The 121,812-nt window shown below is 39.2% G+C and overlaps 3 protein-coding genes and 2 pseudogenes across 3 annotated transcripts; all 5 read right to left on the bottom strand.

Moving 5' to 3' along the window:
- Window positions 1–4,030: 4,030 nt before the first annotated feature.
- Window positions 4,031–13,633, bottom strand: LOC139184871 (olfactory receptor 1165-like). The gene has a single exon (XM_070795651.1). It carries the CDS (start codon window positions 7,781–7,783, stop codon window positions 6,845–6,847), a length of 939 nt encoding a protein of 312 aa, XP_070651752.1. The 5' UTR covers window positions 7,784–13,633; the 3' UTR covers window positions 4,031–6,844.
- A 4,619-nt stretch (window positions 13,634–18,252) lies between these two features.
- LOC139184868 (olfactory receptor 1165-like) lies at window positions 18,253–101,029 on the bottom strand (annotated as a pseudogene).
- Window positions 32,256–38,604, bottom strand: LOC139184815 (olfactory receptor 5D13-like). Its single transcript, XM_070795616.1, has 2 exons — window positions 37,834–38,604; window positions 32,256–35,057 (listed from the first exon to the last, which is right to left on the bottom strand). Exons 1-2 carry the CDS (start codon window positions 38,238–38,240, stop codon window positions 34,523–34,525), a joined length of 942 nt encoding a protein of 313 aa, XP_070651717.1. The 5' UTR covers window positions 38,241–38,604; the 3' UTR covers window positions 32,256–34,522.
- Window positions 48,248–101,026, bottom strand: LOC139184869 (olfactory receptor 4P4-like). The gene is made up of 3 exons (XM_070795650.1): window positions 100,989–101,026; window positions 54,427–54,475; window positions 48,248–50,322 (listed from the first exon to the last, which is right to left on the bottom strand). Exon 3 carries the CDS (start codon window positions 50,129–50,131, stop codon window positions 49,358–49,360), a length of 774 nt encoding a protein of 257 aa, XP_070651751.1. The 5' UTR covers window positions 50,132–50,322; window positions 54,427–54,475; window positions 100,989–101,026; the 3' UTR covers window positions 48,248–49,357.
- On the bottom strand, window positions 74,129–74,951 carry LOC139185011 (olfactory receptor 4P4-like; annotated as a pseudogene).
- Window positions 101,030–121,812: the final 20,783 nt, after the last annotated feature.

The following is a 121,812-nucleotide window of genomic DNA, read 5'->3' as shown; positions in this document are numbered from 1 at the left end:
ACATAATTCTAGCAATCAGAATCCAACAACACATTAAAAAGATCATACACCATGACCAAGTGGGCTTTATCCAAGGGTTGCAAGGATTCTTCAATACCTGCAAATGAATCAATGTAATACAACACATTAACAAATTGAAAAATAAAAGCCATATGATTATCTCAAGAGATGCAGAGAAAGCCTTTGACAAAATTCAGCATCAATTTATGATAAAAACTCTCCAGAAAGCAGGAATACAAGGAACATACATCAACATAATAAAAGCTATATATGACAAACCCACAGCAAACATTATCCTCAATGGTGAAAAATTGAAAGCATTTCTCCTAAAGTCAGTAACAAGACAAGGGTGCCCAATTTAACCACTACTATTGAACATAGTTCTGGAAGTTTTGGCCACAGCAATCAGAGAAAAAAAAGAAATAAAAGAAATCCAAATCCAAAGAAGAATAAAACTCTCACTGTTTGCAGATGACAGGATTCTCTACATAGAAAACCCTAAAGACTCCACTAGAAAATTCCTAGAGCTAATCAATGAATATAATAAGGTTGGAGGATATAAAATCAACACACAGAAATCCCTTGCATTCCTATACACTAATAATGAGAAAACAGAAAGAGAAATTAAGGAAACAATTCCATTCAGCATTGCAACGAAAAGAATAAAATACTTAGGAATATATCTACCTAAAGAAACTAAAGACCTTTATATAGAAAACTATAAAACACTGGTGAAAGAAATCAAAGAGGACACTAATAGATGGAAAAATATACTGTGTTCATGGATTGGAAAAATCAATATAGTGAAAATGAGTATACTACCCAAAGCAATCTATAGATTCAATGCAATCCCTGTCAAGCTACCAACGGTATTTTTCACAGAGCTAGAACAAATAATTTCACAATTTGTATGGAAATGCAAAAAACCTCGAATAGCCAAAGCAATCTTGAGAAAGAAGAATGCAACTGGAGGAATCAACCTGCCTGACTTCAGGCTCTACTACAAAGCCACAGTCATCAAGACAGTATGGTACTGGCACAAAGATAGAGATACAGATCAATGGAACAAAATAGAAAGCCCAGAGATAAAGTCACACACCTATGGACACCTTTTCTTTGACAAAGGAGGCAAGAATACACAATGGAGAAAAGACAATCTCTTTAACAAGTGGTGCTGGGAAGACTGGTCAACCACTTGTAAAAGAATGAAACTAGAACACTTTCTAACACCATACACAAAAATAAACTAAAAATGGTCTAAAGATCTAAACGTAAGACCAGAAACTATAAAACTCCTAGAGGAGAACATAGACAAAAGACTCTTCGACATAAATCACAGTAGGATCCTCTATGACCCACCTCCCAGAATATTGGAAAAAAAGCAAAAATAAACAAATGGGACCTAATTAAATTTAAAAGGTTCTGTACAACAAAAGAAACTATAAGCAAGGTGAAAAGACAGCCTTCAGAATGGGAGAAAATAATAGCAAATGAAGCAACTGACAAACAACTAATCTCAAAAATATACAAGCAACTCCTACAGCTCAATTCCAGAAAAATAAATGGCCAATTAAAAAATGGGCCAAAGAACTAAACAGACATTTCTCCAAAGAAGACATACAGATGGCTAACAAACACATGAAAGGGAGGTGAGGGGTGGTTCAGGATTGGGAACACGTGTACACCCGTGGCGGATTCATGTTGATGTATGGCAAAACCAATACAATATTGTAAAGCAATTAGCCTCCAATTAAAATAAATTAATTAAAAAAAAGTCACTTGGACAGCAAGGAGATCAAACCAGTCAATCCTAAAGGAAATCAACGCTGAGTATTCATTGGAAGGACTGATGCTGAAGTTGAAGCTCCAATAGTTTGGCCACCTGATGTGAAGAGCCTACTCACTGGAAAAGACCCTGATGCTGGAAAGATCGAGGGCAGGAGAAGAGGGCAACAGACGATGATATGGTTGGACAGCATCACTGAGAGTGGACATGAATCTGAGCAAACTCCAGGAGATTGTGAAGGACAGGGAAGCCTGGAGTGCTGCAGTCCATGGGGTCGCAAATAGCTGGACTCGACTTAGTGACTGAACAACAACAGCAACAAAGGACAAAATTTTATACATTTCTAAACCCCACCAACACCTACTATAGCACTATTCATAGACAACATATATAATTACTCTTTTAGATATTATTCCTGAAATAAACCATCTCAAAGAGAATGGCATTAAAAAAAAAGAAAGAGACAAATATAATCTTGATGGCAAAAACTAACAAGTAAAAGGCAATAAAAGAAAATTACAGAACAATCTTACTAATGATCATAGAATTTTAAATTATACATTAAATATTGACACATTAAACAAATCAACTAAGAAAAAGGTAAATATATAATACTTATAGTAATTTTCTCAGCAAAAAAACACATATTTGGATTAGAAATTTTTTAAAAATATAAGTTACCACAAAAAATATTTTTATTTATTTATTTTTATTTAAATTTATTTATTTTAATTAGAGGCTAATTACTTTGCAATATTGTATTGTTTTTTCTAAATTTTATTATTATTATTATTATTGTTTACTTTACAATATTCTATTAGTTTTGCCATACATCAGCATGAATCCACCACGTGTGTACACGTATTCCCAATCCTGAACCCCCCCTCCCACCTCCCTCCCCATACCATCCCTCTGGGTCATCCCAGTGCACCAATCCCAAACATCCTGTAACCTGCATCGAACTTGGACTGCTGATTCGTTTCTTACATGATATTATACATGATTCAATGTCATTCTCCCAAATCATCCCCCCTCCCTCTCCCACAGAGTCCAAAAGACTGTTCTATACATCTGTGTCTCTTTTGCTGTCTCGCATACAGAGTTATCATTATCATCTTTCTAAATTCCATGTATATGTGTTAGTATACTGTATTGGTGTATTAAAGGAGCTAAAATGAGGAAAATTAGCTTGATAAATTCAACTCACTAAAAAACAAAATATAAAAAACAGACACATACAAAAAAACATACATGAGATAACTTTGCTTAACATTTTAAGCATGAAATGTTGAGTATTGATACTTTCCTTGTTAGATAAGGAAGTCAAGGATACACAACTTTACTGTTTATTCAAAATTGTACTAATGTTTTCAGCTAGTTAACCAAACACAAGAAAAAAACAAAGGGAATAACATTGGAAACAACATATCCAGAAAATATTTGATTAGAGATTGTATGATATGCATGTTGAAAATCCAAAATAATCTACAAATAAATTATAAAATTATTAAGAGATATTTTTAGAGTGGCCAAAATGCTTTGAATCTCAATTGAAAAACAATACACATTTTACAAATGACATTTAAAATAGTATGAAAAATAATCACAAATTGAGATTAAATTTAAAAATATGTAAGAACTTAAAAAAATATATGATATATCTTATACTGTAAAATATGAAGTAGACCTAAATAAACATGATAATGTAGCATGCTTATGATTTGGAAGACTTGAGGATGCAAACATCATTCTCTACAAATCGATCTACAATTGTACTGTATTTCTACATTAAATCTAAACAAGAATAATTCTAAAGGTTGTTTCAAAAGGTAAAGATAAAGAATATCTTAAACACTCTGGAAGATTAAGAGTAACTTTTTAAGAGTTGCTCAACTGGATGCAAAGCCTATTAGTTAAGGGTAGTTGTGATTATAAAACATCTAGAAGCATACAGAAAGCCTAGAAATAGAACTATAGATATACTGACGTTTACTTTATGAATATTCTGGCACCACAGGGCAGTGTTAAAATAAGTGAATTTTTCAATAAGTATTTCTGGGGTAAATATATGCTGATAAGTCAAAATATAAAGTTAGCTTATAGTCATGCCCCATCAAAATTTACTCTCAGTTTGAAATAAATTAAAAAATCAAGGTAAAAAGAGAAAATAAAACCCAGAATTGAAAATAGAGGGAGTAGAATATAAAATATAACACTGTATGAAATTTGTGATAATTTAGCACATAAAACACAAATATCTTTATTGTTTTGGAGGTAAGAAGTGGATCTTAAGTAAGACATTAGAAGCATTTCACTGTGTAAAGAAACGGTTTGATAAACACCGATTCATTAATTCATTAAACATAAGGAAATGTGTGCCCCTAAATACATCATGAACCGATTGAACAGACAAGCCACAATCTAGGAGAAAATATTCATGATACACATATCAGAGGACTTTTATTTAGAATGCATAACGAAATACATATTTCATAATAAAATATTAATAACCTAATAGAAAAATATGTAAAAAATAAAACAAACCCAGAATAGGCCCTTCACAAAGAAGTAAGACAAGCCAAATGACTAATAACTAAATTATAGGAATTCAACCACATTAGTAAAGTGGAACTGAATTCATCACCAAAATGAAGTACCTCTACTCACCCACCAACCTGAAAATATTACAATGTCTGCTATTACAGTATTATATGTTGGCTGCTGCTACTGCTGCTGCTTCTAAGTCGCTTCAGTTGTGTCCGACTCTGTGCGACCCCATAGACGGCAGCCCACCAGGCTTCCCCGTCCCTGGGATTCTCCAGGCAAGAACACTGGAGTGGGTTGCCATTTCCTTCTCCAATGCATGAAAGTGAAAAGTGAAAGTGAAGTTGCTCAGTCGTGTCCAACTCTTCGCAACCCCATGGACTGCAGCCTACCAGGCTCCTCCGTCCATGGGATTTTCTAGGCAAAAGTACTGGAGTGGGGTGCCATTGCCTTCTCCAATATGTTGGCAAGAAAGGACAATAATTAGAACCCACAAGCAATATAGTTGGAATTTAAACAAATCCATCTATTTTGGAAAATTGTTTGATGGCACTTAGCAAAAGATCAGAAATAAGCACCCTTTGATCCAGAACATTCAGAGACAGGGCATACCTCACACAGTGAGTGCTCATGTGCAATGCAGCACATACTTGTGTAAGAATGTTCATGCAGCATTTCCATTAAAGACAAAAATGGTGAAATAACCAGGAGTGAAATTGCTGCTCATATGGTAGTTCTATTTTTATCTTTTGTGTATGTGTGTTCAAAGCTCCATACTGTTTTCCATACAGTATGCAATTGGTTATACCAACTTACATTCTCACCCACAATGCACAAAGTTTCCCTTTACTCTAATTCTCTCCAACAATTGTTATTTGCAGAATTTATAGAGGAAAGGAGAAGGGGCAATTTAGGAGTACAAAGTATACAAAATATTCTGTATAAAATAGATAAGCTACAAGGATACCGCTGTCTAGCACCATTAAGTTATACCTATTATCCTTTGTGTTCTGTGCTGTGCTCAGCCACTTCAGTTGTATCCAACTCTTTGTGACCCCATGGACTCTAGACCAGTAGGCTCCTCTGCCCATGGGATTGGGTTGCCGTGCCCTCCTCCAGGGGATCTTCCTCACCCAGGAATCAAACCCATATCTCCGGCATCACCTGCATTGCAGGCAGGTTCTTTACCCACTGAGCCACTAAGTTTTTTAGTGTATAATCTAAAAACATAATGAATCACTATGTTGTGCACCTAAAATTATTATAACACTATGAATAAATAATACTTCAATAAAGAAGAGGAAATAGCCAAAAACCATTTGTAGTAGTAGTAGTAGTAGTATGAATAAACATATTACCATATCAATGTATTTACTTTGTGGAACATTCTTCAACACCAAAAATGGAACTACTGTTAAAGTCAATCACTTAAATTCTTTTGAAACAAAATGCTGAGCCAAATAAGCCAGACATAAGGGAATATACTCTAAAATTTTAATAATACAAATTTCAAAAGTGATAAAGTTAAGTTTTAACTCTCATGACCTATTCTCTGTTTAGATGAAAAATCTTTGAACTCCTCAATGGAGTTTTCTCCTAGAGGCATCAGAGAGGCACACTGACTAGAAAAATGCTTATAGAAATGCTGTAAAGAGCTGATAATGTCTTTAATTTCTTGAAGAAAGTAACATACAGGGTGATCATACAAAATTACTTGTCTATCTATTTATCACATTTCATAATTTGAGAGTGAGAAAAAGAGAAAGGAAAGGAAGAGGAAAGAAAGAAAGAAAGAAGACATGGAACAGAAATCATTTGCAAATTCTGAGGATTTTAGGATGTGGACAGCCTTTGGCTGTGCTGTGCTTAGCCACTCAGTCTTATCTGACTCTTTATGACCCCATGGACTGTAGTCTACCAGGCTCCTCTGCCCATGGGGATTTTCCAGGCAAGAATACTGGAGTGGGTTGTTCCCTCTTCTAGGGGATCTTCCCTACTCAGGGAAAGAACCCAGGTCTCCCATATTGCAGGTAGATTCTTTACCATCTAAGCCACAGGGAAGCCCATGGACAGCATTTAGACAATCATTATTTATTTTGCCTAAAACACTCTGAATGTGAGACATAACATAATTTTATTTATTTATTTTTTAAAACTGAAGGTGATACTTTAAAATCACAGTACAGTTTAAAAATCACATTGTATTCATATGATATATAATTTTCTCAAGAGATTGTATCTCATTGTGTCTCAGTCACCAAAGAATCAAGTTGCACTTTGGGAGACATGAGTTCCATTCCATTCCTGGAAGATCCCCTGGAGGAGGGCATGGCAACCCATTCCAGTATTCTTGCCTGGAGATTCCCCATGGGCAGAGAAGGGGTTGCAAAGGGTAGGACACTAATCAGCGGATAAGCACACATTTGAAGAAAAATGTAATAACCATAAACACACTGTAAAAAGCACATTTAAGAAAGTGCTTTCCTCTATCTCTCTTCTCACTCAAAATTACATTCAGTGAGAAAATATTTTGGTGTTCACTAATTTTCTGATGGTCTCCTTCACAGCATTATTTCTAAGGCTGTAGATAAGGGGATTTAGCATGGGGATCACTACTGTGTAAAGCACAGTGGCTACTTTGATAAAGAGCCGTGAGTTTCTGGAGTTGGGTACACAATAGAGAAGAATGACCCCATGGAACATGGTGATGGTGGTCAGGTGGGAGGCACAGGTGGAGAAGGCTTTTCGGAGTCCACCAGCTGAAGGCAACTTGATGATTCTGACGATTATGAAAATATAGGAGGTGAGGATAATCAGGAGGCTACATACCTCATTGAGAGTAGAAATGATAAAACATGTCATCTGACTGAAGTAAGAGTCAGAGCAAGAGGCAGAGACAATGGCAGAATACTCAGAGCCAAAGGGATGTATGACGTTAGAATTGCAGAAGGACAGCTCTAAAAGAGAATGTGTGATTGTCAAGGAACACATTCCACCCCATGTGTAGGTTCCAGTGACCAGGAGGCTGCAGAGCTTAGGAGACATAGCAACCTTGTAGAGCAGGGGGTTACAAACAGCCACAAACCAGTCATAGGCCATCACTGCTAACATGAACATCTCCGTAATCACAAGTGTGCAACCAAAGAAGAATTGCATCATGCAACCCACGTAGGAGATAGTCCTTGTGTCCACAACCAAGATCTCTAAGAGTTTGGGTGTGATTATACAAGAGTAACAAAAATCAAGAAAGGAGAGATGTCTGAGAAAGAAGTACATGGGGGTGTGAAGTTTGGGATTGATTCTGATGATCACAATCATACCCAGGTTCCCCACCACAGAGACAGTATAGACAGCCAAGAAAACCAAGAAGAGGGGCACCTGGAGCTGCGGGTATTCTGAGAAGCCCAAGAGGACGAAGGTGATTCCAGCACTCAGATTTCTCTCATCCATCATTATGGTTCCTGCCAGGGAAACCCAGAGAGTTCACCCTAAGCAACCAGACATGACAGAAATAGAGGGTATTTTTTCCCATCCTGGACAGGGGACTGGTCTGCAGTGGTGAAGTCTGGGATTTCCCAGGAATGCGAATAAGACACGGTTGAAGCTCAAACAGTATACCGTGTGTCTACAGGTGTGGAGCATGCAAGTCAGCTTCTGATGGAGGGGCAAGGAGAGGATGGACTGGGAAGAACTGAGTGTCACTGTGACTCATAAAATGTTCTTGTTTGAATTTTCTCAACCTTCTCAGCTCTGTCTCCCTTTTCTCCACATGGATAATTCCTTTCTTTAGCTTCATTTAATTGAACTTGTTGATTGCACTTGCAAATTCTTATGTTTGTTCAGGCCATTCTAACTGCTCAGGATGTCCTCTGTTTTTCTCTCACTTTTCCTTAGTGCTCTCCGATCAGAGAGAGGCTTCCCAGGTAGTGCGGTGGTAAAGAATCCTCCTGATCATGCAGGAGATGCAAGGGACATGAGTTCAATCCCTGGGTCAGGAATATCCCCAGGGGAAAGAACTGGCAACCCACTCCAGTATCCTTGCTGGTGAAATCTGATGGACAGAGGAGCCTGGCGGGCTACAGTCCATGGAGTCACAAGTCACACAGCTGAGAGTTTCAGCACCCACCTCATCAGAGAAGCCTCAGGTTTACTTTCCCTTAATGATTTCACCAACTAGCCAACCCTTGGTAAAAGGTCCCATATTGTATCTCCTAGAGAATATGAATGATGTCTTGTTAACAATCTATACTCTTTAGTCAGGTCAACTTGCCTTCAAATTTAACCTCAGTCATTATTAATATGTCTCTGACAACTTAAGCTCTCTGAAATCTTACCTTTAGAATATAATTCTAAGAATTTGTTTTTACTGCACAATTATGTATAAAATATAACTTAAATTAGTGAATTATTTTCTAAAATGTTTAAGACTTTAATTTCACATGTAATAATTGCCCCCCAGTAAATTTAGTTTAGAATACTGGAGTGGGTAGCCATTCCCTTCTCTAAGGGATCTTCTCAACCCAGGGATTGAACCCAGGTCTCCCACATTACAGGTAGATTCTTTACCAGCTGACTCACAAGGGAAGACCAGAAATACTGGAGTTCATAGCCTATCACTTCTCCAGCAGATCTTCCCGTCCCAGGAATGAACTGGGGTCTCCATGCATTGCAGGCAGATTCTTTACCAACTGAGCTATCAGGGAAGTCCAACTAATTATTTTCTAAAACATTTAAGACTTAAATTTCACGTGTAATAAATGGCTCCCACCAAATTTAGTTTCTTCTCTTGTTTTCTAATGCTGTTTTTCATGTTTACTTTGAATTTGAAATATATAACCTCAAAATATTCTACAATGTAGCACCACCTATAATTTTATGAAGTCTGAAATGGTGCAAATAGTGACTAAGAAGTAGAAAAAATGCGTACACAGAGGAAATCTTTTTCTTACTTAATTCTTTTCTAATGTTTCCTTCTTAGCTGCACATTTCCATTAATGTCTCAAGCCATCAAGGCATAAGCTTTGTTTTGTCCATTTTCCCCTGTCCTTTTCTGTATCTCTATGATTTCCTTTCCATCCAAGGTTAAGGTTGTGAAAAATGTAACCAGGGCAAAATGAACATATTCTTCAAAATACACTCCCATCTTTATTGCTATGCTTTTGAACTGTGGTGTTGGAGAAGACTCTTGAGAGTCCCTTGGACTGCAAGGAGATCCAACCAGTCCATTCTGAAGGAGATCAGCCCTGGGATTTCTTTGGAAGGAGTGATGCTAAAGCTGAAACTCCAGTACTTTGGCCACCTCATGCGAAGAGTTGACTCATTGAATAAGACTCTGATGCTGGGAGGGATTGGGTGCAGGAGGAGAAGGGGACGACAGAGGATGAGATGGCTGGATGGCATCACTGACTCGATGGACGTGAGTCTGAGTGAACTCCGGAAGTCAGTGATGGACAGGGAGGCCTGGCGTGCTGAGATTCATGGGGTCCCAAAGAGTGACTGAGTGACTGAGTGACTGAACTGAAGCGAACCGAACTGAACACATCTGGTGGCTCAGAGATTAAAGCGTCTGCCTGGAATTCGGGAGACCCGGGTTCGATCCCTGGTTTGGGAAGATCCCCTGGAGAAGGAAATGGCAACCAACTCCAGTACTCTTGCCTGGAGAAGCCCATGGAGGGAGGAGCCTGGTAGGCTACAGTGCATGGGATCGCAAAGAGTCGGACACGACTGAGCGATTTCACTTTCACTTTTCACCACACATCTATTTAGCAGCTGTCTTTATTTAGCCTACCTACAGCCATCCTTCAGGGCTAATTTTCATTCAATCTTAATTTAAAATCATGCTCAAATGCTTGCCCATATTCAAAATCATCTGCATACAATTCACCTGCAATGTGAATTCTTCTGTCTGGATTTCTGTGATCTCTAAAAGAGCTAAATTACCAATGCAGCAGACATAAGAGACACGGGTTCTATCCCTGGGTTGGGAAAATCCCCTGGAGGAGTGTATGGCAACCCACTCTCGTATTCTTGCTTGGAGAATCCCATGGACAGAGGAGCCTGGCGGGCTACAGTCCATAGGGTTGTTCATAAAGAGTCAGAAAGGACTGAAGCATCTTAGCAGGCACAGTATCACTGCATTATCTAGACTGCTTGATAGCTACTTATTTTGTTTTACTGACTGCAGCAATTTTGATTTTTGTGCACAAAATACACACTTTTTGGTATATAAAAGCATTATTACTTTTTAATATCAAATACCAGGCAACATATTTCAGACTACTTTGGGGTTTAATTCAGAACTCAAGTTTGCTGTACTGCTCCAAATTGCTTTCACCTGCATGATTTTAAACTCAAAAAAATTAATGCAAAGTCTGGCATATCTCTCTACAGTTTTATAGATTTCTTTTTAATATTTCCCTAATTTTTTTTTATTTTTTATTGAAAACAAATACTACTACTTGAATGTCCACCAAGGACATCATTCAGCTATATAAGCAAAGTTCAAAACCAAATGCATCCCATGAATCTTAAAGATATAAAAAATAAGTTCAATATCTTGTGTTCTTCCCCTGAAATGAATGAAATGAATACCATTTCACTGCTACTAGGGTTGCATAGGTGTTACTCTGCCAAAAATATTGTTAATTTCAGTTTCCCACATCAGAATTAAAGTAAATCACTTAATTTAAACAACTCACTAGAAGCCATGTAGTCTTTATAGGTTGATTTACTGAAGACTTCTTTAATTTAAATAAGAATCTTGAAAAGTATTTAACAAAAATACTTACATTTAATGAAAATTGTTGTAGCTTGTACTAAGAGTATTGTAACCTCTTCCAAAGTATATTTCAGTAAAGTAATTAAGAAAATTATGTTTTTTTCTCATTAAAAAATAGAGACACTCCCAAGGGTGAGCCATATTGTGAACTCAACTCAGGGACCATGCTGTATATTTGTGTCTACCTGAGTGACTTTGGGGATTCACACCCCAGACAATTGTGATTGGGGTGTTTTCCATGAGCTACAAACAAGGCAATTTAAAGAAAATCCCGTACTCCTCATTATACATTTAGAGTATAATTTATTTTAAATCATTAACCCATATAGGAAGCCTGAGCATGTTTATCTTCTCATCTTAGAAAAAATAACACTAGCAATCAGCCTGTTTATATTTATATTTATCATGGAAGATGTGAATTTCAAAATTCAGAAAGAAAATCACAATTACTGTTCAATAGAACAAGCATAGTGTTGTTTCTGTGTTATGTTTATTTCAGTCTTTCCTCTAAGTTTTCTTATTTAGACATCTACATTTTGTAAAAATCACATTCAATATCACACTGAATAGAAATATGATATTATGGCATTTGCAGTTATTATTATATCCCAATATTTCCCTGTTTTATTAAAACTTGTTGAATATACATTTTTCGATAATTAAATTGATAAAACCTATCAATTGTGTGGCATATGAATGGTCTATTTCATCATAATAAACTGCTGCAGAATCAGTGGCTTGAAAAACACTCATTTATGAATTCACAATTTTGTACGCCCAAAGTTAGTCACAATACACCTGGTCCCTCTATTTAAGTTATTGCAAGGCTGAGATCGAAGTGTCATTAAGTTTCTCACCTAGAAATTGGTTCTCTTGCAATCTCATTCATGTTGTTGGAATAATTCAGTTCCTTAAAGTTGTAGAAATAGGGTATTGTTTCCTTGACATCTGTTTGGGGTTATTCACAGTTCCTAGAATCCACTCCTAGGTATCCACTTTGTTTTCTCCACACAAGTCACTCTCACACTTCAAATCTCTCTTTCAACGCCCTCTTATAATTCATGCATCTCTTTAAAGAGGGATTCAAGCATTTTTAACAAATCATCAGATTATATGAGACCCACCAATCAGGATAGTCTTCTTTTCTTATGATCAACTGATTTAAAACTAGTTATAATTTAAAATTATTTGCCAGCAGCTCCCAGATTAATGTGTAATTGAATGGCTAGTTGAAGATATGTGTACACCAAATGGTAGGGAATCTTAAGGACTAGTTTACAGTTTTACTTGTCACTCATGAGGTCAACATTTTTGTACTCTCTCTATTAATACCTCATTCTATTTAAAATACCACCTACTTGCATAAATGTTTTACTTAGGCAAAGAAATTTAATGATCTGTGATTCCATCTTAAGAAGATAAAAAAGCAAACATCATTTTTAATCTCACAATAAATAGGAGGAAAAATGAGAATGGTGATCAACAAAATAGAAAATGGACAGTGAAATAGAAATAAGGGATTGAGCAAAACTAAAATTCTGATGTTTAAAATGATACATAAAATCAATCATCTGTTAGATAAATTGATTACAAATAACAGATCATAACACAATTGCTACTCAAGAAAAAAAAACGGGACTTCATTACAGATACTGTCAATGTAGAAAAAAGAATTAGGGAGTATTATGTATAATTTTCTTCAAAAAAATTTGACTACCTAGTTGATGTAGAAAAATCATTTGAACCATACAAATAAACTTACCAAAGATGAAATGCAAAATATGAATAGCCTCTATCTTCTTATGAAATTGCATTTTCAGTTAAAAATCTTCCTACAAGGAGAACCTCAGTCCCATACTGCTGCTGCTGCTAAGTCACTTCGGTCCGACTCTGTGTGACCCCATAGATGGCAGCCCACCAGGCTCCCCTGTCCCTGGGATTCTCCAGGCAAGAACACTGGAGTGTGTTGCCATTTCCTTCTCCAATGCATGAAAGTGAAAAGTGAAAGTGAAGTCGCTCAGTCCTCTCCAACCCTCAGCGACACCATGGACTACAGCCTTCCAGGTTCCTCCATCCATGGGATTTTCCAGGCAAGAGTACTGGAGTGGGGTGCCATTGCCTTCTCCGCAGGCCCATACTATTAAATGGTAAACTCTGTCAAGCATTTAAATAATAAATAGCACAAAAAAATGCATGGATATTTGAATAAACAGAGCGATAAGAGATATATGCAAGACTTTTTCTTCATCCCATTAATATAGCTCATACTCAAACTGGAGGCATTGGGATTTGAATTCAGTCAGTCTGGCCCCAGAGTTTATGCTCTTAGTTAAAAAGTTATGTCATTTGATTGCAACTGGGCCATAAAGATTCTTAAAGGATAAGTTTATGATCATGGGTTTTATAGTCTCACAACTGGGAAGGTGTCAGTTAAAGGAAGGACTTGATTAGAATTTTGCTCCAGAAGGATGATTCAGACAGGAAGGGGAGGAGAGGCTAGAGGAAGAAATAAAACTGGAAATGTTATTTAAACTTGATGTTGTTACTATCTTGCCTATACCTTGTGTGAAACATGTACTTAGGATTGTGTTTATTTGTATGTGACAGCTCTCTAATTCCCAAACATCCATGTACATAAGAATATTCCAAGAGGCTTGTTTAAAATGACCATTCCTGGGTTTCTCTCCCAAATATCCGTGAGTTCAACTAATTTCCCAGGTGCTTCTGACAGAGGTTCTAAGAAATCTCTATGATAGAAACCAAAGATTTCTGGATTTGATTTTCAGCTACACATATCTAGAATCCTGTGTTGTGCAAGTACAATGATAGAATTCCTTGGCCTGCTTCCTGACTTTCAGGAGCTCAGGATTTGGTTGACGAGGCAAAGACAACTCAATCAGCAATGTGCAAAACCTGAAAATGATTAATTAGTTCAGAATGTGTGAATCATAACTTCATAGTTTAAAAACTGATAGCTGAGATGCGGGTTACTGGCAGCCATAAGTATGTATATGTGTATATATATATATATATATATATTTGTCCCCCAGTAAAAAATGAATTTCTCAAGGAGGCAAAAATTGTAAATGAAGGTATGAAGTTTATATTTAGAGACATAGCAAAACAAGTGGGAGAGCACACAGAGAAACTGTTAAGATCGAAGCAAGGCAGAAAGGCATGCCAGAAAAGAAAGCGTGTGGGTGTCCCCTACAGTGAGGAGGAGCCACCACCAATATTTCGGATCACTTTCTGAGTTTTTGGACATCTCTGGTGTTTCATGGGTTTCCCTGGTGTTTCAGAGGTAAAGAATCTATCTGCAGGCAGAGGACATGTGTTCTATCTCTGTATCAGGAAGATCCCCTGGAGAAGGGAATGGCAATTCACTCCAGTATTCTTGCCTGGAGAATCCTATGGATAGAGGAGCTTGGCAGGCTACTGTCCATGGGGTTGCAAAAGAGTCAGATATGACTTAGTAACTAATCAACAACCATCAACACCAACACCAGACAAAGATGTTGTAAACAAACAAAAAACATAGATCAAGATAACTAATGTACTTCATCTCAGAAATACTGAATGAAATATTAGAAAATAAAATATCACAGTATATAATAGGAAAATAAACAATGACTCAGATGGAAAGAAAATAAAATGATTACCTGTATAACAGTAAAGAAGATATATAAGAAAATTCCTTCAACCTGATAAAGATCATCTACAAAAATACCTCTAGCTAATATTATGTCTAGTATAGAAACAGAAAATAGGAAAAAAATCCTACATAAAGTAAAATAACTTGATTTTCTCCTAACTCTGTGTATAACAGCCAAGAAAATAATGTCCTTAACCACTTTTAATTAACATCTTATTTTAAATTTTTGTTGAATAAGGAAAGAAAATTATAATTACTGAAAAGTAGAAAGTAAAACTGTCTTTATTTGCCAGCTAGATTCTGTATATAGACAGTCCTAAGGAATCTACGATGAAAATATGAGAAAATAATAACAGAACACAGTAGTGTTGCATAAATGAGTATATATAAAAATATCAATTGCATCATTGTGTTCTAATGGTGAGCAAATAGAAATGACTGTTTAAAAGTGTAATTTGCAAGACTTATTCATGCAAACACGTATGTGTGTGTGTGTTTTCTCTCAGTGGTGTCCGCTCTTTGCAACCCCATGGGCTGTAGCCTGCCAGGGTCCTCTGTCCATGCAGTTCTCCAGGCAAAAATACTGAAGTGGGCTACCATTTCCTTCTCCAGGGGATCTTCCTGACCCAGGGATTGAATACAGGTCTCCTGCAAGCATAAGGATTATCAAGAAATTATTGATAGCTAAGTTGTAACCCCTGAATACCTTCATTACACCAAAAGAAAGTCATTTCTGGTATTCATCATACTGGTCAACAGGTCATATTTTTCACAATGATAACCTATTTTTGACATTCTATACTCTAACAAGAAAGTGATAATGTTAGTCAGTCAGTCATCTGACTTTTTGAGACCCCATGGACTGTATTCTGCCAAGCTCCTCTGTCCATGGAATTCTCCATGCAAGATTACTGGAATAGCTGACCATTCCTTCTCCAGGGGATCTTCCCAACCTATGGATAGAACCCTGGTCTCCTGCACTGCAGGTGGATTCTTTACCATCTGAGTCCCCAGAGAAACTCATACTCTTATCAGGAAGAGGTTGATTTCTATTAAAGACATGGATGCTAGAAACATTTGTCACAGCCATCTAAGAAGTATGAACTTTTCGATTAAAACTCTAGGGAACTTCCTTTGGATTTGTACATTCTTGAGAGATGTTAATTTAGATATATGCATAGTATTACAGCCAAAAAATTTTAAAATTAATCACAGTAATTTCAATAGTTAATATTAGGATTACTTAAAGTTTCTTGTAGCTAAAACAATTTTATTAATGTGAGTTGAGAAAAATCAACCATTCAGAGTGGAATAAGTTTTGTATTTAACCAAATTATTTTTCTAGAACTGTAATTTGCATGAACTATGTATCTTCCCTTTTATTTTAATATGTTGGTTTATGATTATTAATTCATAACTATTAAACCACTTTTCAGTTTCTGGAATAAAATCCAATGTGTTAATATTTTGTCTTGAATATTCATTAACCTCATGAGACAAATTGATCTATAAATTTATTTCTCATAATAGCTTTCTTTGAACTGATTGTTAAAATCTGACTAAGTGAATACAATGCCCTATTAATATTCTCTCAGTCTATTCACTAGAAAGATTTGTGCATGATTGACAATATTTCTTAAGTGTTTGGAGAAATTCACCAACATAATAAACAGGGCATAGGATTTCTTTGTGCGGAAATTTTTTAAAACAAATTCCATTACTTTGGGCTTCCCCAGTGACTCAGTGGTAAAGAATCCACCTGCAATACAGAAGATGTAGGAGATGGGAGTTTAATCCCGGGTCAGGGAAATTTTCTGGAGAAGGGCATGACCACCCACTCTAGTATTCTTGTCAGGAAAATCCCATGGACAGAGAAGCCTGGCAGGCTAAAGTCCATGGGGTCACAAAGAGTCAGACATGGCTGAGCACACACAGACATCCATTACACTAATAGATCAGATTTTACTTATATTTTCTATTTTTATTGTATAAGATTGAATGCTGCTTTTTCAAGGAATGTGTTTATTTCATTAAGATTTGTAATTTCTTAATATAGATTCTTCACAATATCTTATTATTTGCCATGCCTGTAAAATTTTATCAATGCCAGTTTTTTCCACTAATCAGTAAAGAAAGAGATAAAATTTGGATTATTTTTAACTGAATATGTCAAACTCAATACATAACATGCCTTTGTTGTCTCTCTCTTCCCTCAGAAACCAAATCAATCATAGTAATGATAATGAGAAATAAATAAAATGGCAAAGCCAGATTAGTAAAAACAATGGTGGGATTTCCCTGGGGTACAGGGGTTAAGATTCTTTGCTTCCACTGCAGGGAGCACGGACTTGATCCCTGGTTGAGAAACTAGGATCTCACATGCTGCGCAGCACAGCCAAAAATAAAAATGAATAAATTAAAACAATGGTAAAATAAAACCCAGCTAATATGATCTCATCATAACTTCAGAAATGTGTAATGATTATGAAGGAGCATAGATGAATGAAGCAGAGAAGGCATGGTTACAGCAAAGACTGCTTGAACATGCAGAGCTAAAGAACAAGTGATGTAAATTTTAGAGCCCCTAATAGTCTCAGGCTTTAAAAGAATGAACATAATAAATACTGAAGTTTGTATGAAAATGAAATGGTCAAGGATAAACAGGATCCACTTACACGGAAGAAAAGATGTCAGAAGTTGCTCTAATGGATAGTGAGATTTACTTCAAAGTTACCATAATTAAGAAGATGTGATAATGGCAGGTACTTCAAAGGAATATAAGAAAGACTTATTAAACTGAATGAGGTAGATTCATGATTAGGTCCAGTTACTCAGAAGCATCTCTGTTAATCTCATTATAATTTTTTCATACTTCATTATTGATGAAGAGCATTTCTTTTCCTTTGGATTATGAGTGCAAACCTGAGACATAAACAAGTATTTGTCAGAAGAAAAGAAAATAGAGCAGTTCTTAACTTGGGCTTTATCACTGAGTAATCATCATATATCCCTAGAAATACATTTAACTTTTTCTCAGTATTCAATTAAACACCTTTGATTGAACCCTATTATACTGGTATTCAAAAAATGAGTGATGCCTACAGAGACTAGCTATTATTTTCAGGATCTTCTTGCTTAAAATCAGGTAATACTTTTATAAGGCTAACTCAAAACTCCTCATTTTACTTGGTGTAAAATAAAGTTTTGAGAAGAGCTAAAAGTTGCATTTTATAAAATTCAATCAGAAGAGTTAGTTATGAGAACCTAAGTGCAAATTTAACCCTAACCCTAACACTAACCCTAACCTTAACCCTGACGCTAAACACAGTTATCATCTGTGTTTGCAGCATTGTTACAAATCACAATATAAACTGTAGCATAAGAAATGAGTCTCTAACTATATATCCCTTTTCATTACTCTGACTTACTTAATGTATTATTTCTCTATTAACTGAGAAGTAATTGTAGCTCATCTGACCATCAAAAAAAATGTAAAATACAACATACAATTTATTTGAAACATAATCATATATTTACTTATAATAAAGATAAACTGGCATCAGAAATATATATGAAAATTATTGGGCATAATATGAACACAAGCATACTTATTTGGTTAATACACAGCTTGTCTTTAATTCAAGTGGTTTTTCAGTCCCATTGGACTTCTGAATTATACTGAGGGAGAAAGCAGTTTCATGGTTGTCAAACTCCTGACTGTCTTTTTCACATCTTTATTCCTAAGGCTACAGATAAGAGGATTCAGCATAGGAATCATGACAGTAAAAAACACAGTGGCTACTTTGACGAGGAGCCATGAGCTTTTGGAGTTGGGTACACAATAAAGGAACAGGACAGTCCCATGGAAAATGGTGATGGCGGTCAGATGGGAGGCACAGGTGGAGAAGGCTTTTCGGAGTCCACCAGCTGAAGGCATCTTGATGATTGTGACAACTATGAAAGCATAGGAGGTGAGGATAATCAGGAGGCTACACACCTCATTGAGTGTAGAAATGATGAAACACATCAGTTGACTGAAATGGGTGTCAGAACAGGAAGCAGAGATGATGGCAGAATACTCACAGCCAAACTGATGTATGACATTAGAACCGCAGAAGGACAGCTCCAAAAGAGAACACGTGATTGTCAAGGAACACATTCCACCCCAAGTGTAAGTCCCAGTGACCAGGAGGCTGCAGAGCTTAGGAGACATAGCAATTGTGTAGAACAGGGGGTTACAAACAGCCACAAACAGGTCATAGGCCATTGCTGCTAGCATGGACATCTCCGTAATCACAAATGCACAGCCAAAGAAAAACTATGCCATGCATCCTTTGAAATAGATAACTCTGTCTTCCACAACCAAGATACCTAGGAGTTTGGGTATAAATAATGCTGGAAGAGCAAATATCCAAAAAGGATAGATGGCTGAGAAAAAAATATGGGTGTGTGGAGTTTGGGACTGGTCCTTATGACCACAATTATGCCAAGGTTCCCCACCAGAGTGACTGTGTAAATGGTTAGAAACACCAAGAAAAGGGGTGCCTGGAGGCGGGGATATTCTGAGAAGCCCAAGAGGATGAACATGCTCACAGAGCTCTGATTTCCTTCATTCAGTACCATGGCTGTTGATTTAAAAAAATAAAAATAAATAAGAATTAAAATTGAGCAGTGGAACATGAGAAGGTGGAGTGAAAGAAACTGAAGATAGCTCAACCTAAGCTAGTGAGGGCAGTGTGATCAGTGTATACCCAGGAATGTTCTGAAGTGTCAAGTTGAAGTCTTTACAACTTAAGTGAATTTGATTATGGGAAATTAGCTTTATCCTTTAGAATTTTAGTTTATTTACCTGGAAAATAAGAAAGAATAGTATTTATCAATAGTAGTATTATATATAAATGATTCCTAAATGAATGTGATGCTTAGAGCATTAAATATCCCTAAGATAGAATATAATTCTATGAAAACACCGGCTACATAGAAGGAAATCAGAAAAAAAAAAAAAAAAGAACTAAACAAATCATTGGTTGGATTATGGCAGTCACCTGATAACAGCAGAATTAACCTGGGAAAGATTAAACACTTTTAATACATAAAGAAAAATATAATAGGAAATTTCTGCACATGCACGATGGTCCTGGGACTAATAAAAGTAGAATTTAGCCTGTATATTGCTGTTTTCAGCTCATGTAGGTTTCCTCTGACAAAAACCATCTGGATTCCATATCCCTCAGATCAGAGTGAAAGGATGATCCTAGGTTGAATCAACTCACCAAACGCCAGATATCTTTGGTGTATTTTTATGATGGATTCCTTGATAACACTAATATGCTGCATACATGTTGAGTATCAACATTGAAAGTTTGGTTTAAATGTTTCCAGTCCTTTCATCAGAAAGCTGATGATTCCTGCAAAATATAGTTAATAAAGATAGCAAGAAATAACATCTGTCCTTTTTGCAACAGTCATGAAATTGCAGAAGGAGAATGAAAACACCCTTAAGTAATAGATAGACCTATTATACTTCATGATGGTATTTTAATTTGTTTTATATCTTACCACCTAACCCTGGGGACTCAAACCCTGAAGAATTCTTACAGAGTTTATTGTCATGAGCTACAAACAGAATAACTAAAGGAAACTTCCTCTTCTGTAATTTACAGTATGATTTCTTTTGTCATTGACCTATTGCTGATGTTTTTAAAAATAATTCACCTCTATACAGAGGCTGTGTTCATGCATGCTAAGTCACTTCAGTTGTGTTGGACTCTTTGCGACCCCATGGACTGTAGCCTGCCAGGCTCCTCTGGCCATGGGATTCTCCAGGCAATAATACTGGAGGGGATTGCCATGCTATCCTTCAGGGGATCTTCCTGACCCCGGAATTAAACCCCTCTTCAAGGTTACCCACTCCAGTATTCTGGCCTGGAGAATTCTATGGACTGTATAATCCATGGGGTCACAAAGAGTCAGACACAACTGAGCGACTTTCACTTCACTTCACTTATGTCTCTTATGTCTCCTGCATTGACAGGAGAGTTCGTTGCCACTAGTGCCACTTGGGAAGACCATACAGAGCCTATACTTCTTAAAATCATGAAAAATTATATGAACATATTTTCCAATGACCCTAACCCAAATTATGGCTGATAAGATATGCTTTTTAGTCTTATATATCTCTACATATATTGATATGAAAGCACAGTTAACAATACACTATACAAAATGCACAACATTATACTATGCATATTTTTGCATTTAGCCAGTTAGGCTTATTATTTGTCATGCCCTGAATATGAGTGCCGTCAACTAAGGCTTGGTAGACGGAGATTTATTAGGTGTTATGATACTGGCTTAGACTGCAAGGAGGCCCAACCAGTCAATCCTAAAGGAAATCAGTCCTGAATTTTCATTGGAAGGACTGATGCTGAAGCTGAAACTCCAATACTTTGGCCACCTGATGCAAAGACCTGACTCATTGGAAAAGACCCTGATGCTGGGAAAGATTGAAGGTGGGAGGAGAAGGGGACTGCAGAGGGTGAGATGGTTGGGTGGCATCACCGACTCAATGGTCATGAGTTTGAGTAAACTCTGGAAGTTGGTGTAGACAGGGAGGCCTGGCGTGCTGCAGTCCATGGGGTAGCATAGAGTTGGACACGACTGAGTGACTGAAATGACTGACTGACTGATGATCCTGGTGATAGATCCAACAATATTTTTGTACTACAGTCATAGAGGTCATAGCACCAATATTTTAAATTCATCCATGTGATCCCTGCACCTACTCCTTTATGTCACATACCAAGAAGAAAGAAGGCCGTGTAATTGACCCAATAAGATGTTACTACATAGTTTCTTTGGAAGAGGAAATTGCAACCACTCCATTATTCTTGTCTGGAAAATTCCATGGACAGCGGAGGCTGGCAGGCTACAGTCCAGAGGGTCTCAAAAAGTGAGACAAAACCAAACATACACACACTTTCACACATACATACACAAGCAGTTTCCTGTGTAGGAAATCTTGATACATACTTATGTAGTGGCGTTGGAAAACAAAGATTACACAAGTTATTCAAAGTGATTGACAATTCTAGTGCAGCTAATTTTGGAAGATTTAGCCAAGCAGGTAACCTACAATTCAGTAGCTAATTGAAGTTCACATTTACAAGTGTAAGCTATTTTTAATATGTGATGGCTAAGAAATGAAGAAAATGTCTGCTTACCTGTTTGAGCATATATTGTCAACAACATCAAAGCAGTTGGCCTGATATTTCAACTGAAGGTTGGTCAGGGCAGGGATTGAATCACCAAATATACTTGTAATTCCAACCAAAGGAGACTTTTAAAAGAGAATCTCTTGAAATAGAAGGTTTTTGGTTTTTGACTTTTTTGCTATTTTATAGATTTCTTAGTATGCTTTGTATTAGTAAGCCAAATATAAATGATAAAAATAGCTGAAGTCCATATAGATCAAAGATAATTAATGCAACAAGTTCTACTTTTAATTTTATTAATTATATAAAGTATTACTCTGATTCTAAATTCCTTTCTTCCAAATTTTGTTCAGAATTGAATGCTAGTTGCAGTTAAAGCAAGCACTGTGTATATGACACTAACTTGTTTCTTTAAAAAAATATTTATTTATTTTAGGTTCATGGGCTCCAGAACACAGGCTCGGTAGTCATGGTGCGCAGGCTTAGTTGCCCATGATATTTGAAATCTTCCCAGATCAGGGATCGAAACAGTGTTTTTATCCTCCAATATGGAGTTTAATTAAAGCTTTAAGGCCTAATTACATAAAGTTTGTGCTTCTAAATAGAGAAGCCCAGATTGTGAATGTTCCCACAGAGAGGTTGGGGATTGCATTATGTAAATATGTTTCTAAATATAAATATATTAATTATTTGTGATATGGAATCTTTTGTATTAAAAAACAGAATTATTTCAAATTGAGATAAAAAGATTTGTAGAAGAGGTAAAGTGACAGAACTGAACGTGGAATGACAGACTGGTTCCAAATAGGAAAAGGAGTATGTCAAGGCTGTATATTGTCACCCTGCTTATTTAACTTATATTCAGAGTACATCATGAGAAATGCTGGAAGAAGCACAAGCTGGAATCAAGATTGCTAGGAGAAATGTCAATAACCTCAGATATGCAGATGACACCACCCTTATGGCAGAAAGTGAAGAAGAACTAAAGAGCCTTTTGATGAAAATAAAAGAGGAGAGTGAAAAAGTTGGCTTAAAGCTCAACATTCAGAAAATTAAGATCATGGCATCTGGTCCCATCACTTTATGGCAGAGAGATGGGGAAACAGTGGAAATAGTGGCTGACTTTATTTTTGGGGGCTCCAAAATCACTGCAGATGGTGATTGCAGCCATGAAATTAAAAGACGCTTACTTCTTGGAGGGAAAGTTATGACCAACCTAGACAGCATATTAAAAAGCAGAGACATTACTTTTTGGCAACAAAGGTCTGTCTAGTCAAGGCTATGGTTTTTCCATTGGTAAAGTATGGATGTGAGAGTTGGACTATAAATAAAGATGAGTGCAGAAGAATTGATGTTTTTGAACTGTGGTGTTGGAGAAGACTCTTGAGAGTCCCTTGGACTGCAAGGAGATCCAACCAGTCCATCCTAAAAGAGATCAGTCCTGGGTGTTCATTGGAAGGACTGATGTTGAAGCGCTCCAATACTTTGGCCACCTAATGCGAAGAGCTGACTCATTTGAAAAGACCCTGATGCTGGGAAAGATTGAGGGCAGGAGGAGAAGGGGACGACAGAGGATGAGATAGTTGGATGGCATCATTGACTCGATGGACATGGGTTTGGGTGGACTCCAGGAGCTGGTGATGGACAGGGAGGCCTGGCATGCTGCAGTTCATGGGGTCGCAAAGAGTTGGACATGACTGAGTGATTGAACTGAACTGAATTGAAGTGCCAAATGCTCATTTAAATAATAAATGACTAAATGGTTTTATTTACAGGACTTGTTATTTTTAAACAACTACAACAAGTACAATGAGTGGGGAAAAAGAAAAATTAAAAGAAAGGCAAGTTAAACTACAGGAAAATATTTGTCAGGAGAAATATTGAGATTCTAGCGTCTAGGCTGCTGCTGCTGCTGCTAAGTTGCTTCAGTCTGTCCGACTCTGTCTGACCTCATAGACGGCAGCCCACTGGGCTCCCAAATCCCTGGGATTCTCCAGGCAAGAACACTGGACTGGGTTGCCATTTCCTTCTCCAATGCATGAAAGTGAAAAGTGAGAGTGAAGTCGCTTAGTCATGTCCGACTACTAGAGACCCCATGGACTACAGCCTACCAGCTCCTCCATCCATGGGATTTTCCAGGCAAGAGTACTGGAGTGGGTTGTCCTTCTCCAAGAGTCTAGGCTAGAGAGGTACTAAAGCAAATTGTGAATGAAACCAGACAGATTTTTGAAGAAATTTTTTCAAAGGGAGAAGTTTTTTTTTTTTTTTTGGCCTAATACAAAATCAGATTGTATCCTAACAGACACAAACAGGCAATTGGGGGAAAATGTCATAGTATACTGGAATGCCATAAATATTGCAAAATGCCACAGATCATGTGAGACAGAAAATTATTTTATAATGTGAAGGACTATATAGTCTCTAACACAGAGTTTTCCCACTTAGAAATTTAGGGAACTTTCCTAGTGGTTTAATAAAAAGGAAGATTCTTTTAGGGCTCAGTTCAGTTCAGTCGGGACTTTTCTGGTGGCTCAGAGGTTAAAAGCATCTGCCTGGAACGCAGGAGACCCAGCTTCGATCCCTGGGTTGGGAAGATCCCCTGGAGAAGGAAATGGCAACCCACTCCAGTACTCTTGCCTGGAGAATCCCATGGAGGGAGGAGCCTGGTAGGCTACAGTCCATGGGGTCGCAAAGAGTCGGACACGACTGAGCGACTTCACTCATTCACTCACTCACTCAGTTCAGTCAGTTCAGTTGCTCAGTCATGTCTGATTCTTTGTGACCGTGTGAACCGCTGTATGGCAGGCCTCCTTGTCCATCACCAACTCCTGGAGTTCACTCTAACTCACGTCCATCAAGTCAGTGATGCCATCCAGCCATCTCATCCTCTGTCATCCCCTTCTCCTCCTGCCTCCAATCCCTCCCAGCATCACAGTCGTTTCCAATGAATCAACTCTTGGCATGAGGTGGCCAAAGCACTGGAATTTCAGCTTTAGCATCATTCCTTCCAAAGAACACCCAGGGCTGATCTCCTTCAGAATGAACTGGTTGGATCTCCTTGCAGTCCAAGGGACTCTCAAGAGTCTTCTCCAACACCACACTTCAAAAGCATCAATTCTTCAGTGCTCAGCCTTCTTCACAATCCAACTCACATCCACACATGACTACTGAAAAAACCATAGCCTAACTAGATGGATCTTTGTTGGCAGAGTAATGTCTGCTTTTGAATATGCTATCTAGGTTGGTCATAACTTTCCTTCCAAGGAGTAAGCGTCTTTTAATATCATGGGTGCAATCACCATCTGCAGTGATTTTGGAGCCCCCCAAAAATAAAGTGAGACACTGTTTCCACTGTTTCCCCATCTATTTCCCCTGAAGTGATGGGACCGGATACCATGATCTTAGTTTTCTGAATGTTGAGCTTTAAGCCAACTTTTTCACTCTCCTCTTTCACTTTCATCAAGAGGCTTTTTAGTTCCTCTTCACTTTCTGCCATAAGGGTGGTGTCAGCTGCATAAATGAGGTTATTGATATTTCTCCCAGCAATCTTATCAGAGAATGACATGGCAACCCACTCCAGTACTCTTGCCTGGCAAATCCCATGGACGGAGGAGCCTGGTAGGCTGCAGTCCATGGGGTCGCTAGGAGTCAGACACGACTAATCGACTTCACTTTCACTTTTCACTTTCATGCATTGAAGAAGAAAATGGCAACCCACTCCCATGTTCTTGCCTGGAGAATCCCAGAGACGATGGAGCCTGGTGGGCTGCCATCTCTGGGGTCGCACAGAGTCAGACATGACTGAAGCAACTTAGCAGCAGCAGCTGACAATCTTGATTCCAGCTTGTGTTTCTTCCAGCCCAGCATTTCTCATGATGTACTCTGCATATAAGTTAAATAAGCAGGGTGACAATATACAGCCTTGACATACTCTTTTTCCTATTTGGAACCAGTCTGTCATTTCTTGTACAGTTTTAACTGTTGCTTCCTGACCTGTATATAGGTTTCTCAAGAGCCAGGTCAGGTGGTCTGGTATTCCCATCTCTTTCAGAATTTTCCACAGTTTCTTGTGATCCACACAGTCAAAGGCTTTGGCATAGTCAATAAAGTAGAAATAGATGTTTTTCTGGAACTCTCTTGCTTTTTCCATGATCCAGAGGATGTTGGCAATTTGATCTCTGATTCCTCTGCCTTTTCTAAAACCAGCTTGAACATCTAGAAGTTCACAGTTCACGTATTGCTGACCAAAGATATTTCAACTTATTTCAAAGTAAATTTTGCCAAAGTGTTGATGCCCAGAATTTTGTAGTTTCCTACTATAAGTTCCCCAGGACAATCAAAAGAACCCATACCTCATTTTCTCCCATTTCCTGTGGTCACCACAACTTTCATGACAGTATTCTTCACCAGACACCCAATTTTTCAAAACTTTTGGTTCAGTGAACATTACATTACAGTATCCACAAAGGGTAATTTTTAAACCATAATATTATTACAGACCATTGATTATTGGAATACATTTTTTTTATTCATGTGATGCTTGTTCTGCATTTAAGGCTAAAGATATTGTCCAAATACTCATCTTTGAAAGTCTTCCCCAAAATTACCACTTGAATTTCTTTGGGAAAACATAAACCTCACTAGAAGGTTATACTAGGGAATTAGTTTTTTTAAGTATTGAAAAAATTAATCATGATATTGCACAGTAATGATCACACTGGAAATGTACCATCTTTAGGAGTGGAGGATGCTGTGGTTAGTAGAATATGGAAGAATGGAGACAGGTATCACAGATCAAGAAACTGTTTTTTTATAAACTCGAATCAAGAGCTCTTTTACTAATTTCCTACTAAATCTAGTAGATTTTATATTTTAAACTTTTTACAATTTTTGATTCTGAATTTCCCTTATGTAAGGGCTTTCCTGGTGGCTCAGATGGTAAAGAATCTACCTACAATTTTGGAGATGTGGGTTTGATTCCTGGATGGGAAAAGATCACCTGGAGAAGAGAAGAGCTACCCACTCCCATCCTTGGCTCCCTCCCCTGTCCTCATTGCATTCTTCAGGTCATCACAGAACACTAGACGGGACTCCCTATACTGGATAGGAACATTGGGTTATGACCCTTGGATGACAAGCAAAAGTTAAATTCTTATCACTATCGCCATACATAAAGAGGGTCGGGAATTTTGTTGTCTATCCCTAAACAATAAAAGATATGTGATTTAGTGTAAAGCATTATGGTAAATATTTAATTTTCATGGAAAACTCTAAATCATGGGAGAAAACAAACAATATTTAATATGTTGAATTATAACTACAACACATGGTCCCTCCCTGCTCTCTGCTTATAAACATTAATAATGATTAGTAAGACACAAATAGGAAAGGCAAGTTCTTATACTTAGTCTCAATCAGTCATTTGCTTAAAGCAATCCAGTGACCTGTCAATTATAAAACCTTTGGTAAAACCAGTCATAGTCATGGATTATCTGTTATTTGATATAGAATTACCTGGAATTATCAAGGTTGACTATCTTTGATGAGGTAAATGTTTTAATTAATTTTTTGTGAATTTTGAGCCAGGGCTTTCCAGGTGGCACTAGTGGTAGAGAATCTGCCTGCCAGTGAAGGGGACGCCAGAGACTCTGGTTCAATCCCTGAGAGGCCTGGATTTGATTCCTACCCTGGGAAGTTCCCCTGGAGGAGGAAATGGCGACCCACTCCAGTATTCTTGTCTGGAAAATTCCATGAACAGAGGAGCCCAAGGGGTTACAGTCCACGGCATCACAATGTCAGACCTGACTGAGAAGGCATGCATCATACAGGCACAAATATTGAGCCAACTTCTTCATATGACCCTATACCCCTGACCTAAAACATAACAGCTCTAAAAGAAGCAAAAATTTTCAAACCTTGCCTTTGAGTTTAGCCTTCTTTTTTTTTTTTTTTTTTTTTTACTTTGACTCAAACACAGATGAGACCCAAACAGGGACTTGATTTCTTCCAACATAAGAATGGTCCAAGGAGGATGATTTACATACAGGTCTGTAGAGTGAAGATTAGTTGGTCCATTAGCTCAGCCTTGAAGGTCGAGTGATCTGCCTCAAATCAGCAGAGCTGCCTCAGTAAAGTCACTATTTCAAAAATAGCTGTTGTTGCAACCTACTGGAGTTCATAAATATTTCTTTTTCATGAATAAATAGCTAATGCTTTACTGAAATCTGTACACTAAATCATAATCAATTTGTTGGTTGTTATATTATACTATCATGGGAGAACTGGTTTAAAGATACTGTAACTTAAAATGGATTGAAAATTACCTGAGTAAAATTTCTAGTAAAAGAGATAGATAAATACATTTAAAAATGTACAACCACAATGATGTACGTGGAAAAACTTAAGTGATAGGTATACATTATATCTCCAACTTTTGTATCATTTTCTTGCACTAGCACATAGAAAATAATTTATATCTGGTTATATTATCAATTATATTTAAACTATACCATATTATGAACTATTTAAGTTAGATATATTTCAAATTTGTCTTTGTTTGCCTGGGAATCTTCCAAAGCCAAAATGTTTCTTATGGAATTAATAAAGTCTTAAGACACTTAGAGTTTTATGCTGAGCACCTCTCAATGTACTACTTTTACATTAAGATGTAAACTTCCTTACTGTAGGCTATAACTCTTCAGATCCTTTTAAAAGTCCTGCAGTTCACATGACTTGAATTAAACTGAAATTTAACCAGGACAAATACAAGGTCAGATATTATACACACAAAAAATTACATTTCAATGTTTGTATCAAACTTTTAGTTTAAGTAGTCTTTTATTTCTATTTTTATTTGTAATTTTAAAGTTACTTTAATAAAATAAAAGCATGAACAGAAATTGGCCTGTCAATTGCAAAGTTAAAATAGGTTCATGATTCGATTTGCTATTGAGAAACTCTTACTCTCAAAAAATCTTTCTAGATTTACATTTTATCACAGAACAATTTAATATTGATGAATTTCTTCACTGACTTTTTCACATCTTTGTTCCTGAGGCTGTAGATCAGTGGGTTCAGCATGGGGATGACCAGGGTGTAAAAGACAGAGGCCACCTTGACCATGAGCCATGAACTTCTGGAGTTAGGAACACAGTAGAGGAAAAGGATGGAGAAGGCAATGGCACCCCACTCCAGTACTCTTGCCTGGAAAATCTCATGGACGGAGGAGCCTGGTGTGCTGCAGTCCATGGGGTCACTAAGAGTTGGACACAACTGAGAGACTTCAATTTCACTTTTCACTTTCATGTATTGGAGACAGAAATGGCAACCCACTCCAATGTTCTTGCCCGGAGAATCCCAGGGACAGCGGAGCTTGGTGGGCTGCATAGCTTTCTCTGATTCCCACATGATGAACTTATAAGAAAGATATCTTCCAAAGACCATGTCCACAACAGATCCTCTGTAACAATACTTTGTAAGGTCTCAGCACTGCAAAGATTGATTATGACTATTATTCCAGCCACATTGCTTCAATTTAAAATGCTCTGTGCAAGATTATGAGAATAATTTTCCATGATTGTTTAGTATAACAGTGACTTTAAGATTCTAAATAAATGTTAATAGCAAATGTATAACATTAACATTATTCAGTATGACTTTCCCAGAAACTGCTTGGATCTATAAATTCAACCTCATTATCACTTAATACATCCTTCTTAGTGAAGGTGGATTTATCAACCTCTGCTATATAGTACACACCTATTTCTTTATAATTTATTTCCCTATTTTATTCTTTCTTATGATGTTTGCTTTATTTTACCACCTACTTTTATAGATATGACTCATTGTTTCATCCTCTCTGTATGCAGACAAACTTGCATATTTATCACTCACAATTACTGTAGGTTATATCCTTATTATTTATAAATATGGTTGTTACTGTCATTTTATTTCTAGAAAATTACAGGAAAATCTTGAAGACAAGGCCCACTTTGTTATAATCCTCCCTTTTGCCAAAAGGAGAATTCTCCATTTCTGACTTTATGGTGAATACCCAATGAGAAAACTAGGATACAAATTATTTGAAAGAAAGAATTGGAATATAACTCCATAAACCTTCTCAGCCAAAAAGTGGTCCTTGGTGGACACTTTGTTTTACACATGTGTTTGTCTCCTACAAAGATTACTGGATCTTTGTGTTTTCTTTTTTAAGTAAAACAAAGGAGACATGAGTCAACTCACCTAAATACAGAAGAACTTGAATGAGTCATTTAATGAAGAACTCTTTGCTAAGATTAATGAACTCCAGCAATGCTGCTGCTTAGTACTTAATAGAAACACACCTGAAAAGGATAGTAAAAGTGCCCAGTATTTTTCATTAATTATTTCATACTTTATGATGTTCAATCTGTTAAGAAAACTCAGAGATACCAAAGATAAGATCAAGCCTGAAAAGTAAATCCTGGCACCAAACTTTATCACAAATATATGCCATCATGACCTTAGGCATGTGAAAACTAGAGAATATAACTGAAGTACTGCCTTGATGCCTGCAATTCAACTAATAACATTTTAACTCTGAACTCTGTCCCAGGTGGTATATTGATTGTATATTATTTCTCTAAAGCCTTAGGGCATTTGTATTATCAACTTTACTCATTTAATCTTAAAAAATAAACAACATTTTAAAAAATTTTATGTGGATATAAAATACATAAATACACAAGGGGAAATTATACAGCAATAGATTTATATTTTATTAATCCATATTTAATTTTTAAAATTTTCTTATGAAGATATATATATATATATTCTTATGTTTCTGAACATATGGCTGCTAAACTATAATTATACTGTATATTTTGTACTTTACAATATTTGTACTATAAGATTTATTTTATATTTACACTATTGATTCTATTGATAGAAAACAGCTTCCATTGGCTTTTCAAATATAGAATGTTCTCAGATGTTTATGTTTATTACTGAATCTAAAAAGAAATTTTGGATGATGATATGTTTTCTAAAAATATCTGTTTATGAAAAGGATGATATTTTCACTAATTTTCATAACTACCCATCTTGGCTTTAAGGACACAGGTTAAGAATAATAATAACTTGATGCAGAAGGAGCTGAAGTGGAAGCAGTGAAAGATTTTATGTTCTTTGGCTCCAAAATCATTGCTTTATGGTGACTGCACCCATGAAATTAAAATGCACTTGCTCCGTGGGAGGAAAGTAATGACAAAACTAGGCAGCATATTCAAAACCAGAGACATCACTTTGTCAACAAAAGTCCATATAGTCAAAGCCATGTTTTTTCCAGTAGCCAGGTATGGATGTGAGAGTTGGATCATAAAGAAGACAAAGTGCCAAAGAATTGTCCTTTCAAATTGTGGCGCTGGGGAAGACTCCTGAGAGTCCTTCGGACAGGAAGATCCAACCAGTCAATCCTGAAGGAAATCAACCCTGAATATTCATTGGAAGGGCTGATGCTGAAGCTTAAGGTCCAGTGTTTTGGTCGCCTGACATGAAGAGCTGACTCACCAGAAAAGACCCCGATGCTGGGAATGATTGAAGGCTAGTGGAGAAGAGAGCAGCAGAGGATAAGATGGTCAGATGGCATCACTGACTCAATGGACATGAGTGTGAGCAAACTCCAGGAGACAGTGAAGGGCAGGGAAGCCTGGCATGCTGCAGTCCATGCGGTGGCAAAGACTCGGACACGACTTAGTGACTGAACAACAATAACAACAAGCTTATTTCTCACTAGTGGAAGATTCAAAATACATTTTGACTGGGTAACTGTGCCCTATATGGGCTCTGATTTCTCCCAACTTGTACCTCACCATCATCATGGTGCTTCTGAGGTTATGATTCTCTTAATATTCATTGGAGAAAGAATAGATTCTTCTTCAAATAAATGATGCCAGGACAACTGGGTGTTCACAAGCATAATTATGGGATTGGACACTTACCTCATACTATATACAACAATTAACTCAGAAAGTGAACAAGGACCTGAATGAAAGAGCATAAACTATAAAAATCTTACAAGAAAAACACAGGCCTTAAGTTTCATGGCCTTGAATTTGGCAGTAGATTCTTAGATAGGGAAACAAAAACATAAGTGACAATAAATAAATAAATAAATAAATTGAACTTCCTCAAAATTTAATATATTTGTATATTAAAAACATTATCAATAAAATGAAAAGAAAAGGTACACAGAAGAAACAATAAAGACAAAAAGTCAAATCAGATACAACACAAAATTTACAAATGTCCAACAAGCATGTGAAAATATTCTCAACATATTTAGTTATTGAAGTCGCTCAGTCGCTCAGTCATGTCCGACTCTTCGTGACCCCATGGACTGTAGCCCACCAGGCTCCTCCATCCATGGAAGTTTCTAGGCAAGCGTACTGGAGTGGGTTGCCCTTTCCTTCTCCAGGGGATTTTGCCAAACCCGGGTCTCCCGCATTGCGGGCATACGCTTTACCGTCTGCGCCACCAGGGAATCACTACAGACATACAGAATAAGTTTGGTGGTTCCTCTCACATGGATGAACATAGAATTACTATTAGACAAAATGCTTAGCAGGGAAAAAAATAGTCTTTTACAAAGAAGTGTTAGGCTTTTCCCCCAATTTCTGGCAGATAATATATATCTTATGTGATAGTAGAGTCTATTTAGGGAGGAGGGGCTGGGTACACATGACACCAAGGTGTGTGCATGCTATGTCGCTTCAGTGGTGTTTGATTCCTTGCCGCTCTATGGACTGTAGCCCACCAGGCTTCACTGTCTATGGAATTCTCCAGGCAAGAATAATGGAATGGGTTGCCATGCCCTCCTCCAGAGGATCCTCCCAACCCAGGGATTGAATCCATGTCTCCTACATTGCCTGCATTGTTAGGCAGGTTCTTTACCACTAGTGCCACCTGGGAAGCACCACAGCACATGTCAAATAGAGTCCACTCCTTAGAGTGGATGTGAGTTTACTGTGAAGTGTGTCAGCTGCTCAGTCGTGTCTGAATCTTTGTAACTCCATGGAATGAAGCCCGCCAGGCTCCTCTGTCATGGGATTCTCCAGGCAAGGATACTGGAGTGGGTTCCCTTCCTTTTCTCTAGGGGATCTTCCCCACCCAGGGATAGAACAAAAGTCTCCTGCATTGCAAGCGAATTCTTTATCATCTGAGCCACCAGGGAAGTCCATGAGTTTGCTAGTTAAGCAAAATTAAATCAGGTTAACCAAGATGCTCTAATTGGTATTAGCAGGGTCCCCATTCAATCCATCATTAATGTTACTTACCAATGAAGTTCTCGTTATGTTATCATTGTATAGCAATAGCTATTTTATACGTCATTTGACTGCCACGAAAGACTATTTTAGATTTAGCTGGAACTATTTCTGAAGTGTGCATTTCTTAATTTTATTTTTGATGAATTATGTACAAAAGGCAAATAAATTTTATATTAACAAGTAGAATTTTACCAAATCATATTCAGGACTTTGTGGGGGCAGAGACATGACTTCTTTGCACTTATAATGTACCAATTCTTTCTATGCGGTGTTAAATAAATATATCCTTTAAATTGAGGCTTCTCTGGTACCTTAGATGGCAAAGAATCTGCCTGCAATGCAGGAGACATAGGTTTGATTACTGGTCATGCAGATTCCCTGGAGAAGAGAATGACTACCCACTCCAGTATTCTTGCCAGGGACACAGGAGCCTGGCAGGCCAAAGCCCATAGAATTGTAAAGAGTCGGACATGACTAAGCAACTAAGCACAGGCATGTCTTTTAACTTTAGTGTCTTAGTGTTGAACAACTCTTGGAGAAGGCAATGGCACCTCACTCCAGTACTCTTGCCTGGAAAATCCCATGGATTGAGGAACCTGGAAGGCTGCAGTCCATGGGGTCGCTGAGGGTTGGACACGACTGAGCGACTTCACTTTCACTTTTCACTTTCATGCATTGGAGAAGGAAATGGCAACCCACTCCAGTGTTCTTGCCTGGAGAATCCCAGGGACGGGGAAGCCTGGTGGGCTGCTGTCTATGGGGTCACACAGGGTCGGACACAACTGAAGTGACTTAGCTGTAGCAGTAGCAGTAGCAGTTGAACAACTCTTAGCTACTATGATTCAACTGATGTAACTCCCTCATGGTTAACTATAAACTTTCATGACAACTCAAATCCATTCTTCAATGACTTATAATGACTTAAAGAAAAGAGAAAAAGAAGATTCACCTGAACTGCCAAATGGTAATGTGTCTTTCTTAAGAAATCTTTACATGACAAACACTTTATCTAGAGACTTAAATAGTCTAGGCTTTAATTAGGTGTTATTTAGTATTTTATTGCTAATTCTCTACAGTTTACTAAAGTTGTTGAATGATGTATCAACAAGGGAATTACATTAAATGTGTACACTCTTTTGTTTCCTAAAAATTGGAATTTGAAATGCTATTAAAAATGCTAGAAAACTTGGACAGTTCTCTACAGTGCTCTTGTAAATGAAAAAGCAAACCTAAGCCATTTTACAATCATTGACATAATAATTTGGTATTGACTAGCTTCCTAGCAGTCTCTTTCACTTCTTTGTTCCTAAGGCTGTAGATCACTGGGTTCAGCATGGGGATGACCACTGTGTAAAAGAAAGAGGCCACCTTGACCATGAGCCATGAACTTCTGGAGTCAGGAACGCAGTAAAGGAAAAGGATGGTCCCATGGAAGATGGTAATGGCAGTCAGGTGGGAGGCACAGGTGGAGAAGGGTTTGTGGTGCCCCCCAGTTGAAGGCATCTTCAGGACAGTGATAAAAATGAAAATATAGGAGGTGAGAATAATCATCAGGCTGCTTATTTCATTAAACATGGCAGAGACTAAAATGATCTCCTGGCTAATGTAGGGGTCAGAGCAGGAAACAGCAACAAAGGCCGCCTGCTCACAGACAAAGTTATTTATGATATTATTTCCTCTAAAGGACAATTCAGATAAAAAGTAGGTAAGAGTCAGGGAACAGACTGTACCCCAAGAGTATGATGCACCTACCAATAAGGAACAAAGCTTCTGGGACATGCCCCAACCAGTAACACTGAAGAAGCTGAAGTTGAACTGCTATAGGCAGCTATAAAAATGGCCATAAAAATAATTAAAATGTATTACCAACTTAAATCCTCACAACACAATATAGGTGGCCCAAAAGTTTAAACATAATATATAAAACAATAGAAAATTTAAAAATTAAATGTTGGAAGAATATGAAGATATTGTGGTGACACTGAAATAGGGAAATTCTTTCTATTGAGAAATTAACGCCAAAGAAAATTGTGTTAGACTTGATTAGGTAGATGTTAAGTATTTCTACATGGCCAAAAATTTTGCACAGTATAAAAAATTAAAAGCAAATCACAAGTTGTAAAAATAATTCCACACAAATGGTCAATATGATAATATCTCTACTATATAATTAAATCATCAAAATCAGAATGGAAAATGATTGACAATCAAGTGAAACATAAAAGTTTCTCACTCCAGGAGATGGTGATGGACAGGGAGGCATGGTGTGCTGCAATTCATGGGGTCGCAAGGAATCGGACATGACTGAGCGACTGAATTGAACTGAACTGAACTGATGTGAAATAGGCTACAACAAATTTAACACCATCTTCCTGAAGGACAAAGTGAATCATTAAAATTGCAGATAATTTTCTTGTCTATACACCTAAACATACCACAGACAGCTGTGTTTCTTCTGAAAGAAAGACTGATTTTTTTTTTTTTTTTTAAGGCCTGGATTAGAAGTTTGCAGCTGCAACTTTTGAAAGGAAGATGTCTTTCAATGTAATGACTCCTGACACACTTTATGGGAGAAGTATGGATATGAGAGTTGGACTATAAAGAAAGCTGAGCACTGGAAGAATTGATGCTTTTGAACTGTGGTGTTGGAGAAGACTCTTGAGAGTCCGTTGGACTGCAAAGAGATACATCCAGTCCATCCTAAAGGAAATCAGTCCTGAATATTCATTGGAAGGACTGATGTTGAAGCTGAAACTCCAATACTTTGGCCACATGATGAGAAGAACTGACTCATTAGAAAAGATTCTGATGCTGGGAAAGATTGAAGGCAGGAGGAGAAGAGTACAACAGAGGATGAGATGGTTGGATGGCATCAAAGATGAGATGGACATGAGTTTGAGTAAACTCCAGGAGCTGGTGATGGACAGGGAAGCCTGGCATGCTGCAGTCCATGAGATCACAAAGAATCAGACACAACTGAGCAACTGAATTGAACTGAAGTTGATATAAGTTCAGTAAGTTAATAAAACACTTTTGGCATCAATGTGCTTCTCTATAAAATGGGGATAATGATAATGAAAACACCAGTTTAATACATGAATAAGTAAATGAAATGAATGTGTCTGGTAGATAATAAATGGTTCATGTAATGCAAATATATGTATCAGACCTACAGAAAAATAGCTTTGGACTCTAACCATATGACTTTCTTTTGAAATTTGATAAAGTATGTTTACCCTTCTAGTTTCAAATGACTCCTCAAGTTTTGGTATGAAAAAAAAATTCTTTCATATTCAAGAAGAACTGTGAACCATAGAGATATTTATGAAAATAAGTATAAATAAGGAATAATTTCAAAGTTCTGGCTTAATGTTTGTGTCACAAAAGGAATTAGACATTGATCATAAATTATTCCTTTCTCCTTTTGTGAGTTTCTCACTTTATGCATTGCATAAAATTGTAGGGCAAAGAAAAAAAAAAAAAAGAAAATCTGTGGATACCTCCACTATGTTGTCTTTCTCAACATTTCTAACTAAGAGTTTCTATCCCTGATTTGTTTAAGCACAGGCTAAGCAAAAACAAAAGAAGTTCTAAAATTAGGGTACTATGGAAAAACCTATTTCATACAAGTGACAATATGAAGAATTGAATAGAGCAACAGTAACACTCTGGAGAAAAAACTTATTCTGTAATCATCACCTAGAGTGTAATTGTTATCCTTTCCAAGGTCTATTTTGAATCCATGGATATGAACATTGAAGCCTTGGTAAAGTGCACTGAAGTTATCAAAATGCTTGATGAATGCCTTGTTATTGTTCAGTCACCTAGTCATATCCAATTCTTAATGACCCAATGGACTGCGGTTCACCAGTCTTCCCTGTCCCTCACCTAAATGTGTAGTCATTGTTAAATATTCAACAAATGTTAATGCTTAGGACATTGTTTTCTTCTGTCAGTGATCTGCAAAATTTTAAAATTTTCTTTCACAGTCTACAACAGGAACAATTTTCCCTATGTGTGTAAATGATTACTTACTTGGCATCTTGTACAAATTAAGTTACTCTCTTCTTCAACAAAATCCTAACAGCATTTTTCACTTCTGTGTTTTTCACTGTGTAAATGATAGTATCTAACATGGGAATGAGGATTGTAAAGAGCCCAGCTACCGACTTGTCCCCAGGGTGACTGGTCCCAGGAAGTGTGTAGCAGAATATACAGGGACAGAATAGAGCACCGCTACTGACAGCGGGGGCCACATGCAGAGAGGGCCTGGCGTCTTCCTCTAGAACTTCAGGGAACTCAGAATGACTGTGCAGGAGATGGGGAGCAGGAAAAACATGAGCAAACACATGGCCCCACTGTTTGCTGTCACTGCCATTCCAATCTTGTGTCACTGCAGGCAGTTTCCAAGAGTGAGAAGAAATCACATGTGACATGATCAACGGCATTGAAACCACAGAAAGTCAAGTCAACCATGAAGAGAATTTGCACAGCAGCAGATAGGATCCCTCCAGTCCAAGCCACCACCACCGAGTTGGCAGAGCCCCTTTTGCAGGATGGTCGTGTAGTGCAGAGGCTTATAGATGCCCACATACCGGTCATAGGCCATGACAGTGAGGACTATGATGTCTGAGCCTCCTAGGAAGTGTGCCAAAAAGATCTGATTCAAGGAGTCACTCCAGGAGGTGATTCTTTTTTGGTACAACAGAGGAATTATCATTTTGGGTGTAACGGCAGATGTGTGAAAAGCATCTGTTAAGGCCAAGTAAATGAGAAAGAAATATATGTGAGCAGAAAGTGTAGGGCTTAGGGAGATGGTGATGACAATGAGCAGAATGGCCAGCAGAGTTAACAGGAAAATGAACAGAAAGACAATGAAAAGTATTTTCTGTAGGTGTGGATTCTGCATGAGTCCCAAGAAAGCAAATTCAGTCACATTGTTGGGAGGCCTGAGGAGATCCATTTAGGAAGTAACATCTTCCGGGGACCTGAATTACCTACAAAGGAATAAATACTAATACCTGTTAATCATGAAAGGATTGTGGTCTGAATTTCTTAGCACAAAACTAGAGCAGTCACTGTAACTCTGGACCATGTCCTTGACATTCGTGCCCCAATACTTGTTTCAAGACTTTCTTATTTCTTCTATGACAACTTTTATCTCTTCAGACACCTATTGGCTGTCATCTGTAAAGCATCTCTGGGAGATCATTTGATATGCAATTTATGGAGAAAATATGGTGCTATGTATATGAGATCTGGATTATCTTTCTGGTTCCACCTTCATTTGATAATTTTATTATCAAATGATAATAAGATAATTTTATTATCTTATTGTCCCAAGTTTCCAAGCCCTCCTCTGTGTCTGTGAGGTTACAAATTGTAACTATCAGATGTACCTTCTAGGCTGAGAGGTCCTGTAAGCAGGTAAGAGTTATTGTTTTTTCCATGAGAATTTAAATTTTAACCCTCACTTCAAACTGTGGAAAGAAAAACATTGTCAATAAATAACTTTCTAAGCAGGCAGTTAAGGGAAATATATAAATCCTTGACAATACACCCTACCTGGTAACTCCTGGTACTTATGTACAGGAATACATAAGCTATTCAGGTGTGTTTCCTCACTGTGCCTGGCATATTGTCTACAGTGCCTGAAACACATCAGGTGACAAGAGATTCTTGGTGAATTGCCATGTTCCATGGCTAAGATTAGTCCTGCTTCCCCAGACCATAAACTTACCAGGAATTGAAGTGCTGATGTCCTCTAGCTCTGTTTATCATAAATATCTATGAGAAACATAAATTTTATATAAATTATATATCAACTAATAAACACCAAGTACATAAAATCTATTACTTACAATAGGTACCTATTACTAGTTCACTCAGTCAACAAATATCTTTTGGACAGTTACTAGGCATATTAGTAGGTGTATTGTGTGTTTGTTTTCACAAAATCATAAAGTGTCCTGTTAAATATCTTTAAATTCCTGAGATTTTATTACTAAACAGCAGAAATTATCCATCCATGATATGAATGAAGCTTTCCAATCCTTTATGTTTCTGCTACATGCTTTCTCACACCTTCTTCTCTCATCTTCCCAAAGCATCCATTATCCATCATTCCTGGTTACAGGGTGTTTCTGTTGTTCAGTCACTAAGTCATGCCTGACTCTTTGTGACCCCAAGGATTGTAGCCTTCCATGCTCCTCTGTCCATAGGTTTTCCCAGGCAAGAATAGTGGGGTGAGTTGCCATTTCCTCCTCCAGGGGATCTTCCTGACTTAGGGATCAAATTCATTACTCTGACATTGATCAGTGGATTTTTAAACTAATGAGCCACCAGGGGAGCCCAGTTATAGGATGCTGCATTACTCATTTGGTGACATAATGCCCTCCCCCACCCAAAAAAAAAAAAAGAGGACACATAAATATAGTAAAATATATTCTGTGGAAACTACTTTTTCCTTTCAAAGATAAAAATATTTACTTTTAAAATTGTTTTTAATTAATTTATTTTTTATTGAAGCATAATTGCTTTACAGAATTTTGCTGTTTTCTGTCAAACCTCAACATGAATTAGCCATAGGTATACATTATTCAAAGTGAAAACTGCCTGCTTGTCTAGAAACAAAATATAGTAGCCTCAGTGCATTCCTTATACTGAGTTGAGAGCCAACCAACTGGTAAGATAAAGGTATAGTGTACATAAGTTAAGAATAAGATATAATTAATAAGCTATTTAGAAACAATTATAAAAAAATAAAAATCAGTTTTTCTACTTCTTAGATCTACAGTATTTTTTCTAGGAAAAAACAGTAAAGGAAAATATATTTTAAAGATAAAAATTATTATTTACATCTCTGTTCAACACCATTATTAAGAGCTGTGGAAAATTTAGAAGCTACATCCAATGTTCAATATTAGAAATGGGTAAGTAAAATATAATGCATGCATTTGATTAACATGTAGTAGTTTTTAATGTTATTAAAAATTAATGCAGCATCCTAAGAAAATTATTATGCTGTATTATTAACTTGGGGAAATTTTGGATGTGAATGTGAATTGTAAAATTATTCTAATTTAATTATAACTGTTCTATTGTTCTAATTTAAATCTATATCATTTAAAAAACAAAATATTTTTGCTTTTAAATTAGTAGTATTGCAGTTGAGTCTACCTCAAAGTTTTGCATGCCTAAAGAAGCAATTTATTTATTTATTTATTTTTAAATCCTTGTTTAAAAATGTCTTTATTACAAATCATTTTTTTCAGAAGTATAAAGCATATGCAAGAATTACACATCTTAAGATTAACATTCGTAAAAATAAATAAGGGAAACCTCATTTACAACAAAATAAGAAACTCTGAAGAGGGAACTCTCATGCACTACCAGAGCCAAGCAGGAGAAAGAACTTCTCCTTGTCTAGCAACAAGCCAGCCAAAGAGAAGCTGTCATCATCCTGGGATTCTCTGAAACAGCCCCATCCAATTTTCTCTTTCCTCTGTAAAAGTAAACCTCTATTCAAGATCTTTAGGACTTTAGGTTTAGGATAATTTGCTTGCCCCAAATTGTAAATCTCTGCTATTCTCAACTAAACTCATTTTGCTGGTAAAATAATTGGCCCTTCTAAAGATTTAATATCCTTGCAGACTCTCAGTGTAATTTCTTTTTCTTTCTTTTTTTTATTCCTTTATTTCTCATGTGTTCCCCATCCTGAACCCTCCTCCCTCCTCCCTCCCCATACCATCCCTCTGGGTCGTCCCGGTGCACCAGCCCCAAGCATCCAGCATCGTGCATTGAACCTGGACTGGCATCTCGTTTCATACATGACATTTCACATGTTTCAATGCCATTCTCCCAAATCTTCCCACCCTCTCCCTCTCCCACAGAGTCCATAAGCCTGTTCTATACATCAGTGTCTCTTTTGCTATCTCGTATACAGGGTTATCGTTACCATCTTTCTAAATTCCATATATATGCGTTAGTATACTGTATTGGTGTTTTTCCTTCTGGCTTACTTCACTCTGTATAATAGGCTCCAGTTTCATCCACCTCATTAGAACTGATTCAAATGCATTCTTTTTAATGGCTGAGTAATACTCCATTGTGTATATGTACCACTGCTTTCTTATCCATTCATCTGCTGATGGGCATCTAGGTTGCTTCCATGTTCTGGCTATTATAAACAGTGCTGCGATGAACATTGGGGTACACGTGTCTCTTTCCCTTCTGGTTTCCTCAGTGTGTATGCCCAGCAGTGGGATTGCTGGATCATAAGGCAGTTCTATTTCCAGTTTTTTAAAGAATCTCCACACTGTTCTCCATAGTGGCTGTACTAGTTTGCATTCCCACCAACAGTGTAAGAGGGTTCCCTTTTCTCCACACCCTCTCTAAAGAAGCAATTTAAATCTAATATTGGTGAGAATGAGGACTGATTATATGATTTTTAGGATCCGTTTAAACCTGAGAATCTATGATTTCCTGGGGAAAAAAATATATCTCACCTATGCTCATGTCTGACATAGATTCATGGTCAGGGCCCCAGGAAGCTATTAGTTCACCAAGAAAGAAATAAAGTAGTAAGGTTAAAAATGTCAACCAGCTCATCTACAACACCGGTCTTTGTTGATTTATAGATGGCACGTTTGCATAAGACCTTTCTCTGGAACCTTAAAAGTTCTACCACATCTCCTGTTTGTAGGCAAATCCTGTGAAGTTTTTTAACTGTAGTTAAGTGGATCTGATAGATAGAGTGCCTGATGAACTATGGAATGAGGTTCATGACATTGTACAGGAGACAGGGATCAAGACCATTCCCATAGAAAAGAAATGCAAAAAAGCAAAATGGCTGTCTGGGGAGGCCTTACAAATAGCTGTGAAAAGAAGAGAAATGAAAAGCAAAGGAGAAAAGGAAAGATAATGGGCATCTGAAAGCAGAGTTTCAAAGAATAGCAAGAAGAGATAAGAAAGCCTTCTTCAGCCATCAATGCAAAGAAATAGAGAAAACAACAGAATGGGAAAGACTAGAGATCTCTTCAAGAAAATCAGAGATACCAAGGGAACATTTCATGCAAAGATGAGCTCGATAAAGGACAGAAGTGGTATGGACCTAACAGAAGCAGAAGATATTGAGAAGAGGTGGCAGGAATACACAGAAGAACTGTACAAAAAAGATCTTCACGACCAAGATAATCACGATGGTATGATCACTCACCTAGAGCCAGACATCCTGAAATGTGAAGTCAAGTGGGCCTTAGAAAGCATCACTATGAACAAAGCTAGTGGAGGTGATGGAATTCCAGTGGAGCTCTTCCAAATCCTGAAAGATGGTGCTGTGAAAGTGCTGCACTCAATATGCCAGCAAATTTGGAAAAGTCATCAGTGGCCACAGAAGTGGAAAAAGTCAGTTTTCATTCCAATCACAAAGAAAGGCAATGCCAAAGAATGCTCAACTACCACACAATTGCACTCATGTCATATGCTAGTAAAGTAATGCTCAAAATTCTCCAAGCCAGTCTTCAGCAATATGTGAACCGTGAACTTCCTGATGTTCAAGCTGGTTTTACAAAAGGCAGAGGAACCAGAGATCAAATTGCCAACATCCGCTGGATAATGGAAAAAGCAAGAGAGTTCCAGAAAAACATCTATTTCTGCTTTATTAACTATGCCAAAGCCTTTGACTGTTTATTTTCCACAGTTTATTGTGGATCACAATAAACTGTGGAAAATTCTTCAAGAATGGGAATACCAGACCACCTGATCTGCCTCTTGAGAAACCTATATGCAGATCAGGAAGCAACAGTTAGAACTGGACATGGAACAACAGACTGGTTCCAAATAGGAAAAGGAGTACATCAAGGCTGTATATTGTCACTCTGCTTATTTAACTTATATGCAGAGTACATCATGAGAAATGCTGTGCTGGAAGAAGCACAAGCTGGAATCAAGATTGCTGGGAGAAATATCAATAACCTCAGATAGCAGATGACACCACCCTTATGGCAGAAAGTGAAGAGGAACTAAAAAGCCTCTTGGTGAAAGTGAAAGAGGAGAGTGAAAAGGTTGGCTTGGAGCTCAACATTCAGCAAACGAAGATTATGGCATCTGGTCCCATCACTTCCTGGGAAATAGATGGGGAAACAGTGGAAACAGTGTCAGACTTTATTTTTTTGGGCTCCAGAATCACTGCAGATGGTGACTGCAGCCATGAAATTAAAAGACGCTTGCTCCTGGGAAGGAAAGTTATGACCAAGCTAGATAGTATATTCAAAAGCAGAGACATTACTTTGCCAACAAAGGTTTGTCTAGTCAAGGCTATGGTTTTTCCAGTGGTCATGTATGGATGTGAGAGTTGGACTGTGAAGAAGGCTGAGCACTGAAGAATTGATGCTTTTGAAGTGTGGTGTTGGAGAAAACTCTTGAGAGGCCCTTGGACTGCAAGGAGATCCAACCAGTCCATTCTGAAGGAGATCAACCCTGGGATTTCTTTGGAAGGAATGATGCTAAAGCTGAAACTCCAGTACTTTGGCCACCTCATGAGAAGAGTTGACTCATTGGAAAAGACTCTGATGCTGGAAGGGATTGGGGGCAGGAGCAGAAGGGGACAACAGAGGATGAGATGGCTGGATGGCATCACTGACTCGATGGACGTGAGTCTGAGTGAACTCCGGGAGTTGGTGATGGACAGGGAGGCCTGGCATGCTGCGATTCATGGGGTTGCAAAGAGTCGGACACGACTGAGGGACTGAACTGAACTACACTGAAGTGGATCCCAGGGGTATTCACCATTATTAGCCAATCTTCTCAACAAATCAGTTATTTCAGAAGGCTTCCCTGGAGGGTCAGAAAGTAAATAATCCTCCTTCTTCATTGTGCGAGACCTGGGTTCAATCCCTGCATTGGGAAGATCCCGTGGAGGAGGGCATGGCAACCCAGTCCAGCGTTCTTTCCTGGAGAATCCCATGGACAGAGGAGCTTGACAGGCTACAGTCCATGTGATCACAAAGAGTCAGACATGACTGATTGACTAAGCACACAACACACAACTGAACTTCAGGGGATAACTTTTATAGCACTCATCTTTAATTTTGATCTACCTCTTAGATGTACATGAAGACAAAACACTATGATGAGAACAAAATATATTAATCATTTACAAATGTTGGTATTTGATAACAAACAAGCTTAATATGGAGCCTGGATATTAACTATTGTAAATGTTAATCATTTAGGTGGGTAACTATTAGATTTAAATTATTTTTCATTATTATATTTTGTTTTTTAATTGATCTATCATTCATGCAAATTATAACTTGTAGATATCACTTTCACATGTACATTAAATGTACATTAAACCCTATCATAATATTTGCACTTCATACAAGGTAAAAGGTACCATACTTTTTCAAATTGGTTATACTAGAATCATTTCTGGAATTAGATTAACATGGTTGAAAATAATTCTATTCTTCAAGTATATTCAGAAATACTAGAATGCTTTTATTTCAGTCATTTAAATTTAATCTCATAATATCCTTATGAAATAGAAAATATAAGCACAGACAGACACCATTATCAACAAGGAAAATAAGACAAGGAATCAGAATACATTTGCAAACTCAAAATAAAAAGCCAGGATACTTTTCTTTAAATTACTCTTTTACAACTAAAGTGTCATGACAAGTTTAGGTTGCCACCTAATATGAGGTCTATTACAATTATCTACTAAAGTCAATATATACCTGTATTTGAAATTATATTGAAAATAAATTTAACTGAATTCAATTCAGACATATTCTTACATAGAATCACACTTACTCACCATGGTCAAGTATGCTTGCATTAGCAAGAAGAAAAATGAATTACACATAATTCTGGATTGGCTCCAGAGAATGTGGTCACCTTGAGCAGCATGTCAATGAAGGACATAGTTTAAGAAAACTGGTGTGTGTGTGTGTGTGTGTGTGTGTGTGTGTGCGTGTGTGTGTGTGTGTGTGTGTGTGTGTGTTAGTTACTGAGTTGTGTACGACTCTTTGTAACACCATGGACCGGGACTCACCAGGCTCTTCTGTCCATGTAATTCTCTAGGCAGGAATACTGGAGTGAGTAGCCATTACTTTCTCCAGTGGATCATCCTGACCCAGGGATCAAATTTGGTTCTCCTGAACTGCAGGCCAGGGAAGCCTATATATATAATCAATGTAGAAAGACTTAATCATATTCTCTTTCTACATTGTATATTTTCTATATTGTATATTTGTATATTTTCTACATTGTATATCAGTAAAAATTTTCACTTCTATAGATGTATACCTGTGATGGATTCATTTTGATATTTGGCAAAACTAATACAATTATGTAAAGTTTAAAAATAAAATAAAATTTAAAAAAAAGAATTAAAGTAATTGACAAAGTCTATAGAGTAAAATCAGTATTCTATACATTGTGCAATAAACTGAGTGCACAAAGACAATTAAGTAACTTTTCTCTGACTTCAGGGAGATTACAGACCAATAAGCATAGATCATTAGCCAAGTTTTATCTCATTGGTTGGAAGAACTACATAAATTTGAAACTTATCCAAGTTACCCAGTCATTTCCAAAGGGCCCACCTCAAAATATCACTTTAAAAAAGAATTAAGGTATGAACTTTCAGTCTATAACAATATCCATAGCAGAGGAATAAATTACATAAGATCTGATATGCTCAAATGCTTAGAATTATTTGATAAATGATATCATGTTTTAGGAGCCTTTGACATAATATAAGAAATCCCCACGTAATAGGAATTAAAATCAATATATGAGTTTTCTCATACAGTGTGATTTACTAGCGAAAAGCAACCACCACCCCACAACCTGAACTGCTCATGAATCCAGACTGAATAAGGCAGGCAGAATAATGTCTTATTTTAAACCTCATCCAGAGAGAGAGAGGTTTGTATGAATGATGTCTCTGTGAAATAAAGCAATATGTTTTGGCCTCTTTATTTCCTAGTACTTGTATTTATTAACAAGAGAGATAAGAATGGCATATATTGTAAGCGTCTTTCTTAAAAATTCCTTACCCAAAATATCTGGTATTAAACTCTGTAGTTCATGGCTGAAGCTCATGGATTATGGTTTATGCTTAATTTACACATGAAAGGCAGAGCCAAGGTCTCTATGGAAGGTTATGAAACACTATAAGCAAACACAGAGATGGGGATATCAAAAAATATCAGTTATTACCAGATATTTGCAACTATCTTGGAAGATTAATGGATGATCTTTATGAAAATGTAACTCCAAACAAATCTGATCCAGTTGGGAAAATAAGTAAGATTTGGTTAATTTACATCATTTACAACATATTCATTCAGTTACTTTGATAACTTCTGCCTCTTTAGGACTATTATTTACAATTCTGAAACACCATTTTTTTGACATTTAAATATTAAGCAAAATAATATTTGCAAAGTATCTTGTAAGTACAAAAATAAGACACATACATATTCAGTTCAGTTCAGTCCCTCAGTCATGTCTGACTCTTTGTGACCCCATGAACCACAGCACACCAGGCCTCCCTATCCATCACCAACTCTCAGAGGTCATCCATGAGTCCACTGACTCATGTCCATTGAGTCAGTGATGCCATCCAGCCATCTCTGTTGTCCCCTTCTCCTCCTCTCCTCAACCTTTCCCAGCATCAGGGTCATTTCAAATGAGTCAACTCTTCTCATCAGGTGGCCAAAGTATTGGCGTTTCAGCTTCAACATCAGTCCCTCCAATGAACACCTAGGACTGATTTCCTTTAGGATGGACTGGTCAGATCCCCTTTCAGTCCAAGGGACTCTCAAGAGTCTTCTCCAACACCACAGTTCAAAAGCATCAATTCTTTGGTACTCAGCTTTCTTTATAGTCCAACTCTCACATCCATACATGACTGCTGGAAAAACCATAGCCTTGACTAGATGGACCTTTGTTGCTGGTAAAGTAATCCTCAAAATTCTCCAAGCCAGGCTTCAGCAATACGTGCACCGTGAACTTCCAGATGTTCAAGCTGGTTTTAGAAAAGGCAGAGGAGCCAGAGATCAAATTGCCAACATCTGCTGGATCATCGAAAAAGCAAGAGAGTTCCAGAAAAACATCTATTTCTGCTTTATTGACTATGCCAAAGCCTTTGACTGTGTGGATCACAATAAACTGTGGAAAATTCTGAAGGAGACACACACATAAGATAGCCAAATATTAATATGGCCTGTCTGTGTGGAGAACAATTAACAAAATTTTTATGACATGTTAATAATATGATTCTTTAAAATTCATAATCAGTTCTATTAATTCTAAAAATTACATTATTTGAGATAGAAACATTGGGAAATATCCTATTACCTAAAATAAATCTATAGTATTAAATGTAGTTTAACTCATTATATAGAATACAAACCTATACTATTAATAGTTACATTTTATATCCAAAACTATGCACATTTTCATAAGAAAATGCAGCAATCTTAAAAATGTATTTCAAACAAAATGTATACTTTGCACTAGAAAATCATGAAAATCCTGTAGGTATGGATGTATACACATTAGAATTCCCTGGTAGCTCAGCTGGGTAAAGAATCCACCTGCAAAGCAGGAGACCCCTGGTTGATTCCTGGGTCAGGAAGATCCCCTGGAGAAGAGATAGGCTACCCATTCCAGTATACTTGGGCTTCCCTGATGGCTCAGTTGGTAAAGAGTCTGCCTGCAATGTGGGAGACCTGGCTTCAGTCCCTGGATTGGGAAGATCCCCTGGAGGAGAACATGGCAACCCACTCCGATATTTGTGCCTGGAGAATCCCCATGGACAGAGAAGCCTGGTGGGCTACAGTCCATGTGGTCACAAAGTCAGATACACCTAAGCACAGCAACAAAATATATATATATATATATATATATATATATATATATATATATATATATATATATATATTCCCATCACTAAGTCTGATCTATATTTTGTCAAATATTATTTTAGGATTATTCTACGCTTGAATTTAGATAGTAAGTGAAAGTCTTTTACTTTGAGATAAATCATCTATTTTGAGGAACTAAGGGATTTATATTTTCTTCTTTTTTGTAGCAAAGTCAGTTGTAGTTTTTTTATTCCTTCATCATATATACTTAATGTCAAACCCAGTTAAAATAGCACGAGTTTGTGTATATATATATATATATATATATATATATATATATAAACACATATATTTTTCACAATTCTTACAATGTTACTTGACAAATAGATCACACAGTGACTTGCTTTTCAGACTATAAGACTTGCCATGTAGACTATAAGACTGGACTTTACACTATGTTCTATTTAGATCTATATATTATTTTCACTTAAGTGAAATAATAGCAGTTCACAAATACACAAAATAATCTCTAGGTACTTGATTAAAAGAAATCTAGAGTTGTAGGATATGAGGCTAGGTATATAGTTCTGAAAGGAGTTTGCAGTATGTGATTGTTCTTATTTTCCTATAACTGCCTTTTTGTTGTTGTTTAGTCACTGAATCATGTCCAGCTGTTTTCCATCCCCATGGGCTGTAGCCCACCAGATTCCTCTCTCCATGGGATTTCCCAGGCAAAAACATTGGAGTGGGTAGCCATTTCCTTCTCCAGAGAATCTTCCTGGCCAAAGTATAGAACCTGTGTCTCCTGCATTAGCAGGTGGATTCTTTAACTGCCTTTTACCTTTTAACATATTATTACCTTTTATACCTTGAGGCCAAGTATTTTGAGAGCTAGGTCTCCCCCAGGTTTAGCCTTCAATACAGGCAGGATCACTCTCCCTCCAGATTTTTCAGTGTGTTTTTACTCTGTAAAAACTTTTCTTTTCTTTTATTTTTTAAACAAAGGGGATTATTAGCAAAAAGTGAAATCAAGGAAAATGCATTGAGAGGAAAATAAAGAAGGAAGCACTGAAGGCAAGCTTTTGTTGAAGGCTTGGCCTTAACACATCCTGACTGATTTTCCCATTAGCAGGAGAGAATCAGCAACAGAGGGAGTGATGAGAAGACAGTCACTGGCATCAAAGATGAATGACGTTCAAGTCATTAACCTCCCTTCCCAGAACGTTTTATTGCACCAAACTCTTCTTATGAAAATTTTCATCTCCATGTTTCTAAGTGTGTAGATAAGTGGGTTGAGCATGGGGACAATAATTGTGTAGAAGAGCATAAACACTTTATCTTCTGGTAACGTTGTGGCAGGTCTAATGTAAACAAAGATGACAAGTGCAAAAAAGAGGATTATGACTGTGATGTGGGAACTACAGGTGGAAAGTGTTTTATGGCAGCTTTCTGCAGAATATGTGTGCACATTATACAAAATCAAAATGTAGGAGGCCATCAAAACCACAAAGAGCACCAGTCCCATCAAGCCAGAATTGGCAATGACAAAAAAGCCAATTTTGTGTGTATCAGTGCAGGCTAGTTTCAACAAAGGATATACATCACAGAAACAGTGATCTATTTCATTGGGGCCACAGAAAGATAAAACAATCTCAAGAAGAAAGAGACAAAGAGAATGAAGAAGTCCCTCTGCACATGATGCTATGAGAATTGAGTGACGTCTTTGCCTGTTCATGATGATGGCATAGTGGAGAGGTTTGCAGATGGCCACATAATGGTCATAGGCCATCCTTGTGAGGATTAAGACCTCAATCCCTCCCCCAAAGAAGTGGGCAGTGAAAAGCTGTGTCATGCAGTTTTTATAGGAAATGGCCTTTTTCTCCATCAGTAAGTCCGTCATAAGTTTGGGTGTCACAGTGGAGGTGTAGAAGAGATCTGAGAGTGCAAGGTAGTTAAGGAAGAAGTACATGGGCTGGGTGATTAGCTGACTGCATGTAATAGAAATCACGATGATCAAATTCCCCAATCAAATAGCCAGGTAACAGAATAAGAAAAATAAAAAGCAGAAGATCTGGACTTTCTTGTCCGTAGAAAGTCCTAAGAGAATAAATTCAGTAACATTATTTCTATCTTCCATGATCTGATGTTCAAGAAAGTTATCTGAAATGACAAAAGCAATGAAACGAATCATTGATGAGAAAATGGAAACCTAATATCTACTTAAAATGGCACCAATGCCTTTTAAAGACAAGTTATTTTGAGACCCACTGAAATAATTTTCATTTAATACAAGTCTTTTGAATTTCTAGTACTAATATTCTTCTAAGAGCTAAGAATACAGTGATAAATTAGACAAAGTTCCAGTTTTTACATAATTTAAATTATTTTGTGAGGAACCAAGGAATTATATTTGTCAAGAATTTGGCAAAACTAATACAATACTGTAAAGCTTAAAAATAAAATAAAATTAGAAAATAAAAAATAAAAATGAATAAAATTTAAAAAAAAGAGTAAAAAAAAGAGATAATCTTAATAGTGTTAAGTAGGGTGACAAATAATGTGCCAATTTAGGATGTAAAATAGAGGTAGCTATGGGAAATAGATGGGGAAACAGTGGAAACAGTGTCAAACTTTATTTTTCTGGGCTCTAAAATCACTACAGATGGTGACTGCAGCCATGAAATTAAAAGACGCTTACTCCTTGGAAGGAAAGTTAGGACCAACCTAGATAGCATATTCAAAAGCAGAGACTTTACTTTGCCAACAAAGGTTCGTCTAGTCAAGGCTATGGTTTTTTCAGTGGTCATGTATGGATGTGAGAGTTGGACTGTGAAGAAGGCTGAGCACCGAAGAATTGATGCTTTTGCACTGTGGTGTTGGAGAAGACTCTTGAGAGTCCCTTGGACTGCAAGGAGATCCAACCAGTCCATTCTGAAGATCAGCCCTGGGATTTCTTTGGAGGGAATGCTGCTAAAGCTGAAACTCCAGTACTTTGGCCACCTCATGGAAGAGTTGACTCATTGGAAAAGACTCTGATGCTGGGAGGGATTGGGGGCAAGAGGAGAAGGGGACGACAGAGGATGAGATGGCTGGATGGCATCACTGACTCGATGGACGTGAGTCTGAGTGAACTCTGGGAGTTGGTGATGGACAGGGAGGCCTGGCGTGCTGCGATTCATGGGGTCGCAAAGAGTCGGACATGACTGAGCCACTGATCTGATCTGATCTGATAGAATTTGCTTGATTAAGTGGTTTTTAATGAAATCACAAAATTGGTGTAGGGTGTGTGGGTGGGTTTTGCAGTGCTGGCACAGAGTCAATGTTAAATAAATATCAATTAAAAAACTGGAAAGTGAACAATGTGCTATAATTTTGAAGGAATAATACAATAAATAATCAATCATCCTTTAGTCATGTAATTCATGATAAAACGGAAGAACAAATCATTTTTATGAGTGGACTCATAATCCTTTTTGACTTTCAAGTTAAAGTTAGTTAAGTCGCTCAGTAGTGTCCAACTCTTAGAGACCCCATGGACTGTAGCCCACCAGGCTCCTCCATCCATGGGATTCTCCAGGCAAGAATACTGGAGTGGGCTGCCATTTCCTTCTCCAGGGGATCTTCCCAACTCAGGGATCAAACCCAGGTCTCCCGCATTGCAGGCAGATGCTTTAACCTTTGAGCCACCAGGGAAGCCCTTTTGACTTTTAAGAGGAAATAATTCCTTCATGTGAAATACTCCATGAAACTTTCATATTTCTTAAACTTTATTTGTAACATCTCTAGGTTAATATATCTACAACTCTGCTTTTCCTATTTGTCTGTATTTCTCTTGCAAGATTATTTCCTCTTTCAAAATAAATTAACATTCAGAAGTTATTTGAGTTTCATCTTATCAGACTGTAATTATAGTTGCCTAGTTTGGAAATAATATACTGAGAAATGGGCTCCTCTAATTCCAAAATAGTTCCCTCAAACACAATACAATAAATAAGATGCAGCACTTCTTCCCTTAATTTCTTAGAGAATTTACCCACACAATCTGCATGACTATATAAAGGAATCTCTTCAGTTCTCTAAAATAGAAGCAGTTATACCTGTATTCAGGTAATCATCTGGTAAATACACTATGTAAGTAGGCAAAATACCTAGTTTTTCCCTCCCACTTTGTTGCTTAATTGTTCATTCCCTAGGATCCCAGGCTCCCATTCATAAAATAAAAGTGATTAGATAATCTCTGAAGATCTTCCCAGATTCCAATAATGTGTGACTTCTGATTCTCCATTAATTTGGGGAAGACATCTGTTTACCTCTCTTCTGCCTTCCCTTCTCTGCTTGATATATTGAGACTGTAAAAAGTAACAAATACAGTGGCAGTTTCATTACAATTCCTGTGCCTCAGTTTACTGCTCTGTAAAATCAAGGTAAAGATAATATCTCTTTATTGGTGATTTTTTGAATAATTAGTTTCTAAATATGAAATTTCTTAAAGCAATATCTGGAAAGTACCATATATTTAATAATTATTGGCCATCCTCAACAATTACTAAGGGCTTCCCTGATAGCTCCGATGGTAAAAATCTGCTTGCCATGAAGGAGACCAGGGTTCAATCCCTGGGTTCGGAAGATCTCCTGGAGAAGAGAATTGCTACACATTTCAATAAATATTTTTGCCTGGTGAATTCCATGGACAGAGGAGTCTGGTAGGCTACTGTCCATGGGGTCACAAAGAGTCAGATACAACTGAGCAAATAACACACACATGATTACTAACTATAAGATCAAGGCCCCAGAGAAAATGTAAGTACACCATCTCAGGAATTGTATTTTGTACTATCCTTCCCTGAACAAGATAGGAAATATTATTAATATTAATATCAGAAACTTCAGAGATAGAGTTGTGTTCAGACACAGCTCTGATACTCAAATGCAAGAGTCTTCACCTCCTTAAATACTTTTTCCTTCTTCCTTAAAATAAGCATGCAGTGCCTAATTTACAGGATTACTGTGGAATGTAAATAAGCTTACATATACAGAACTTGATGCTAAAAAACATGTTAGTTTCCCCTCCTTCCTCTTGGAACCCCTATAGTGTTATAAATATAGAAGGTCCTCACACTATTTGAGTGGTAATAGATTCCGGTAATTAAGGTTATGAGTTCTGGACCTACATAGAATGAGATACTGGCTCCAAAATTCACTTGGAGCATAATCACAGATAAAATATATAACCTCAGCTTCTTCATCTATAAAATGAATAATACTGTAATTAACTCTGAAATCTGCTGTAAAGATATGATGAGTTCACTTATATAACAGCTTAGGATAGAAACTGGTATATATTAAGATAAAACATTTAGCAAATATTCATTTTCATTGACATTATATTTGTCCTATCAATGAGTACACTGTATTATTCTTATTATATATTTTGAATAGCTTATTTAAAATATGTAATATTGTAACATGGGGTAAATATGGATAAGACATAGCAGAGTTTCCCTGCCTTAAACAATCTGCTTTTTCTTACCAGAAGGCTGGGGTTGCTCACTGTGGGGAAACATCCTATCATTAAGTCAAACCGTTCTCTTTAGTCTGGGTTGAGCTGACTTTCCACATTTCTGAAGATAAATATACTGCTTATTTCAGCCAGTTAATACTTTTGTTTTCTTTCTTTTGAATTAATTAACCGTATCCAAATTAGACAGATATTTATGTTCCCCTTTGATAATTTTTCTTCATCTCAACTAAACTTAGGAAAAAGAAACCTACCACTTAAATACTATCCATTCAAATAGCTTTTTTGAAAATTTCATCATATATTTTTGCTTCTACATAATCTTAGAAGTATACTGGTGTTTTGATTTTAATTTTTAAAAATATATCTTCAGTTCCTTCACTGCAATACTGTCCACTTATCTGCTAGGCCAGTGCATTCTTCTTCATATTAAACATTTTTCCATAATGGAATCCAAAGAGCTAATAATATGATTAAATTTATGAAATATGAAAAGACAAATAAATCTAGCAATATTTTGATAGCTGCTGAGAGACATGGCACTGATAACTTTAAGAGCTCATATACAAATCACAATTCATGATAGCTGAAGCCAGGTTTTCCCAAATAGTAAAAATAGCATTTTAAAGTTTCTGAAATTTTCCAAAGGTTGGTTAGAAGGTTTAGATCATAAATACAATCAGAATGGTTCAAATATTCATTTTAAGGAAAATCACTATTATAATTAGGAACTGGGTTTAACTTACCAGCTGCTTAACTCATCAGACAGATTCCTTATAAGATGAAGCTTCACACCTAAGATAAAGTCAGAATTTTAAAAATTAGAATTTCTGTGCAGGAATCCATCTCTAATTGCATAAAATCTTATAAGAGAGCTTGTGAGTTCCACTGTTACAGATATATTTGGTAAATTTAACTAATTTTGAGATTTTTTTTAGCATGCAGGTTTTCCATTTATAAAAAACAAATATGTGTCTCTCTGATATTTTACCTTTGTCTCTATAGAAAAGTGACATATATACATATATATGTATATATATATACATGATATATTCTGCTTGATGTTAAATTGGCATTTAAGGAGAATTCTGACAAAATGTGTAATATAGAAAAGGTCTCAATATCTCTAAAAATATAGAAATTTCCCATCAGTATACTTTGCCAAAGATGTAAATCATAGCTTCAGTTTCTCAATTTCTAACTAATAAATAAATATGCCAAAGTTATTAATTATATTTCCCTCCATGAATTTAAAAGACATTTACTCCTTGGAAGGAAAGTTATGACCAACTGAGATAGCATATTGAAAAGCACAGACATTACTTTGCCAACAAAGGTCCGTCTAGCCAAGGCTATGGTTTTTCCAGTAGTCATGTATGGATGTGAGAGTTGGACTGTGAAGAAAGCTAAGCGCCAAAGAATTGATGCTTTTGAACTATGGTGTTGGAGAAGACTCTTGAGAGGCCCTTGGACTGCAAGGAGATCCAACCAGTCCATTCTGAAGGAGATCAGCCCTGGGATTTCTTTGGAAGGAATGCTGCTAAAGCTGAAACTCCAGTACTTTGGCCACCTCATATGAAGAGTTGAGTCATTGGAAAAGACTCTGATGCTGGGAGAGATTGGGGGCAGGAGGAGAAGGGGACGACAGAGAATGAGATGGCTGGATGGTATCAGCGATTCGATGGACTTGTGTTTGAGTGAACCCCAGGAGATGGTGATGGACAGGGAGGCCTGGCGTGCTGCAATTCATGAGGTCACAAAGAGTCGGACATGACTGAGCTACTGAACTGAATTGATTGCCTCAACATCCAAAGCACTGAGATCAGACATGGGACACGGAGACTATGAGGAAATGGAGTATATAATGACTATGGACATGGAGTATATAATGTTCATTTGTCAGGACAAGGAAGAATCAGTTAGCTGAGGGAGACTGAAGTGAGTTGACATGGGAAATACTGAGAACCCTACAGCTAGAATTAAAAGTTCAGAGAGTATACCCAGGATTTAAGACTTAATTTTTCCTGGGGCGAAAAAAAAAAAAAAAAAAAAAGCTTGTTAGGGCATTATAATTTCTGGCTGATGCCTGGAAAAGACTTCGATGCTTTTTTTTTTTTTTCCTGGAAGCTCACATGCCCCCATGGGGCATCTGCACATCTCTTGCAGATGTGCAGACAATTTCTCAATTTATCTTTGTAAGGCAAACTCCTTTGTAAAAAGATATGTTTTTTTCTGATTGAATTTTCCATATGTATATTTAGAGAAGACGCTACACATGGACATCACCAGATGGTCAACACTGAAATCAGATTGATTATGTTCTTTGCAGCCAAAGATGGAGAAGCTCTATACAGTCAACAAAAACAAGACCAGGAGCTGACTGTGGCTTAGATCAAGAACTCCTTATCACCAAATTCAGACTTAAATTGAAGAAAGGAGGGAAAATCACTAGACCATTAGGTATGACCTAAAGCAAATCCCTTATGATTATACAGTGGAAGTGAGAAATAGATTTAAGAGCCTAGATGTGATAGATAGAGTGCCTGATGAACTATGGAATGAGGTTTGTGACATTGTACAAGAGCCAGGGATCAAGACCATCCCCATGAAAAAGAAATGCAGAAAAGCCAAAGGTCTGTCTGGGGAAGCCTTACAAATAGCTGTGAAAAGAAGAGAAGTGAAAAGCAACAGGGATCAAGACCATCCCCATGAAAAAGAAATGCAGAAAAGCCAAAGGTCTGTCTGGGGAAGCCTTACAAATAGCTGTGAAAAGAAGAGAAGTGGGGAGGAGCCAAGATGGCGGAGGAGTAGGACGGGGAGAACACTTTCTCCCCCACAAATTCATCAAAAGAGCATTTAAACGTCGAGTAAATTCCACAAAACAACTTCTGAATGCCGGCAGAGGACATCAGGCACCCAGAAAAGCAACCCAACTCTTCGAAAGGAGGTAGGAAAAAATATTAAAAACAAAAAAAAAGAGACAAAAGAGGGAGGGACGGAGTTCCGTCCCGGGAAGGGAATCTTAAAAAGAGAGAAGTTTCCAAACATCAGGAAACCTTCTCACTGCCGAATCTGTGCCGAGCATTGGAAGCACAGAGGGCAACATAACAGGGAGAAAATATAAATCAACAATTTAAAACTCGCAGATTGCGAGCCCTACGGTAACTCCCCCAGCAGAGAAGCAGCGCAGACGCCTGCATCCGCCATTAGCGAATCGGGGCTGGGCAGGGAGGCGCGGCGTGGGCTGCATCGCTGAGAGTAAGAATCTGGCCTGAATACCCTGAGCGCTATCTGAGCGAAATAATTTGGGCTAGCAAACCAGACTGTGGGATACCTACCACGCGAAAAGCCAGCCCTAACCTAAGACCGCCAGGCCCGCGCACGGAACAAAGGACTGAACAGAGATAGCCGGCTGCAGATCTTCCCCCTCCGGAGACAGGCAGCCAGAGCCGGAAGGGGGCAATCGCAGCCCCAGAGAGACATTATCTATAAAATTGTAAGCAGGCTTCTTTGCTAACTAAAACTTCTTGGGGGTCTGGACGGTCAACATCTGCCTGAGAAGGTGCGCCGGTTTTACATCCAGATAACCGAGTGGCGGGAGGCGATAAGTCGCAGCATTGGCGCTCGCCTGGGAAGAGCAAATTGGCGCTCGGACCTGGGAAGAGTACAAAACGCAGGCCCAAATGAGTCTGCGCCTCTGAGGACTACCCGAGTGCCTGAACCTGAGCGGCTTGGACCTGGGAGGTGCATGCAGCCCAGGGCCAGCCTCGGATTGTTCCCGGCGGAACAACCTAGAGTCCGAGCAGTGTGGACAGGGAGGCTACACGCGCCGTGAGCGGGGGCAGACCCAGGGTGGCTGAGGCACTGCGAGCCCACGCCAGTGTTATTTGTTTGCACCCTCCCTCCCTCCCTCCCTACAGCGCGACTGAACAAGTAAGCCTAAAAAAAAAAAAAAAAAAAAGTGTCCTCCACCGTGCCCTTTGAGTCAGGGCGGAAACCAGATACTGAAGAGACTAGCAAACAGAAGAAGATATAACAGAGGGAAACGCCTTGGAAGCTACAGGCAATAGATCAAAACCCTGTGGTTACTACGGACTACATAGGAAGGGGCCTATAGATCTTGAGAAATATAAATCTGACCAAGGAACTAGCCAAAAATGAACTGAACCCACAACACCCACAAAAAAAGAAACAAAAAAGTCCTAGATATATTTTTATTATTTTTACGATCATTCTTTCTTTTTTTTTTAATTAAAAAAAAATTTTTTTAAGTCCTCTATTGTTCCTTTAATTTTCACTTTTATAACCTATTACTTCGCAAAAAAAAAAAAAAAAAAGACCCTATTTTTTTCTTCTTCAGCAAACTTCATATATATATATTTTATAATTTTTTGACCTTGTTGTTTTTTTTTGTTGTTGTTGGTTTTTGTTTTTTTCTTCTTTTCTTTAACATTGTATTTTTGAAATTCCAAACTCTACTCTAGATTTTTAATTTTCGCTTTTTGGTATATGTTATCAATTTTGTACCTATAGTTTTTTTTTTATATAATTTCTGTGATTTTTTTTTTTTCTTCTTCTTCTCTGTTTCTTTCTCTTCTTCTTTTATATAACATTGTATATCTGAAATTCCAAACTTTACTCTAGATTTTCAATTTATGCTTTTTGGTATTTGATATCAATTTTGTACCTGTATTTTCTTTATAATTTTTGTGACATTGTTCGTATTTGTTTGTTAGTTTTCTCTCTTTATTTTTCTTCTTTTTTTTTTTTTTTTTAACATTGTATTTTTGAAATTCCAAACTCTACTCTAGATTTTTAATTTTTGCTTTCTGGTATTAGTTATCAATTTTGTACCTGTACTTTCTTTATAATTTTCGCGACCTTGTTTGTTTTTGTTTGTTCATTTTTTCTCTCTTTCTTTTCCTTCTTCTTTTCTTTAACATCGTATTTTTGAAATTCCAAACTCTACCCTAGATTTTTAATTTTCGCTCTCTGGTATTAGTTATCAATTTTGTACCTGTACTTTCTTTATAATTTTCACGACCTTGTTTGTTTTTGTTTGTTCGTTCTTTCTCTCTTTCTTTTCCTTCTTCTTTTCTTTAACATCGTATTTTTGAAATTCCAAACTCTACTCTAGATTTTTAATTTTCGCTTTTATGTATTTGTTACCAATTTTGTACCTTTAAGGACCCAATCTTCAGGACCCATTTTTCACTAGGGAGTGAGATTACTGGCTTGACTGCTCTCTCTCCCTTTGGACCCTCCTTTTTCTCCACCAGGTCGCCTGTGTCTCCTCCCTAACCCCTCTCTACTCTACCCAACTCTGTGAATTTCTGTGTGTTCCAGACGGTGGAGAACACTTAGGGAACTGATTACTGGCTGGATCTGTCTCGCTCCTTTTCATTCCCCCCTTTTATCCTTCTGGCCACCTCTGTTACCTTCCTCCTTCTTCTCTTCTCTGTATAACCCCGTGAACATCTCTGAGTGGTCCAGTTGTGGAGTGCACATAAGGAAGTGACTACTGGCTAGCCCACTCTCTCCACTATTGATTCACCTCATCTCATTTGGGTCACCTCTAACTCCCTCCTCCCTCTTCTCTTCTCCATGTAACCCTGTGAACCTCTCTGAGTGACCCTCACTGTAGAGAAACTTATCATCTTTAATGTAGATGTTTTATCAATGGTGCTGTATAGAAGGAGAAGTTTTGAAACTACTGTAAAAATAAGACCGATAATCGGAAGCAGGAGACTTAAGTCCAAACCCTGACTCCAGGGAACTCCTGACTCCAAGGAACATTCATTGACAGGAGCTCATCAAATGCCTCCATACCGACACTGAAACCAAGCACCACACAAGGGCCAATAAGTTCCAGGGCAAGACATACCAAGCAAATTCTCCAGCAACAAAGGAACACAGTCCTGAGCTTCAAGATACAGGCTGCCCAAAGTCACCCCAAAACTATAGACATCTCATAACTCATTACTGGACATTTCATTGCACTCCAGAGAGAAGAAATACAGCTCCATCCACCAGAACACCGACACAAGCTTCCCTAACCAGGAACCTTGACAAGCCACCTGTACAAACCCACACACAGTGAGGAAACGCCATAATAAAGAGAACTCCACAAACTGCCAGAATACAGAAAGGACACCCCAAACTCAGCAATTTAAACAAGATGAAGAGACAGAGGAATACTCAGCAGATAAAGGAACAGGATAAATGCCCACCAAACCAAACAAAAGAGGAAGAGATAGGGAATCTACCTGATAAAGAATTCCGAATAATGATAGTGAAATTGATCCAAAATCTTGAAACTAAAATGGAATCTCAGATAAATAGCCTGGAGACAAGGATTGAGAAGATGCAAGAAAGGTTTAACAAGGACCTAGAAGAAATAAAAAAGAGTCAATATATAATGAATAATGCAATAAGTGAAATTAAAAACACTCTGGAGGCAACAAATAGTAGAATAACAGAGGCAGAAGACAGGATTAGTGAATTAGAAGATAGAATGGTAGAAATAAATGAATCAGAGAGGATAAAAGAAAAACGAATTAAAAGAAATGAGGACAATCTCAGAGACCTCCAGGACAATATTAAACGCTACAACATTCGAATCATAGGGGTTCCAGAAGAAGAAGACAAAAAGAAAGACCATGAGAAAATACTTGAGGAGATAATAGTGGAAAACTTCCCTAAAATGGGGAAGGAAATAATCACCCAAGTCCAAGAAACCCAGAGAGTACCAAACAGGATAAACCCAAGGAGAAACACCCCAAGACACATATTAATCAAATTAACAAAGATCAAACACAAAGAACAAATATTAAAAGCAGCAAGGGAAAAACAACAAATAACACACAAGGGAATTCCCATAAGGATAACAGCTGATCTTTCAATAGAAACTCTTCAAGCCAGGAGGGAATGGCAAGACATACTTAAAATGATGAAAGAAAATAACCTACAGCCCAGATTATTGTACCCAGCAAGGATCTCATTCAAGTATGAAGGAGAAATCAAAAGCTTTTCAGACAAGCAAAAGCTGAGAGAATTCTGCACCACCAAACCAGCTCTCCAACAAATACTAAAGGATATTCTTTAGACAGGAAACACAAAAACGGTGTATAAACTCGAACCCCAAACAATCAAGTAAATGGCAACGGGAACATACTTATCAGTAATTACCTTAAATGTAAATGGGTTGAATGCCCCAACCAAAAGACAAAGACTGGCTGAATGGATACAAAAACAAGACCCCTACATATGTTGTCTACAAGAGACCCACCTCAAAACAGGGGACACATACAGACTGAAAGTGAAGGGCTGGAAAAAGATTTTCCATGCAAATAGGGACCAAAAGAAAGCAGGAGTAGCAATACTCATATCAGATAAAATAGACTTTAAAACAAAGGCGGTGAAAAGAGACAAAGAAGGTCACTACATAATGATCAAAGGATCAATCCAAGAAGAAGATATAACAATTATAAACATATATGCACCCAACATGGGAGCACCACAGTACGTAAGACAAATGCTAACAAGTATGAAAGGAGAAATTAACAATAACACAATAATAGTGGGAGACTTTAATACCCCACTTACACCTATGGATAGATCAACTAAACAGAAAATTAACAAGGAAACACAAACTTTAAACGATACAATAGACCAGTTAGACCTAATTGATATCTATAGGACATTTCATCCCAAAACAATGAATTTCACCTTTTTCTCAAGCGCACATGGAACCTTCTCCAGGATAGATCACATCCTGGGCCATAAAGCTAGCCTTGGTAAATTCAAAAAAATAGAAATCATTCCAAGCATTTTTTCTGACCACAATGCAGTAAGATTAGATCTCAATTACAGGAGAAAAACTATTAAAAATTCCAACATATGGAGGCTGAACAACACGCTGCTGAATAACCAACAAATCACAGAAGAAATCAAAAAAGAAATCAAAATTTGCATAGAAACGAATGAAAATGAAAACACAACAACCCAAAACCTGTGGGACACGGTAAAAGCAGTCCTAAGGGGAAAGTTCATAGCAATACAGGCACACCTCAAGAAACAAGAAAAAAGTCAAATAAATAACCTAACTCTACACCTAAAGCAACTAGAAAAGGAAGAAATGAAGAACCCCAGGGTTAGTAGAAGGAAAGAAATCTTAAAAATTAGAGCAGAAATAAATGCAAAAGAAACAAAAGAGACCATAGCAAAAATCAACAAAACCAAAAGCTGGTTCTTTGAACGGATAAATAAAATTGACAAACCATTAGCCAGACTCATCAAGAAACAAAGGGAGAAAAATCAAATCAACAAAATTAGAAACGAAAATGGAGAGATCACAACAGACAACACAGAAATACAAAGGATCATAAGAGACTACTATCAACAATTATATGCCAATAAAATGGACAACGTGGAAGAAATGGACAAATTCTTAGAAAAGTACAACTTTCCAAAACTCGACCAGGAAGAAATAGAAAATCTTAACAGACCCATCACAAGCATGGAAATTGAAACTGTAATCAAAAATCTTCCAGCAAACAAAAGCCCCGGTCCAGACGGCTTCACAGCTGAATTCTACCAAAAATATAGAGAAGAGCTAACACCTATCCTGCTCAAACTCTTCCAGAAAATTGCAGAGGAAGGTAAACTTCCAAACTCATTCTATGAGGCCACCATCACCCTAATACCAAAACCTGACAAAGATCCCACAAAAAAAGAAAACTACAGGCCAATATCACTGATGAACATAGATGCAAAAATCCTTAACAAAATTCTAGCAATCAGAATCCAACAACACATTAAAAAGATCATACACCATGATCAAGTGGGCTTTATCCCAGGGATGCAAGGATTCTTCAATATCCGCAAATCAATCAATGTAATACACCACATTAACAAATTGAAAAATAAAAACCATATGATTATCTCAATAGATGCAGAGAAAGCCTTTGACAAAATTCAACATCCATTTATGATAAAAACTCTCCAGAAAGCAGGAATAGAAGGAACATACCTCAACATAATAAAAGCTATATATGACAAACCCACTGCAAACATTATCCTCAATGGTGAAAAATTGAAAGCATTTCCTCTAAAGTCAGGAACAAGACAAGGGTGCCCACTTTCACCATTACTATTCAACATAGTTTTGGAAGTTTTGGCCACAGCAATCAGAGCAGAAAAAGAAATAAAAGGAATCCAAATTGGAAAAGAAGAAGTAAAACTCTCACTATTTGCAGATGACATGATCCTCTACATAGAAAACCCTAAAGAGTCCACCAGAAAATTACTAGAAATAATCAATGACTACAGTAAAGTTGCAGGATATAAAATCAACACACAGAAATCCCTTGCATTCCTATACACTAATAATGAGAAAACAGAAAGAGAAATTAAGGAAACAATTCCATTCACCATTGCAACGGAAAGAATAAAATACTTAGGAATATATCTACCTAAAGAAACTAAAGACCTATATATAGAAAACTATAAAACACTGGTGAAAGAAATCAAAGAGGACACTAATAGATGGAGAAATATACCATGTTCATGGATTGGAAGAATCAATATAGTGAAAATGAGTATACTACCCAAAGCAATTTATAGATTCAACGCAATCCCTATCAAGCTACCAACAGTATTCTTCACAGAGCTAGAACAAATAATTTCACAATTTGTATGGAAATACAAAAAACCTCGAATAGCCAAAGCGATCTTGAGAAAGAAGAATGGAACTGGAGGAATCAACTTACCTGACTTCAGGCTCTACTACAAAGCCACAGTTATCAAGACAGTATGGTACTGGCACAAAGACAGAAATATTGATCAATGGAATAAAATAGAAAGCCCAGAGATAAATCCACGCACATATGGACACCTTATCTTCGACAAAGGAGGCAAGAATATACAATGGATTAAAGACAATCTCTTTAACAAGTGGTGCTGGGAAATCTGGTCAACCACTTGTAAAAGAATGAAACTGGACCACTTTCTAACACCATACACAAAAATAAACTCAAAATGGATTAAAGATCTAAACGTAAGACCAGAAACTATAAAACTCCTAGAGGAGAACATAGGCAAAACACTCTCCGACATACATCACAGCAGGATCCTCTATGACCCACCTCCCAGAATATTGGAAATAAAAGCAAAAATAAACAAATGGGACCTAATTAACCTTAAAAGCTTCTGCACATCAAAGGAAACTATTAGCAAGGTGAAAAGACAGTCTTCAGAATGGGAGAAAATAATAGCAAATGAAGCAACCGACAAACAACTAATCTCAAAAATATACAAGCAACTCCTACAGCTCAACTCCAGAAAAATAAACGACCCAATCAAAAATGGGCCAAAGAACTAAATAGACATTTCTCCAAAAAAGACATACAGATGGCTAACAAACACATGAAAAGATGCTCAACATCACTCATTATCAGAGAAATGCAAATCAAAACCACTATGAGGTACCATTTCACACCAGTCAGAATGGCTGCGATCCAAAAGTCTACAAATAATAAATGCTGGAGAGGGTGTGGAGAAAAGGGAACCCTCTTACACTGTTGGTGGGAATGCAAACTAGTACAGCCACTATGGAGAACAGTGTGGAGATTCCTTAAAAAACTGGAAATAGAACTGCCTTATGATCCAGCAATCCCACTGCTGGGCATACACACTGAGGAAACCAGAAGGGAAAGAGACACGTGTACCCCAATGTTCATCGCAGCACTGTTTATAATAGCCAAGACGTGGAAGCAACCTAGATGTCCATCAGCAGATGAATGGATAAGAAAGCAGTGGTACATATACACAATGGAGTATTACTCAGCCATTAAAAAGAATACATTTGAATCAGTTCTAATGAGGTGGATGAAACTGGAGCCTATTATACAGAGTGAAGTAAGCCAGAAGGAAAAACATAAATACAGTATACTAACGCATATATATGGAATTTAGAAAGATGGTAACAATAACCCGGTGTACGAGACAGCAAAAGAGACACTGATGTATAGAACAGTCTTATGGACTCTGTGGGAGAGGGAGAGGGTGGGAAGATGTGGGAGAATGGCAGTGAAACATGTAAAATATCATGTAGGAAACGAGTTGCCAGTCCAGGTTCGATGCATGATGCTGGATGCTTGGGGCTGGTGCACTGGGACGGCCCAGAGGGATGGTATGGGGAGGGAGGAGGGAGGAGGGTTCGGGATGGGGAACACATGTATACCTGTGGCGGATTCATTTTGATATTTGGCAAAACTAATACAATTATGTAAAGTTTAAAAATAAAATAAAATTGGAAGAATAAAAAAAAAAAAAAAAAAGAGAAGTGAAAAGCAAAGAAGAAAAAAAAAATATAAGCATCTGAATGTAGAGTTTCAAAGAATAGCAAGAAGAGATAAGAAAGCCTTCTTCAGCCATCAATGCAAAGAAATAGAGGAAAACAACAGAATGGGAAAGACTAGAGACCTCTTCAAGAAAATTAGAGATACCAAGGGAATATTTCATGCAAAGATGGGCTCGATAAAGGACAAAAATGGTATGGACCTAACAGAAGCAGAAGATATTGAGGAGAGGCGGCAGGAATACACAGAAGAACTGTACAAAAAAGATTTTCATGACCCAGATAATTACGATGGTGTGATCACTGACCTAGAGCCAGACATCCTGGAATGTGAAGTCAAGTGGGTCTTAGAAAGTATCACTATGAACAAAGCTAGTGGAGGTGATGGAATTCCAGTTGAGCTATTTCAAATCCTGAAAGATGATGCCGTGAAAGTGCTGCACTCAATATGCCAGCAAATTTGGAAAACTCAGCAGTGGCCACAGGACTGGAAAAGGTCAGTTTTCATTCTGATCCCAAAGAAAGGCAATGCCAAGGAATGCTCAAACTACCGCACAATTGCACTCATCTCACATGCTAGTAAAGTAATACTCAAAATTCTCCAAGCCAGGCTTCAGCAATATGTGCACCGTGAACTTCCAGATGTTCAAGCTGGTTTTAGAAAAGGCAGAGGAACCAGAGATCAAATTGCCAACATCCGCTGGATCATAGAAAAAGCAAGAGAGTTCCAGAAAAACATCTATTTCTGCTTTATTGACTATGCCAAAGCCTTTGACTGTGTGGATCACAATAAACTGTGGAAAATTCTGAAAAAGATGGGAATATCAGACCACCTGACCTGCCTCTTGAGAAATCTGTATGCGGGTCTGGAAGCAACGGTTAAAACTGGACATGGAACAACAGACTGGTTCCAAATAGGAAAAGGAGTACACCAAGGCTGTATATTGTCACCCTACTTATTTAACTTCTATGCAGAGTACATAATGAGAAATGCTGGACTGGAAGAAACACAAGCTGAAATCAAGATTGCTGGGAGAAATATCAGTAACCTCAGATATGCCGATGACACCACCCTTATGGCAGAAAGTGAAGAGGAACTCAAAAGCCTCTTGAAAGTGAAAGTGGAGAGTGAAAATGTTCGCTTAAAGCTCAACATTCAGAAAACGAAGATCATGGCATCCGGTCCCATCACTTCATAGGAAATGGATAGGGAAACAGTGGAAACAGTGTCAGACTTTATTTTTTTGGGCTCCAGAATCACTGCAGATGGTGACTGCAGCCATGAAACTAAAAGACGCTTGCTCCTGGGAAGGAAAGTTATGACCAACCTAGATAGCATATTCAAAAGCAGAGACATTACTTTGCCAACAAAGGTTTGTCTAGTCAAGATTATGGTTTTTCCTGTGGTCATGCATGGATGTGAGATCTGGACTGTGAAGAAGGCTGAGCACCGAAGAATTGATGCTTTTGAAGTGTGGTGTTGGAGAAGACTCTTGAGAGGCCCCTGGACTGCAAGGAGGTCCAACCAATCCATTCTGAAGGAGATCAGCCCTGGGATTTCTTTGGAGGGAATGATGCTGAAGCTGAAACTCCAGTACTTTGGCCACCTCATGCAAAGAGCTGACTCATTTGAAAATACTCTGATGCTGGGAGGGATTGGGGGCAGGAGGAGAAGGGGACGACAGAGAATGAGATGGCTGGATGGCATCACTGACTCGATGGACGTGAGTCTGAGTGAACTCTGGGAGTTGGTGATGGACAGGGAGGCCTGGTGTGCTGCGATTCATGGGGTCGCAAAGAGTTGCACACGACTGAGAGACTGAACTGAACTGATATTTCAGAAAATATATTTTAAAAAAGAACTATAACAAAAATAAAATGGCCTCATAAATTCATTCATATAAAAATATTTACTATCTCCTAATTCTAAAAGGTCTGACTTGGACAAAGTTTCTCTATGGAGAATGCATCTGTTGTTGTTTAGTCGCTAAGTTATGTCCCACTCTTTTGCAAACCCACAGAATGTAGCCTGCCAAACTCCTCTGTCCATGGAATTTTCCAGCAAGAATATTGGAGTGGGTTTCTGCAATATGTTTCTTCTCCAGGGGAACTTCTTGACCCTGGGATCAAACTCACATCTCTTGCATTGGCAGGTGGGTTCTTTACCATAGAGCCACCAGGGAAGCCCTCGAGAATGTATTTAGTGGTGAACAAAACAGCCTTTGTCCTCAGTGAGGCTGGAGACTAAGAAAAGAGACAGACAATGAAATAAACAAGAAAATAAGCAAATGTATAATTACAAATAGTATATTTTAAATAAATGAATAGGAAGTTGTGGGTCATTTCTTTTTAATCTATAAAAGTTTTAATCTATAAAAGTTTTAGTCAAGCATAAATATTGGACATTCTTATGTTATACAGATATTTATTCCTTAGTTGCCTCTTGAATTTTACTTTATGTAATTCCATAAGACAATCGTATTTTCTCATCTATTTTTACCTGCAAATGTAGTATTTATATTTGTTGAAAAGTTGAAATTGTACTACTAAATTCATCTTTTAAAAAATTTACTTAATCTTGATTGCTTGTCTGAAAGCTTCTAAGATCTTTTCATGTATCATTGAATTTTTTAAAACTGTCAGTGGGTATCTATGAATGGATCTATTTATATAGTTTCTTTAAAGTTTACCATTTGTCAAAGGATACATTTTAAAAGAGAATATTATTGAAATTTTATGTGAATGATGAATGGACACATGTCAAAGATTCTATTTTATTATTAATATTTAATGTAGAAACCAATAAGATGTTACCATCAGTTCAGGCAACAGTTCACCACATATTTATCATCAGTAAGGGGTGCTAAAATGAATTTATAAGTTGATGCAAAACTAGTCAAGTATCCAAAAGGCTATCATTACTTGCATTTCACCTGACACAATTTGAATGTCTATGGCCAGATATTGTTGACATTGATATTATTTTGTGTGAATCAACATCTCTATTTTGAGTTGTAAAATGTCTTAGCCAAAAATAATGAAAGATAGATAATAACCTGAATGCAAGAACTAGTAAAGTCACTCACTAAATTAAAAAGAATCTCACTGCTCTTTCTTGATATTATATGTGCTATTAATGATCCAACTGAAGAGAGAAATGTGGCTGATGCTCTTGAGAAGCTGAGAAGGGAGGAGATCACAGTGCAAAAGTGAAAGAGTTAAATCATAATTCCCTAGTTAATGATTAATATTGACAATGAAGTGTTTGCTTGCTTATCTTATTAAACTATAGTTTATTTACAATGTTGTATTGGTTTTGGGTATATAGTCATGTGATTCAGTTCATATATATGTGTGTTCATATGTATGTATATTTTCCATCTCAGATTACTTTTCACTATAGGTTATTACAAGATATTGAGTATAGATTCCTGTGCTATACAATAGATCATTGTTGTTTATCTATTTTATATTTGGTAGTCTGTATCTGTTAATCCCAAACTCCCAATTTATCCCTCCCCTCCCCTTTTCCTTTTGATTACCATAAGTTTGTTTTCTGTGTCTGTGAGTCTTTTACTGTTTTGTAAATAAGTCCATCTGTGTAATTTTTTTTTTTTTTTTTTAGAAATCACTGATGTATACAACAGTCTTTTGGACTCTGTGGGAGAGGGAGAGGGTGGGATGATTTGGGAGAATGGCATTGAGACATGTATAATATCATATATGAAATGAGTCACCAGTCCAGGTTCGATGCACAATACTGGATGCTTGGGGCTGGTGCACTGGGATGACCCAGAGGTAGGGTATGGGGAGGGAGGAGGGAGGAGGGTTCAGGATGGAGAACACATGTATACCTGTGGTGGATTCATTTTGATATATGGCAACCAATAAATATTGTAAAGTTGCAAAACAAAATAAAATATAAAAAAAATTTAAAAAAAAAAACCCACTAACAAAAAAAAAAAAAAGAAAAAAGAAAGAAAAGAAACCACATATCAGTTCAGTTCAGTCGCTCAGTCTTGTCCGGCTCTTTGCCACCCCATGAATTGCAGCACGTCAGGCTTCCCTGTCCATCACCAATTCCCGGAGTTCACCCAAACTAATGTCCATCGAGTTGGTGATGCCATCCAGCCATCTCATTCTGTGTCATCCCCTTCTCCTCCTGCCCCCAATCCCTTCCAGCATCAGAGTCTTTTCCAATGAGTCAACTCTTCATATGAGGTGGCCAAAGTACTGGAGTTTCAGCTTTAGCATCATTCCTTCCAAAGAAATCCCAGGGCTGATCTCCTTCAGAATGGACTGATTGGATCGCCTTGCAGTCCAAGGCACTCTCAAGAGTCTTCTCCAACACCACACTTCAAAAGCATCAATTCTTCGGCGCTCAGCCTTCTTCAAAGTCCAACTCTCACATCCATACATGATCACAGGAAACCATAGCCTTGACTAGCCAGACCTTTGTTGGCACACTAATGTCTCTGCTTTTCACTATGCTATCTAGGTTGGTCATAACTTTCCTTCCAAGGAGTAAGCGTCTTTTAATTTCATGGCTGAAGTCACCATCTGAAATGATTTTGGAGCCCCCCAAAAAATAAAGTCTGACACTGTTTCCACTGTTTCCCCATCTATTTCCCATGAAATGATGGGACCAGATGCTATGATCTTCGTTTTCTGAATGTTGAGCTTTAAGCGAACATTTTCACTCTCCACTTTCACTTTCATCAAGAGGCTTTTTAGTTCCTTTTCACTTTCTGCCATAAGGGTGGTGTCATCGGCATATCTGAGGTTACTGATATTTCTCCCAGCAATCTTGATTCCAGCTTGTGCTTCTTCGAGCACAGCGTTTCTCATGATGTACTCTGCAAAGAAGTTAAATAAGCAGGGTGACAATATACAGCCTTGACGTTCTCCTTTTCTTATTTGGAACTAGTCTGTTGTTCCATGTCCAGTTCTAACTGTTGCTTCCAGACCTGCATACAAACTTCTCAAGAGGCAGGTCAGGTGGTCTGGTATTCCCATCTCTTTCAGAATTTTCCACAGTTTATTGTGATCCACACAGTCAAGGCTTTGGCATAGTCAATAAAGCAGACATAGATGTTTTACTGGAACTCTCTTGCTTTTTCCATGATCCAGCAGATGTTGGCAGTTTGATCACTGGTTCCTCTGCCTTTTCTAAAACCAGCTTGAACATCAGGAAGTTCACGGTTCACGTATTGCTGAAGCTTGGCTTGGAGAATTTTGAGCATTACTTTATTAACATGTGAGATGAGTGCAATTGTGCGGTAGTTTGAGCATTCTTTGGCATTGACTTTCTTCGGGATCAGAATGAAAACTGACCTTTTCCAGTTCTGTGGCCACTGCTGAGTTTTCCAAATTTGCTGGCATATTGAGTGCAGCACTTTCACGGCATCATCTTTCAGGATTTGAAATAGCTCAACTGGAATTCCATCACCTCCACTAGCTTTGTTCATAGTGATGCTTTCTAAGGCCCACTTGACTTCACATTCCAGGATGTCTGGCTCTAGGTCAGTGATCACACCATCGTAATTATCTGGGTCATGAAAATCTTTTTTGTACAGTTCTTCCGTGTATTCCTGCCTCCTCTCCTCAATATCTTCTGCTTCTGTTAGGTCCATACCATTTTTGTCCTTTATCGAGGCCATCTTTGCATGAAATATTCCCTTGGTATCTCTAATTTTCTTGAAGAGATCTCTAGTCTTTCCCATTCTGTTGTTTTCCTCTATTTCTTTGCATTGACCCCTGAGGAAGGCTTTCTTTCTCTTCTTGCTATTCTTTGGAACTCTGCATTCAGATGCTTATATTTTTCCTTTTCTTCTTTGATTTTTGCTTCTCTTCTTTTCACAGCTATTTGTAAGGCCTCCCCAGACAGCCATTTGGCTTTTTTTGCATTTCTTTTTCATGTGGATGGTATTGATTCCTGTCTCCTGTACAATGTCACGAACCTTTTTCCACAGTTCATCAGGCACTCTATCTATCAGATCTAGGCCCTTAAATCTATTTCTACTTCCACTGTATAATTATAAGGGATTTGATTTAGGTCATACATGAATGGTCTAGTGGTTTTCCCTTCCTTTCTTCAATTTAAGTCTGAATTTGGTAATAAGGAGTTCATAATCTGAGCCACAGTCAGCTCCCAGTCTTGTTTTTGTTGACTGTATAGAGTTTCTCCATCTTTGGCTGCAAAGAACACTATGAATCTGATTTCGGCATTGACCATCTGGTGATGTCCATGTGTAGAGTCTTCTCTTGTGTTGTTGGAAGAGGGTGTTTGCTATGACCAATGCATTTTCTTAGCAAAACTCTATTAGTCTTTGCCCTGCTTCATTTCATATTCCAAGGCCAAATTTGCCTATTACTCCAGGTGTTTCTTGACTTCCTACTTTTGCATTCCAGTCCCCTATAATGAAAAGGACATTTTTATTGGGTGTTAGTCTAAAAGGTCTTGTAGATCTTCATAGAACCGTTCAACTTCATCTTCTTCAGCATTATTGGTTGGGGCATAGACTTGTATTACCATGATATTGAATGGTTTGCCTTGGAAACGAACAGAGATCATTCTGTCATTTTTGAGATTGCATCCAAGTACTGCATTATGGACTCTTTTGTTGACCATGATGGCTACTCCATTTCTTCTGAGGGATTCCTGCCCGCAGTAGTAGATATAATGGTCATCTGAGTTAAATTCACCCATTCGAGAAGGGAATGGCAAACCTCTTCAGTATTCTTGCCTTGAGAACCCCATGAACAGTATGAAAAGGCAAAATTATAGGATACTGAAAGAGGAACTCCCCAGGTCAGCAAGTGCCCAATATGCTACTGAAGATCAGTGGGAAAATAACTCCAGAAAGAATGAAGGGATGGAGCCAAAGCAGAAACAATACCCAGCTGTGGATGTGACTGGTGATAGAAGCAAGGTCCGATGCTGTAAAGAACAATATTGCATAGGAACCTGGAATGTCAGGTCCATGAATCAAGGCAAATTGGAAGTGGTCAAACAAGAGATGGCAAGAGTGAATGTTGACATTCTAGGAATCAGCGAACTCAAATGGACTGGAATGGGTGAAACCACATATAAGTGATTGTATATAATTGTTTTTCTCTGACTTACTTTACTTAGTAAGATAATTTACTGGTCCATCTATTTTGCTGCAGACTCCAAGTTTTTTAATAATCCACATTCACAACTTTTATTCCAAGAATAAAAGTAAAACAGAAACATTTGTTAATTTTTGAAGTTTTATTTTTTAGTAATACAAGTCTGGTTTGTTGGAGGATAGGGCTTCTGAAGCAGAGGGACTTTGAGGGTTGGCTGGTCTTCTTATTAAAGACCCTGCTTATTTCACACCAGAATGTGATCTTTCACTTTCCTTCTCTGTTATGTTCTCTGACATGTATTCTGTGCATGCCCTATGCAGGAGTTTTCAGATAGCTGTCAAGAACTAGGTTTAGAACAACAACAAGCAAATATGTTAGGATCTTTCTATAAGAATTTCTAGCACATAATATTTTTAGGTTTATTTGTTGGGCATTTTCAACTGAGTCATAGAACTATACTATTTTTCTTTTTTATATTATGAACCCATCTTAAGAATCCTCAACATTGACAACTCATTTTTATCTAACCTGGCTCTCTCTACAACTTGAAAATAAAATCTCATGCAAGTACATCATATCCACGAAGTTTTTAAAAGACTTTTGAGACTCTACCCATTCCTAATCAGTTATCTAGTGGCCTGATCTTGTTCTAGTCATTTCTAACATTGGGCAAAGTTGCTCCAGGATGACTTTCAATTCCTGTTGGAAAAATTGCTATTAACTTGAACCTTGTGAAAGATGTGATCATTGACTTTGAGTGGTATTCTCCACTTGCCCAGTCTAAGAAAAAATTAATTTCACCAGTAATAGGTGTCCATTGCACACTGTGCTGTACTTAGTCATTCAGTCATGTCCTACTCTTTGTGACCCCCTGGACCGTAGCCTGCTGGGTACCTCTCTCCATGGGGATTCTCCAGGCAAGAATACTGGAAGAGATTGTCATGAGCTCCTCCAAGGGATCTTCCCAACCCAGGGATTGAACCCAGATTCCCCACATGGTGGATTCTTTACTGTCTGAGCCACCAGGGAAGCCTAGTAATAGGAGCATGACATTAATGAGCCCCATTCTCACATCCTCACCTCTCCAAAGGAAAGTTATTATCAGAATGTTTACATTTCTGATGCATAACAGCAGACTGGGCAATAAAATAGCTCATATGTATTGAGCCCTTACTGTGTGACCAAGCAGTGTTTCAGTCTTGCCCATGTCCTCACGACTGTGTGTTGGGCTATTATTATCACTTGATGAATGATTTGTTGAGCATATGTCCTAGTCCTCATAGTTAATAAGAAATTCTGGGTCCAGAACACATGCCCATAACAAATATACACTATCAGGTGCTAGAATTAGCCAGAGTTGCAGTTCACGTTTACACAGACAGAGTTGGGAGAGACAGTTCCTTTGAACAAAAGAAAAGAGATTGATGTGGGGCTTAGGTAAGAGTACTGGTGTTGGACATATGAGAAGCTCCAGATTGCCACTGGCTATAAAATTATCAGAGTAGAAAGCTATATTTTTAAGAAATATAGTTTCAGGTCCAAAATTTGGTCTTTTAGAATATTCTTTAAATGATGCAAGTAAAATGTTGGAATTATCTTCTAAATTATTGCTACCTGGAATTGGCTTTATTGACTAAAGTCACATATAAGAATGGGTTCTATGGGTTCTCAGTGTTGATTTGTATTACATGATGCCTTTGATGGTCTACTGCTAAATATCTAAATTGATTACAAAGCCAAAAGATCAGAGGAGAAAAGGAGATACAAATAAGAAAAGAAGAAAACTAGAAAAAAGCACAGTAGAGAGTCTGGATAAATACAGGAAGTTGTAAGCTTTTGCTCATACTTAAATCTATATATTGCTAAAACAAAATGAAACAAAAAAGTATATAAGGCAAGCATTATACATTTTAAAGTCTTCATTGTAGAAAATTCATATAGTCAAAAAGTTTAGTGGTGAAAATCAGAGGTATCTTTTAGTTCATTTCCTTTCTTACTGCCATATGGCACCAGAATTTCTTTATGTCATTCTTCATCTCCAAGTTTCTCAGCGTGTAGATTAGAGGATTGAGCATGGAAGCAATGATAGTATAAAAAAGAGCGAAGACTTTGTCTCCTGGTAAAGTAGTTGCTGGACATATGTAAATGAAGAATAAAGGAGCAAAAAAGAGGACCCCCACAGTGATGTGGGAACTGCAGGTTGAGAGAGCTTTGTGGCGATTCTCTACAGAGTAGGACCTGACAGTGTACAAGATCACAGCATAGGATATCAACATAACCACAAAAGTCACCAGGCCCATGAGGCCCGAATTGGCAACGACAAGGAGGCTGATTCTGGTGGTGTCAGTGCAGGCCAGTTTCAGCAAAGGATACATATTGCAGAAGTAATGATCTATTTCATTTGGGCCACAGTAAGGTAAAAAGATGGCCAGGAGAAACTGACCAAAGGAATGCAGGACACCCCCCCCCCCCACCCCACCCCCCCAGTGCAGGAAGCAGTGATCATGGCAACACACTTCTGTCTGGTCATGATCAGAGTGCAGAGCAGAGGCTTGCAGATGGCCGCATAGAGATCATAGGCCATCCCTGTGAGGATGAAGACCTCAATCCCCCCAAAGAAGTGAATGGTGAAGAGCTGTGTCATGCAGCCATGGTAGGAAATGATCTTCTTTGCTGCCAGCAAGTCAGCAATCAACTTGGGGGTCACAGTGGAGGTGTAACAAAGGTCTGCGAGGGAAGGTGACTCAGAAAGAAATACATGGGCTGCTTCATAAGTTGACTGGAGGCAATAGAAATCATGATAAGTAGGTTTCCGATCAGAATTGCAACATAACAAAGTAAGAACTGTAAAAACCAGAGAATTTCAATTTCCTCTTTCTGAGAAAGTCCTAAGAGAATAAATTCTGTGATGTTATTCCTATTTTCCATGATTCAGAGCAGTTTGTAGCCACCTGAAATTAAATAGTTAGCAATCTTTATAACTATGTAAAAACGATGATGTATATTATTCCTTGTCATGGGCATTTTAAAATGGAAAGCATTCAAAACTTGAAGAAAAAGATTTGATTTTTATTTTGAAAGGCTTTCCTTACATTCTTTTTGTTCCTCTCTGGAAAATATTAATTCCTGATAAACAACTTTGATACCTAATTTAAAAACTAACACTGTAGAATGCAGCATATTTATGCAACTATTCTGTTAGCATGTATTATCAAACATAACTGGATAATATGCCTTGGTAGAATTCAAGAAATGGTACTGTAGAAAAAAAATCAGTCATCCCTTTCCTAGTCTCACTATTTGTTATTGAGAAAATAGGTACAGAAATGAAACCTTGAGAGAAAATTAAAAAGCATTTATATGTGGATAATGTTATATGTGAGAAATTTCCTTCCATCTATCCTAGGTGGAAATGTCAACCAATTTGGAATCATGATATATATATATACATGGCCAAAATCAGCTATACATCTGTTGCACCTAATTTACAAATATTATTAATTTACAAATGTGCTTAATTTACAGATAGAATATTATATTTATATTCAAACAAAAGGATAACAAGCAAAGTATAATTACCTCTATTTTTCAAAAGGTATCATCTCAAACTTTAAAAATATTTGTTTTTTACATTCAGTAAGGCATTTGAGGTTAATAGTAGGTTTCACTTGAATTTTAGTCTCACACAGTGTCTTTCTCACTTGCATAAATTGGCTTCTTTCTAATCGATGTACTCAAGCTGTTCAACTCTTCCTAATAATCAGGCATCCTGAAAACGTTTGTTTCTTTCTGTTCCTATATCACATGTCTTAATATCTCAGGCTGGCTTTTCTCTCTTCCATTCCTGTTATTTTTACCTCCTCTTCCTTCTAGTCACTGCTGTAAAGTAATGTAAAACCAACTCTAATAATATGCTCATAACTATTATGCCTTTGAACAAACCAATACCTTTCTATTGGCAGAAGTTCAAGAAGCATAGACTAGGGAGAACTACTGAGAATTAATCATTCCACTAAATCACACCAAAATTCTCTACTTCAACTATATAAAACACAAGACCTTAGTATTTATTTATTTTTTTAATTTTATTTTATTTTTAAACTTTACATAATTGTATTAGTTTTCCCAAATATCAAAATGAATCCGCCACAGGTATACATGTGTTCCCCATCCTAAACCCTCCTCCCTCCTCCCTCTCCATACCATCCCTCTGGGTCATCCCAGTGCACTAATCCCAGGCATCCAGTATCGTGCATCGAACCTGGACTGGCATTAGACCTTAGTATTTAAAATATTTTATTTCATTTACTCCAAACTTAAGAACCAATATATTCACAATTTATTTTCAAATATGTAATGTTACTCTCCTTATTTTTCATTTTCAGTGAAATTGCCATTCAAATCTGTGTACATAAAGTAGGGTTTGGAAGAGAAAAACTGCAAATCTATCTAGTGTATGAGAGTCATCATCAATGGCCACAAAATGACATTTAAATATGTAACAACTGAATAGTGAAGAGAGGATATTTGTAGTTGTCAAATAAGCCATCTCATTCAACTAACAATTACATTTTAGGTTTTTAAAATAATTCCCAGGATCAAACAGAAGATGGCTGAGGAGTAGGACCGGGAGAACACTTTCTCCCCCACAAATTCATCAAAAGAACATTTAAACGCTGAGTAAATTCCACAAAACAACTTCTGAATGCTGGCAGAGGACATCAGGCACCCAGAAAAGCAACCCAAGTCTTCGAAAGGAGGTAGGAAAAAATATAAAGGACAAAAAAAAGAGACAAAAGAGGGAGGGATGGAGTTCTGTCCTGGGAAGGGAGTCTTAAAAAGAGAGGTATCCAAACACCAGGAAACCTTCTCACTGCCGAATCTGTGCCAAGCCTTGGAAGCACAGAGGGCAACATAACAGGGAAGAAAAATAAATAAACAATTAAAACCCACAGATTGCGAGCACTACGGTAACTCCCGCAGCGGAGAAGCAGTGCAGACGCCTGCACACGCCACTAGCAAGCGGGGGCTGGGCAGGGAGGCACGGGACAGGCTGCATCGCTTAGAGTAAGGATTTGGCCTGAATACCCCAAGCGCTACCTGAGCAAAATAATTTGGGCTAGCAAACCAGACTGTCGGATATCTACCATGCAAAAAGCCAGCCCTAACCTAAGACATCGTCAGGCCCGCACACGGAACAAAGGACTCAACAAAGATAGCCGCCTGCAGACCATCCCCCTCTGGTGACAGGCAGCCAGAGCCAGAAGGGGGCAATCACAGCCCCAGAGAGACGTTATCTATAAAACTGTAAGCAGGCTTCTTTGCTAACTAAAACTTCTTGGGGGTCTGGATGGTCAACATCTGCCTGAGAAGGTGTGCTGGTTGTACACCTAGATGTACAACCGAGAGGCGGGGAGGCCATAAATTGCAGCAATCACGCTCACCAAACACCTCATCACCTGAGCTGCCCAGACCTGGGAAGGGCACAAAACGCAGGCCCAACCGAGTCTGCGACTCTGAGGACTACCCGAGGGCCTGAACCTGAGTGGCTTGGACTTGGGAGGTGCAAGCAGCCCAGGGCCGGCCACAGATGGTTCCCAGCAGAGCAACCTAGAGCCTGAGCAGTGTGGGCAGGGAAGCTACACACGCTGTGAGTGGGGGCAGACCCAGTGTGGCTGAGGCACTGCGAGCACACGCCAGTGTTATTTGTTTGCAGCATCCCTCCCTCCCCACAGAGTGACTGAACAAGTGCGCCTAAAAAAAACAAAAGTGTCCACCACCATCCCCTTTGTGTCAGGGCGGAAACCAGACACTGAAGAGACCAGCAAACAGAAGAAGCTATAACAGAGGGAATCGCTTTGGAAGCGACAGGCAACAGATTAAAACCCTGTGGTTAGTACTGAATACATAGGAAGGGGCCTATAGATCTTGAGAAATATAAGTCGGACCAAGGAACTAGCCGAAAATGAACCGATGCCACAATTCCCACAACAAAACCAGAGAAAGTCCTAGATATATATTTACTATTTTTACGATCATTCTTTCTTTCTTTTTTTTTATTAAAAAAAATTTTAAGTCCTCTATTATTCCTTTAATTTTCACTTTTATAACCTACTATTACTTTGCAAAAAAAAAAAAAAAAAACCTATTTTTTAAAGCAAACTTCATATATATATATATATATATATTTATAATTTTTGTGACCTTGTTCTTTTTTTTTCTTCTTTTCTTTAACATTGCATTTTTGAAATTCCAATCTCTACTCTAGATTTTTAATTTCAGCTTTTTGGTATTTGTTATCAATTTTGTACCTATTTTTATTTTTATAATTTTTGTGATTTTTTTTCTCTCTCTTTCTTTCTCTTCTTTTTTTATATAACATTGTATATCTGAAATTCCAAACTCTACTCTAGATTTTTAATTTATGCTTTTTGGTATTTGTTATCAATTTTGCACCTGTATTTTCTTTATAATTTTTGCGACTTTTTTTTTTTTTTCCTCTCTCTTTTCCTTCTTCTTTTCTTTAACATTGTATTTTTGAAAATCCAAACTCTACTCTCGATTTTTAACTTTTGCTTTTTGGTATTTGTTATCAATTTTGTACCTATATTTTCTTTATAATTCTTGCGACTTTGTTTGTTTTTTTTTTCTTTTCCTTCTTCTTTTCTTTAAAATTGTATTTTTGAAAATCCAAACTCTACTCTAGAGTTTTAATTTTTGCTTTTATGTATTTGTTACCAATTTTGTACCTTTAAGAACCCAATCTTCAGTACCCATTTTTTCACTAGGGAGTGAGATTACTGAATTGACTGCTCTCTCTCTCTCCCTTTGGACTCTCCTTTTTCTCCACCAGGTCGCCTGTGTCTCTTCCCTAACCCTTCTCTACTCTACCAACTCTGTGAATTTCTGTGTGTTCCAGACAGTGAAGAACACTTAGGGAACTGACTACTGGCTGGATCTGTCTCCCTCCTTTTCATTCCCCCCTTTATCCTCCTGGCCACCTCTGTCTCCTTCCTCCTTCTTCTCTTCTCTGTATAACTCTGTGAACATCTCTGAGCGGTCCAGTTGTGGAGTGCACATAAGGAAGTGATTACTGGCTAGCCCATTCTCTCCTCTATTGATTCCACCTCATCTCATTCAGGTCACCTCTAACTCCCTCCTCCCTCTTCTCTTCTCCATGTAACGCTGTGAACCTCTCTGGGTGACCCTCACGATGGAGAAACTTTTCATCTTTAATGTAGATGTTTTATCAATGGTGCTGTATAGAAGGGGAAGTTTTGAAACTACTGTAAAAATAAGACCGATAACTTGAAGCAGGAGGCTTAAGTGCCAACCCTGACTCCAGGGAACTCCTGACTCCAGGGAACATTAATTGACAGGAGCTCATCAAATGGCTCCGTACCTACACTGAAACCAAGCACCACACAAGGACCAACAAGTTCCAGGGCAAGACATACCAAACAAATTCTCCAGAAAAACAGGAACACAGCCCTGAGCTCCAAGATACAGGCTGCCCAAAGTCACCCCAAAACCATAGACATCTCATAACTAATTAGTGAACACTTCATTGCACTCCAGAGAGAATAAATCCAGCTCCACCCACCAGAACACCGACACAAGCTTCCCTAACCAAGAAACCTTGACAAGCCACCTGTACAAACCCACACACAGTGAGGAAACACTACAATGAAGAGAACTCCACAAACTGCCAGAATACAGAAAGGACACCCCAAACTCAGCAATTTAAACAAGATGAAGAGACAGAGGAATACCCAGCAGATAAAGGAACAGGATAATTGCCCACCAAACCAAACAAAAGAGGAAGAGATAGGGGATCTACCTGATAAAGAATTCAGAATAATGATAGTGAAATTGATCCAAAATCTTGAAATCAAAATGGAATCACAGATAAATAGCCTGGAGACAAGGATTGAGAAGATGCAAGAAAGGTTTAACAAGGACTTAGAAGAAATAAAAAATAGTCAATATATAATGAATAATGCAATAAATGAAATAAAAAACACTCTGGAGGCAACAAATAGTAGAATAACAGAGGCAGAAGATAGGATTAGTGAAGTAGAAGATACAATGGTAGAAATAAATGAATCAGAGAGGAAAAAAGAAAAACGAATTAAAAGAAATGAGGACAATCTCAGAGACCTCCAGGACAATATTAAATGCTACAACATTCGAATCATAGGGGTCCCAGAAGAAGAAAACAAAAAGAAAGACCATGAGAAAATACTTGAGAAGATAATAGTTGAAAACTTCCCTAAAATGGGGAAGGAAATAATCACTCAAGTCCAAGAAACCCAGAGAGTCCCAAACAGGATAAACCCAAGGTGAAACACCCCAAGACACATATTAATCAAATTAAAAAAGATCAAACACAAACAACAGATATTAAAAGCAGCAAGGGAAAAACAACAAATAACACACAAGGGAATTCCCATAAGGATAACAGCTGATCTTTCAATAGAAACTCTTTAAGCCAGGAGGGAATGGCAAGACATACTTAAAGTGATGAAAGAAAATAACCTACAGCCCAGATTATTGTACCAGGTAAGGATCTCATTCAAATATGAAGGAGAAATCAAAAGCTTTACAGACAAGCAAAAGCTGAGAGAATTCTGCAACACCAAACCAGCTCTCCAAGAAATACTAAAGGATATTCTCTAGACTCAAACCCAAAACAATAAAGTAAATGGTAACGGGATCATACTTATCAATAATTACCTTAAACGTAAATGGGTTGAATGCCCCAACCAAAAGACAAAGACTGGCTGGATGGATACAAAAACAAGACCCCTACATATGCTGTCTACAAGAGACCCACCTCAAAACAAGGGACACATACAGACTGAAAGTGAAGGGCTGGAAAAAGATTTTCCATGCAAATAGGGACCAAAAGAAAGCAGGATAGCAATACTCATATCAGATAAAATAGACTTTAAAACAAAGGCTGTGAAAAGAGACAAAGATGGTCACTACATAATGATCAAAGGATCAATCCAAGAAGAAGACATAACAATTATAAATATATATGCACCCAACACAGGAGCACCATGATATGTAAGACAAATGCTAACAAGTATGAAAGGAGAAATTAACAATAACACAATAGTAGCGGGAGACTTTAATACCTCACTCACACCTATGGATAGATCAACTAAACAGAAAATTAACAAGGAAACACAAACTTTAAATGATACAATAGACCAGTTAGACCTAATTGATATCTATAGGACATTTCATCCCAAAACAATGAATTTCACCTTTTTCTCAAGCGCACGTGGAACCTTCTCCAGTATAGATCACATCCTGGGCCATAAATCTAGCCTTGGTAAATTCAAAAAAATTTAAATCATTCCAAGCATTTTTTCTGACCACAATGTAGTAAGATTAGACCTCAATTACAGGAGGAAACTATTAAAAATTCCAACATACGGAGGCTAAACAACACGCTGCTGAATAACCAACAAATCACAGAAGAAATCAAAAAAGAAATCAAAATTTGCGTAGAAACGAATGAAAATGAACACAACAACCCAAAACCTGTGGGACACTGTAAAAGCAGTCCTAAGGGGAAAGTTCATAGCAATACAGGCATACCTCAAGAAACAAGAACAAAGTCAAATAAATAACCTAACTCTACACCTAAAGCAACTAGAAAAGGAAGAAATGAAGATCCCCAGGGTTAGTAGAAGGAAAGAAATCTTAAAAATTAGAGCAGAAATAAATGCAAAAGAAACAAAAAAGACCATAGCAAAAATCAACAAAGCCAAAAGCTGGTTCTTTGAAAGGATTAATAAAATTGACAAACCATTAGCCAGACTCATCAAGAAACAAAGGGAGAAAAATCAAATCAATAAAATTAGAAATGAAAATGGAGAGATTACAACAGACAACACAGAAATACAAAGGATCATAAGAGACTACTATCAACAATTATATGCCAATAAAATGGACAACGTGGAAGAAATGGACAAATTCTTAGAAAAGTACAACTTCCCAAAACTGGATCAGGAAGAAATAGAAAATCTTAACAGACCCATCACAAGCATAGAAATTGAAACTGTAATAAAAAAATTTCCAGCAAACAAAACCCCAGGTCCAGATGGCTTCACAGCTGAATTCTACCAAAAATTTAGAGAAGAGCTAACACCTATCCTACTCAAACTCTTCTAGAAAATTGCAGAGGAAGGTAAACTTCCAAACTCATTCTATGAGACCACCATCACCCTAATACCAAAACCTGACAAAGATCCCACAAAAAAAGAAAACTACAGGCCAATATCACTAATGAACATAGATGCAAAAATCATTAACATAATTCTAGCAATCAGAATCCAACAACACATTAAAAAGATCATACACCATGACCAAGTGGGCTTTATCCAAGGGTTGCAAGGATTCTTCAATATCTGCAAATGAATCAATGTAATACACAACATTAACAAATTGAAAAATAAAAACCATATGATTATCTCAATAGATGCACAGAAAGCCTTTGACAAAATTGAACATCCATTTATGATAAAAACTCTCCAGAAAGCAGGAATAGAAGGAAAATACCTCAACATAATAAAAGCTATATATGACAAACCCACAACAAACATTATCCTCAATGGTGAAAAATTGAAAGCATTTCCTCTAAAGTCAGGAACAAGACAAGGGTGCCCACTTTCACCATTACTATTCAACATAGTTTTGGAAGTTTTGGCCATAGCGATCAGAGCAGAAAAAGAAATAAAAGGAATCCAAATTGGAAAAGAAGAAGTAAAACTCTCACTGTTTGCAGATGACATGATCCTCTACATAGAAAACCCTAAAGACCCCACCAGAAAATTACTAGAACTAATGAATGATTATAGTAAAGTTGCAGGATATAAAATCAACACACAGAAATCCCTTGCATTCCTATACACTAATAATGAGAAAACAGAAAGAGAAATTAAGGAAACAATTCCATTCACCATTCCAACGAAAAGAATAAAATACTTAGGAATATATCTACCTAAAGAAACTAAAGACCTATATATAGAAAACTATAAAACACTGGTGAAAGAAATCAAAGAGGACACTAATAGATGGAGAAATATACCATGTTCATGGATTGGAAGAATCAAAATAGTGAAAATGAATATACTACCCAAAGCAATTTATAGATTCAATGCAATCCCTATCAAGCTACCAACGGTATTCTTCACAGAGCTAGAACAAATAATTTCACAATTTGTATGGAAATACAAAAAACCTCGAACAGACAAAGCTATCTTGAGAAAGAAGAATGGAACTGGAGGAATCAACCTACCTGACTTCAGGCTCTACTACAAAGCCACAGTCATCAAGACAGTATGGTACTGGCACAAAGACAGAAATATAGGTCAATGGAACAAAATAGAAAGCCCAGAGATAAATCCACGTACATATGGACACCTTATCTTTGACAAAGTAGGCAAGAATATAAAATGGATTAAAAACAATCTCTTTAACAAGTGGTGCTGGGAAAACTGGTCAACCACTTGTAAAAGAATGAAACTAGAGCACTTTCTAACACCATACACAAAAATAAACTCAAAATGGATTAAAGATCTAAACGTAAGACCAGAAACTATAAAACTCCTAGAGGAGAACATAGGCAAAACACTCTCCGATATATATCACAGCAGGGTCCTCTATGACCCACCTCCCAGAATATTGGAAATAAAAGCAAAAATAAACAAATGGGACCTAAGTAAACTTAAAAGCTTCTGCACAACAAAGGAAACTATAAGCAAGGTGAAAAGACAGCCTTCAGAATGGGAGAAAATATTAGCAAATGAAGCAACTGACAAACAACTAATCTCAAAAATATACAAGCAACTCCTACAGCTCAATTCCAGAAAAATAAATGACCCAATCAAAAAATGGGCCAAAGAACTAAATAGACATTTCTCCAAATAAAACATACAGATGGCTAACAAACACATGAAAAGATGCTCAACATCACTCATTATCAGAGAAATGCAAATCAAAACCACTATGAGGTACCATTTCACGCCAGTCAGAATGGCTGTGATCCAAAAGTCTACAAGCAATAAATGCTGGAGAGGGTGTGGAGAAAAGGAAACCCTCTTACACTGTTGGTGGGAATGCAAACTAGTACAGCCACTATGAAGAACAGTGTGGAGATTCCTTAAAAAACTGGAAATAGAACTGCCTTATGATCCAGCAATCCCACTGCTGGGCATACACACTAAGGAAACCAGAATTGAAAGAGACATGTGTACCCCAATCTTCATTGCAGCACTGTTAATAATAGCCAGGACATGGAAGCAACCTAGATGTCCATCAGCAGATGAATGGATAAGAAAGCAGTGGTACATATACACAATGGAGTATTACTCAGCCATTAAAAAGAATGCATTTGAATCAGTTCTAATGAGCTGGATGAAACTGAAGCCTATTATACAAAGTGAAGTAAGCCAGAAAGAAAAACACCAATACAGTATACTAACACATATATATGGAATTTAGAAAGATGGTAACAATAACCCTGTATACGAGACAGCAAAAGAGACACTGATGTATAGAACAGTCTTTTGGACTCTGTTGGAGAGGGAGAGGGTGGGATGATTTGGGAGAATGGCATTGAAACATGTATAATATCATATATGAAACAGTCACCAGTCCAGGTTCGATGCACGATACTGGATGCTAGGGGCTGGTGCACTGGGACGACCCAGAGGGATGGTATGGGGAGGGAGGAGGGAGGAGGGTTCAGGATGGGGAACACATATATACCTGTGGTGGATTCATTTTGATATATGGCAAAATCAATACAATATTGTAAAGTTTAAAAATAAAATAAAATTAAAAATAAATAAATAAATAAAGTAATTCCCAATAATTTTAAAGAATGCAGGGCTCTATTCTAACTTCTCCCCTAAATTATATTCTTCTGATTAACTGGGACAGTTATTATGTGGGTAAGTTATATATTCAATCACAGATTATTCTTTATTTAATACTTGATTTACTGCATGAATTGATCAATTAACTTATATCTTCTCAGCATTTTTTCCCTTACTATTTTTCTAAAATCCTACCCCTGAGATCCTTTATCAGATAGCAGGTCAAATCATATTTGAAAAAGACAACCTAAATGCCGTTTTGGTAAGTGCATTTTCAGACTAAAAGGGGAAAATCAATGAAATGATTATGAATTACCAAGAAAATAAACAAAAGCTTTTAAAATGCAGATACTTTTGTCTTACCAGTACTTGAATATTTCAGGAAAATTGAATATTATTTAAAAATTTTAATCTTGAAAATGCACTCAGTCTAGGCCATTAGAAAGAGAAGGAATATGTGAAAAATACCTACAAATTAATTTGCATTTTAAAATATAAAAAGTGTTTAATGCATGACTCAAAACCATAATCTATATTCCTGAACAACTTGAAAGCATTTTCCCTATTTTCAGGTATTTCTATGGAAAATAAGAAAGTGGAACTCATATGTCTACAACAGTCATTTTCATATTTTAAAAAATTAATAATTATATCAACAGAAGGTATTCTTTAAAATACTGGACTATTTGGAAAATGAAGCAAAATATTGTCTCCTTCATCTCGTTGTACTATTTTCTAACTTGTTGGCATGAGTATGCCACATCCCTTTTTTGTATTTCAGTTTAGGCATCAATAAGCAATAGGAGTTAAACTATATGTTTTAGGATCTCTGCTGGACCCTAACTCCTCGTCCATGGTTCTGACCTAAATTTTGAGGAGTCAATAGCTGGATGTTGATGACTATTAATTTCCAAACAAGTCAGAATAAATTTACAACTCCCCTCCAGGTTATTGTCTCTCATTTCCTTTAAGATTAACTGATCCAGTCTCAGAAAGAAACACGATTCCTCCAGCTTTCCTTTTCCTTGGATCCTTTATAGCCTGATATTTTAAATTCCCTTTATCCAATCCAGGTATATAGAAGGTTCCATCATCTATAGTTCAAACTTAAGTATTCTTCTTTGGAATCCCTAATGATTCCCTGAAGTAGTGAATCTGGACTAGCAGTTTCAAACCAATCTTTGCTCAGTACTATCACAGTGTATTGAACTCTGTGAAATCCACTACTTTCAGGTAGAGTTTAGTAACTACAGCCCACCATGCTATGGTTACTCAAATATTCTAAGTCTTGTGGTTCTTAGAACTATCTACCTTGCTTTGTATTTTTTTTTCCTAATAATTATGATACTGTTAAGTGCTTTAGCTTATCATTCTAAAACAATCTTATTGTGGTGAGAGTTAGGGCCAGTTCCTCATTTTCTCCCTAACCTGGACATAATGAAAAACAAAACCAAACAAAATTTATGCCATTCAAATATATGTTGAATAGTGAATGTTTGACTTTGGAACAGATTATATGAACTTTCTGAGCCATCTTACTTATTTAAACTCTAAAGAAAGGAAAATAAACTCATCTCTTTTGGATGTGAGAAAAGTTATTAACCAGTTATCAATTACTATGTTTCAGGAATTGTGCTAGGTGGAAAAAAGACTAAAATCATCTAGAAGGCTTTATTGAAATTCTCATTTAGTAAGTTAGTTATCTAGTTCTCCCATAATAAGATTGTGACTGGATAATGACAAATTATGAAGGATTTGATGAATTAGATTATACAATACATCCCTCATTTAATTAATTATATGACACTGTGTCTCATCATGAATTAAATTATTAGTTCTGTCAGTTTTCCCATTATATCCTCACTCTATACTTTGATTATTTTAAGTATTCAGTATGCATTTGTCAAATAAATAAATTATATTTCAATATTTGATAGAATGAAATGAAAATTCATTTTAATTACATGTCATTATCATTATAATTATTTTGTCATGTATTTAAGAGACATAAAAACACAGAATGCTTATAATAAAATTTACTTCAGAATGATAGAGACTCAGAAAGGTCACTTTAGAATTGCTCTCTAATTTTTCCTAGTTTTCTATTAGAAAAAAATCATTTGAAGGTCACACAAATCCATCCCCCACTTCTCACTCCTTTGGCTTACTGTGGAAATTAGACCTTTAAGAGTAGTCTTATGTATTAAAACTCAGTCACTTGCCCTAAAACCCTGGTTGTCTCCAACCTGGGTGGTCTCCAAAATATACAGAACTAAATCTGACCATGCTCTATTAGCCACTCTTTCATTTATTCTGAATATTTATTCAAATCATCTTCATTAACCTCCTATTTTAATAGACAGCCCTGTCTTTGCCAAATTGTAAAAGAATAAGTGGTGTTTTTAAATACAGAAGTGAGAAACTCAAGCTACAATTATGGCACATTCGGGCAATTAATAGAAAGTAAGAGCAGAGTGATTTAACATACTTTGTACTTCTTGAGTTTTTCCTTAACAGATTTTCTGTATCCTTTACTGAAATATAAGTCACTGACTTTCTGCTTTACTACCTTCCCTTTAACATTCCCCAAGTTATGAAAAAATGTTTATCACTGTCATTTTTATTACTTTATGCAATTGACATAGGAAGGGTAAGTTATCACACATGAGTTGTACAAAAAATATGTAGCCATGAAGAGATGCTCTGTATTACCAGGTGGATAGAGCAATAGTTTCACATGTTGACTGTATGAAAATGTGGTTAAAGTTTTCTAACAAACATAAGCCAAGGGGCAAATGATCATTAAATTATATTTAAATAATAAATTCTAAAAACATATTGATCTAGCAACAGTGATTAATTGTGGATTGATTAAAGAAAAGTTAACTCATGTCCAACTCACCAGATACTTGGCTTAAATGTCAGGTACATGTAATATTTCACAGTACCATAATGAAACTTAAACAGTAAATTCTATGACTATGTAGTAATATGTTTCGTTATACAAATAATTCTGTAGAAATCTGAAAATAGAACTTACCTGCTCTCTAAGGTAAGGTGTCCAGCTTTTTTCTTAAGCAAATTCAAAAGGCTTTTCCCAGTTTATTTTAATAGTTAAGAGAATAAAATGGTGCCATCATTTATGTTGGCAACTATTCTTTATTTCTCTTTAAACAACACTTTTATTATATTCTATGGTGACCATTAAAACAAAGACAACACAAGGTTCATATCTGATTTCTAAGCAACTTTAACTGGGAGATATTTAACTTGCAGACATTTATTGCAGTATCTCTGTGAGTTTGGAAATTCCCTTTGAGATAATGTGACCAAAGTGAAGCTGAACTTTTCTGAACATTATTCAAAGACCTAAAAATAATTATATCGACCAAGTCATATTTTCCCTGCGTGTATATGGAAACTAAGTACAAATCAGCTTCTATTTTATTATGGGGACAATTGTGAGAAAACTCTAATGACCTGGAAAGAAAGCTCATAATACGCATACCTCAGAAAGAAGAGGCAAAAAAAGAGAAAGAAACTCTGAGTTGCAGGTAAAAGGAAAAGATTGAAGCTTCCTCAATTCAGTTTGTGAAGGGTGCTGGCTATTTCAGCATGCATCTCCTATAAGTCTATTAATAATAAAACCACTTTGAAAAGTTACCACAATCTGTTGTCCCTTCTTCCTCTATGTCTTTCACTGTTGATTTTTCTGTCCACAGTTCACCCAAATAGTTCCCTTATATACCTCATCCCTGTAATGGAAGATAATACCAAGTCTTTTGTGGTTACTTACGTTTTTCTTATTTCTCAGTAACATTTTAAGACAGTATTTTCTCTTCTCTGACAGCATTTTATTCTCGCTTCAGAGACCATATTCCTCAAATGTTTACATTAAAAAAAAAAAAAAGGCACTTTAACAACTTTAAGTGCACAACTCAGTGGCATTGCTTATATTTACAATATTGTGTAATCGCTATATATATTTCCAAAACATTTTCATCACTCCAAACAGAAACTTCGCACCCACTAAATAATAACTCATCATCCTCCTTTCCTTCTACCACTGATATCCTTTAATATACTCTGCCTCTGTGTATCTTCTTATATTTCATGTAAGTGAAATCACGTAATGTTTGTTTCTCCTATCCTTATTATTATTATTTAAATTACTTAGTTACTTTGGCTGTATCAGGTCTCAGCTGTGGCACAGGGATCTCTCATTGCTCTGCCTGGGCTCTTCACTGCAGTGGGGGGTGTCATTTGCTCCTCCACAGATGGGATCTTAGTTCCCAACGAGGGATTGAACCCGTGTTCCCTGTGTTGCAAGGTGGATTCTTAACCATTGAACCACCAAAGAAGTCCCCTGTCCCTTTTTTTCCACATTGCAATTTAATCTTGATTTCTTACAAAATTCTTCTTCTTCTTCTTCTTTTTTTTTTTTTTTTTTACAATCTCTTTCTTGAGTCCAACTGTTAGGTAGGTAGAATAGGGAAAAGGGGTCTAAAATGGCGGTGGCTAAAAGACAAGGAAGGTCAAAGGAAGGTCCGAGGACCAGAGTGAAGACTTCAGGCAGAACAAACAGCACTCCTGGCTAAGCCCAATTTACATAGGGCAAGCTGAGGTGGAGGAAAAAAACGTATAAAAGGAGGAGCCAAAGGGCTTTCTCATGGACTCTCTCTCTCCCGTGTGCGTGCACTCTCTCTCTCTCTCTCTCACTCACTCTCAATGTCTCTCTCCTGCTATTTTCTAAATAAAATAGAGCTGTAACACTGATTTGCTTAAGAGCTATAACACGGTTTGTCCAAGACCTGAGAGCTGTGACGCGCCAAGGGCTTTAATGTCCGTCGCTCCAAATCTTTATTGTGACGAGACAAAGAACCAAGGAACACACACTCAAGTGACATCTATGGTGCTGTGACTCAGGTTTAATCTGGCTGAAACAACCTCTGCATGGAAGAGGCCAAGCACAGCAGGAGCCCAACTCAGCGAAGCTCCCACGCTAGAAGCAGAAGGCGAAGAAACCTAGCGCAGGGGAAGGCCCATCGTGCTGGAAACTGGGACAGCAAAAAATGAACTCAGGAGAAAGCTCACGCGGTCCAGTCTCAGACTCCAGAAGACCTCTGGATAAGGTAAGAGGTCCTCACTCTTTTGGCTGGAGGGACCTTTACAATCTCTCATTTCTTGGTTTTTCGAACCTCTGGCGAACAGGAGGGTGGCAGGGGGGACAACTGAGGGACTCTGGAGAGGCTACTCCTCAGCATGTCCCAAAGGCGCTATCTGCTGAGCCCCAGTAGCTGTTACCCAAGTTGGTGGGGGTTCTTCTGTCCTTTCTCTTCTTGTGCCAGGGATAAGACCAATGAAACTATGACCACTGGTCAGATATTTAGCAAATTTTCTGGTGGGCTATGAAGGGAATTCCTTGGCACGTTTTTCCCACTGCTTTTTCCTCCTGTCCTTCAGCTCTCTCCCGGGACTCAAGCCTGGCAAAAACTAATGAAACTCAGGCTCTGATGTCTCATTGCAAAAATTCATTGAGAGACAAAGTGATAAGAGGTGGATTTGTTAGGATCCAGAGAGAAGCCACTCTTGAGGGTGTGAACCATTGCAGAGGGCAAGGGCTGGGGCCATGGTATTAGGCCTGGCTAGGTTTTGTGATGGAGAAGGCAATGGCACCCCACTCCAGTACTCTTGCCTGGAAAATCCGGTGGACAGAAGAGCCCAGTAGGCTGCAGTCCATGGGGTCGCTAAGAGTCAGACACGACTGAGCGACTTCACTTTCACTTTTTACCTTCATGCATTGGAGAAGGAAATGGCAACCCACTCCAGTGTTCTCTCTTGGAAGAATCCCAGGGACGGGGTAGCCTGGTGGGCTGCCGTCTATGGAGTCGCACAGAGTTGGACACAACTGAAGCGACTTAGCAGCAGCAGCAGCAGCAGGTTTTGTGAGGGGGTGGAATTCATATGCTAATGAGTGAGAGGATCATCCCAGCCATTGGGGAACCATGCACTCCTCCCTCTTTTGACTGTGCCTTGTGTCTTCATAAGAGAAGACTCTACACATGGACATCACCAGATGGTCAACGCCGAAATCAGATTGATTATATTCTTTGCAGCCAAAGATGGAGAAGCTCTATACAATCAACAAAAACAAGACCAGGAGCTGACTGTGGCTCAGATCATGAACTCCTTATTACCAAATTCAGACTTAAATTGAAGAAAGTAGGGAAAACCACAAGAAGATTCAGGTATGACCTAAGTCAAATACCTTATGATTACACAGTGGAAGTGAGAAATAGTTTTAAGGGCCTAGATCTGATAGATAGAGTGCCTGATGAACTATGGAATGAGGTTCATGACTTTGTACAGGAGACAGGGATCAAGATCATCCCCATGGAAAAGAAATGCAAAAAAGCAAAATGGCTGTCTGGGGAGGCCTTACAAATAGCTGTGAAAAGAAGAGAAGTGAAAAGCAAAGGAGAAAAGGAAAGATATAAGCATTTGAATGCAGAGTTCCAAAGAATAGCAAGAAGAGATAAGAAAGCCTTCCTCCGTGATCAATGCAAAGAAATAGAGGAAAACAACAGAATGGGAAAGACTAGAGATCTCTTCAAGAAAATTAGATATACCAAGGGAACATTTCATGCAAAGATGGGCTCGATAAAGGACAGAAATGGTATGGACCTAACGGAAGCAGAAGATATCAAGAAGAGATGGCAAGAATACACAGAAGAACTGTACAAAAAAGATCTTCATCTCCCAGATAATCACAATGGTGTGATAACTCACCTAGAGCCGGACATCCTGGAATGTGAAGTCAAGTGGGCCTTAGGAAGCATCACTATGAACAAAGTTAGTGGAGGTGATGGAATTCCAGTTGAGCTATTTCAAATCCTGAAAGATGATGCTGTGAAAGTGCTGCATTCATATGCCAGCAAATTTGGAAAACTCAGCAGCGGCCACAGGACTGGGAAAGGTCAGTTTTCATTTCAATCCCTAAGAAAGGTAATGCAAAGAATGCTCAAACTACTGCACAATTGCACTCATCTCACACGCTAGTAAAGTAATGCTCAAAATTCTCCAAGCCAGGCTTCAGCAATATGTGAACCGTGAACTTCCTGATGTTCAAGCTGGTTTTAGAAAAGACAGAGGAACTAGAGATCAAATTGCCAACATCTGCTGGATCATCGAAAAAGCAAGAGAGTTCCAGAAAAACATCTATTTCTGCTTTATTGACTATGCCAAAGCCTTTGACTGTGTGGATCACAGTAAACTGTGGAAAATTCAGAAAGAGATGGGCATACCAGACCACCTGACCTGCCTCTTGAGAAACCTATATGCAGGTCAGGAAGCAACAATTAGAATTGGACATGGAACAACAGACTGGTTCCAAATAGGAAAAGGAGTACATCAAGGCTGAATATTGCCACCCTGCTTATTTAACTTCTATGCAGAGTACATCATGAGAAATGCTGTGCTGGAAGAAGCACAAGCTGGAATCAAGATTGCTGGGAGAAATATCAATAACCTCAGATATGCAGATGACACCACCCTTCTGGCAGAAAGTGAAGAGGAACTAAAAAGTCTCTTGATGAGAGTGAAAGTGGAGAGTGAAAAAGTTGGCTTAAAGCTCAACATTCAGAAAACTAAGATCATGGCATCTGGTCCCATCCCTTCCTGGGAAATAGATGAGGAAACAGTGGAAACAGTGGCTGACTTTATTTTTCTGGGCTCCAAAATCACTGCAGATGGTGATTGCAGCAGTGAAATTAAAAGACGCTTACTTCTTGGAAAGAAAGTTATGACCAACATAGACAGCATAAAGCAGAGACATTACTTTGTCAACAAAGGTATGTCTAGTCAAGGCTATGGTTCTTCCAGTGGCCATGTATGGATGTGAGAGTGGACTATAAAGAAAGCTGAGCACCGAAGAATTGATGCTTTTGAACTGTGGTGTTGAAGAAGACTCTTGAGAGTCCCTTGGACTGCAAGGAGATCCAGCTAGTCCATTTTAAAGGAAATCAGTCCTGGGTGTTCTTTGGAAGGACTGATGCTAAAGCTGAAACTCCAATACTTTCGCCACCTGATGGGAAGAGCTGACTCATTTGAAAAGACCCTGATTTTGGGAAAGATGGCATGCAGGAGGAGAAGGGGATGACAGAGGATAAGATGGTTGAATGGCATCACCGAATCAATGGACATGGGTTTAGGTGGACTCCGGCAGTTGGTGATGGACAGGGAGGCCTGGAGTGCTGCCGTTCATGGGGTTGCGAAGAGTCGGACATGACTGAGCGACTTGACTGAACTGAACTGAAATTTAAAAAAAAAAAAAAAAATCCTAAGAGTAAAAATAGATCGGAGTAACCAAAATTAGGGGGAACTCCAGATCTTTAAAAGTGGTGATGGGACTCAAGCAGTGATGTGAAAGGAACCAGGAATTCTTTGAGTTCTAGGTGGACTGAATCGACACTTGACTAATGTCTCTATCTAAAAGGATGAGAAAGTAGATGGGAAAGCTCAGAGGAAGGGAGGGAGATGCATGAAGCTGAGGGGCTGGATGGTTAGGGAGGGGCTACAGTCCTGCCTCCTCCTCTGCTACTCCCTCTTATGCCCAAGAGCCCTTTGTGACGAGACCACAGCTCTATGAGTTGGGCTGAGTACTTTAGTCCCCAAGTGCACATCCTGTGCTCAGTTGCCTGAGGGCAGCAGTATGATGCAGACAATGGAGAATCCTCTCTTTTCTCTGAAAAGCACTTTTGATATTTGGGTGAACTCCAGTTCCGCTCCCTGGGTGATTGATACAATCCTCACGTTTCTGTGTGGACTGGGGCTCTTTTTCCTGATCCTTCACTAACTTGAGTATAACTCATCCTTTTCTCCTCCTAGGAAACATGGAAACATCAGGAAGGCAAGGAACTCTTGGTCCAGACTCACAAGCACATATTTCTCTGTTCTTTTCTATTATTATTTTCACTTTTCTGAGTCAACTAATATGACTCTTGAGATGGAAAAGAACAGGACATGTATTCTCAAGAAAGACTAGATGGTCATCCCTCTAGGGACAAACCAGGCTGGGCAGAGATACAGTGAACACTAGGATTTCTATTTAAAGATCTCAACCCGTGTATCCAGGTCAGTAGGTGGCTCCATGGAGGTCCCAAACACAGTGACCAGAGGCCAATGACTGGATTCTGAGTTGAATCTCAGCCAGAGGACAGACTCCTGAGCACTTGTTCAGCAGCTGCGAACAGTGTCTCAGACAGGACTGACCTGCTGGCAGTGCTGAAGCCCTGAGAGCCTCAGAGCAGGAGCTGGGAAGTGGGGAGGCTGGTATCAGGAAGCAGAGACCTGCCTGATGAAGCTCGGATTCACCCATAGTCTAAGAATGTGTGTGTTTCTTGAACAGAGAAACAGTGAAGAAAGAAGTCTAGAGTGAATCTCACGTTGAAAATCCTTTATGTCCTTCAAAGGGCGAAAACAAAACATTTCATCCATTTAAAAATGAGCAAAAGGAAAGAAGAATCACAGAGCTGTCAGTGAAATGTAGAAAGTCATATCATGTATGGATGCTGGTGTCTGATGCTTGTCTAGAGAGAGGAGACTGAGATTTGGATCCTAAGTCCTCATTTTCTCTCTCAGCATTGAATGGAACAGAGGGGAAGAAGTAGGAGCATCAAGAGAAATGGAGCTTTGAAAAGTGAGTTCTGACATCCAGCCATGAGTACCCCCAGAGTTAGTCCCCACTTTTCTGGCCATGAGGACCCAGCTCCATGGACTCTGAGAGGGGCCAGTGGCAGGACTTCTCCCTTGAGAAACAGAACTCCCAGGGAGGCTTCTGGGAAGGAGAACATTACCCAGATACTAGAAGGAAGCTGTGAGGGGCCTGGAAAAGGCTCTGTACCAAAGGGCATGTGGGGTGCATTGGACAAATAGCACCCACATTGGGAGGTGAGCCCTCAAGGACTTGTAGAACACATGATTTTACTTTGCTCAGATTCAACTGCAGAGTGGTGCCTGCCCATTCTCCCCACAGGCAAGGGGTAAAGAATATGGAAACACTTTGTAAATGATAAACCTTTCATGAGCTTCACCATCACTGTCAGGGATTATGTGGCCTTGGACACAGGTGCTTGGTCTCCAATCTCCTAGTGGTGTACCCTTAAAGTGACAATGCACTCCACTCCCTTTTAGACCCCTAGGCTCCTATGTTCACCACCATGACCCAGTATGCCGATTTTCAGCTTGAAGAGATTGCCAGGAAGCCCTGGAAGAGGGCCGGGATCTGATTCCATTTCTGGAAATCTTTCCTTTCATTTCTAGGTGGTTCTTCCTCCTAAAGCCTAAGGTGTGACCCCAGGGATACTGGCAGCCTGGGGCTGAGCTGAGAGGGGGAGTTCTGGGGGCGGGGTATGGCCAAAGTCCTGGGGTGAGGGACAGCAGGAACATTGTGAAGTCAGCACTGGGGCCATGCCAGACTGTGGGGTCCAGATGCCCACCCCTGCCTGCACTGCCCAGTCCTCCTGGCCCCAGGGCTCCTGGCTGCAGCTTCTTCCTCATGTCTCCTGCAGACACCTAGGGAGGTTCCCTGAGAAGGGAGGCTTTGATCAGCTCTCATGTAAAGATTCACCTGGTGAGGCTTGCCAATCAGTTCCTGCTAGAACCCACCAACCATGCAGGGAAGAGGCAGCTCCCACCATCTCCCCAGCTCCTCTGATCAAGTGTCCCCTACCTTGGGCTTCTACCATTTCTCCAGGTTCAGTAACCTCCTCTGTTTCCATTCCCTCACATTCATCCCTGAGTGCTTCTCCAACACCAGAGCCTTTATTTCCACTGGAGAGGCTTTCACCTTGGCCACTTGCCCTGTCCCCTTCCTTGCCAAGCCCCTCTCATGTGAGTGCCTGCTGTCTACCTCCAACACCCTCCTCTGCCCCACCACCGTCAGGCTCCATGCTGAGTCTCATTCAGGATGACTCCATGGCACTGGCACTGGGTACCATCCCACACAGGTCATCTCCACACTCCCCTTAAAGACCAGCTATCTCAGGCATTGTCTGTTCAACCAGTCTTGTATCAGCCCTGGCATGGTGACAGGAGGCAGCCAAAGCCTGGAGCTTCTCCATCTTGACACATTTAGAATCCGAGCAAGATAACCTTCCCAGCCACTTACCAAAGGCCTCATTTTGGGGAGACCCCACAAATAGGCAGGTAGAGGCTGGTGGCCTCTCTTTTATCAACATGGATGTCCAGAAGATGTTGGAGATACTAACCACAAAGAGGGTAGAAGGTAAGATTTGGAAGGAGAAAAATAAGGAGGAGGCAGGCTATCACCTAACTTCATTGGGGAAGAGGATCAAGTAACTCAGTGACAAGCAGGACACCTTGGGTCACCAAAACTTCTGGAGCATAAAAGGCAAACTGGAACAGCTGCTTGTTCCCAAGAAGCCCCGATATTCTAACACTTTGGGGAACCATCTACAGAAGATATGCAGTTATCTCTTTGGGGGTCACCCCTTTTTGTACACTGAGAGTTTGGTGGCTACTGTCATAGTACCTGGGTCACCTCTTGAGTTATGCCCTGTCTTAACAATGAGAGTTCTAAGGCCAAACCATTCCAAATTTCATCAAAAGTAACTTCACAACTGATATTGGCCCAGCACTTGACTCAACCTGTGGCCCAGGATGAATCTCAAAACAAGACTCCATCCATGTCCCAGGTGCAACCATCACCTCTGTATCACATGGACATGCAACCATGCCTCTCAGTCACCACCTCAAGTTCACATGGAGACCCAGGCTCAACCACTAACCTTGCTTCCAACCATGCAGCAGTTTCAACCTCCACCTCAGGCTCACATGGAGATCCAGGCCTGACCCAAACCCTTGATCCAGACATGCCCGTGTCAAGCACAAGCTCAGGTGCAGTTAGAGACCACTCTCCATCAATCACCCTCTCTCTGAGTCCAACCATCTTCTCAACACCAGATTGGGTCCTGTGAAACATCTTGCCCTACAGTCTCAAATAAGGCATAATCTTTCATCTCAAATGCAATTGAAAACCGGGAATGTCTCTTTTGGAAAAAGCAACTAGAAAGAGGAAGAGCTTTACCCTCTTTTGTTAAGAAATCTCAGCAAGTCTTTAGTCAGATCACTCTTAACCTTCTGCAGGAGAACAGGTCTTTCTGGGCCCACAGCTCTGTCTCCATCCTTCCTGAGGATTTGGCCAGCCCTAAGGTTTGGGAGGAACTGGAGCACCAGTTTTCCAAAAGGTGCATGCAGCAACAGTTTGGCCTGCCCTGCAGAATTCGAGCATCTCAGAAACTGATGCAGCCTTAGGATAAATTCCCAATGCCTTGTCACGAACAGGGCTGGGAGGGGCCCTCAAAGATCTCTGTAGATCGAGGCAAAATCAGCCAGGACACAGAGAAGATGAGGTCCAAGTGCCCAGCACAAATCCCACAAGGGACAGACCTGCAATATGATGTAGGGCAGAGTGTGGGGAGGATCCTAAAAGATCTGTACCTGATCTCAGCCAATCCTCCAGTGAATGATCCAAGAGTGAAACCTGAGTCAGAAAGAGAGTTGAGCCTCAGCAGAAAGCATCCAGCAGTCTTAGGAGTCCTGATAGGGAGGAAGGCACAGCAGATCCAGGAGAGTGAGATCCCTGTGAAAGTCTATAGTTTGAGATTTGCTGGCAACCTTGTTTTAGACATTCTTGGAGAGACACATGCTCCCATGAAGACAGAACATCCACACTTCTCTCAGCATGGGGAAGCCTCCATGAACAACTCCCTTGAGTCTGCTGTCCTCAGTCCTGATATTCAACAGGAGCTGGAAACACATTTAGTAAAATTGAGGGTGAGGCATAGGTGGGACCTACTCTTCAAGGTCCTCAAGTTCATACTTAGCTTGAAGTTGAAAAAGGCTCAAGGTTCTACCTTGAAAGCCACCTGTGAATCTGAGGACACCTCAATATCTCTATTAACCAAGGGAAAACCTCCTCAGCCCCATGCAAGAGAGACAGTAGTAACAAGAGGGGCAAATCCCTCCCTGGAGAGGCCCCTCCCCACTCCTTCACAGGTGAGTGAGGAAGCCCAGGGGCTCTGGGAGGACCCACAGCTGGTGACATCCGTAAGCCCTCAGAGGTCCCTCTGACTGCACAGAAAGCTAGCCACCTTCTCACACTGCCACATACAGTTTAGTGACCAGAAATTGGCATAGTGCATCTGTCATGGCAGCCGACAAAGGCAGCCTGGAGCCCAGTTCTAGTTCGGCAATGACCAGCAGTGAGTCACAGGAGGAAGCTGGGGCACGAGCCTCCCCAGAATCTTACTCTATCATGACTGTAGTAAGATACATCTTCCAGGGAACAAGAATAAGAGCCCGTGGAAGGAGACCCTTCTGGAGAAGATACTTTGGAACCTAGTGTGTGGGTCAATTCCCTACTCATTAATATGAATTTGAAGAGTCCACGATCTCCAAGGTCTGATTGAAGACCTTCATTGAATACAAAGTCTGTTGCCTCAAATCTGGAAAATCTAAATTTTGAGGCACAGTTTCAAAAGCTTGAGTTCCAAGGGTTTACATACCAGCAGAATCAGAATCGAGGCTGGGCCACCAGACTGCTCCTGCAAAACTGTGCCACGGATATACTTCTCAAGACTGTCACTCAGATATGTTCCTTGCTGCAAACATCTTGGCTTCTCAAGAATCTCTGTCTTTTTCCCAAACCTTGTCCAGAAGAGACACATCCAAGTCCAATTCACAGACGTTCTATGATGTTACATAGAGTGGAGGGAGCAGCCAGGGGCAGTAGGTGGCCCTGAGGTGGGAGACCAAATATAAGAGCCAGAGGAAGAAGTGTGTCCCCACTGAAGTGAGAGAGGCATATAGGAGTCCCAAACTAGGACAGCATCACACAGGACTGGCAGAACGAATGGCTACCAGGTCCGAGGGATCAGTCACTCTGGCCAGTAAAAGGAATGAGCAGAGGCCCTAAGAAGCAAGTTTCAACAGCTAATCCTGAAGAACGGATAGGTTCTTTCAGAAAGCTGCTTCAAAAAAAGGATTAATCTCCTTCTGCAGGGGATTTCCCCCAGTAAATGCAAAGAATCAGAAGGGCCGCTGCCAAAAGACAAACCTAAAACAGCCACAGCCCAGAGGCAAGTGTTAGTCAAAACCTAATCACCACGGACAGCAGGGCTGTTGAGGCTAGACTCTCATGACAGCTGTAGGACAAGATCCTAAATGAGAAGATAGTGCTTCATCAGGGACCTCATGCCTTGGAGTTCAATTGGTAAAAGCAGAATTCCGGAACTCATTAGGTCCACATTACTGCCACCAAAGGTTTTTCTCCGACCAAGAGCAAGCAAGAGTCAGAAGCGATACAGCCCTTGATTACCAAGTTACCCCATGGGCTATAGCTCTCCAAAAGAGAGTAAGTGGACCAGTCTCAGGGACAGCAAGTGGGCCTTCTCACCCAGAGAGCCAGGTCCCCTTCCACGCAGAACCGGGCATCATGGCTCAAGAGTGTAAGTACCATAGGCCATTCCCTCCACTGTCCAAGGCACTATCTCCTTCAGAAATATGCCCCTTTTGGTCAATCAGAACATGTTTTTCACAGCATTCCTGATAGGAAAACTATTCCAAGGAAAAAAATGCTTATTTTGCAAAGACATTTTTTTTTTTCTCATATTAGCACATTCTCTGTGTGCCAATAGTTTCTTGTTACTACTAATATTTTTGCTTCCTGAAATAAATGTTTTTCTTATGAGATCTGGTGGCCTCTGTCTGCGCCCTGTGGGGAGAAAGGCAATGGATAATGGTCCACTCTTTCCAAAGGTGCCTGCTTTGGCTTTCAGGTGGGATGGGGCCATAGAGGGAGGTACACCCCAGTGTGGATACTTGCCTTCACCCCAGTTCCTTCACTGCATCTTCAGTTTCCATGATCTCAGCATTACTGAAACATCCAACAGCATTCAGAACACATCAAGGTGAACTAAACCTAAAGACCTCCCCCTTTTCAGGATCTGACTGTCTTCTGCTCTCTCTCTACCTGGAATTTGTGGGGCTGTGGGGGGAGGTGCTGTTCAGAGGCTGAAATTCCCCTCAGGTTCAGAAAGTGCCAGAGACAAACTCACATGTCAGAATAAGAAGGGACGTTTGGGGGCAGTGCTGGTCCTGAGTGAGAGGTGGAAGAAACTTGTCCTCATGTCATGGTGGGATAGATGAAGTTGCCCTGAAAACCCCTCCTGTCCCAGAAGGAGCTGGAATGAGATGTGCCAGGCCTGTCACCCTACCTCTGTCTTTCTCATGCTCTGGAGCAAAGTTTAGGATGAGGACCACACACTCCCTGCTCTGAGGATGTGTGGTGGGAAGCATGGAGGCCCCCGAGGGCCAGTCCACCCCTGCTGCAGAGGAGAGGATAGCCCTGCTCAGAGCACCCACCTGCCCTGTGTGAATGAGCAAGGGGCATGGCTGTGTGTGCAGTCACCTCATGGTCTGAGGGTGGGATTCTGTGCCCCTAGGGTGAGATGTGGGGAAGGAGGCAGGAGGCAGAGGTGCTCACTGATGGCACAGAGACAAAGGAGCCCCTGGCATCCCACCACCATCTACAAGCACAGAGGAAAGAAGTTAGGGGCCCGGTGGCTCCTGGTGGCCCCTCCCCAGAGTCTCCCCTCTACTCCAGCTCCCAAAGCTCAGACAGAGGGAGAACACCTAGAGCTCCTCCACAGACGGCCAGGCTGCCAGAGGCAATGGAGCTCCGAGAAGGGAAGCTGCACTTCTCCACAATGTAAATAATCAGATTTCACAGGATGGGGAGCCCAGGACAGACTCATGGTACGTGATTTCTATCTACATGTGTGGCCCAAGGAGGCTCCCAGGGGACAGGTGGGGGGCTCAACAGGCCCAGGGCCTGTGCAGGAATCATAGCAAGTCTCACCTGCTCTCAGCTTCACTCATCCCAGAGCCTGGAGAGGGAAGAAACCAGCAGACAGGATGTGTCACCAAGCAGGACATCACCTGTCGAGAATGAGGGTGCCGTCAGCTTTCCTTCCCAGGGCCCACCCACACAGGAAAGTAGGGAGACAAGAGCAATCCCCTAGAACAACTGGGGGCTCTATGTCACAGTCACTTCAATGATGGAGAGACCTGATCCTGGAGGGGGTCCCCGATCCAGGAGCCAGCAGGAAGCCCGCCTCCATGCCTGTCAGGACCCCCACATGTGGGACCAGGCCTGGGACTGTGGGGACAGAGGACAAGGGCCTGCTTGTGCTGTGTTTTCTTCCTGGAGACTAGTCCTGCCTCTGCACTGCATTCTCCATGGTGGGCATGGAGGCTCAGCCAGGGTCTGAGGGAAGGGGTTGCATCCTAGGCATCGAGTTCCCCCCAGACTTCAGGAGAGGGGAGCACAGAGCACGGATCCTGAGCCCGCCTCATGCCAGGCCCTCTCAGAGGCACCAAGAGGTGAGTGCTGAATTGGGGGAGCTAGAACTAAGGTGCCTGTCTGGAGCAACGACACAGAAGGGACACTGAGAGAACAGCAAGGAACCAGATGTGGAGAGGCCCTTGCCCTTCTCCTGCCGTGAGGTGCAGAAAGCACAGCAATGGAGGGTCCCCCTCAAAGAGTGGGTCAGACCCACACTGACCCCAGATAGGGACCTCCCATATACCCACAATGATCCAGCACAGGGCCCCCAAAAACCCCACACAGAGACCTAGACAGATCCACACTGACCCCAGAGAGGGACCTCCCACATACCCACACTGATCCAGCACACGGCCCCCAATAACACCACAAAGAGACCTAGACAAACACACTGACCCCAGAGAGGGATTCCTGACAGACCCATAGTGTCCCAAACTGAAACCTCCCACACACCCACACTGATGTTGCACAGGGCCCTCCCAGAGACCCATGCTCACCCCAGACAGGGACCTCCCACTGACCCACACTAACTCCACACAGGGATCTCCCACAGACTCACAGTGACCCCACACAGGGACTTGACTACCCTCACATGGGAATCTTCCACAAATCCACACTGATTCTGTATGGAGTCAACTACAGATTCATACTGATCCTGCTTACAGATCTCTAAAACACCCACACTGACCCCATAGAGAGACCTCTGACAGTCCCACACTGACCCTACACAGAAGCTTCACTAACCTCACACAGGAATCTTCCACAATCCACACTAACCCCACACAGGGGTCAAACACAGATTCACATTGATTCTGCTCAGGGATCTCTAGAACACCCACATAGACCCTACACAGAGACCTGACTTGCCGGGGTCCAGCCCCGGTGGATCCAGGGAATTCGAAGCGGGGACGGCGTCCGCGAGGATCAGGAAACAATTGCTTAATTAAATGTTAATTAAGGATATAAAGAGTAATAGAATAAGGATAGCTCAGTGAGGAAATTCAGTGGAGAAAAGAGGCTGAATTAAGGATAGCTCAGTGAGGAAATTCAGTGGAGAAAAGAGGCTGAATAATTCAGCCAGAAGGTAAGAGAAAGAATGACATGGTGAGACCAAGTTTTGGTGAACAAGGCCACACTTTATTTTCCAAAGTAGTTTTTATACCTTAAGTTATGCATAGAGGATAATGGGGGAAGGGGTAGAGTCATGCAGTAAGCCAGGCTTTCTTCCTGCAAACTTATCATATGCAAAAGTTTAGGTGATTTGCATCATCTTCTGGCCCGGAGGCCTTTTTCTCTAAAGGTGATTATTCTAAAGTCAGGCGCCAGCCTCCAAAAAGCATTAGATAAAGTTGCATTCCTACAGAGCAAAGGTGTGGTGGGCTATAACAAGAAAAAGAATTAACTCAAGGGTCCCAGGTTACAAACAGTAAAGCTACTACTTACACCAATTATATTAATCAATACACTGCCAGGGACACAGCAGGTAAGGGATATGGAAACTTAGCAGCAAACATTGGCCCGACAAGTGAAAATCCCTTCACCAATACAATTTCTAATCAATCTTTTAACTGCTCAAAGGAATCTGTATTTAGACAGTTTAGAACATCTCATGCCTCTCACAGTTGGGAGGCTCTGAGCAATCACATGTGGCCGGAAAAACCTATTCAGGCATGCTAGAGGACTTCCAAAGGAGTTTGTAGGTTGAAACACTGTCACACCCAGGAATTATTAACTGGAGCTGTAAGCTAACTCTTTTTTCAGAGAGGTAGTGGGGGACAGCCCCCCGTAAAGTCAGAGGTGTAGGTGAAGGCACAAAGCAGAAAGTAGGCAGACTCTGGTTTTGGGTGTAAATGCTCGAGAATTTCCAGGGGGACTCCTGAGGCTCGATCCCGCCTTTGCGTGTGCCGAGCCTCCTTCCTCATGACCTTTGTCATGGATGGAGCTCCTCACGCTGGCTCCCAGCAGTGATAGAATTCCAGTTGAACTATTCCAGATCCTGAAAGATGATGCTGTGGAAAGTGCTGCACTCAATATGCAATATGCACTCAATATGCAATATGCTGGCTCCCGGCACTGACTGATGCACATTTACCGTACTAGAACCTTTCACAGACCCACACTGACCCCATACAGAGCCCTCAGACAGACCCACACTGACCCCACACAGGACCCTCTCACAAACCCACATGGAGTAATCTTACCCAGAGTCCTCTCAGATCATTGTACAGAGACCTCTCTTTTGACCCCCACACAGATCTCCCAGGCATTCTTTAGGATCTGAGCGTACACCCTTTGATAGTTCATGGCAAGCCCGATATCACTTAACAAACCATGTGTATTGCTGTTTGGAATGTAAATTGGTACAACAAATATTTAAAATAGTATGGCAATTCTTCAAATAATAAAATTAGAATACCAGGTGATGCAGCAATTTCACTTCTGGTCATATAGCAAAAGGAAACAAAGTTTTTAACCCTAAAGAGTTATAGTATTTTTCTATGTTCTTTGAAAATTTATTCACAGTAATGACTTGGAGAGAAACTTCCTGTTTGTCGTGGTGAATCCATAAAGAATACATGATAATATGTGATACACACACACACAAATACACATACATAACATACACAGTGGGATATTATTCAGCCTAAAAAAATAAATCCTGACATTTGCAAGAACATGAATGAACCAGGAGATCATTATGCTAAATAATATAAACTTAATAGCAAAAAGACACATATGTGTGGAATCTCAGTTCAGTTCAGTCTTTCAGTCATGTCCGACTCTTTGCGACCCCCTGAATTGCAGCATGCCAGACCTCCCTGTCCATCACCAACACCTGGAGTTCACTCAAACTCATGTCCAACGATGTGAGTCAGTGATGCCATCCAGCCATCTCATCCTCTGCCGTCCCCTTCTCCTCCTGCCCCCAATTCCTCCCAGCATCAGGGTCTTTTCCAATGAGTCAACTCTTCACATGAGGTGGCCAAAGTATTGGAGTTTCAGCTTTAGCATCAGTCCTTCCAAAGAACACCCAGGACTGACCTCCTTTAGAATGGACTGGTTGGATGTCCTTGCAGTCCAAGGGACTCTCAAGAGTCTTCTCTAACACCACAGTTCAAAAGCATCAATTCTTCAGTGATCAGCTTTCTTCACAGTCCAACTCTGTCATCCATACATGACTGCCGGGAGCCAGTGTGAGGAACTCTGCCCGTGGCAAAGGTCATGAGGAAGGAGGCTCGGCATATGCAAAAGCGGGGTCGAGCCTCAGGAGTCCCCCTGGAAATTCTTGAGCATCTACTCCCAAAACCAGAGTCTGCCTACTTTCTGCTTTGTGCTCTCACCTACACCTCTGACTTTATGGGGGGCTGCCCCCCACTACCTCTCTCTTGAAAAGAGTTAACTTACAGCTCCAGTTAATAAAGTTCCTGGGTGTGACAAGAGTATTTCAACCTACAAACTCCTTTGGAAGTCCTCTAGCCTGCCTGAACAGGTTCTTCCGGCCACATGTGATTGTTCAGAGCCTCCCAACTGTGAAAGGCATGAGATGTTCTAAACTGTCTAAATACAGATTCCTTTGAGCAGTTAAAAGATTGATTAGAAATTGTATTGGTGAAGGGTTTTTCACTTATTGGGCCAATGTTTACTGCTAAGTTTCCATATCCCTTACTTACTGTGTCCCTGGCAGTGTATTGATTAATATAATTGGTGTATAAAAATGTAAGTAGTAGCTTTAATGTTTGTAACCTTGGACCTTTGAGATAATTCTTTTCTTGTTATAGCCCACCACACTTTTGCCCTATAGGAATGCAACTTTATCTAATGCTTTTGGAGGGTGGAGCCTGACTTTAGAATAATCACCTTTAGAGAAAAATAAGTTTTCTGAAGAAAGGGTCTTAAAATGTTAACAGGCCTCCTGGCTAGAAGATGATGTAAATCACCTAAACTTTTTCATATGATAAGTTTGAAAGCCTGGCTTAGATTAGGATCAAAGACTGCTGTCCTTGCATGACTCTACCCCTTACCCATTATCCTCTATGCACAACTTAAGGTACAAAAACTACTTTGGAAAATAAAGTGCAGGCTTTGTTCACCGAAACTTGGTCTCCCCATGTCGTTCTTTCTCTCACCTTCTGGCTGAATTCCCATCTGGGGCGGGGAGGCTCGTCAAGCCTACTAACTATGCCTGGGCTTCTAAGATCTGACCAGGGAGGCCTTAGTGTCTCCTCTCCTTCGGGAGAATGGGAGGACGCCTGCAGCCTATGTAGGTGATGTAAATTCCTTATTTTGGAATTTGATTAGCTTTCCACGTAAACCAAGTTATTCAGCCTCTTTTCTCCACTGAATTTTCCTACTGAGCTATACTTATTCTATTACTCTTTATATCTTTAATTAACATTTAAATAAGCTATTGTTTCCTGATCGCTGATGCCGTCCCCCCTTTGAATTCCCTGGATCCACCGGGGCTGGACCCCAGCACATGACCACTGGAAAAACCATAGCCTTGACTAGACGGACTAAAAAACAAACAAACAAACAAACAAACAAACAAACGAAATCATAGGACACAGTAGAAATTGTCTGTAGGTGATCCTGGGGGAATTCGAAACAGGTCTAGAAGCAGATACAAATATTCTGTTATGCAACGAGAAATAAAATGAAGGAATAAGGCCTGAGGAGCTAATGTATAACATGGTAACTATAATTTATCATACTGTATTCTGCCACATCATGGATTGCAGCCTTTTGTGGTGATGGGCCTGTGTAACTCAATGAAGCTCTGAGCCATGCTCTGAAAGACCAGCCAAGACAGGCGTGTCATGGTGGAGAGCTGTGACAAAAAGTGGTCCACTGGAGGGGAGAATGGAAAATCACTCCAGAATTCTTGCTGTGAGAATCTCATAAGCGGTATGAGAAGGCAAAAAAGATATGACTCCAGAAGATGAGCCCCCCAGGTCAGAAGATGTCCAAGACACTACTGGGGAAGAGCAGAATACAATCAAGAATAACTTCAGAATGAATGAAGCAGCTGTGCCAAAGCAGAAATGGTGCCCAGTTGTGGAGGTATCTGGTGGTGAAAGTAAAGTCTGATGCTGTAAAGAACAATATTGCATAAGAATTTTGAATGTTAAGTCCATGAATCAAGGTAAATAGGATGAGGTCAAGCAGGAAATGGCCAGAGTGAATCTCAACATCTTTGGAACCACTGAACTAAAATAGGAATGGGAGAATTTAACTAACATGACCATTATATCTGCTACTGTGGACAAGAATTCCTTAGAAGACACAGAGTACCCCTCATAGTCAACAAGGGTCCAAAAGAGCAGTGCTTGGGTGCACTTTCAAAAACGACAGAATGATCGCACTTTGTTTCTAGGACAAACCATTGAACATCACAGCAATCCAAGTCAATTCCCTAACCACTGATGCTGAAGAAGCTGAAATTGAATGGTTCTATGAAAACCTACATGACCTTATAGAACTAACACCAAAAAAAGATGGATGTCCTTTTCATCATAGAGAAAGGAAAAACATAGGCAGCCAAGAGATACCTGGAGTAACAGGCAAGTTTGGCCTTAGAATACAAAATGAAGCAGGGCAAAGGCTAACAGTGTTTTGTCAAGAGACTACACTGGTCATAGCAAACACCCTCTGCCAACAACACGAGATGTCTATGCATGAACATCATGAAATGTCAATACCAAAATCAGATTGATTATATTTGTTGCTATTATTCAGTCATCCAATTGTGTCCAACGTTTTGCCGCCTCATGGACTACAGCATGCCAGGCTTCTCTGTCCTTCACTATGTCTGGAATTTGCTCAGATTTGTGTCCATTCAGTTGGTGATGCAGTCTAACCATCTCATCCTCTGCTGCACCCTTTTTTGTGGCCTTCAATCTTTCTCAGCATCAGTGTCTTTTCCAGTGAGTCAGCTCTTTGCATCAGGTAGCCAAAGTATTGGAGCTTCAACTTCAGCTTCAGTCCTTCTAGTGAATATTCAGGATTTATTTCTTTTAGGATTGACTGGTTTGATATCCTTTCTGTCCAAGGGACTCTCAAGAGTCTTCTCTCCAGCACCACAATACAAGAGCAGCAATTCTTCAGGCCTCAGCCTTCTTTAAGGGCCAACTCTCACATCCATGCACAACTTCTGGGAAAACCATAGCTTTGACTATACGGACCTTTGTTGGCAAAATGTCTTTGCTTTTTAATATACTCTCTTTTTAATAACTTTTCTTTCAATGAGCAAGTGTTTTTTAATTTCATGAGCAGTCACCATCTGCAGTGATTTTGGAGCCCAAGAAAATAAAGTTTGTAACTGTTTCCATAGTTTCCCCATCTATTTGCCATGAAGTGATGGGACCGGATGCCATGATCTTAGTTTTTTTAATGTTGATTTTTAAGCCAGCTTTTTCACTCTCCTCTTGCTCCTCTTTGATTATATTCTTTGCAGTCAAAGGCAGAGAAGCTCTATACAGTCAGCAAAAACAAGACAGGGAGCTGACTGTGGCTCAGATCATGAACTCCTTATCACAAAATTCTGGCTTAAATTGAAGAAAGTAGGGAAAACCACTAGGTCAATCAGGTATGGCCTAAATCAAATCCTTTATGATTATACAGTGGAGGTGATAAATGGATTGGAGGGATTAGATCTGGTAGACAGAGTGCCTGAAGAACTATGGACAGAGACGCATAACACTGTACCTAAAATAGCAACAAAAAATCATCCTAAAGATAAAGAAATACAAGAAGGCAAAATGGTTTTCTGAGGAGGCAAATAGAAGGGGAAAAAATAGAAGCAGTGACAGATTTTATTTTCCTGGGCTCCAAAATCACTGCAAGATTTCATTTAACTTCTATTAAACCTATGTGCATCAGTTTACAAAAGAGGTTCAATAAAAGTTGGGTTTCTGGCAAATAGAACAAATTAAGCTCACTTATATATATGGCTATATATTTACAGAAAAGGCACTTAATGGTATCTATTTAGCCTTAACAATTCAATTTCAAAATTACTTTACCTTCTTTTCAAAATCTGCATTTAAAAAAGATAGCAGAGATGAGAGTTCCTGAGAAGACCAGATAGGACTTTTGCAACTCAAAAATACAGGCATGTTTTCCTTGGATGACTTTGTTTTTTTTTTTTTTTTTTATAATTACAAGCCTCCTAAGATAAATAAGGAAGGTTTGGTGAGTGGTATCTATTAGAAAGTCCATCAACTTCTTACCTACTGTCAAAGTTACCCAGGACTCTTGTGGGGAAATTGAAATAGGATGCTTCAAGTCCAAGGGAGTCCTCTGGGCTATTACAGGATATTAGTGCAAGGGAAATTGCCCTGCTGTGGAAGTGGCTCCTTGTCCAAATTGGGTACCCTATCAAGTCTTACATGGTGATACCAGACAAGGTCCCTGTGTGCCAGGGGATAGCATAGAACCTACTACTTAATCTCCACGAGTAGAGGAAATAGGAGGTGGTGAATGTGTTGATGGCATGGGGGGAAAGGGCAGTTGGAAAAAGTACCAATGTCACCTGCTTGACTACTGGGGAGCTGGATACACTGGAGGGGTTAAGTTTTGAAATAACATGTCCCCCCTCTCACTTTTTCCCTCTTTCCTTGTAGAACAGGTTTCCTGGGTTTCCTTTCAAACTGCTGCACATAAGGTGGGAATTCTCTGACTACTTTTCCTCCTGATGCCATAGCATAAATGCCTCTACATATGGAATCAAATCTTTTTTCCCTGCTTTTTTGCAAAACATTTCTAACTATGAGATCCATGCAGGGGCTCTCTTTTGATCCTGACGTATATTAGGTCCATACCCTACCTATTACCATGGTATATCATGTCTTAATCATAGGCTCATGGCTAGGTTTCGCCCATTTATCTAATATATGTCCCAAAGGGGTCTCCTTCAGGATAAATGGAATATTTCTCATTTCTGTAAGTCTGATGCCAAAGCACAAAAGACACAAATTCCAACACAGAAAGTCCAAACAAATTCCAGCATCGATGCACACAAAAGCAAACCAAAACCAATGAACCAGTTTTCAAATTGTCACGTGAGTGTATGTTCCTCGGTTCTTTGTCTAGTCACAACAAAGATTTGGAGTGACGGACATTAAAGCCCCCTCGGCGGGTCACATCTCTCAGGTCTTGGATAGATCATATTATAGCTCTCAGGTCTCGAATGGACCATGTTATAGCTCTTAGACAAATCAGTGTTACAGCTCAGTGTTACAGCTCTGTTTTATTTAGAAGATAGCAGGAAAATCCATCTTCAAAGGGTGAGGGCACTTCGATCCAGGGTTCAGGATGGGGAACACATGTATACCTGTGGCAGATTCATTTTGATATTTGGCAAAACTAATACAATTATGTAAAGTTTAAAAATAAAATAAAATTAAAACAAACAAACAAACAAAGACACGAGGAGAAGAGCGCCCCAGCGTGCGGGGGAGAGAGAGAAAGAGCTAGCTTTGGCTCTTCTATTTATATGTTTCTCTCTCCCTTGGCCTGTCCTATGTAAACTGGGCCAGTCAGAAGTGGTGTTTGTTTTACCTGAGGTCCTCACTCTGGTCCTCGGACTTTCTTTTGTTCTATTTTCGCAGGCTTTTCCCTTCCTTGTCTTTTAGCCACCGCCATTTTGGACTCTTTCCCCCTATTCTACCTACCTAACAAAATCAAATAGACTTAGCCTACAAAGCCAGTGAACTGCTTCCCAAACCAGGTAGTTCAGTTCAGTTCAGTTCAGTCGCTCAGTCGTGTCTGACTCTTTGCGACCCCATGAATCGCAGCACGCCAGGCCTCCCTGTCCATCACCAACTCCCAGAGTTCACTCAGACTCACGTCCATAGAGTCAGTGATGCCATCCAGCCATCTCATCCTCTGTCGTCCCCTTCTCCTCCTGCCCTCAAACCCTCCCAGCATCAGAGTCTTTTCCAATGAGTCATCTCTTCACATGAGGTGGCCAAAGTACTGGAGTTTCAGCTTTAGCATCATCCCTTCCAAAGAAATCTCAGGGCTGATCTCCTTCAGAGTAGAGGCCATTACAATTCCCTTCTCCAATCAGGTGCCCCAATTAAACAAATTGGCTTGTCCTGTAGAGGTAAAGCCCAAACTGAGGGAGAAATATGATTCTGGGGTGCACAATGGAGTGACTTACCCTACAAAATTGAGTCAATCACCTCACAGAAGTTTGTTGTTTCCTTGCTTAATTGCCAAGTGCTGGGGCAGTCAGTGTCACTTTGGGGAATTTTGAAGGGAAGATCTTCAGGAAAATGGTCCTAGCAACTTCTATGACCTTGCCCCAGTATTCCCTGACTGGGGCTGGCTAGGCTGGAATAGCGAGGCTTCTGACTGGCTCACCATATTTGTTTCTGAGTCCAGGCTCTTTCTGCCTGCAGTGTGACAGACCATAAATTGGGAGATGAGGTTTTGGGGCAAGGAAGAATGACTTTATTCAGAAAGCTGGCAGATCAAGGAGATGGCAGACTAGTGTCTTAAAAAACATATATCTTATCAGGGCCTGGATTCCAGTTTCTTTTATAGAATAGAGATGGGGAGGAGCTGAGGAATTAGAGGAAAAGTAAAGAAAAAGGCCATAAGTTTTCCTAAATATCTCCTGAATAGCCAAGCTCTGGGAGAGGGTGTGGTAATATCTTCTTCTTTCTTGCAGCTATTCAAAGGTGGCCAGGGTCAGGATGTTTCTCTGAACAAAGGCACTTGGTTTAACACACAGGCAGAGACAGTGTTCCTGAGGCAAACCATTATGTATAGACAGTATACGTTCAGTGAACAAAAGCAATAGGTAGCAAAGGTCAAAGTGAAAGAAACAGACTCAACAGTAGTCAGATTTTGTTTTTCCCTGTAACATCACTACTTATCAATAAACCATCGGTATATTGTTGCATAGTACCCTTATGAAGACTCAGGTCCTTTGCATTTCCAAAAAGATGGGGTCTGTCCTGAAAACCCTGTGGGAGCACTGTCCAAGGATACTGAGTAGCCTCCAGGGTGTCAGGGTCCCTCCATTCAAAGGCAATAAGGTATTGAGAGTCTAGATGTAGGGGAATACAGAGAAATGCATCTTTGTGGTCCTAAACAAACACTGAGTGCTTCCTGGCACTTGGTTGAGGAAAGTGCATAGGTTTGGCAGCAGTGGGTAAATAGGGATGACTGGCTCATTCACGGAGGAGATACCCCTCGTCCAAGGTAAGGAACAATGGCTGCACTTTGCTGGAGCAGCCGTGAAGAGATACTCCACACACAAGGTAAGAGAAACCCAAGAAAGACGGTAGTTGTTGCAAGAGGGCATCAGAGGGCAAACACACTGAAACCATATTCACAGAAAACCAGTCAATCTAATCACACTAGGACCACAGCCTTGTCTAACTCAATGAAACTAAGCCATGCCCATGGGGCAACCCAAGACAGGCAGGTCATGGTGGAGAGATTTGACAGAATGTAGTCCACTGGAGAAGGGAATGGCAAACTACTTCAGTATTCTTGCCTTGAGAACCCCATGAACAGTATGAAAAGGCAAAATGATAGGATACTGAAAGAGAAACTCCCCAGGTCAGTAGGCGCCCAATATGCTACTGGAGATCAGTGGAGAAATAACTCCAGAAAGAATGAAGGGATGGAGCCAAAGCAAAAAGAATACCCAGCTGTGGATGTGATTGATGATAGAAGCAAGGTCCGATGCTGTAAAGAGCAATATTGCATAGGAACCTGGAATGTCAGGTCCATGAATCAAGGCAAATTGGAAGTGGTCAAACAAGAAATGGCAAGAGTGACTGTCGACATTCTAGGAATCAGCGAACTGAAATGGACTGGAATGGGTGAATTTAACTCAGATGACCATTATATCTACTACTGCAGGCAGAAATCCCTCAGAAGAAATGCAGTGGCCATCATGGTCAACAAAAAAGTCTGAAATGCAGTACTTGGATGCAATCTCAAAAATGACAGAATGATCTGTTCGTTTCCAAGGCAAACCATTCAATATCACAGTAATCCAAGTCTATGCCCCAACCAGTAACACCTAAGAAGCTGAAGTTGAATGGTTCTATGAAGACCTACAAGACCTTTTAGAACTAACACCCAAAAAAGATGTTATTTTCATTATAGGGGACTGGAATGCAAAAGTAGGAAGTCAAGAAACACCTGGAGTAACAGGCAAATTTGGCCTTGGAATACGGAATGAAGCAGGGCAAAGACTAATAGAGTTTTGGCAAGAAAATGCACTGGTCATAACAAACACCCTCTTCCAACAACACAAGAGAAGACTCTACACATGGACATCACCAGATGGTCAACACCAAAATCAGATTGATTATATTCTTTGCAGCCAAAGATGGAGAAGCTCTATACAGTCAGCAAAAACAAGACCAGGAGCTGACTGTGGCTCAGACCATGAACTCCTTATTGCCAAATTCAGACTTAAATTGAAGAAAATAGGGAAAACCACTAAACCATTCAGGTATAACTTAAATCAAATTTCTTATGATTATACAGTGGAAGCGAGAAATAGATTTAAGGGCCTAGATCTCATAGATAGAGTGCCTGATGAACTATGGAATGAGGTTCGTGACATTGTACAGGAGACAGGGATCAAGACCATTCCCATAGAAAAGAAATGCAAAATAGCAAAATGGCTGTCTGGGGAGGCCTTACAAATAGCTGTGAAAAGAAGAGAAGTGAAAAGCAAAGGAGAAAAGGGAAGATATAAACATCTGAATGCAGAGTTCCAAAGAATAGCAAGAAGAGATAAGAAAGCCTTCTTCAGCGATCAATGCAAAGAAATAGAGGAAAATAACAGAATGGGAAAGACTAGGGATCTCTTCAAGAAAATCAGGGATACCAAGGGAACATTTCATGCAAAGATGGGCTCGATAAAGGACAGAAATGGTATGGACCTAACAAAAGCAGCAGATATTAAGAAGAGATGGCAAGAATACACAGAAGAATTGTACAAAAAAGATCTTCACGACCCAGATAATCATGATGGTGTGATCACTGACCTAGAGCCAGACATCCTGGAATGTGAAGTCAAGTGGGCCTTGGAAAGCATCACTATGAACAAAGCTAGTGGAGGTGATGGAATTCCAGTTGAGCTCTTCCAAATCCTGAAAGATGATGCCGTGAAAGTGCTGCACTCAATATTGCCAGCAAATTTGGAAAACTCAGCAGTGGCCACAGGACTGGAAAAGGTCAGTTTTCATTCCAATCCCAAAGAAAGCCAATGCCAAAGAATGCTCAAACTACCCCACAATTGCACTCATCTCACATGCTAGTAAAGTAATGCTCAAAATTCTCCAAGCCAGGCTTCAGCAATACGTGAACCGTGAACTTCCAGATGTTCAAGCTGGTTTTAGAAAAGGCAGAGGAACCAGAGATCAAATTGCCAACATCCACTGGATCATCAAAAAAGCAAGAGAGTTCCAGAAAAACATCTATTTCTGCTTTATTGACTAGGCCAAAGCCTTTGACTGTGTGGATCACAATAAGCTATAATAAAATAAATTTATCACAATAAATTCTGAAAGAGATGGGAATACCAGACCACCTGATCTGCCTGTTGAGAAATTTGTATGCAGGTCAGGAAGCAACAGTTAGAACTGGACATGGAACAACAGACTGGTTCCAAATAGGAAAAGGAGTTCGTCAAAGCTGTATATTGCCACCCTATTTATTTAACTTCTATGCAGAGTACATCATGAGAAATGCTGGACTGGAAGAAAAACCAACTGGAATCAAGATTGCTGGGAGAAATATCAATAACCTCACATATGCAGATGACACCACCCTTATGGCAGAAAGTGAAGAGGAACTCAAAAGTCTCTTGATGAAAGTGAAAGTGGAGAGTGAAAAAGTTGGCTTAAAGCTCAACATTCAGAAAACGAAGATCATGTCATCCGGTCCCACCACTTCATGGGAAATAGATGGGGAAACAGTGGAAACAGTGTCAGACTTTATTTTTCTGGGCTCCAAAATCACTACAGATGGTGACTGCAGCCATGAAATTAAAAGATGCTTACTCCTTGGAAGGAAAGTTATGACCAATCTGGATAGCATGTTCAAAAGCAGAGACATTACTTTGCCAACAAAGGTTCGTCTAGTCAAGGCTATGGTTTTTCCTGTGGTCATGTATGGATGTGACAGCTGGACTGTGAAGAAGGCTGAGCCCTGAAGAATTGATGCTTTTGAACTGTGGTGTTGGAGAAGACTCTTGGACTGTAAGGAAATCCAACCAGTCCATTCTGAAGTAGATCAGCCCTGGGATTTCTTTGGAAGGAATGATGCTAAAGCTGAAACTCCAGTACTTTGGCCACCTCATGCGAAGAGTTGACTCATTGGAAAAGACTCTGCTGCTGGGAGGGATTGGGGGCAGGAGAAGAAGGGGATGACAGAGGATGAGATGGCTGGATGACATCACTGACTCGATGGACATGAGTCTGAGTGAACTCCGGGAGTTTGATGAACAGGGAGGCCTGGCATGCTGCGATTCATGGGGTCGCAAAGAGTTAGACACGACTGAGCGACTGATCTGATCTGGTTCATTCACTGCTCATAAGCCTTGTACAATGATATTCCCTTTTAGGCTCCTGAATGGTGTGGGGTGGGGGTGGGGAGGATAGGGGTGTTACAAGGGGATTGGCAGGGTCTAATGAGTCTGTCGGAGAAGGCAATGGCACCCCACTCCAGTACTCTTGCCTGGAAAATCCCATGGGCAGAGGAGCCTTGTAGGGTGCAGTCCATGGGGTCGCCAAGAGTCGGACACGACTGAGCGACTTCATTTTCATTTTTCGCTTTCATGCATTGGAGAAGGAAATGGCAACACACTCCAGTGTTCTTGCCTGGAGAATTCCAGGGACTGGGAGCCTGGTAGGCTGCCGTCTATGGGGTCGCATAGAGTCGGACACGACTGAAGCGACTTAGCAGCAGTAGCAGCAGCAATGAGTCTGTATTTTAGATATTTGGTGAACAACAGTTGGATTTCCCTCATGGCCCCAAGTTTTAAAGGATATTGTTTTTCCCAGGGGTATATTTCCCCAGGCCTAAACCTTATTTTTATTGGAGGAGCATGTTTTCCCTTTCCTGGTCCTGAGGTATCCCAAGTGCAGGATCTACTTGTTCCCTGATTTTGGTGGGAATATTTTGATGACCAGCAGGTGGGTCATCTGGGGTTGCTAATAGATGCAATCTCTGCTTGAATTGTCTACCTTCTTGGACTTCACCCCGTCCTAATAATATACTAGCTCCTATCTTATTTATCAAGTCTTCTGAGAAGGGGGACGTGGAACTCTGGAATATACAAAAGGGAGTGAGTAGTAATAATGAACCGGACTCCTCAGGTGAGGGAAGATGTAATTGCCTTCCCTTTGACAGTCCATCAGCTCTCATCACAATACAGTCTCAGTTGGAGAGAGGGCCAAGTCAGAACAGAGCAGGCAGCTCCAGTGTCTACAAGAAATTCAGTTCACCTACCTGCCATATCAGGGGTGACCCGAGACTCCCCTGGAGTAATGAGGATGGATCAAGTGGAATCTGGAGCCAGGCAGGTGCTCAGGCCCCAACATTCGATGTGTGGGATTCTCTCATCCAAGAGATTCACAAGGACCTGGCGACAGTTGGGATTGCTCCTTAGGCATCCCATAGGAGGGCACTCATGACATTCCCCCTTACAGTGCCTCTCTTTATGACAAAAGGCACATTGGTTCAAGCCCAGGCAGCTTCTTTGCCATCTGCCCAGACATCTCAGCCCTCCAGGGTCCACTCGAGGCAGTGAGTGAATCACAGCAGCCCAAAATTGTTTTCTTTACTAGCCCCTTATCTTTATTGGACTCTTCCATCAAGTCTTGGTTACTATAGACCTTGAATGTCTCCTCTACCAAGATTGACAATGAAAAAAAAAAAAAAAAAAGATTGACAAGGGGGTTGGGAGTCTAGCTTCAAGTTTTTGTAATTTTCTCCTTATATCAGAAGTAGCCTGGGTGATAAAATGCATGGCCAATAGTATCCTCCCTTCTGTGGACAGAGGCTTTCCTGAAGGCCTCTGTCACCCAGTTCAAGAAGACTGCCAAGTTTTCATCTCTTTCCAGTGTAACCTTTCAGATCTTATCATAATTTACAGGTGAAATTTAAAGTTTCACCATAAACTTTTTCATTCCTTCTGATAGACAAGTAATATGTCTCACCCTAGCCTGACCTATAGGATCTTCACAGTCCCAGTGTGGGTCATGTTCTGGGGTTGCATCCCCACCCACCTGATAAATTTGGTGGCACGGATCAGTGACCCACTGCATGTTTCCTGGCCTTCATTAGAATATACTCCCTTACCACTGTATGCCAGAATAACCATGATGTCCTGCCAGGTGAAAGAGAATGTCACCTCCAGCCTGATAAATTCATCCCTCAACTTTTCAGGGTTCTCTGAGAACCTGCAAAACCTCTCCTTACAGATTCCTAAGTGTCCCATTCAGAAGGGGACATGCACTCTAGTCATCTCTCTGTTCCCTTCAGCCACTTCCCAAAGTGGGTGAAGGCCTTGTGGGGAAGAGGTGGGGGCTAACTTTGAACCTGAGCCTGGGTGACAGGAAGTTCCACTACAGATTACCCCAGAGGGACTAGTCTCTCTCTCCTGAGGTAACAGAGGATATAAAGGAACATAAGGAGGGAGAGTTTGGGGTCAGTCAGAAGGCCCCAGAGAAGTAGCTGGTTCTGGGAAGTAGGTGGGGCTTGTTTTTTCTCACCTGAGAGTTGGGGAAGGTTGGAAGGGGATCATCTAAAACATCAGAAGTGTTTACTGATTCCCTAGGTTTTTGATTAGAGGAGCAAGATAAAGTAGGGTTTTGGTAAAGGACCATGAAACCCTTTTTTCCCTTTTTGTCTGCCAAAGTGACCTGTGGGATTTTAGTTTCCCAACGAGGGATCAAACCTGGCCCCTCAGCAGTGAGAGCTTGGAGTCCTGACCACTGGACCACCAGGGAAATCCCAGGAGCATGAAGGCTTGGACATAGGGAACCTCAATCCATTTTTCCATGTTGCAAGAGTAAAGAACTAATTGCAAAATGGTATTATAATTTAGAGAGCCATTTTCAGGCCATTTTCAGGCAATGCTTTCTCCACTTTCCAACTTATATAAAGCCCAGGCCATACTACAATAGCGTTTTAAGTTTTTCCCTTTTCAGTCTGTCTATTTTGAAAAATTTTCAGGTTTTAAAGATATACTCCAGAGGTTTCTCTTCTGGCTTACATCTTCACATGTTGAATAACCTGCAATCCAGAAAGAGCGCCCCTAGAAAGGTAGTTCAGTGTCCTGGAGACACTCACCTGGAGGCTTTTGCCCTATAATAGGTTTTCTTATGCTGGGGGTGGTATTCCTCGAGTATGAGCATCTGTGAAGCCTAGGATGTGGGCTGCTTGGAAGTGACCAGCACAACAGGTGTTCTGTGACATGGTATGTATGGGCTGCCAAGGCCTGGAGTGAAGGGAATCCCAGAGGTGGAAAAAAGAACTCCTGAAAGAACTTGGAGTTGAATGCAGTGAAAACTGCAATGGGCAACAGGACTTGAGAGCCTAATGGTGGGATTATTCCTACAGGGGATTTTTTTTTTAGGTAGTGAAAGAATAAACAGCTAAAGAACCCAAAACCCTTTCCCCTACTTGGCAGCTACAATAATATTGGGGAGAGCATGATACTTCCATCTGACACAGGCAACAGTGAGCTTGGACAAGGTTTCCCATGTAACTTAACATACTAAATGAGCACAATTGGTTTAGGATCTCTCTTTTGGATGCTCCATGGGCCCCTTGAAGCATTCCAAAGTTTACTGGAAGTCAAAAGAATTTCAACCAGAATTTGATGTTTGGGAAATCTTTCAAAATTTCCAAAAAGTTTTAAAATACCCAGTCAGAGAGAATCATAGGTTGCTGTGAAACAATTATTCCTTGAGCTAAAAAAAAACATTCAAAAGTAAGTACAGATCACTTAACATCATAGAAACTCACAGCCTGTTATCAAAAGCAGCGTTTCAGGAAAATTTCATTCTCTTATGAAAGAAACCAAATCCAGTCTCATATCAGCTTACTCTTAATAAAATCCATCTATCTACTTAAATGTAATCCAACCTTAGACAGTCTCAACCTCATACAAAATTATTTTCTCAGTGTTCCTTTCCCAGAAATCCTCTGCAATTTTCTGTAGCCATATTTTGTACCTTGTTTTATCCATGAAGAGCTAACCAGCTCTAGGACAAAATTACCTCTTTCCTTTTATTAATAACAAAGTATATTTCCATTCCTCATACCTTCTTTTCTGAAAACATGCATACTATTTTTCTTAAGCCACCATGAACTACATTTTGCATTAACATTCCCTAATTGGAATATCCCATAACTTCTAGAAACACATATCTTTCCAAATCACAATTTCTTTCCTTGATGTGCTGCAAGAAATGTGTCTAATAAAGCCAAGCATCTTTAATTTCTCTCTCACAGGAGGAAAAAGAATAGGTAAATTTAGATCTGTTTAGCAATTAAAGTTCCAATATTTCATTTCATTTAAAATGTTCTGATTGCTCAGTAGATTACCATTCTTTAACTTAATTTGGTTTCAAGTTACCAAAATTAGGAGGAACTATTCTAGATGGACATTTCCAAAGCATAATTATTCCCAGAAAAGTGTGAATGTGTTAGTCACTCAGTTGTGTCCAATTCTTTGCAACCCCATGAACTATAGCCCACCAGACTCCTCTGTCTATGGGATTGTCCACACAAGAATACTGGAACGGGTAGCCATTCCCTTCTCCAGAGGATTTTTCTGACCCAAGGATGGAACCCAGGTCTCCTGCCTTGCAGGAGGCTTCTTTACCATCTGAGCCACCAGGGAAGCCCAATTATTCCCATAGAATTTACTGAAAACTCTTATCCCAGTCATATTTACTTAGAAGTTTAATCATATCAGTTTATTTTCCTCAATGACAGATTTTACAATAGAAACAGCATGTATTTATTGACTTCCAATAACTCTAGGTACAATGAAAGTAGTATACTTATTGCTGATAATACAAAGAAGTCTGTATTGATTAAACCCACAAACTTAAGCCAGACAAGTTAATTTTTACAACACCAGAGATCTCATAGTTTTCCTGCTTGAATTCTAAAAGGCCTTTTATTTCCCCCTCAGTCTGGGGGACTACAGATGGATCAGGTATTTCCTGAGAGAGTCCTGGCCAACTAGGCTTCCCAGGTGGTGATAGTGGTAAAGAACCTGCCTGCCAATGCAGGAGACATAAGGGATGCAGGTTCAATCCCTGGGTCAGAAAGATTACCTGGGGTAGGAAATGGAAACCCACTATGGTATTCTTTCATGGAGAATCTCATGAGCAGAGAAACCTGGTGGCAGAATAGTACATTGCAAAGTCAGAGGATAGCAAAACAGGCTCCTCTCTTCTTTTTTTGTTCTTTAAACTCCCACTAAGTTGGCTCAGTGGGTAAAAAATCTGCCTGCAGTGCAGGAGACATAGGAGACAGGAGTTCAGTCTATGGGTTGGGAAGATCTCTTGAAGAAGGAAAAAGCAACCCACTCCAGTATTCTTGCCTGGAAAACCCCACAGACAGAGGAGCCTGGCAGGCTACAGTCCAAAGGGTGGCAAAGGTTGGAAAGCACACAGGAAAATAACCCAAGGCTGGAGTCTCAGACAATGAAGATTGTATTTGTATTTCAAGGCATAGGTGCTCCTCCATGCCCACAATGTCAGCAGAGACTTGCAGGAACAGTTGGACAGACAAACCTCAATGACAGAAACTGAAAGACACAAACAAGAAGTATTCAGGATTAAAAGGATGGGAGTGCGGGTATAGGACTAAGGGAGATGTAAAGGGAGGAGGGACAGAAAAGACTGAAAAAAGAGAAAATGACAGAAAGAGATTGCAGTTTCAACCGCCCCCTGTGCATGTCCATCCATTCAGGCACCAACCTGTGTGCTTCCAGAAAGGGCCAGTTAAGGAAGGAGCACCCTTTGCACTGCCCACTGGAGTGATCAAGCCTGGAAACCAGCCAGTTGTACGTTGACTGTGGGACTCTAACTCACAGGTGGGACTCACTCATGTGTACACCAGTGTATGGGAATCCGCTGCAGCACTTCAGCAAAGTGCCCCATGGCCCAGTCTGTCTCAAAAGTGGAGGAAAGATAAGAGACATACAGAAAACAAATTGCAAACTGGAAAATGTAATTCCAACCGTATTAATAACCACATTAATGTGAATAGATTAAATACTCAAAATTAAAGACAAAGGTTGATAGACCATATTTTAAACACAGGATCCTTATCAATGCCAACTCTATAAAGTGGGGGAAAGAAAGAAAGGGAGAGAGAGAGAAAGAGAGGAAAGAAGGGAGGAATGGAAAAAGAAAGAGAAAAGAAGATAGGAGGGAAATAAGAAATTAAAGGAATCCAACTTTAAATGCAAAAGTTAGAACTGTTATTGCAGAAGATATGATTGCATGTGTTAGAAAACCCCAGTGAACCCACCAGAGCAAAGTAAAACAAGATGAAACAGACTAGGATAAAGAAAGAAGTTTAGAAAGTTCATAGGGAGCAATATTTCTTATAAAAATAAATGGTGTTCTTATATATGAGGTACAAAAATATGAAAAGGGAAAAATTAAATTAAATAATTTAAATTATTAAATTTTATTAAATTTAATAATTTATTAAATATTTATTAAATTTAAATATTAAAATATTAATATTTTATTAAAATTAAATAATTAAAAATAATTTCATTTAGAATAGCATGGAAAATGATAAAATACCTAGCAGTAAACATAATAAAGAACTATAAGATCTGTACACTGAAAACTACAAAATATTGCTGACAGAAATTGAAGATCTATCCAAAGAGAGAAATAGTTCTTGTTCATGGATCAGGAAATTTCATATTACCAAGAAAGCAATTCTCTTCAAATTGGTCTATAAATTCAATGCAGTCCCAATGAAAATTCTTGCAGGGTTTTTTTTTGGGGGGGGGTTGAATTTGACAGCTGACCTAAAATTCAGAGGGAAATATGAAGAATTCACAACAGCCTAAACAATTTGGCAATAGAATAAAGTTGTAGAACTTTTATTACCTGATTTCAAATTTTACCATAACATACTAATTTAGAGAGTGGATCTGGCATGGGAAAAGAACATAATTCAATGGCACAGAATTGAGAGTCCAGGAATAGAACCTTTTATCATGAATTGATTTTCAACAAATGTCCTAAAACAATTCAATATGAGAAATTCTAATCTTTATTTTTTAACCAAGAAAAGGTACTGGTACAAA

Source organism: Bos indicus, chromosome 9 (assembly GCF_029378745.1).
Source record: "Bos indicus isolate NIAB-ARS_2022 breed Sahiwal x Tharparkar chromosome 9, NIAB-ARS_B.indTharparkar_mat_pri_1.0, whole genome shotgun sequence".
Taxonomy (NCBI): domain Eukaryota; kingdom Metazoa; phylum Chordata; class Mammalia; order Artiodactyla; family Bovidae; genus Bos; species Bos indicus.
This window is presented reverse-complemented; position numbering and strand designations above follow the sequence as displayed.

Excerpts from the sequence above, each read along its gene's own strand:
- LOC139184871 (XM_070795651.1), bottom strand. The coding sequence starts at position 7,783 with ATGATGGATGAGAGAAATCTGAGTGCTGGAATCACCTTCGTCCTCTTG.
- LOC139184815 (XM_070795616.1), bottom strand. The coding sequence starts at position 38,240 with ATGGATCTCCTCAGGCCTCCCAACAATGTGACTGAATTTGCTTTCTTG. Across the intron at positions 35,058-37,833 it reads CCTCTGCACTACACGACCAT|CATGTCCCAGAAGCTTTGTT; the intron begins CCTGCAAAAGGG and ends TACTGGTTGGGG.
- LOC139184869 (XM_070795650.1), bottom strand. The coding sequence starts at position 50,131 with ATGTACTTCTTCCTTAACTACCTTGCACTCTCAGATCTCTTCTACACC.